Source organism: Jaculus jaculus, chromosome 4, assembly GCF_020740685.1.
Source record: "Jaculus jaculus isolate mJacJac1 chromosome 4, mJacJac1.mat.Y.cur, whole genome shotgun sequence".
Classification (NCBI taxonomy): domain Eukaryota; kingdom Metazoa; phylum Chordata; class Mammalia; order Rodentia; family Dipodidae; genus Jaculus; species Jaculus jaculus.
The window spans coordinates 87,042,948-87,187,126 of record NC_059105.1 but is presented as its reverse complement, the minus strand read 5'-3'; the positions used below and the strand labels follow the sequence as shown (position 1 = coordinate 87,187,126).

Below are 144,179 nucleotides of genomic sequence, written 5' to 3'. Positions count from 1 at the left end.
TCTGGCTTTTGGTGTTTGCTGGCCATTGGTGTGTGTGTGTGTGTGGAGGTGTGGGTGTATGTGTGTGTGCCTGCTATGTGCTATGGATCTATGGAAGTGAGCCAGTTTCTTCTGCAATGGTGATGCTTCCCCAGGATTCTGTAAGCCTGAAATAAACCTTTTCCTCCCATAAGCTGCTTCTGCTCAGGTATTTCTCCCAGCAATGAGAAAGTAACTGTAACAACATTCATACCAGTGTGGGATTTCTCAGTGATGCAGTAGTAGTCTTTCACATCCCTAAACACTCACTCATGTTCTTGTAATAAGGCAAAGAAACTCATTGATGCACCAAGCTAGAGTTGGGTGGAATCATTTCTTTGGTCTGATCTTGATGCCCTAATGGGGTCAGTAGATATTTGTTCATGTCTCTCCAAGAGAAATTAACACAAGTGGACATGTGTGCAATAGATTAATGTTCAGGAATACAGCAGAGGACCTCAGTAATATTTTCATATTGAACTCAAAAGCAATGTACATACCTATGGTTTTGTGTTTTTTCATAAATTACAAATTGTTATGTCCATAGACAATTCAGCTACAATAATTTTAAGACCACACATATTTTAATTAAGATAGCCTTTCATGTAAACAAAACTAAAGACAGATAATAAATGAAAAAGTAGACAAATTAGAAAATTTGTCTACTAAAAATTTGTTCCTCAAAAGATACTATCAATAGAGCAGAAAGGAAACAGAATGGGGAAATTTTTGCAAGCCATATCTATGGTGAAGAAGACTGTGAATATGCATAGTACCCATAAAGTTCAGCAACGAAGATACACCAATGACCAACAGACTTGTGAAAAGGCACTCTACATTACCAATGCTTGGGAAATGCAAGTCAGCATTTTGGTGAGATTAACCTCACACTAATTTGAATTGCTGCTATCACAAACCCCAGAAACACAGATGTTGGTCAGTGGACACATAGCAAAAGAAAATGTGCATGTGCGTGCACACACATGCAATATAATATTTAGGCATAAAAATATGTCACTTTAGCAAAAGGGGTGGAACATCATACCTGAAAAAAAATCAATGACATAGAGACAAAAGCTGCATTTCCTCATATGTAGAAGCTAAGAAGTTGATCTTATAAAAGTAGAGCATATAGTGGTGGTCACCAGACACTGGGAGGGCGTCTAGCAATGGGAGGAGGGTTGTAGTTGGACAGAAGAAATGACTTCTAGTTTTTGAAGTAGGATACGTATGTTTGACAAAAGTTAATTGGATATTTCATAATAGGTAGAGGAGGGGACTTTTAGTTTTCCCAGCAGAAAGACACAATACAAATCTAAGATAATAGATATCTCAATTATTCTGCTTTGATCATTACACATTGTGTACATGTATTGAAGTATCATGCTGTACTCCATAAATATTTTCAATAACTGTCAATTAGCATATGTAATTTCCCCAAACTAGCGAGTTTTGGTCAAGCTATGGAGAAGTTTGAACAATTGGACATTGTTGGTAGAAATGTACAATGGTGCACCTTGTGTGGAAGACAGACTTACAGATTCTCAAAACTTAAAAACACATGAAGTGACCATTGCATTCATTACCCAATTGCAACAGTCATTATGTCTGTATGACCTATACCCTACACAACACTGAGCCCATCAACATTTTGACCTGGATAAGAGAGAAGGGCAAGAAAAGAAAAAGACACCAAATAGAGAATTGGGGCCTCAGCCACTGTCTTCAAACTCCAGATGCTTCTGCCACCTAGTGGGAAAGTGTGACCTTGCGCTTGCCTCACCTTTGCGCCTGGAAACCAATTTTTGAACTGGGCCTAATCCTCTGCCTCCCATAGAGCAGGTCTTGAGATTCTGATCTGTGATCACGAAGCAGTTCTATTCTTTCTACTCCATTCTATGCACATCTTGATGCTATAGAATGCTGTCAAGGACGATTATGAACATGGCTCAATGTGGCATTTTAATGTATTATGGTTCTTCAGGGCAAAGCATTCTCACCAAAACTCACAGACAAGCACCATTCAACCTTCATGGGTTTTATAACTTTAATTATTCAAGAGTTTCATAATTTCTTCTCTTTGAGCAACAGTTTTACAAATTTTCCTTCCTGTGATTCAGTCAGGTTCACAGATCATTTGAAGGACTTTCAAGATCCATTTTACTTTGTTCTTCTCCACAACCACATTCACTTCTTTAAGATGTTAAATGATAAAAGTTAATACTTTCTCTTTGTAAAACATATGAATAGATCAAAATTTTATGAAGTAAAAAGTCAAAATTCTTTCTTTATAGGTACTCTCGACCCTACTTTTTAAGTTTAGAGGTATAGTCATCTTTATTTGAGCCTCATCTCTCAGTCTTTCTGTGCTCAGATGCACACATTCACACTCAATTTCAGGAACACAATCACATCATCTCCTCACTGTATTTCTTTGCTTCGGCTTGAATGTGAAATGTCATGCATTTAACACTTGGTCCTCAGCTAGCTGTGCTATTTTAGGCAGTTGTGAGACCTTTAGGAGATGGAGTCTTGCTGTAATAAATAGGTCACTGGAAAACGCCTTGAGGTTTATAGTCCAGACCTACATCCTATTTGATCACTGCTTCCTGTTCTGTTGAAAAGTGAGGAAGTGAGTACTATATAATCCGGTAGCCAAGGAACTGCCTGTCTCCATGCTTTCTTTACTGTGATGGGCTGTAATTCCCTCCAACTAAGCTTTTCCTCTTTTAACTTGTTTGGTCAGCAATTTGGTCACAGTGGGGAGAAAAGTAACTAATATGGGAAATTAGTGCTGAGAATGGGGTCACTGATGTTGCTAGGAGCAACCTAAATATGTGGTTCATAGATCTTTGGAACTGGTTTGTGGGAGGGGTGTGGAAGTGTTTGGAGCTGTGGGCTACAGAATTGCTGAAATTGTGTGAGCCTAGCTTAGTGGGTCATTTTGGTGGCAGTGAGGAAGGCCAGAATGACAACTAATATATGGACAGTACTAGTTGGAAAGAAGAAGGGACTCAGCAGAAGGGGGATAACAGAGGGAGAACAAAGGAGAGGTTATAATCATGCATGGTACATTGTGTAAGTATGTATGAATATTGTCAATAAAAATTTAAAGATATGGACAGTGAAGACTTGACTCATGAACTGTCAGAGGTAAACAAGGACTCTATCAGGAATTGGGGTAGAGACATTTTGAGTTATATTCTGACAAAATGTCTGGCTTCCTCCTGTCCCTAGTCTGAAACTTGAGTGATACTAAACAGATAAGTAATGGACTAATTCTTTGGTTGAGGAATTATCAAGACAGCATCGTATTCAGACTCTGGTATGGTTATTGCTCATTGGCATTATCCAGATACATAGTGAAAAAGTATAACAAAAAGATGTGAAAAATGTGTAGTTTAGTGAGGAAAGGAGCATAAATCTGGTTCAAGTTGTAGATAGAATGTGCAGAAAGAAGCCCAGACCAGATTAAGGCTGATAACAGAGTGGACATAAACAAAGTGGATATTATTCTTAGAGTTCAGTGTCATTAAGGGTAAACCTTAGACTGCACAGTGGGACAATAGGAAACATGCCCTGACGGCAAGATCCCACTCATGGAAAGCCTCGGGGAGTTACAATGCACATTTTTTAAAAGGAAAGTGCCTTGTAAAGATCTAGCTTTCAAGGTACCCTGTTGGAAAACAGCTGCCTATAAAAGTGTTTTCCCAGATTTTGCTACAAAAGAACACAGAGGCGGCTATAGCTCTGGTTAAGGAGGCCAGGCTATATCAGAATTTGCATGCTGGTGCTTTTGCAGATAGACATGCAAGAGTAAGGAGGCCATAGAAGCTTGCACCACAATTCCAGAAAGCTCTTGCAGCCAGGCAACATGTGATATGGTAAGAGTTCCATAAGAACCCTTACCAAGTGAAACTGGTCCAAGGAAAAGACTGCAGGCCACATAGCTAGAGGGGCAGGACCTCTTTTATCTTCTCATGCCAGCATGATCCCTGTGATTAGATTCATGAAGCTGTGGGATGTGATGTTGTACCTGTAAGATTTTGGGCTTTCTTTGGTCTTTCCTTGATATGCCCTCATCCCTCCTTTTTGGAATGGGAATGTTTACTCTTTGCCATTGTATGTTGGAACTATGTAATTCTTCCAGTCCTAAAGTTATTGAGATCTGCAAGAAAGAAAGAGGGGCGATTAGATTGGTACAAGGTCACTTGGAGAATTATTCTGTAGCTTAATGTTTCATAGCATCATTCAATGAGGAGGCCATTTGGCCTTTTTTTTTTTTTCTTTCTTTCTTTGCTTGTTTGTTTGAGGTAGGGTCTTCCTCTAGCCCAGGATGACCTGGATTGTACTGTATAATCTCAGGGTGGCCTTGAAATCAAAGCAATCATCCTGGTCTCTGGAGTGCTGCGACCAAAGGCATGTATCACCAAACCTAGTAGGCTCTGGGTTTAATGTGCTTATTTTATTTTGCAGAGTTTGGTTACTGTCTCATTCTCTTATTGGTTATGGGTCTGTGCAAACTTTCAAAACTTTCTTCATGGTTCAGTCTTAGTAGTTTATATGGTTACAGTAGTTTCTTATAACTCTCTTCATTTCTTGACATTGATTGTAATGCCTCCTCTTCCATTTTTAATTTCAGTTATCTGAATTTTCTTTCTTATATTTTACTTAGTTTAACTATGAAGTTGTCTAATTTATTGTCTGATAAATTTTTTGACTGTCTGTACCATATGGCAAGGAAGTATATCATATTGGAGTGAAGATAGTAAAAGCCATATGTAAATTTTCATCCAGATACCAAAATAAAAAGTGATATCTACTGTGTGAAATTTTTAAGTTTATCTTAAGACTGTTAAATTTTATTATTGCAAGTTTATTTTTACTATTACTTTAAAGAAGACAGAAGTTCTTTCAAGTAATTGTGGTTTTAATGGAGGAGAAGATGTATGTAGGACTAGTTCATAAAGGCATTAAAGTCTATATTTCTATGGGGATCAATTTCATAGATTAATGCTACACTGGCAGTTTATTCCTTGGTACAGATTTACAGTTTCCATGAGAGATATTCATTTCCTTGTCATTCATATGGAAATTCATTTTATTCATGACTCCTTTCTTAGTCAAACTCTATTAGTTTTTGTTAGCAAAAGTTCATTTCCTCTGCAATGCCTCTCTTGGTTACATTTGCACTAAGCAATTACCTGTTTGCAGTTGGATTTTCTCACTACTTAAAAGGATATACATATTCTTGAGGGAAATTAAGTTTATTTTCATTGAAACTCGAAATAGTTTTGCATAGAGAGAAGTGGTAATGTTCTAAGGGCAGAGCTTGCAAGTTGTATTCAAATCCTCATATCCCTTTAGAACTGAATTACCTATGCAGTAAGGAAGCTTTCATGCAAAAGCATCTGCTATATTTCTTTACTTTTTAGAGAATATTGTACCCATAGCTCATCTTTGAGTGGATGTTATTTATTTTTTCTTTAGCAGCATACTAAATTCTTTAGTCATCTTACAGAGGAAAGAGAATAGTTCTTCAACTTGGAAAGAGGACATTAATGCTGGAGTGTCCAAACAATTCTTTTTAATTATACTTAGATTTTCCCTAAATCCTTGTAAATAAAATGTTAAGGCTTTTATTGTAATGAATAAAGGTATTGTGGAAAGTACAAACTCTGATGGTTGTGGTGGAAATACAAACTTTGTACAGATTATAAACTTCTTTTCCCCCAAGGTCCTCTTTTCCCCCTATAGAACAATTTCAAATGTTCAGTATTGTACTAACTATCACCTACTAAAGTTTTAAAAAAACAAGAGATACTCATTTGTTGGTCTTCCATAGCTCAGCCCCTTGCTCACATAATTCCTTTCCCTTCTTTAAGAATTTTCACTTCAAAAAAATTAAAGATGAAATAAGGCAATTTCTACTATGAAAACAGAAACTTCTAGTAGGCGAATTATTTTTTCTTTAATGGATGGAAAGAATCCTGGGGAAGTTGAAACATCCCTTTTTTAAATTAATATGTTAGAATGCCCAAGAGAAGCAGCTTCTCTCCCCTCTCTCTCAGCCGGGGCAAGCCGCTCAGTTGTGTGGCCTCATTGGGATGAAGCTGCCCTGTGCTGAACTCCAAGCACAGGGAGGGTCACTTACAGTGTGTTTCTGTGTCACTCCATTCAGGGCAATAACATGGCTCGTGATGGAGGCAGAGTCTCCACTACAGGTGGAAATCTGCTCTGGGATGGTTCCAGAAAGTATGTGTGTCTGTTGGATGCACAGAAAGTTGATGCCTCAGGAGAATGAACCTTGAATTCAGGGGCTAGAAACATGTCCTTTTAGGAGTTATAAGTACTTTCTCTCAGCTATAAAAAAAGTTGATTTTCTTAAAAAATATTTTTCTTTATTTAGTTATTTATTTGGCAGATAAAAGGGGAGAGAGAGAAAAAAAATGGTGTTCCTGGGCCTCCAGCCACTGCAGACAAACTGCAGACATGTGCACTCCCTTGTACATCTGGCTAATGTGGGTTCTGGGGAAGTGAACCTGGTCCTTTAGCTTTGCAGGCAAATGTCTTAACTGCTAAGCCATCCCTCCAGCCCCATTTTTTTTTTTTTTTTTTTTTTTTTTGGTAAATGGGAGAGAGTGAAAGAGGGAGGTGGGGAGAGAGAAAGAGAGAGAAAGAGAGAGAGAGAGAGAGAGAGAGAGAGAGAGAGAGAGAGAGAGAGAATTGGCATGCCAGGTGCAGTGGTTTGATTCAGCTTAGGTGTTCTGAATGCTAGGTTCCCAGCTGATGGAGATTTGGGAATTAATGCCTCCTGGAGGCAGCGTATTGTTGGGAGCAGGCTTATGGGTATTATAGCCATTTTCCCCTTGCTAGTGTTTGGCACACTCTCCTGTTGCTATGACCCAACTTATGTTGGCCAGGGGGTGATGTCTACCCTCTGCTCATATTATCATTTTCCCTGCCATCTTGGTGCTTCCCCCTCAAGCCTGTAAGCCAATATAAACCTCTTTTTCCCACAAGCTGCTCTTGGTTGAGTGATTTCTACCAGCGATGTGAGCCTGACTGCCACACCAGGGCCTCCAGCCATGCAATTGAACCCCAGACCCGTGCACTGCCTTGTGTGTATGTGCAACCTTCTGCACTTGTGTTACCTTGTGCTTCTCACTTATGTGGGATCTGCAGAGTCAAGCATGGGTCCTTAGGCTTCTCAGGTAAGTGCCTTAACCACTAAACTATCTCTCCAGCCCAAAAGTTGTGTTTCATATTTGTGGGAAATTCCTTTTGTTTCCCCAGGATCTGTGTGATACAAGTAGCTGTTAGGTGTTTTCTTAGATGGTGCTAAAAAGTGCTTGGATCTGAGATGTTATCTACCTGGTAAAACAACTGAGGTCTTCATTAGAGGAAGTGAAATGTATTAGTGTTGAATAATGTGTGTGTCCTACTTTGGGTTTATAATGTCCTGTGGCTGAAAATGTAGTTTGTTCTCAGGAGATCCTTGTCTAGAGATTGTGAGGTTTTGTATCTGGAGGAAGACTTCAGTGGCTTGGGACTGACCTGGGTATAGCTGTCTAGTTTGAACTAGTGGTGTTTCACTGCCGTAAGATTTAGAATTGAACAATTTGCTCTTTGAGAAAGTATTGTAACATGTGGCTTCTCTAAGGATTAGAGTTTAGATTACAATGCAGAGGCAAAGGTTCTGGGACACCCTACTCTCACTGTCTCCCTCCTTCTCTCATTCTCTCCTTGCAAATCAACCAATCAATCAATCCATCAATAAAATAGTTTCAAAATTTAAAAACTGAATATGGAATAAAATTTGGAGAGTATCCAATCTAACCAAATCACTTACAATGCTCCCAATAGTTATACCTTGGGTTGTATATCCTGGGATCTTTCAGCTATTGAACTACAGAATAGAGGTTAGGAAACAGTTCTCCTGTAACTTATGCCTGGGCTCTCTCTCCCCAAACAAGCTCAGCATGGATCCTGCTCTGGTTCTTGAACTGGAAGCTTCAGAGCACACTTTCTTGGGGAGATAGCAGCCCTTTGTCCATTGAAATCCAATTACATTTCTGATTGCAGACTGCATTGCTTAGTGGGTCTGTACCCACTCCTGGATGCTTCCTGCTCAGGGACGTCAAGAAGACGATGGAGTCTAGAGAAGGAACTGGTTATTCAATTCCAGAAGCTTCTTGGAAAACTACCTTGAGATAAGGAAATAATTCTTGGAGGTCATCCCACTTCCTAAAGACCCCAGCTTGAGTCTCACTGTTGCCAGCTCTTCTGTTCAGTGGGCTGTATAAGGCTAGAAAGTGTTTAGTCATTGGTGTGGAAGAAAGTAACAGTGCTTTCTCAGGACACTGTGCAGGCTCAAGTCCTGTAAAATATTTCAAGAACCTTGAGAGATACTGCATTTTACAAACTGATCATCTAATTTTAGTTTATGAAGAATAATGCTGAGAAAGAAATGCTTGGCTTTGGTTTCTTCCTGGGCCTTTGGAATACTGTCATTTTATTTTCTATGGTAATTATCTTATTTGTATGCATTGTCTCATTTGCCTTAGGCCTACCCCTGACCCAATTTCTTCTTCTATACAATGTAATATTTCAGAGCACTCAACTCATGCTGCTAATTCAAGGATGGAGAATCATTTCACAGCATGAAATGAGGATAAAGACTTAAACTAGGTAAAAGTCTAGAACCAATAGCAGTGAATCATCTGTCTGATGAATAAAGCCAGATTCTGGGGTTTGGACATGAAAATGTGATCTGGCTCCTTTCCCTACTCATTCACACTCTTATCCAAACAACCTTTCATCTGGTTGGATAGATCTGTTACTGTCTTGGAATGCTGGTTATTTCTGCCATTTTCTCTCACAAAAGAACAGGCCTCCAAACTCATTCACCTAATTGAAATCTAGCCACATGCCAATTCTACTCACAATTGCCTGCCCTCCTTTCTGTTTCTCCCAAAGCCACTCATTTAATATTTATAATGTATTGAATTTCTGATGCTTTTCAATGAACACATATTTTGCTTATAACTGTAACTGTAAACTACTTGGCAAAGGAGTTAGGTACTATGCCCATGATGGCTTTGTAATGTGTCTGCTGGACTTGGCCAAACTCGTCTTTCCTTTCCTGTGTGTTTCCAATTATAGTGAGCCACAAGAGACTTGTGCGAGACTTGAAGGAAAGACTGGCAGCAGTCTCTTTTCCTGGCTCACACTGGCTCTTGCTAATGGCTGACTCACTGTTGTTGCCATGAGCCACAGGTTGAGCCTGTAATTGTTCTGCCATTTCCTGAATTCTTTCAGATGTTTGTGCATGAAGAAGGGCACCATGCCACCATGGTCAAGGGCAAAATAACTGACTCTATGCTTGGGAGCTAAGATTTTATCTTCCTTTCCCCACCATACACATCTGTGTTATATGCCAATCACTGAAATGATGAATTTTGCAAAAGGGACAGCTTTTTTATAATGTGGCCAAATATAGATCTGGGAGAACATCAGTGGTTTCAAGGAAAGTCCTCCAAGTCTCTGAAAAATAATGTAGACCATTATCTTCATGCCACACATGTCAGAAACATGATCTAGAATAAAGTTAGTGGGAGACAGGAGATGGATAATATATTGTTCAGCTATGTGATGATCTCCAAACTTGGTTTATTTTTATTTTGTTTATTTGCATGTATGTATATATATTATGTATGTGTATGACTGTGTGTGTGTGAACATGCCATAGCATGAATGTGGAAAACAAAGTCGAAGCTGAGAGTCTTACTACTCTTTTTCCTTTCCTTGGCCTTTTTTTTTTTTTTTTTTTTTTGAGGTAGGGTTTCACTCCAGCCCAGACTGACCTTGAATTCACTATGGAGTCTCAGGGTGGCCTCAAACTCATGGCAATCATCCTACCTCTGCCTCTTGAGTGCTGGGATTAAAGGCGTGCGCCACCACGCCTGGCTCCTTGGTCTTTTTGCAGGGGCTCTTGTGAGTTTTTAGATTCTCCTGGCTTTGCTTCTCATTACCATTGGGATGACAAATATGTATGCCACTTTGCATCTGGATTTACATTGGTGCTGAAGGTTAGACTCAGGTCAGCTGGCTTGCAAGCAAGTGTTTTTAACCACTGAGCCATCTCTCTGGCCCCTAAACTTTGTGGGCTTTAAAATTGGCTATAAACAAGAATTTAATTAGGTGTCTTTACGTTTCACATCTACTTTCCCTTATTGACAGTTTGTCTTTGAACTTTGTGTTCCAGCAAGGGATTCGAGGACAGAAGTTTTACAGAGGACTCCTATGCAGCCCCACCAAGATGCAAGGTCAAATCACTGTAACTCTTGTCCAAGGTGATGACATGTAATTAGTCACAGACATACATACCATACCTGTTAAAAAGACATTTCTTCAGGATCACATAGAGCTTTATAAGTCTTATTTCCTTTTTTTCCTTATAATATTTCATTACAATCAAGAGGCAGTAATAATGGGAATACTTAGAAATCATTACAGAGAGAAATTATAATAGAAATAAGGCAAAATGAACAAAACAAATCAGGATAGATGAAGACAAATAGATATGATTACCAAAAAGAACAAACAAATAAATCACAATAAGCAACAAGTAGAATGTGAATATAAAGCCATGTAAAATAAAAACAAAGTGAGAAGATCTGTATCAAGGAAAAGTAACAATTGATAGAGACAGAACTTCCCAAGTGGTTTCAGTTCCTTTGTTTTTTTCAGGATTTTTTAACAAAAATTTTATTAATTAGTTTTCTATTCAGCAAATACAGGCAGTTTGGTACCATTATTAGGCTCATCTGTGACCTACCCCCCCTTGACCCCTAAATGGGTCATACATTATGGAGTTAGCCCACAGTTATGGGTAAGATAAATGTCTCTGCATATCATGACCCACCATGTGGCTCTTACATTCTTTCCACCCTCTCTTCCACAAAATTTCCCTGAGCCATGTTGGGTTCATTTTTGGTCTGCTTCAGTGATGAGGTGTTGGGGGCCTCTGGGTCTCTGGCTCTCTGATTTGGTAGGAGTTGATTTTTATCTGTGTTTATCTCCTTCCCCCTTGAGCTGGTATCCGGTTCACCAGGAAAACAGCACCTTTTGTTGTTTCACCAATTTTTCTTAGTTTCAGCTGGGGCCCTTTTGAGGTATGTTGGGGCAGCTCTCTCCTTAGGATCTGCATCTATCTGAAAAAGAGAAGCAGATTCTCCAACGGAGAGTAAGTTAGCACCAGGACAAATGAGATAACCCTTACGTTTTTATAGAGAGTTTAATAGGTATAGGCCCTCTTGTAGCCCATGATTGATGGTAGCTTGACATTGGAGAGTTGGCTTATGTTTGGATATGGTTCTGACTTGTTTCCCAGCTCCAGCTATGGGTCCTGTACCACGGAGGGGATCAGTTAGCCAAATCGAGAACAGTTGGTTCCCCATCATGGCTATGTGCCACTATTTCACTTGTGTTGGCATCACAACAGGTTATTTGTTGCTAAGTGGTTAGACCATGAGGTGCTTGGACAGATATTGGTCATTTTCCCCCAGTCGCCCATGTAGCACCTTCTGGCACTAGATGCACTGATGACTGTCTGGGACTGACTCTCTTCCAACTTCCAGCCATGCCATTCCATTTTACATGTCAACCACATAAGGTGTCTGTAGCAGTAGGGTCTTACCACTAACCTTTGGTGGGTCATCAAGTACTCTGACAGAAATCTGTCTTTCCTTTAGGAAACCTTTGTAGGTCCCTCTGATCAAAAGCTCATTGTGGATGATAGCCATATGCTGGTACTGGGAGTTACAGGTCAGTGCCCACTAACAAAAGGAGGAAAAAGATAACTAATATACAAGAGCTAGAGAAGCGGGGGGAAGGCAGGAAGCTGTAGAAGAGTAAGGTTAGTCTTCATCATACCTGCTCCAGCGTCTTGTGGTTCAGGTATTCCCTCTAAGAGCCTGGTGAAGGTTCACTCATTTGGTCTGCCTTTTAGGAAGTAGAATTTTATGATACCATTGCCGTTTGGGTCTAGATTTGTATTTCCCACCCCTCCACTGCCCTCCCCTCTCTCCCCACCCATCTTAGTCTCTGGTCCGCGAGATGCTTGCTGGGTACGTAAGGTATCTTGGGTAGATTCAGGTTAGGTGCTGTAGATGAGTGAGACTATGTGGCGATTTTTTTTTTTTTTTTTTTGGTGATTGGGTAAGTTCACTGAGAATGATCTGTTCCAGGCTTAACCATTTTTCCTCAAATTTCTTTGTGTCATTTTTTTCTTACTGCTGTATAGAATTCCATTGTGTAGATATACCACATCTTAGTTATCCATTCTTCTAGTGATGGACATCTGGGTTGATTCCAGCTCTTAGCTCTTACAAATTGAGCCACTACAAACATGGTTAAGAAAATCTCTCTGGCCTGTGGTTTGAAGGTTTTAGGGTAGATTCCCAGTAAGGGAATGACTGGGTCTGTTGGTATCTCTATAATCAGCTTTTTCAGGATTTTCCATGTTGCTTTCCACAGTGGTTGTACCATCTTACATTCCCACCAACAGTGGGTGAGTGTTCTTACTTCTCTACATCCTCACCAGCATTTATTTTCATTTGATTTTTTGATGTTTGCTATCCTTATTGGGGTAAGGTGGAATCTCATAGTTGTTTTAATTTGCATTTCCCTGATGATTAGGGATGATGAACATTTTCTTAAGTGTTTGTCATTTGTATTTCTTCCTCTGTGAACTGCCTGTTCAGCTCTTTGCCCCATTTTGTGAGTGGGGTGTTTGACTTATTACTGTTTAGATTTTTGAGTTCTTTGAAGATTCTAGATATTAGGCCTCTATCAGTGGGTAATCTATTAGTGTTGCTTATAGTATACTTGTCTGTAAAGAAACTCTTCTCCTTCATGTGGTCCCATTGGTTGAGTGACTGTTTAAGATTGTGAGCTCCTGGGGTTTTGTTCAGGAAGTCTTTTTTCCATTCCTATGTCATGGAAAGTACTTCCTAAACTTTCTTCCAGTAGTATTCGAGGTTCTGGTCTTACATTGAGGTCTTTGATCCATTTGGACTTGTGTGCAGTGCATGGTGAAATGTGTGCATCAAGTTTCAGTTTCCTGCTTGTGGTTATCCAGTTTGTCCAGCACCATTTGTTGAAGATGCTGGCTTTTTTCCAGCTTATATTGCTCAGGACTTTGTTGAATATCAAGTAGCTATAGTTGCTTGACCCAAAGTCTAGGTCCTCAAGTCTATTCCATTGGTCTATATTCCTGTTTTTATGCCAGTACCATGCTGTGTTTATTACTATGGCTTTGTAATATAGCTCTAAATAAGGTATAGTGATGCCAATTTTTTTTTAGCTTACTGGTCTCTGCAACTGATTTTTTTTGGTTCCAACTCACACATATGTCTAAACACTTGTAGCTAGGATCCACATATGAGAGAGAATATGTGATGTTTAGTTTTCTAGGCCTGGGTTACCTCACTTATTATAATCCTTTCAAGATCCATCCATTTGCCTAAAAATTTCATAAATTCAGTTTTCTTTACCACTGAGTAAACTCCATTGTGTAGATCTACCATCTTCCTTATCCTCTTGATGGATCATTCCCTTGATAAGTTGGCAGTGGCCTTCTTTGTCTTTTTTGATTATTTTTGGTTTGAAGTCTATTTTATCTGATAATAATATAGCTACACCTGCTTGTTTCTTATTCCCGTTCGCATTTGCTTGTAACATTGTTTTCCACCCTTTCACCCTGAGGAGGTGTCTGTTTTTAGTGGTGAGGTAAGTTTCTTGAAGGCAGTTGATTGAGGGGTCTAATTTTTTGATCCATCCTGTTAGCTTGTATTTCTTGATGGGTGAATTAAGGCCTTTAATATTTAGAGTAATGACTGTGATTTTTGATTTTATCACTGCCATATTGTGATGGTATATGTGAGTTGGTGTTTTCATGGACTTTGAAGTTTGTTTTTTTTTTTGCATATTCTGAGTTTGGTTATTGTTATCTCCTTGTTGTAGGCATTTGAGTTTGGTTATTTGTTTCTTCTCTATGGAGAATTTCCTGAAATACTCTTTGTAGGTTTGGTTTTGTGTTCATATATTTGTAAAGCTGAGTTTTGTCATGGAAAGGTTTTCTTTCACCTTCTATTATGAGGGATACTTTTGCTGGGCAGAGTAGTTTGGGTTGGAAGCCATAGGTTCTTAGACTTTGCAGTGTTTCATTCCAGGCCCTTCTAGCTTTCAAGGTTTCCATTGAGAAGTCTGAAGTAATTTTTATGGGGTTACCATTGAAGGTGGTGTGCTGTTTTTCCCTAGCTGCTTTTAGGATTTTCTCTTTGGTGTCAATGTTTAGAGTGTTAATGACAATATGTCTTGGAGAGTTTCTCTTTTGATCCAGTCTGTTTGGGGTTCTGTTGGCTTCTTGTATCTTGATGGGCCATTCTTTTAAGAGACTGGGGAAGTTTTCTTCAATTATTTTGTTAAATAATTTCTCCATGCCTTTGGTCTGAATTTCTTCTCCTTCTGGTATTCCAATGATTCTGATATTAGGACTTTTAAGTGTATCCCACAATTCTCTCATATTCTGTTCACAGGAACTTTTGAACTTACTGAAATTTTTGAACTCTTGAACTGTTTCTTACCTCTTGTCTTCCAGATCAGAGTTTCTATCCTCCACATGGTTGACTCTATTCTTGAGAGCTTCTAGAGAGTTTTGGACTTGTTCAATTAAGTTTGCATTTTCTACTACTTTTCTATGTATAATTTCCATCCCTCTGTCAAGGTCCCTTTTCACATCACTTTCTGATTTTCTTGATGATTCTTGGAATTCATCTTTACATTTCTTTATATCTTCATTTAGCATGGCTAGCTGACTTTTAAGGTCTTTTTTTTTTCACTCTCCCTCAAATCTCTTAACTGTCTTTGAACTCCTTCCATTTTCTTATCTACTAGGTCTAGTTTAGTGATGGCAGCATCCACATGATTATCGGTCCTTTGTTGCTTTTCTGCAAGTTCTACCAGTAGCTTGGTCAGGGTTGCATTGCTCATAGCTTCATTTTGGTGTTCTGATCTTAATTACTGTTCTATGTTTTAATTAGATATGATCATTGTAGGACTGGGTGATCTAACTGGATTTTCTTGCATTTGGTTTTTCATGTTATTTCTTTTGTGCTGTGTTCTGCCCATGACAGTGTATGGATACATAGGTGGGTAGATCATCCTGGGCTCAAGCACAATGGGAATCTGAGGTAGCCTGGGGCAATTGCCAAGTAGTCTGTACTTTGGCTCTTACTTGCCAAAGCCGCCTGACCCACTACCTGGTGGGGGTGCCAACGTTACCTGATCTCTCAAGCAGTAATGCATCAAAGCTGCCTGCATTTGAGCTAGGAGGGACACTGAGGCACCAAGCACTGAAGCAGCCCAAACTGGTGTGGGAACACTGGGACCTGGAAGCAGTCTGCACTCCCCCACCACAAGACAATGGCAGACAGCTGGCATGGAAAACAGGTAGGAGATGGCATCTGAGCTGGTGCAAGAGATAGACACAGTCTGAGCTAGTGTGGCAGTTGCTGTGGGCCTGGGCTCACTGAAGATGTGGTGGTAGGAGCAGTAAGTGAGTGAGTAGGAAGCAGTATAAGCTTCCATGTAGGGATCGGTGCAAGGCGCCATGGATACAGTGGCTACTTGGGAGGGGTGGGCTACCCACCCATGAGGGAATCAGTGATCCCCTGTTATTGCCAGGACTCACTGAATGCGCAGTGGCCAGAGCAGAAGTGGGCGAGTGGGTGGAGCAGTCTAAGCTTCTGCACACATGGATCGATGGGCAGTTGGTGGCACCATGGATATTGTGGCTACTTGGGGGGAGGGGTGTGCCACCTGCCTGTGAGGGGATCAGCGATTCCCTGATTTTACCCCTTTGTACCCTCCCACTGGCAGTCCATTAGAGATTGTTCTCCCCTAAAAGATCCAGTGAACCCTTCATGCTTCCCCCCGGATTTGCAAGGCAGCTAGGCAGTTGCCATCTTGGCAGAAAGTCTCACGAGTTTTTTTTTTTAATAGTTCCTCTAAACCCAAAGAAATGCTGACCAGTTTTGCTAATTAAGTAATTGGCTCCAAACAACTCCTTGAGTATTTATGTCAAAACAATTTAATGCCTATTGGGTGTAGCATATTTTATCAAGCTCCAAATGAAATCAGATACCTATACCCTAGTTTTCTGTTCCATGCTGTTTTCTGTATGACATTTCCTTTTAATCATACACTCTTGAAAATATTCACTTAGTTAACAATATTACATGTTAGAAATGCATTAGTTATTTAATATTGAAACTCTGAATCTCCTGAAGCTAGTGGTTTGCTTGGTATCTGAGGTATTTCCATGCTTCTGGGGAACATTGAGAACATCTCAGGGTGCCTGTAAGTTTGTTGAGGCACTCTGCTGGTACCTGTGGGAACTACAGGGTAGATTGTTAAAATTTATTTAGCTTTCCCACTTTTGACCTTTACTTTTTCGTACATGTATGTGATGCATTTTGATCTTATTCCCTCACTTGGAGGTCCCTCTTTTATCTTCATTCCACTCCCACTAGCACTCTCCTTCCCCATTAAACCTGACTGTACTCTCATGACTTCTTATTTTACCCATTGAGTTTAATTAGTGCTGCTTGTGTGATCTATGGGGGGAAGGTTATTTACTGTGGAATAAAAACTTACCAATGACTACATCATGGATGAGTCTGACTCTTCATCTCTCATCAACCATTAACTTCTCTGGAAGGTATGGGGTGGAATCTTCCTCCACTTATGGTCGACAGGCTTAATCTTGTGCAAGAAACCACAGCTGCTGTGAATTTGTGAGTGGAATATTGTATCCAAAAGCCAGCATATCCCAGCCTTCTTCCCTAACCTTCTGCTCTTACATTATTGCCATCCCCTCTTCTGTTTGGTTCCTTGAGCCTTGGAGGGGTGAGCTGGATGTCTTCCTTAAGGCTGAGTACACAGTAGTCACTTATTCTCAGCATTTGCCAGCTATGCATTTCTGGATTTACTGTTGCCTGTTGTACCAAGAAACTTCTGTGATTGAGGCTTCACACAGTACTAATCTGTGGGAACAAATATAAATAATTAGGATACAGTCTGACATGGCATCTATTTAGCATAGCCACAGTAGTAGGCCCCTCCTGCTACATAGACACTATGCTCTTGGTCATAAGCTTTTTTCCAGGTTTAAACCTGAAGGCAAATTTCCTCCTGTGAAGTAGTCCTCAAATTAAATCAGAAATGGGTTGTTTATTCCCAAGACATTTGTACAACTATTGCACATATGGACATAGCTGGAATGTTAGTTGTGGAGTACACAGGGTCCATGGCTAGACAGTGCTGCTGATTACTTTTATCTTTCAACAGATTGTATAGCATCTTCTGGTATGAAGAAAGCCAGGCATGAGGAAGGAAGTATCCAGGTCAGTTTCAGTTTAGTTTCTGTATGTCCTATAAGCAAAATGTGTGGTGTCTCCAGCAATAGGGGTTTACCATCTAGTTTTGGTAGGCTTCCAAGAACAATGATGATAGCCTATATTGTTTTAGGGGCCTGTGTAACATCCTTGGCCAATAACTCATTGAGAGGTATTTCATCCTACAGATTTGCAAAGAATAATGAAAGGAATTTGGGGGGAAAGAGAATATTTAGTAGAAAGAGTATTTTTAAAATAAGGGCTATTCAATTCTACTTAAATCAAAACATGTTTTGAAGTTCACTGATTTAGTAATTCATTCAACATGTACTTATTGAGCACTTACCTTGTGATGTAGGCATTATGCTTATTTATAGAATATATTTTTGCAAATGGGATGCACATACTATCTGCTCTCAAATGTCTTATTAAAGTCTGACATAGACACCAGATATCAGAAAAGGGTAAAAGTAATGGTAGATGGGTATGGAGCTCAGAAAGCAAGACTTCTCAATCAAGTGTGTTCTAATCAGAGACTCAAAGGGCAAATAGAGTTGGTCAGAAAAATAAATTGGCAGGCAGAACGTTTCCAGATGAGACTCATCGTCCAAAGGACTGAAGACAGGGAAGGGCATGATCCTATAGGCCAGAAAGAATTTCTGACTCCTAGAGATTTTAAAATTAAATAGATGGGCTATACAGTATGAACCTGGGGAGACAGACACCTTACCTCAAAACACCTTGCCAAACAGTTGGAAAATTGTCTAGTATGGTAACAGTGAAGAGGAGACTGATTCAATTTTACAAAACAGAATGACAATAATAAATTTATGACTCAAAGAATCATGCTGGCTACAGGGTGGAGAATTGATAACAGGAGAACAAGATTGATGTACAGATGAGTTAGGATGCTAATGAAATGTTCTCGTGTTAGATAAGGTGGCGGCTGGGGATATAATGTCATTGCCATCACTAAACTCCACAGAATGTGCATTTGGGTTGATCAAGAAACCTAAGGAAGGATTCCTTGTTCTCACACTGAATATGGGCTAGAATCACCTGTAGGGATTGGTTAACCACAGGTCACTCAGTCTCAACCTCCAGTATTTCTAATTTAGCAGGTCTGACCCAGGCCCCAAGAATAGGAATTTCTAAAAAGTTACTAGATATTGCTTATTTGGAAGAATCACTCTGAGGTTCCCTGGCTGAAGACATGTATTAACAAGAAGAAGGAGGGGAGAGAAGGAAAAGACTAGGAGTCATAGGCTGACCAGGAAGGGAGCACCATTCTATTTATGTTTTTATTCTTCCCATGAAGTTGAAGAAGAGGTCATCTGATGAGAGCAGGTGAGAAGGCAACATGTATCAGAGGATATTTAAAACAATAATGGTATAAAACAGAAAGAACTGATAAAGGACACCTAATGGCACTTTGGGATAGTACAGAGTTTCCAGATAAGGCTGGCAATTTGAAATTCATTGTGCCATTCCCAAGCTGTTGAATAATAATAATAATAATAATAATAATAATAATAATTTACCTCACAAGTCAATTGTCTGAATACATGTGCAGAGAAGGTAGGCATTTGGGTTCACTGAGAAAAACTTGATGTTTTTCTGCCCTAGAATTGTGGCAAGATGATAAAGCAAGGGAGATGGGAAAACTGTTGAAATGTTAGGCTGAAGTATGTCTATAAAAGAAGTATGAGGAAAAAAAAGAAAATCTTGACAAAAATTTAGAGCTAATATATTCAGAGCTAAGTTAAAAACAAGCTAGGATAGTAAGATATCTTAAGTCCAGAACATAAAGCTTTTGTGATGGTAAAGCATGTCAGTCTTGTTGGTTAGAGAAAAGTCTTGGAGATCAGTAAAGCACACATCTTTATGCACCTCTGAGGGAATTTTTAGACACAATTAGATGATGAAGGCTGTGACTTAATGAAGTTATTACTCCCTGGATGTGTTCATAATATGATGGCATATTAAGAGATAGTGAGTAGTAGAGCCATTGTTAGAGGAATTAGATCACTAAGGGCATGTGCTTGGAAGCTATATCTTACCTTTGCTCCTTCTGAATCCCTCTCTCTTCTTCCTGTCCATATGAGGTAAGCATATTTCTCTTCATGTACTCCCATCAGCATGATGTGCTACCCAAGGGCACGGGGTTTCTGGAAGCATTGATGTCCCAGTGGAAGTGACTGAACCCTCTGAAACCATGAGCCAAATCTTCCTTCTCTTAACTTGTTCTGTTTTCTATTTTACCATAGTGATGCAAAAATTAACTAGCATAGCCTTGAATATACAATGCTGGTTCTAGGTAATAATGAATTCCAGAGTGGTCATGACAGTTGGTGGCTGAAATGGAATAAAGGAGTTCACTGGAAAAGAGGAGTCAAGGTACATCAGGGAAGTGTTTCCCCTTGACTGGTGCAAAACAATCTGCATGGTGGAAGAAGAAAAGGTGATGTCCATGAGCAATGTGTCACAGCCCTCAATGAATGATGCAATAACCTGGAGCTTCATTGTCTCCATTGATGAAGAGGGATACAGGACTGGCAATGTTGCTCAGTGGTAGAGTGCTTGCCTAGTACTTGTAAAGTCCTGTGTACCTTAGCACTGCACAATACAAATAATTATAAAGGAGCATGGGACAATCAGATGGTGACCTGAGAAGACCTCAAACAAGGAGCAGGGAAGATGGAGGAGTGCTCTCTTCAGACTCTACAGGTAAGGTTGGATACTAGAGTCTTCCCTTGAGAGAGTGTTAGGGAGAGCAAGAGTCCACAGGGCAGGGCTGGTATTTCTGTTAATGAAATAATATTTAGTAGAGAAGTTGGAGTTTGCTAATAATTAAATATGACTTTTAGAGGACACAGTGGAAACATTTCAAATCATGGAATAGCAGCAGTATAATAGAGAAAAGTCTTGGCAAGGAATCAATAAGCTTGTTATAGCTTTATTTCTTAATTTATAGTGTGCTGAAGATTAGTGAAATTGATTTGTACATTTGCAGATATTGTCAATTAGCTAAGGAAAGTCGTTCAAATGGTCCTTGACTTCCAGCAGGTGTGATCCTATTAATGCCTCCAAAAGAAAGTTGGAATATATATACTCATTCAGAATATTGATAATTGAAAATTAGGAATTAAGTTTGCATTTTATTATGCATGCTAAGCAATACATTTATAAACCACATAGAAATCAACCAGAATTTTTGAGAACAAAGTCATCTATGTATGACTAAATACAAAGCTTGGTGTGATTAAGACTTATTATGCTCTTTGTCCTTGCTGCCATCATTGAAGACCAAGTTAGTACAGACTTTTATTCACATAGAAGCAGTATACTGACTTTATTACATTGCTAGCCTAGTTATCTTAAGCCTATATCATAAAATATTTTGGGTCTGAGACATTTAGAATAAAATAACTTTATATATCTATAAAAAAATCAAAATCCCGCTGTTTAATTTTTAGAATTCTATTGTGGGATAGGCGAGATTTGTGACTTTTAAGCTTTTCAAGGAGCTAAACTCTAGGCTGTCCTCTGGATTCTATGTGAATGACTGTCATAAAAGAGATAAATTCAGATTTTATTTCACATGCACGGCCTCAACATTGTCTAGAAAATGAGTAGTTTCTACATTGAGGAAAGGGAGAAGGAGTGCTTGTGCTCAGCTTTACTCTAAGATTCAGTCTTGGCCCTTTTCTCCCCAGCTCTGCTGTCTTTGGAAGGAGAGCCCCTCCTTCACAATGCTGTTCCCTGACTGTCCTGGGCTAGGCTGATGGAAACAGAGGCAAGAAATTGGAGCACTGAGCAAGAGAGGTGCCATCATGTTTCTTCCTCTCTTTTTCTGCTTTGATGGAACCTCTGGTCCTGATAAATATCTGCTCTGTGATCCCCTAATTCCAGCTTCTGACAGTTTAGGACCTAGCTTTCAGGAAGCTGCTCTTCTTTCCCCTTGAGCTCTGGTGTGCTCAGTTTTGGTTGGCTCTAACTTCTAGGTAGCCTCCCTAATTTCTCTCTTTCCTAGATTAAAGTACCTTAAGGTTTCTGTTTTCCTTGTTGGACCTTGATTGATAGAAGTGTCTAACTTAAAAAGTTCGGGTACAGATTCAATGAATATATATATGAGGAAAACAGGACTGTGACCAATAGTGATCAAATACATTTTTAAGCAAGAAAACCAACTTTTTAAAGTTGTTTGACATTATCCTTCTAAATGGCACAAAAAAGGTCATAGGAAACTGAGAAACAATGTGTAGATACATCTAATAGCTGCAATCACATTCAAAACTGATAAATCATGTTGGCAGAAAAAAAATTGAAAAGAATAGAGTCAAAGATGTGATTATTTGAATCATTTGGATGGTAGTTTGAAGAAAATAACAGTCATCAGAATTATTCCTGATTCTGAAGCACTCATTGCCACAGCCAGAAGACGTTTATGTACAAGGCATTCACATCGTATGCAAAGGATGCTTTTTTGAGGGCCACTTGTAATTCAAAACTCACAGAATTATAGATCAGATTTTGCCAATAAATCCACAGCACATTTTACTAGACAGGTGCCATGGCAACTGATTGGAGGTCTTTTATCTCATGTGATTTTCACGAATATTGATTTTGACATATCCTATGCTAACACTAGCTCTACCAGTTGATTAGTGATATCTGGTACAAAATTCATACCAAGAAAAAATTAAAGTATAGTCATCATGAATGAAAATAGCTGTAACATATCTTGCCTGGTTCTGATACAAGAAAACAAAATATGACTTATGTGCTATAAATGAAAGATGGTGGGTGGATATTCTTAGTCAACATGAACGGGCTGTTTATTTAGCAATAGTCCTCATACAGTTTACAAAATGTTGACTTGGCATCTCTGATATATTGTTTGTGAGCTTTTATAATATATAGCAGTTCACACATTTTTTTTCAAAATTATACCTGAAGTGAGAATCTAGCAATATATTATTTTGCATCATACCAAACCTGCACAGTTCATTTAACATTAAAAAAGAACAAAGTCTGGAGAGATGGCTTCGTGGTTAAAGTACTTTCCTATGAGGTCTAAGGACTGAGATTTGTTTCCCCAGTATCACATAAGCCAGATGTACATGTTGGCACGTGAGTCTGGAGTTCATTTCCAATGTCTAGAGGTCATGGTGAACCCATTCTGTCTCTCTCTCCCTCTCTCAAATAAATAAATAAATAAATAAATAAATAAATAAATAAATAAATAAATAAATGTATGTTTTAATAAAGAACCCAAGGCCATTGCAAAAGCTTTTGATGTTATAACGATCTGAAGTCAAGGAGCATGTATATACTCAGAGGCTTTTATTTATTTATTTATATTTTTAAGTACCATGCAAACTTTCAAGAAAATTCCAGGCTATGAGTGAAAACAGGATTTAATTCAACAGGAATGTTAACTGTAAATATAAGTGTGGGGCTGGGGAGATGCTCAGTAGTTAGATGTGCTTGGTTTTAATATCAGTGTGAAAAAGATCACTTACCCAAACACCCTTTTGAGCTTTAGAGTAAATTATTATCCTTTTAGCATAATTATGGGTAAAGTCAGACTACTAGTGGAAGTGTAATTCATGGCTAGTAATTCCTCTTTATTCTGAGCCTTCCTGTATTAAAGCTGAGGCATTACCGCTCCATTGTGTACTATCTCAAGGAAAGGTTGTTATAGCCACAGAATAGGAAAATCAGTCAATTAGAAGCTTTATGTTACAAAGGTAGGTTTATAAATGCAGGGGGAAAACAATGATTTTGAGAGAAAAAAATAGTCTTGTGGAATGGAGGCATGGATGAGAGAAAAGAGGGTACCAACAGATGATGTATTCATACAAAATATGTTGTAAATAATAATAATAGTAATAATAATAATAAAGAAAATAAATGAGAGGTTAGTTGGAAAGAAGGGATTAGTTGAAGGGGCAGACGTGGCAGGAAGAGAAGGGAGTTATAGGAGGGGATTATTAGTATACTGTCTGTATTTATGGAAGTTGACAATAAAGTTAAGAAGGAAAAAAATGGAGTTTGGCATGCCTGAACCCTTGTACTAGCTTAAAAAATGGAAAGTGCTGAATTACTCATGACATGAAGTGAAGGCATAAATAAAAGGTATGAATGTGGCATGTACATCTGTAGTTCATTTCAGCAGCAAGAGGCCCTGATGTGCCCATTTTCTCATTCTGTGTGTCTCTCTTCTCTCCTCTGTCTCTCTCTGCTTCCAAATAAATAAAAATATTGGGGAAAAACCAGGTGTGAAAATACACTGCCAATGACAGTTTCCCACCATCCAGATGTTCCAGGTTTTGAGAGTAACTGAGACTTTCTAGGCTCCTGATGGGTTTAGTTTAGGAGTTTGAGTGCCAGCCTTGCAACAGTCACTAAAACCTCCCAAACCAGGCTGGAAAGATGGCTTAGCCATTAAGGTGCTTGTCTGCAAAGAAGTCTAAGGACCCTGGTTCCATTCCCCAGAACATATGTAAGGCAGGTGAACAAGGTAGCCCTGTCTGGAGTTCATTTGCAGGGGCTGAGGGCCCTGGTGACTTTTTCTACCCTTGGGGATGCCAATTAAGTATCAAGTTAGGGTGGAATGGATTGGTTGTTTTGGAATGTATGTGGGGTGGAATTTTCTGATAGGCTGATGAGGTAGATGAAGGATTGGTTATTTTGTATGTGTGGACCAGCTGACCTCCTGGTGAGGGAGAATAAATCAGAGCTTTTGACCATTTGGAAGTCAGAGCTTTTGGAATTTTCAGTCCTGGTACTCTGCTTTCTGGACTTAGAAATTTTCTGTGCTTGTTGGCTCTCTCAGGACATACAGACATCTCTTTAATGTTTGGGGGCCTATAACCCTAACCAGTTACCTAGAGGACAGGGACTACCTTACTACTAACCCCTGTTGAAACTAGATGAAAATTTCAGTAACTGGGAGGAGTGAGACCTGAGGGAAAAAACAAAGTGAGATCTAAGAGTATCTCCTGATGTGTTAGCCTGCCTGGAAGAAGTAGAAACTAAAACCCCCAGCTGGGTTTCAATATTCAAGACCAGAGGTGGTATGGTATGGTTTCAGCATGGCATGTCCCCTACAGTTTCATGAAACCAGACACTTGGTTCTCTAGCAGTGCAGTTATTTTGAGAGGTTCTTGAAACTAAGTGTGGGAGAACCTAACTGGAGGAAGTAGGACACTGGGGAGTATCCCGCCTCCAACCCCCTTCTTGTGTCTGTGTCTGCCTCATGACCATAGTGAGTTGAACACACTCCTTTGCCACATGCTGGTACCATCATGTTCTTCCAAAACATATGAGTCCAAGGAAACGTGCACTGAATGTTCTTTAACAATAAGACAAAATAAATGTTTTCTCTTTAAAATTTTTTTTTTTTTGTTGTTGTTGTTTTTCAAGGTAGGGTCTCACTTTAGCTCAGGCTGACCTGGAATTCATGCTGTATTCTCAGGGTGGCCTCAAACTCACTGTGATCCTCCTACCTCTGCCTCTCGAGTGCTGGGATTAAAGGCATGTGCCACCATGCCTGGCCCCCTTAAGTTTTATACGTCAGAAATTTTATCATGATGAGAAGAAAAGTAACTAATCCAAGAGATAATTGAAGCCTTACTTCAGGTCCAGAGCCCATGGAGACTGAGCTAACAATGGAAGTGTGCTCAAATGCTTGTAAACACAGGGGAGGTTGAGTAAAAATATCAGTGTAGCATGTCTTGGTGCAAAGGACACTAGGAAGCCTTGGAAAGCTTTCTGCAACTGTCAAGTGATATGGAAAGGGGCCATATCTTTCTGTAAGTCTACTCTGATCCCCTGTCCTCAAATAATTGGACAAAAACATTCAGCACTGCAGAAACTTTGTACATCATATAAAGAGATACAGATGATCTTGTGGACACCCAGCAGCCACAGTAATATTTTAATGTGATTTGTGTTCATGCATGACCTACAAGAAGTCAGATATCTTGTGGTTCAAGGTACATAAGATATTCACAAAGTAATATGTGTGTTCTGGCTTGTGTTTCATTTGTATTTTTTCTTTTACTAAAACCTTTTGAGTTGGGCATGGTGCCATATATCTGTAATCTAAGCAGTAGTCAAGAGGCTGACACAGGAAAATTGACCAGTTTGAGGCCATTCTGGAGTATACAAAGAGACTATTTCAAAAAACAGCAGCAAAATCAAGCAAAATGAACACTGCTGGTGTGATCTGCTAAACTGATATTATAGTTTGGAAAACATTTATTTTTAATTTGAGACAGAGAGAAAGGGAGAGAAAGGGAGGGAGAAAGAATGGATGCTCCAAGTCCTCTAACCACTGCAAACAAACTCCAGATGCATGGGCTACCATCTGGCTTACATAGAACCTGGAGAATCAAACCTGGGTCCTTAGGCTTCATAGGCAATAACCTTAACTGTTAGGCCCTCTCTCCAGTCCTGAAAAACATTCTTAATGGAGACCAGTAGATGCTATGTCTGAATAACCATAACCCCTTCTCAGTGATGAGACACAAAAAAGGAGTGGGGACCTTCCACTTACTAAAGTTCAGGACAACTGGGGATTAAGTAAAATTACATAATCATATTTCATGCCCATCTAAGAATGGGTAAGAGCAATTTAGTCCTTATGATACTTGGTATTTACACTTAGTAAATACATTTGAAGATAGAAATTGAGTTAAAAAACACTGACACTTTGCTTTTAATAAATTATGTTGAACTTTTTGAACCATTTGGAAATACTGCACATATAATGGTAGCTTCTTGAACTGTAGGGGAAATACATGCTTCTAGATAACCTCTTGGAACATCAATTTGCCAACTCAAAGTTAAGAGAGTAATAAGACTTGCTGTAAGAGATAGAAAGTGATGTCTTAAAATTCTTTTAAACAAAAGGGATAATGTACTTCTATATGCAAATGAACAGTAAGGTAGGGTGCTGACATTTTGTTAGTATTCAAGTAAGGGCCTGGAATTGAGTCACCTGTCTGGTAGACCCTACAGTTAGTCATTATGTTAATCACACTCCCCTCCACATTTGCATCCTTTCCTTATTTTTATGACATTCTCATCTGAAATTTTCAGCAATAATCATTTGGCAGAAATTGAGTCAAATTCTTCCAAAATATTAAGTTGTTGACATTCTGTCACATTAAAACATAACAGTAGGCATAGAAACATATTTACTACAAACACTGAAATCTTGATCTATGACATAAGGCAAACAAGAAGAGAATTCTTGATTTGCCAGTTGAAAATGTCATCATCTACTACCTGTGGTAGTAGAGTGGCAGGTAGTTGCAAGAAAGTGACAGAGCTACAGACTGATACCAAGGTAGCCCATGGGGTCAAGAAAGAGTCTTTTAGTTCTTAACATTAATTACTCAATAACCTGGACTTCCCCCATACTGTTCAGTGCAGTATGCTCCTAAATAAGAGCAAGATCTTAGCTGAAAAGATGACGAGATAAAATAATCACACTTGTTGGAGAAATTTTTCCTGCCCCTGTACTTATAGTCATACACTTATGGTTAGAAATCATTGGCTTTAAAAAAATATTTTGACTAACATATATTTATGGGGTATACTATGATGTTTCAGTATGTCCCTCTACTGTGCAATGACAAAATCAAGGTAAAGAACATACTTATCACATTAAACATTTAACATTTATTTTTGGTGAGAATATTCAAAATTCTCTTTTCTAACACTTATTGTTGAATAGTCACTTTACTATACAATGGAATACTGAAACCTATTCCTCCCATCTAATGTAATGGAAATTTTTAAGTAAAAAGTATGACATCTCTGTTTTTTAGTTGGCCCATTAAAGGATTTAGTTTGTGACTACTTGGTTAGGAAGAGAGTAATTGAAAACAAATATCTGTCCAAGCAACTCATGGTCTAAACTACTTAGCAGCAAATAACCTGTCATGATGCTCACACAAGTGCAACAGTGGCACACAGCCATGGTGGGAAACCAACTACTCTTGATTTGGCTAATTGATCCCCTCAGTGGTATGGGACCCACAGCTGGACCTGGCAAACAAGTCAGAACTATATCCAAAAATGAGCATGCTCTCTATCAAGCTACCACCAACCGTGGGCTATACGAGGGCCTACACCTACTTAATTCTCTCTAAAAAAATAAAGGGTTACCCCATTTATTTGGTGCTAACTTTACTCTTCATTGGAGAATGTGCTTCTCTTTTTCAGATAGATGCAGAGCCTAAGGACAGAACCACCCCATCATACCTCACAAGGGCCCCAGCTGAAACTAAGAATAATTGGTGAAACAAGCTAGGGTGCTGTTTTCTTGGTAAATGTGGTCCCAGCACAAGGGTGAAGGATATTGACACAGAGAACAGTCAACTCCTACCAAATCAGGTATCTAGAGACACAGAGGCTTTCAAGACCTCATCACTGAAGCAGACCTAAAATGAACCCAACATGGTTCAGGGAAATTTGTGGAAGAGTGGGTGGACAGAATTTCAGAGCCACACGTTGGATCATGATACACAGAGACATTTCCTCTTACCCATAACTGTGGGCTAACTCCACAATGCATGACCCATATATACCTCAACAAGGAGGGGTTGGGGGAGGAGGGAGGACAGGGAAGAGGCTAACAATGGTACCAACTTGACTATATTCATTGAGTACAAAAGTAATTAATAAAAAAAATTTAAAAATCTGATAATTAAAACTTAGAGTTTATGGTAACTTAGAGGAAGATGGAGAGAATATTAGCTTCACCAGAAAACACTTTCAAAATGAATACGCTCATTCCTTGCCCCTCCCATGTCTAGGATGGTATTAGGGATCATCAAGCAAAGTCAGATACCCCTCTGGGATAACAACTGTGATAAGCTATTGTCACTGCTTTAGGTAGTGTGTGCTATTATTTTGATGTGATGGAGTATAAACAAGATAGAAAACTTTTCCCTTCAAGTCACCTATTCAAATAAGGTTTTGATAATCTTGTAAGAATTCTTTTTCTATCTTGCTCCAATTTTTCTAACTGGTTCCAGTTAAAAGCCAAAAGGAAACCTGATTCTTCTTGGAACAACTCTATTACCTTTCCCTTGAGCCATTATTCCTCATTATCATGCTCTCCTACAACCTTCCTGTGGAACTTCACCCCAGTAGCAAGAGGCTTTATATGTCCTTTGGGGTCCAGGTTCAATTACATTTTGACCTTTCTGTTTGAAGTGACAAATTCAGCATCTTAGCAACAATCCATGGGTGAGGAAATTCAGTTTCATTAGGGAGAAGATAACATTGTGAGAAGAAACTAAGACAGTGTCAAACACAAATTACATGGATAGGGCTAAGTTTTTTTTTTTTTTTTAGCAGTTTGGTTATAAATATCCATACATTCTTGATAAAAAAAAATTACTAAGAGGAATATCTGCCCCTGGTTCCTTGGGTGCTTTATTGGCTTCATTAATTTATATAATCAAGAAATTAATATCATGAATGAGGTTGAAAAAGCATTTTTAAAAACATTCCTATTACCGTCAGTACCTCACTTCTGCAAAGCCATGACAGTAGTTTTCTGCAAGTTATTTAAGTATAGTTCACAGAGGGTCTCTTTTCTAGAAAAGCTGTAAGCAGTTTGTTTCCCTAAAAAAAGAAAGAACTGAGACAAATAAGATTACAAAATATGAGAGTATCAAATTATATTATGTAAATGCAAATAAAATAAAATATATTAGCTCTAAAGTGCCACTGGATATTAAGAAGAGGCTAATGGGATTTACATGAATTCTCATCACTAAACCTCCTCAGGTTACCTCAGATACAAAGGACAGTGAACTGCAGTCTCTGACATTTTATGAGATCATGGCATTTGGGGGGACTTCTAATACATAAATCACTTAATATCATTCTTCACAAAATGATAGAAAATTTAAAAGATTTTGCTTCAGCCATCAGTGCTCGGTTCAGCAGACAAATTTTATCTGACCCAGTTGGATTGCAGCACTTGGAAGATGAGGTGGATCATTCTCACGGCAGCACTATGAAGTCAGATCCATGCCAGGTTGTTGTCACTAAAACATGATGGTAACATTCACTCTCATTTAGTGGAAAGCTTGAACAAAATGTAATCCCACTCAAATTAGAAGTTGTATATGAAAAAAGGAATTTTGAATTTTTAAGCAGTCAAGGTTAGAAGGTTATTTGGGTTTTTTGAGTACTAAAATAGGAAGTATTCCTCTTCTTTGAATAACTTCAATAATATGAATTGTGTACTTTTTTGAAGTGACTTTTCAATTTTTATGGCTATTGTCTAGAATTTATTTTTCATTTTTCTTTCTAGTGTGCTCGACTCCTATTCTTTCTATGATCCAGTAAGTTTAACTATGCATGTACATCAAAGTGTAATATGAAGATATTGTGTCAGATGTATTTATTTATTCATTAATTTATTTTTCTTTTTATTGAGGTAGGCTCTTATTCTAGCCCATGTGGCCCTGGAATTCACTTTGTACTTACAGGCAGGCTTCTAACTCATGGTGATCCTACCTGTGACTCCTGAATGCTGGAATTAAAGGCATGTGCCACCGAGCCCAACGTTGTGTCGGCTTTAGATTCAAAATGTTTATAGACTTTCAAGCTAGGCATGCATGCACGCCTTTAATCTCAGCACTTGGGAGGCAGGGGTAGGAAGACTGGCGAGAGTTTGAGGCCACCCCAATCTACATAGTTCCAGGTCAGCCTGGGCTACAGTGAAACCCTGCCTCAAAAAAAAAAAAAAAAAAAAAGTTTATAGACTTTCATTATTGTTGTAGAAAAATGTTTAATGAGGGCTGGAGAAATTGCTTAGTGGTTATGGCACTTGCCTGTAAAACCAAAGGACCTGGGTTCAACTCCCCAGGACCCCCATAAGCCAGATGCACAAAGTGGCACATGTGTCTGGAGTTTATTTACAATGGCTGAAGGCCCTGGTGTGCCCATTCTCCCTCTCTGCTTCTATCTCTCTCTCAAATAAGTAAAGTAAATAAATTTTCAAAATTAAGAAAATAAAAATGTGCAATGATAGGTTTTCTAGGCTGAGGAGAAACCCCGATCCTCATAGCATATATATGTTCATCAAGACTTATCTAAAGCTATGAAACTGATGTCACTGACTGTGAGGTTGGAGAGAGATGTGTAGAGGTCATCACACACACACACATACACACACAGAGTTAGGCATTTATCCAATGTAAAGATATAATAAGCATCACCTCAGGGGCATAGATGATAATAAAATGTTGTCACTTAATTAGCTGGCAATGCTTTTTTGAGTCCTTAGTACCTGTGCTTTTGTTAAAATGTTGAGTTGATATAATTTTAAATTTTTAATATTTAGCTGGCTCATAAAATTCTAGACCATATAATAACCTTGAAAATCCTGATTCAAGTCTGGCTCCACTTTGGTGATTGTGGGGAACCATGCTGTGGAGTTGGAATTAGCCTTTTAGTGGCTAAGCTTTGATTGTCAATAAAATTGTAAGTTCTTTTTCAAGTCAGAATGCAGAAACAACTAAATGATGGAGAAGTCTCCCCAGTCTGTGGCTGAAATGCTTAACTCTGTCATTATCATACTTTAATTCTCAAATATCCTCCCATTTTAACATCCATGAAGTCAGGGCACATTTTATAATTAAGATACAAACTTCACAGTTTGTCATGTTTTCCTGTGATAGCTAAGAGTAATGTCACATTTCAACAAGCTATGGTATCTTTTGCAGTCTGGTTTGCATTGCTGGTAGAAATCACCCAACCAAGAGCAGCTTCTGGTAAAAAGAGATATATTTTGGCCTACAGGCTTGAGGGGAAGTTCCACGATGGCAGGGGAAAACGATGGCATGAACAGAGGGTGGACATCACCCCCTGGCCAACATAAGGTGGACCATAGAAACAGAAGAGTGTGCCAAAGACTGGCAAGGGGAAACTGACTATAACTCCATAAGCCTGCCTCCAACAATACACTCTCTCCAGGAGGCATTAATTCCCAAATATCCATCAGCTGGGAATGTAGCATTCAGATCATCTAAGTTTATAGGGGACACCTGAATCAAACCACCACATTCCGCCCTTGGCCCCCATAAGCTGATGAACATACATGATTTTAAGTGCCATGCATTCAGTCCAACTTTAAAAGTCCCCATAGTTTTTTTTTTTATCAATTCCAATGATGTTCAAACATCCCCATAGTTCAAGATCTTTTAACTGAGCCATAATACCAAAAAACGAAAAAAAAAAAAAAAAAACCTCAAAACACCCAGAATGGCACAAAATAAATATTCACATTGCAAAAGATGGCATTGGGCATAGCAAAGAAACATTCAACCAATACAAGATTTAAAACAACCAGGGCAAACATTAAACTCAAATTCTAAGTCCAACAGCTCTAGTCAGTGACAAGTCTCCAAGTCCAACAATTCTAACCAGCAACAAGTCTCTGGCATTCCAATTCCACCCCTCCAGCTAGGCTACTCACAGTCCTGGAAAATTTCATCGGGGTTGACAGCTCTCCCTGGCAGCCATCTCATGGTCCCAGCATCTCCACTAAGTCTCCACTGCAAACCATGGTTTATCCTCATGGCCCCATGGGGACTCCATGCAGGCATCCAGCAAACCTGCTTCATACTTCCCATGGCCCTTTCCAAAACACAAGAAAGACCATGTTGCAAACTCAATGACCCTCTCTTTTCTACATTTCTTATACTCCACAATACCAGGTAGGGTGCCAATTTGTTAATCCAGGGGGGAATAAAGTAGACTTTGAAGAACAGGACACTTCTTGAGCACTCAGGCCCCAGTGCAGGTCAGCTAGCCCAACCTGAAAGGTTGTAATCTCTCAAAAATTTGCAGGTGAATGGGCAGCAGTTTAGGCCCAAAGATTTCATTTTTTCTGTGTCATAGTCCTCTGCTCACACCAGTTCATTTCTACACAAAGCAACCCTGGACAACTTCTCAGGACACGGGCATAACAGCAAGCTTTTCATACAAACTGCTAGCCCAGGCAAGGCACAGCTCTTTATCATCCTCATAAGCCAAACCTCACAGTCTATAGTTCTTACTGCATTCAGGTTTTTCAACTCTGACCAGAATAGTCCATCAAGCTGTACTTACAGCACTGCAAGGTATCTCTTAGGCCAAAGTTTCAAATCTTTCCACATTCCTCTTGAAAATGAATTCCAAAAGGCCAAAACCACACAGTCAGGTGTCCAGCAGCAATCCCATTCCTTGGTACCACTTTACTATTGCAGTCAGGTCCACATTGCTGGTAGAAATTACCTAACCAAGAGTATCTTGTGGAAAAAAGATTTATTTTGGCTTATAGGCTCGAGGGGAATCTCCACGATGGCAGGGGAAAATTATGGCATGAGCAGAAGGTGGACATCGCCCCCTGGCCAACATAAGGTGGACCATAGCAACAGGAGAGTGTGCCAAACACTGGCATGGGGAAACTGGCTATAACATGCATAAGCCTGCACCTAACAATACACTCTCTCCAGGAGGCATTAATTCCCAAATATTCATCAGCTGGGAACCTAGCATTCAGAACACCTAAGTTTATGGGAGACACCTGAATCAAACCACAGTATCTTAGATTTGACAAAAAATGGGTCTTTAAAGTCTGAGCAATTGCTAGTTTGGCTAAGACTGCTAGATTATCTTTTTATTCTTTTGCATGTAAAATTTTATTAAAAAGACATTATACCAAGGCAAAAAAAAAATGCTTCCACTGTTCTTTATATAGAAAGCTAATAGAATTATTTAACTCTCTTATTTTTATTTATTTTCAAGGAGCGTGTGCGCTAGAGAGAAGGCATGCCAGAGCCACTGCAAACAAACTCCAGATGCATGTGCCACTTTGTGCATCTGGCTTTACATGGATCCTCAACAATCAAATCCAACCAGCAGGCTTTTCAAGCAAGTACCTGTAACCACTGAGCAAGCTTCCCAACCCTTTTTTTTTTCTTTTCTTATTTAGATACAAGAAAGTTCCTCCATGTTCTACAAATTGAGTATTTTAACTTTAAACTACTTAAGTAATAAGACAGTAAGAAGAAGGGCCCAATCTATCAAGTGAAAAGGACTGACATTAGAATGTTCTAGCTCTTAAATTAAAGTCAAAACTACCACGTTTTAAGAAGGCCTCATTACGTTTCCCCTCATCATGGCTCTGGTGTTTACGTGCACTGTGTGAAGCATGATGCATTTGCTGGTCTGTTTCTTGTGGTAATTGAAGTCATCTATTATGTGTTTCAGAGGTGGTAAACATGAGCTTGTTAAAACAGAAAGAGCCCATAGATGATACTGAAAATGCTAATTTGGTTTTAAGAAAGAAAGAAGAGACAGAAAATTGTCTTAAGTTTGTTCCTGTCACTTTTTTTTTTTTTTTAAATGTGGTCTCATGTAGCCCACACTGGCCTCAAATTCATTACTTAGTACAGGAAAAGCTTGAATTTCTGATCCTTCTGCTTCTACTGACCCATCTCTGGGATTACTTTTAGAAAAAAAAAAAAAAAAGAAGTTGCTAAATTTTACCCGTGACAAGGCAGAGGAAGGACAAAGTCCCATGTTCTTACCACTACTGCTTGTGACCTGCGACGGCCAGTTACTTCAGCTGAGCCTCCTCATAGATGTCGATGGAGTCAAGGCCGGAAAGGAAAAACAGGGTTTTCTCTTTTGGAGTTTGACCATTGCTCATGTTCTCTCTTCTAAAATAGAAATAAAATGAGAGTAAGAATCATATATAACCCTATCATCACAATAATTTCATGCAGAAACGAAAATTTTAATAACAATAACAATATATTAGAAATATCATTGCACATTTGTGCAGAATTTTTATTATGTTCTGACTTTTCCAGAGGAAAATTCCTTTGAGTGATATTATAGTAACTGCAAACACATCTGTGTTTGTAAAAGACTAGGAAATTGGAACAGTTTGCATTCCTAACAATAGTATATGAGAATGCCTGCTCCATGGCACCCATGCTAACAGCAGATATTATAATGTAATTTGCCAGTTCAATAACAAACAATAGCCTCTTATCATTTTAATTTAATTTATATCTATTTGAGTAATGATGTTTTGGTGCCTAGCATCTGATTACAATGGCGTTCCTCTCCCCATACTCATTAGCTTTCTGCATTTCATTTGTTTATGTCCTATGTCTACTTTTATTTTCAAATGTTTCCATTTTATAAGCTGACATATAAAACAACCTATATAAATGATTAAAATTCTTGTCTGTGTATATTTACCATAGAAATTAAAACTTATTTATGGAGAAAATACAAATGGAACAAAATTCCTAAATTAGCAGAGAATGGCTATTTAGAAATGATGCTTATACTTGGTTTAGTCGATTAAGAGAAGCTTGGACAGATGGAGAAAAGTTACACCGTGGAGCCGAATCCTTCTCTGGCTGTTGTGGGGCTGGGTAGAAAATAGCTCAGATATTTAGAAGTTAGCTAAATATATCACAGGTAGTAATGAATACAGCTTCTGAAACACAATGTAGCCAGCTCAGGGAAGCTGACCTAGGCAGATTAGTCATTACTGGAAAGTGAATTTGTTACCTTGCCTGGCAAAGGTGAAGTAGGATTTAGTTCGACTTAGATAGCTAGCTAACTGCCTGACTTTAACACAGGGGCCACAGCCTGATCGAGCGATGGGCCCACCCTCATCATTAATGTTCTCAGAAGTGGAAGACCAACGCCTGGGAGTAGAGTGAGGTGAGATGAGAAGAAACTTGCTCTGCTACTTTTGGCCTTGACGATGGAAGCAGAGGGCCCACAAGCCAGGTTCCCTCTGGAAACTGAACAAGAAAAGGAAAGAGATCCATACCTGGAAAGGAGCCCGACCCGGTGAACATTTTGTGTGGCCCAGTGAGAGCGCAGACTGATTCCTCCTGGAGAGTACTGAATCCTTTTCATCTACGCCCTTTATTTTCTCTTTCCAGCCAAAATGTTTTGTTTGTGTGTTCATGCTTCCTTCATCAGTGCTCCTAAACTGCTACATTGCATCTCTGTTGTGTTTTTATCTTTCACAATTTGCTATATTTATCTTTTTTTCCACACATGATGAAGGAGTTCAGTTTTGGTTTCTACATTTCTAAGTTTATTTTCTGCAGAACTGTTTACCTGTGGTTATAACAATTTTGTGTTTTCCTGAAATTTTCTAATTTTCTTTGCCCATCTCTTCAAAACTCATAATCTGTACGTTATTAGAAGATTTTTTGTCAACATCCTTTTACTTTCTAGGAAGACGTTCTCTGACTTGTAACTTTCCAATGACTGCTCTGTCCTTATTTTTACTTCTACTTGTTGAAACATGTGCAATGGGGGAAAGGGGTTATTTGGATGTAGGGTTTCCCAGTTAATGAATTCATGGGAGACTAGGGTTAATTTTCTAGGAGAAGCACAGAAGAGTAGAAAATGTGCATGAAACAATGTGACTAGTGAATCTGGACAGTAGTTTATAAGAGAAATAGATAGGTAAGGAAAAAGGTTGTGTAGTGGAGAAAAAAATTAAGCTGATGAAGCAGAAAATGGCTCAACGGTTCATAAGTGTGTCAAGTGATATTGATCTTGGGGATTGCTTAAGTAAAGGTACTGAATGTCATTCTGGACCTCAGTTTGAGCTTCTCATTTTCTTAAACCACTTGTTTCTTATCTTTAATTTCATGCTTTCCATCTACCCCTGTCTCTGAGCTTCATTACCAATTATTTCTGCAAATTTACCATCCATTACCTAAATTCTGTTGTTAAAACTATACATTTAGCTTTTTTATTTAAACAGTAAAGTAATATTAATTTAAGAATATCTTGCTAAAGTTCTTTTTCAAATCTACCTGGTTACTTTTGGCCTCACTGGTAGGTCATTTTCTGTGATTAAGTCTTTAAATTTTCTAAATATTTCATATATGCTTTATAATTTTTATTCTGGTAATATAACTGCTTAACATTTGTGGAGGTTGTTTGTTATTTTGCTAACATTTACCTATAGTGATTTTTGGTTAGTCTGAGAAGTACTAATTAGGGGTCCATATGTGCTTGAAATTAATCTGTGAGCATCTTAGATATCTAAGAAATGCTTTCCTCCTGAGAGTTTGTGCATTTCTTTCTGTATCGATATGAGAGCACAAACAACCTAAATCTCCTTCACATATCCTGGGATTTTGGAGTAGTCTTAGATTGAACTTTTAATCATTATAGTATCTTAAGGCTGACCTATAAGAGTTCAAGGTTAAAGGTTAGTTTTGTAAATTTTCAAGTTGTTTACTAATATGTGTACTTTGTACTATAAGTGAGAGTGTTTTGCCTAGGCTTTTTGTAAAATTTTCTTTTACCTTGAATTCTTCAATGTTTGTAGTATGTTTAGATGTGACAGTTTCTTTTGCTAGTTATTTAAAATACAACTTTTGGGCTGGAGAGATGGCTTAGCGGTTAAGCGCTTGCCTGTGAAGCCTAAGGACCCCGGTTCGAGGCTGGGTTCCCCAGGTCCCACGTTAGCCAGATGCACAAGGGGGCGCACGCGTCTGGAGTTCGTTTGCAGAGGCTGGAAGCCCTGGCGTGCCCATTCTCTCTCTCTCCCTCTATCTGTCTTTCTCTCTGTCTCTGTCGCTCTCAAATAAATAAATAAAAAATTAAAAAAAAATCATTTAAAATACAACTTTCAATTGAACACTCTCTTACCAATTATTATAACTTCTGTTTCCTGTGTCTTGGATGTTGCATCTTAGCTAAAATTCAATTCTGTCTTCTTTATACTTCATTGGTGCCCTGTCATGCTCCTTTGTGGTAAGTTCCTCACTTTATCTTATAATTATCTTGTTCTTGATTCATCTTCCACTGTGGCCTCCTTTGCTTCACTGTATGTTGCAGACAGCTTCACATTGCTGGGATGAACATCCGAACCAACATGGTTTATGGGAGGAGGGGTTTATGTCAGCTTACAGATCAAGTTCCATTCGTGGTGGAAGAAGTTGCCTCTCATTCACCAATCCAAGCACAGACAGGCAACACCACCAGCAAGCAACACCAAAAGCAGCAAGTAGGAGCCCAGAATCCATACTGCTTTCCACACCAGTAGGCTGGAATTCATATCTGCCCTCAAACACACCTTTGGGATGAACCCCGGGATCCACCCTTGGTGACAACTTTTCTAGCTAGGCAGATGGAGACACAAGTTAAAAGCTTTAATAAAGCACCTGAGTCTCTGGGGCTATACATTCAAACTACTGCACCATGTCTATATTCTCTTATTCTGATGATCTTCTTTTCTTTTCAAGGACTACACTGTATTCTTATTACCTCCTGAACATGTTTTGTCTTCTATTATTGTGTCATAATGTCTTGGTCTTTTCTAAATGAATGTTATTTCTTTATCTTTTTGAGTATCTCCAATATATGATTTTAAAGCCTTCGTCAAATTATTCTATGAAAGTAATCTTGTGGGGAGCTCATGGTCCTGTGTTATAAAGTTGTATATGATTTTATTTTGTGTGCAAAGTTCTGCCTTCTCAGTTTTTCTATTCCCTGGGTCTCTTGCCTAGAATCAGATTTTTATTGTCATTTCAGGGCTCCTGTCCCTTGGAGACAGAATATTTCAGGTGGAGTCACAGAGTCAGCAGGTGGCTTGATTCATTTCTTAATCTTTCAATTCTGTCCATAACCTCTTGCCTTCCAAGTCCCATTGCTAACTCAAAATGACAGATACCAGTGTAGCTGGTAACAGTTTTCATTAGCTCTCATTCTGGAAAGTGTTTATATATGGAACCTCTAACTCCTGCATTTGGGACTCAAGCTATGCTCCCTTTGGCAGGGAGCACTTTCAACTGTCTTAAATGATAGAGCTGAACTAGCAGCCACTGCAGGCATTCAGGCACAGAATATATTAGGCCCAAGGCTTCAGTTTATTTAGTGCATTATATTTTTAGTCAACCTATAGGAGAGAAGCTCATGTAGGTTTTAATCTGATTACGTCTTTTTAAAACCTTTTTAATGTATGGTTTGTCTGTGTTCAGGATGATTATATGAACATAAACTTCCCATTTGGATCAGGTCATCTTAACTTCAGAAGCAATCATCAGACTATGGTTACCTTCAGCACTGAGTTTGATTATACGTGTATTTGCTTGAAAAGTCACATACATTGCATGGCAGTTATATAGCAAGATTTGACTGTTTACCCTGGTATACTGGGTGTGTATTGGTGTTCTCCCAGATTTCCTGTGTATGCTAAAGCCTTGATTTCTATTTTTTTTAGAAACATTGATATAGATCCTACAAATAAAGCTTAATTTGCTCTAAGAGTAGGGTTTGTGGGTCTATGTCAGGGGTCATGAACAGTGAGTTCTTCTTTGTTGGTAATACTATACTGCCTGCACCAAATAAGCCAAAAGAAAGGAATGTGATTGATTTAGTCAGTGTACATGCTTGGGTCACTGGAGTCAGTTTCATTTGAGGCTCTCAATAATTGTCTCTGTTCAACCTGTCAGAGCCATGCAACTCTGGCTTGAGTGGTGGGAAGACATCAAGTTTGGGTGCACTCCCACACCCAAATGGAAGTACTCCAAGCTCCTTTTGTCTTGTTGCTGACAGCCCTGTGGCTCTGCCCAGGCTGTGCCCCTTGTTGCACCTTCCCTTCCAAATGGTGCATGCTGTCCTTCAGGCTAGTCTTGTCTCTTGGAAGCCCAGTAATGTGCTCCTGGTTTACCCATTGCTATCGCTACACCTTTCTTTATATAGAGATTTGGACACTTCTTTTCTGAGGTATTACTACTGTCGGTTCTGTGATGCTTATTGATTTTGGGTTTTGAGGGGTCTCTTGTTTTCCTGGTTAAGCAAGCCTTTATGAAATCGACCCTGAAAACTCTTTGGCTGGAAGAGTGCTGTGGTAGAAGGGGTAGTAGAGGGTTAGGGTAGAGAACCCATCAAATAATGACATTGTTAAAACAATGACAAAGAGAACTTTCCATAGGTTTAGAAGTGTTTCTCCACATAGCACCTTTCTCTGTTGTATTTATGTGGCTGTCCTTGATTCTCAAAATAATCCTATGAGTCTGGATTTGGCAACATTAGGCTCTTCAGGCTACAGAGAAAGAGGGACTCAGTGAATTAGGGACACATTAAGTGGCAGGACTAGTGTCCTCTTCTTGTGGCAATATTTGCTGAGATACAAGCTGAATGAAGTGGAGCTCCCTTATGAAAAGGTGGTGTCCTACAGAGCCCAGGCTTAACTCAGAATGGCTCATTTTCTTATTTCCTGAGCCTCTACTTTGTACTTATTTGTAGATAGAGTCATCTCTGAAAATAGGTGGGTACATTTATCACCTTTATGTCGGTGTCTTAATGGTGCCTGGCCTTGATAAGAATCCAGAGTGAGACATAGTGTGTATTAACTTCATCTCTGCAATTGTCATTTTCATGTGGATGATACTATTTGTAGAAAGCCTGCCTAGAAAAAAAAAAAAAAAAACTTGTGTGAAGAACCTGTGGAAAATAACTTTGAGCATGTAAATGTTTAAGTATTATCTAGTATAAACCCGGCGTGGTGGTTCACATGTTTAATTCCAGCACTTGGGAGGCAAAGGTAAGAGGTTCACTATGAGTTTGAGGCCAGCCTCAGACTACATAGATACATCCAGGTTAGCATGTGCCAGAGTGAGACTCTACCTTGAAAAAACAAAAGCAACAACAATAACAAAAAAACCCCCAAACCAAAAAACAAACAAACAAAAATAGAATTACCAAGTGAAGCAGACAGCTTCAGGTTTGCTGAGATAAACTTCTAGACCAGGCAGTTATGGAGGAAGGGATTTGTTGAAGCTTATAGATCCAGGGCAAGTTCCATAATGGTAGAAGAAGTTGGCCCTCTCTTGAAGGACTAGGCAAAGAGAGAAAAAGCCAAAAGCCACACAGCACAGCACACTTCAGGAACTCCAGCTAGGCACACATTACATATCTTTAGATTGAAATCTCAAATCCATCACCACACCTTAAGGTCTGCCCAATGATACCGCCTCCAGCCAGGTGGCTGAAGATGCAAACTACAAACTAATAAAACACTGAATATATTGGGGGCCATCTATTCAAACTACCACAGCTTGTATCTATCAATAAAAATCATTTGGTGAGATCTTAGTTTCTTTGATAATTACTTTTTCTTCTCTTAGAAAGAAAAGCTAATAAAAGAAGCCAGCAAGTTGTGAAAAGACACGAAAAGCTGAAGTGAATATTCCTCAGTGAGAGGGTCATCATGAAACGGTTAGGGTCATATTAACATAATTTCAATAGCATCCTGGAAAAGGCAATACTGTAGAGACAATAAAATGATTGATTGCTGGAGGGGCATCATGGAGGAAATGAATGAGATGCTCAGGGGAAGCACAGGTTCTTTTTGGGGCAATGAAACTCCTCTGTGTAAATGGTAATGGTGAATATGACACATGCTGGACAAAACCCAAGGATTGTACAACATAGAGTGAGACCTAACATGCACTATAGATTTGTGGCTCACATAAGATATAGTATGAGTTCCTTAATTGTTTCTATTAGTCCAAAACTGCTCTTCAAGGAAATGATACTAGACACTTTTTTTTAAAGTTTTATTGTAAATATGGAGACACTGAATGAACTATGGGATGCAAAAGGATTTGTATCATAGCAAGCTAAAAAGTGCATGTACACACACACGCACACACGCACACACCGGACTGCATATATATTTGTTAGGGTCATGAAAGTTCCAAGTTAGAAACCTTCTTTGTTCATCTGTTTCACCTTCTAAACAGTTTCCTTTTTGTTAGTCTGATAATATCTCTAGTCTGGGTCTTAGCTCAAGGGGAAACTGTAAAAGCAATGGAAAAATCAGTTTCTTTAAATATGACTTATGAGAATGACAGTAGAATAAAATACTGTGATTATTATTTTTTGTTTGAAGCCTGTAGGCATTTAAACACTCATATATCATAAATAACCACAGATAGCCATCCAGTTTTGTAGGGTGTGAGTCCCTTAAAAAGACTACAGTTGAAAAAAAAAATCCTTCTTTCTAGGACTTGTTTATTTGATTCTTTGGTCCTATACTTACATGAGAAGAGAGACCACTCTAAAATTTATGTGGCTGAAAGCACATGAACTAAATGGTTCATATCCAGCTTGATATAAAACTGTCTTATCTCTACTGAAGGCATTGTTGGCAGAAGAAAATAGTGATATAAAGTTTATGCCTTCTTACTTTCTCCTCACTGACATGGTAATCTCTATGAAGTTTAATCTGAACCAGCAGTTATGTTAAAAGTCTTGGCCAGCACTGCATGATGGTGAGCACCTGTCCATAATAGGAGTGATACTTTCTGGGAAGAGCTTCACACATGTCTCTAAAACTAATGGTCATGTTAAGGAGCTGTCAATGTGGTTGCATGTGTGGAAAGGGGTCTTCAGCATTATCAGAGAGAACTTAGCTTTGGCTATTCTTTCTTCATTGGAATTATTTTTTTGTAATTTTTGTTTTTATTTTTCGAGGTAGGATCTCACTCTGGCTCAGGCAGACCTGGAATTCACTATGTAGTCTCAGGGTGGTCTTGAACTCATAGCAATCCTCCTACCTCTGCCTCCCAAGTGCTGGGATTAAAGGCGTGTGCCACCATGCCTCTCTCTCATTTTGTAATATTTTTGAAGTACCTGATATTCTATTCAATTTTTAAATTTTTAGTATTTATTTATTTATTTATCTGAGAAATGGAGAGATTTGCCACTAGCTACTGCAAATGAACTCCAAACATATGAACCACCTTGTGCATCTGGCTTTCATGGAAACTGGGCAGTCAAACCTGGGTCCTTAGGCTTCACAGGCAAGTACCTTAACCATTCAATTCATCCATCCATTCAACCATCTCTCAGTTTTATTTTTGGATTGGACTATGAGCCAGAAATATGTCTCACAGTTCTTTAATTGTTAAAAAAAGAGGTTATTAAGGGGCTGGAGAGATGGCTTAGTGGTTAAGGCATTTGCCTGAAAAGCCAAAGGATCCCCATTCAATTCTTCAGGACCCATGTAAGCCAGATGCAAAAGGGGGCACATGCATCTGGAGTTCATTTGTAGTGACTGGAGGCCCTGACGCTCCCATTCTCTCTCTCTCTCTCTCTCTCTCTCTGCCTCTTTCTCCCTCTCAAATAAATAAAATATATTTTAAAAATGTTATTACGACTATATGTGGCTCAGACTACATATTTTTATCTGACCTTTCACAGAGATTTCTAGCCTCAGTATGAAAAGATAAAATATTAGTAAGTTCAGTATATTATGCCTTGTTTTGTTTTGTAACTGTGCTTGCTAGTTCATGTCTCTGCTTCTTCTACACAGACCAACTGGAAACATTTACTTAAACATCTTTGTCTATTCATTGATAGGCCTTCAGTGTATTCCTGTTGTTTCCATTATTCATGAAGTCTTTGAGTTGGCTCAATGGTTCACACATCTTCTTCTTAACTCACATGCCGAACCAAGTGCTAATTAAGGCTATGGTGATGGTAGGGAAAGGTCAGATATCGTGATCACCGATGATGGCTGTTGAGGGACATAGCTTTGAGAGGAACCATAGAACACTTACCTAGCTCTCAGCAATGTGGGACAGGCAGATTCACCATGTGAGAAGCATGCGATAATGTATGCTTTAGGTATTAGAACATCCCTGGCCACCCTCCCAGTTAATGAGCAAACTGCCAGTCACAGAGGTCATTCCTCCTTTGAAATTAAAACATAAAGTAATGGGCAAACAAGGATCAAACGCCACGCATGCTTGAATTGCTTTGCAGAAATATGCAGATAGAAGAGAAAAGTACTTGCTAAAATTCCAGTCTTGAAATTCTGAACTTTGCCTGTTTTTTACCAGTGCCTCTTCTTCTGTCTCTCCAGTTCATCTTTCATTAGTCTCTTTTAATTCAGGACAAAACATTAACTCTGCTTTGTGGGGCTGGATAAAGTGCTTGCCAAGCAAGCTTGCATTCAGATCCTTAGATGCCATGTAAAAGCTGGAGGTGCAGTGGTATCTGTTATTCCAGCACATCGAAGGCAACAAAAGAGGTAGAGACAGGAGAATTTCCCAGAAACTCATGGGCAAATACAGCCATGAACAACAATGAGAAAGAGCAAGCCTGCTTCAAACAAGGTGTAGGCAAAGGCTGACATCTGAAAGTTATCCTCTGCCTTCTATGGACATGCTGTAACAAACACACACACACACACACACACACACACACACACACACACACAAGAATGTGCACACATACATATACACACATATGTGCACCACACACACACACAATCACATAATGCTTTGTGAGGACTGGTATATGTACCTTCCCTCTTTGTTATTTAAGTTATTATTGACAACTCGACTCTTTTTTATTTATTTTAGATGAGCACACGTCATTTATAGAGCTAATTTAATTTTTCAGACATGCATGATATTTTGCAAATGGGGATAAATGAAAAATCCAAGCAAAGCAACACCACAGCAGAGAGAGTGACCGAGTAAGGCCTCTGAGTGGCTGCTGAGCTGCTGCACCACTCCTTGCTGCCCACACAGAGGACCAGCACTCATTTTATGCCTCCACAGGCATGTTGCCCAAGATCAGACATCCTCCAGTGCAGCTCAGTTCCTTTGCCATCTGGCAACAATTACGTTCAGAGTCACAAGAAAACAGTAACTAACACTTTCTAGGTGTAGGTTTCAACTTTCAACATCTAGGCCTAGGGAAGACCTTGAATGAGCATTTATTCCTGGTTTCCATCTCAGTCCTTCCAACCAGGGGAATCAGAGGTGAGAAGAGAGCCTGTAACAGACTTCGCATAACCAGCTGAACCGTGACTCTTGATATAATCAACCTAGTGATGCACTTATCTTGTGACACCTACTCATTCATTATGAAAAATGGTGTCCAGTGTTCATCCTGGTACTAGGCTACTATTCACAATAGCCAAGTTATGGAGCCAACAAACATTAGATAGCCATCAACAGATAAATAGATTTAAAATAAAGACAGAAACTGTAGTAAATATGCACAGTGTAGGAGGTGCTTTTGCCATTTGTTTTTGGCTTTGTTTTGATGGGGTTTCAAGTAGCCCAGGCTGGCCTTTGACTCATTATGTAGCCAAGGCTGACCTTGACTTCCTATACTTCTTCCTTTCACTTCTTTAGTGTGTGGGATTATCAGTGTGCAGCACCATGCTCAATTCACAATGGAGTTTTATTTAGGCGTACAAAGAAGAAAACCATGTCAAATGCAGGAAAAAATGGATTAAAAACTGGATATTATGTTAAGTAAGATAAGCTAGACTCCGACAAACAGCCAGAGAGTTGTTTCTCTTGTGTTCAGTCTAGACTTAGAAGTAGAATGGGAACTTACAAGAGGGAAATGGTAATAAAGGAGGCAGAGACAAGAGAAGGGAATAGGTAATATATTATCACATGCCGTTACATACATGCCATAAATGCATGTACATGCAACATATATAAGTCAGAGTGGAACCCATGATTTTGGCAATCAATATACATTAATAAAAAAAATTAGACTCCCATGTTAGCTTTCTGTCACTATAACAAATAACTATTTTATCATATAGTTTATAGAGATTTCATGTTTGGTTGGTCTTATTGCTTTGGGGCTTATGATAAGGCAGCACACCATGGTGGGATTGTGTGTGGATCAGGGAAGCACACGGGGGCCAGAGTCAAGTGTCCCCTTCCATTGCTCTTCTGCCCACTTTTATTTGAGTAGAGTCTGTTAATGTTCCCAGACCTTGCCATTTTTAACAAGCCATTGGGATTCCCTGGTCTCTTCTCACATCAGGGCTCAGGGTTACCGATGTGTGTGGCCACACCCAGCTATTTATGTGGGTCCTGGGGATCAAACTCATGCTGCCTCTTAGACCTAATGGTTAACTACAGGAAATGCTCATAATGACTAAACCTTCTGCCCAATCTTTAAAAGGGATTTTGAACAGATTTAAGAACAGAGCTTATACCAGAAGTAGATAGTTTAAGACCTCATTGAAACAGCTGTGCAGCCTCTTGAGGGACAAAAGTTATCAATTATCTCAGCCAGCAATAGACCCTGAAAGCTTTATTGCTGGACCATCAAGGCAAATGTATCAACAGGTACAATGGTAGCATGTTTTGATCATGAAGTGATGTATTTTGTCAAAGGCCTTTCCTGCATCTATCAAAATGATCACGCGCAAACGAACTCCAGATGCATGTGCCCCCTTATGCATCTGGCTAACATGGGTCCTGGGGAATCGAGCCTCGAACAGGGGTCCTTAGGCTTCACAGGCAAGCGCTTAACCATGAAGCCATCTCTCCAGCTTGGAAGCCCTGGCCCACCCATTCTCTCTCTCTTCCTCTCTCTCTCTCCCTCTCTCTTGCTCTCAAATAAATAAATAAAGATAAAAAAAAAAACAAAACAAAAATTCAAAATGATCATATGGTTTTTGTGTTTAACCTTGCTTATATGGTGTATTACATTGACAGATTTCCATATGTTGAGCCACCCTTGCATTCCTGGGATGAATCCCACTTTATCAAGGTGGATAATACTTTTGATGTTTTGTTGGATTCAGTTTGCAAGGATTTTGTTCAGGATCTTTGAATCTCTAAGTTAATCAGCGAAATAGTCCAGTAGTTTTCTTTTCTTGTCACAACTCTGCCTGGTTTTGGGATTAGGGTGATAGTAGTTTCACAGAAGGAGTTGGGGAGCTTTCCCTGTTCTCCAATTGTGTGGTACAGTTTAAGAAAGATTGGCATGAGTTCTTCCATGAAGGTTTGATAGAATTCAGCTGAGAAGCCATCTGGTCCTGGACTGATCTTTTCGGGGAGGTTTTTTATTACCTTTTCAATCTTGATGAGTGTGATAGGTTTGTTTAAGATATTAATCTGCTCAAAACATTGAAGAGAATTGGCGCAGTCAGTTCACATCTTAACATAATAAAGGCTATATACAAAGCTCCTAAAGCCCAAATAATACTTAATGGAGAAAGATTAGAAGAATTCCCATTGACATCAGGAACAAGACAGGGGTGTCCACTCTCACCTCAGCTCTTCAATGTCGTACTGGAAGTCCTAGCTCAAGCAATAAGACAGTAGAAAGAAATGAAAGGGATGCAATTTGGAAAGGAAGAAGTTAAGTTAGCTCCATTCACAGATGACATGATTCTATACATAAGAGACCCAAGAGGCTCCATGCCAAAAGTCTTGAAGGTGATTAATTCCTTCAGCAAAATAGCAGGATACAAAATCAGTGCACAAAAGTCAGTAGCCTTTCTATATGCAAATGACAGAGATACAGAGAAGAAATAAGTGACATTGTCTCATTTTCAATAGCAATGAAAAAATCCTAAAATACCTTGGAATAACATTAAATAAAGAAGTGAAAGATATATACAATAAAAACATAAAAACAGTCAAAAAGGAAATTGAGGATGACTTGAGAAAATGGAAAGACCTCCCATGCTCCTGGATAGGCAGAATTAACATTGTGAAAATGGCAAAGGTCCTAACAATATAGGCTGGAAAAAAGACATCATCTTCGACAAATGGTGCTGGACAAACTGGATAACCATGTGCCATAAATTGAAACTTGATCCACACATCTTGCCATGCACAATAGTCATGTTCACATGGACCAAAGACCTCAATATAAGACTGTAAATTCAGCTACTTGTGGAAGAAAATGGAGGAGGAACTTTCCATGATACAGGAATGGAAAAAGACTTCTAGTAGCACAGGATCTTGAACAATCACTCAACCAATGGGATCACATGAAGCTGAAGAGTTTCTTCACAGATAAACATACAATAAGCAAATCCAATAGATTACCCACAGAATGGGAGAATATATTTGCTGAATATACAACTTACAGAGGCCTAATCTCTAGAATCTACAAAGAACTTAAAGACCTAAACAATAAAGAGTCAAACAACTCACTCACAAAAAGGGGCAAAGAACTGGACAGGCAGGTCACAGAGGAAGAAATACAAATGGCAAACATACACTTAAGAAAAAGTTCATCACCCCTAATCATCAGGGAAATGCAAATTAAAACAACTATGAGATTCCACCTTACCCCAGTAAGGATAGTAAACATTAAACAATCAAATGAAAACTAATGCTGGTGAGATGTGGAGAAATAGAAACCCTCATCCAATGTTGGTAGGAATGTAGGATGGTACAACCACTTTGGAAAGCAATATGGAGACTCCTAAAAAATCTGGCTATAGACTTACCAACAGACACAGCTATTCCCTTCCTGGGCATGTACCCTAAAACCTTCAAGCATCAGTCCAGAGAGACTTGCTCAGCCATGTTTATAGTGGCTCAATTCACAACAGCTAAGAGCTGGAATCAACCCAAATGTCCATCAGTAGATTAATGGATAACCAAGATGTGGTATGTCTACAGGATGGAATTCTACACAGCAGAAAAAAATGACACAATGAAATTTGAAGAAAAATGTTTGAACCTGGAACAGATCATTCTCAGTGAACTTACCCAATCACAGAAAGATAATCATCACACAGTCTCCCTCATCTATAGAACTTAACCTGAATCTATCCAAGATGCCGACACACCCAGTAAGCATCTTAAAGGCCGGACAGTAGAGTGGGTAGGCAGGGTGGGGAGGGAAAGTGAGGGGGTGGGGGACACAAATCTGGATCCAAACAGCAATGGTACCATAAAATTCTACATCCTAAAAGGCAGATCAAATGGCTGAACCTTCACTAGGCCCTTAGAGGGAACACCTGAGTCACAAGGTACTGGAGAGGGTATGATATTTACTAACCTTAATCTTGTACAGTTTTTCTCTCTCTCCCTCTTCTCTCTATCTCTTTTAAATTACTTATCTTTTTCTTCCTTCTCTTTGTGGGCACTGACCTGTAACTCCTAGCACCAGCATGCAGCTCTCATCCACAATGAGCTTTAGATCAGAGAGACGTACAAGGTTTCCTAAAACTATAACAAATTTCTGTCAGAGTACTTGATTACTGACCAAATGTTAGTGGTAAGACCGTACTGCTGAAGACACCACATGCGGTTGATACGTAACATGGAGTGACATGGCTGGAAGCTGGAAGAGAGTCAGTCCCCAGTCAGTCAGTGTGTCTAGTGCCAGAAGGTGCTACATGAGCAACTGGGGGAAAATGACCAATATCTGTCCAAGCAACTCATGGTCTAACCTACTTAGCAGCAAATAACCTGGTGTGATGCCCACACAAGTGTGACAGTGGCACACAGCCATGGTGGGGAACCAACTGCTCTTGATTTGGCTAACTGGTCTGGTCAGTGGAATGGAACCCATAGCTGGAACTGGATAACAAGTCAGAGCCATATCCAAAAATGAGCACACTCTCTATCAAGCTACCACCAATCGTGGGCTACAAGAGGACCTACATCTGTTTAATTCTCTCTAAAAAAGTAAAGGGTTACCCCATTTATTTGATGCTAACTTTACTCTCTACATTGGAGAACTTGCTTCTCTTTTTCAGATAGATGCAGATCCTAAGGTGAGAACCACCCCATCACACCTCAAAAGGGTCCCAGCTGAAACTAAGAATAATTAGTGAAACAAGCAAGGGTGCTGTTTTCTTGGTAAACCTAGTACCAGCACAAGGGTGAAGGAGATCAACACAGAGAAGAATCAACTCCTACCAAATCAGATATCCAGAGACACAGAGGCTCCCAAGACCTCATCACTGAAGCAGACTTAAAATGAACCTAGGACTTCCGGTTAAGATGGTGGCATAGGTACCACATCAAAGCAGCCTAGAGGGGAAAAACACCAAAAAAACTCAGCAAAATACACACTTTTACTAAAAAGCGAGGTGTATAGGAAATTGAAATGGCAGCAGAGAAGTGGAAGAGATCCAGAGCATCCAGAACCTGCACAGGCTGGCAAAAGTGGCCCTGGAAGGTCCTCCGACCACAGTGGCAGCAGCGCACCAGAAAGCTGCCAGGCTCGGCTTGAGCTGCAGGAAAAGCCAGGTGAGGGGAGTTTCCACTCACACCGGAGCTCTCCGCAAACTCTAGAAACATGAAGGGAGAGTGGCAGTGAACAATGGAGAAGCAGATCACAAGTTAGAAAAACATGTGGAACAACAAGAGAACTAGAGCAGCATAGGCTCCCTCCAATGCCTGTGCCCAGCTCCAGCGAACAGAGCAGCAGTCCTGGGACCTGGCCATGCCAACTTGAGCCAACAGCGGGACCCAAGCAGGAGCAGAGTCTGGCAGCAACCACAGCAGAACTGGAACCAGCAACAGTGACCCCAGTGGCAGCAGATCCAGCAGCAGCTTCAGTGGCAGCAGCAGCAGCTTCAGAGGTAGCAGTGGTGGATCCAGCAGTGGCAGCTACAGCAGCAGCAGCAGCAGTGGCAGCAGTGGCGGATCCAGCAGTGGCAGCTACAGCAGTAGTGATGATGGATCCAGCAGCAGCAGCTTCAGCAGCAGCAGCAGCTTCAGCAGCAGCAGCAGCTTCAGCAGCAGCAGCAGCTTCAGTAGCAGCAGCTGTGGATCCAGCAGCAGCAGTAGTGGTTCCAGCAGCGGGGGTGCCGATCTGCAGAGCCACAGTTGCCAGGTTCGGTTTGCCCCACAGGAAAATCCAGTGCCCAGCTCCAGAAATCAGAACCATGGCCCAACGACCAAGCCAGCAACCTGACTGAGACCAAAATCATCCAAAAAAGGTAACTGGGCTTGCACCAGGGAAGGGTCTCACTTGGTCACAAGCTGACTTGGATCCCTCAACAGACCAGAAGTCTTAACCTCTTTTTTGACAGAGGATCTGGTTGTTATAATACCTACTCTTACATAAATACTTGGTGCTGTTTTTGATTGAATGTGTACAGTGTTTAGTTAAATTTTAGAATCTACTTATATTTTATTCCACTCAGCCTACTTGAACACTCACATAGCAGGAAACTCAATGCCTAGGAACACCTTTGTAGATACTTTGAGAGTCTTAAGAGCCACACCTAACACCTTAAGCTCCTACCCTGAAGATATATAACATCAGATCAATTGATACAGCTAAGAATACCAAGCTAGCTAGAAAATCCAAGCATTAACTTAACCCAAGATGCAAAAATATATACATTATAACACAAGAAACACTAAAAAGCAAGACAATATAAATCCACCTAAAAGTATTAATGCATCAGAAATTACCTCCAGTGAGAATGAGTTAGAGGAAATGCCTGAGAAATCTTTCAAAAAAAAATATGATTGTAAATATGTTCAAAGAAGTCAAAGAACAAATAAAAGGAGTCAAAGAGGAACTCAAAGGAATCAAAGAAGACGCAGGACCCCAATTTCATGAAATAAAGAAGACAATACAAAATGTAATAAGGAAATACAAATAATAAAGAAAATCTAGTCAGAATAACTAGCAATGAAGAACACAGTTAATGAAATAAAAAACTCTGTATAAAATCTTACCAGGAGAATGGATGAAGTAGAGGACAGAACGTCTAACCTAGAAGACCAGGTAGCAGATCTAATACAGTCCAACAAACAGAAAGACAAACTTATAGAAAAGTATGAGTGGGAATTTCAAGATATTTGGGACACTATGAAAAGATCAAATATAAGAATTCAGGGCATAGTAGAAGGAGAAGAATTCCACTTCAAAGGCATAGTAGGCATCTTCAACAAAATCATAGAAGAAAACTTCCCCCAAATTGGGAAAGAGGTGCCAATGCAGATACAGGAAAGCCTTTGAACCCCAGCCAGACAAAACCTGGAAAGAACCTCTCCTCGCCATATTATAATCAAACTACCAAACATACAAACCAAAGAAAAAATATTGAAAACAGTTAGAGAGAAAAATTAATATACCTACAAAGGCAAACCCATCAGGATTACAGCAGATTATACAACACAAACTTTAAAAGCCAGAAGGGCTTGGAGTGATGTATTCCAAGTTCTGAAAGATAACAACTGTCAACCAAGGTTACTTTATCCTGCAAAGCTATCCTTTCAAATAGATGGAGAAATAAGGACTTTCCATGACAAAAGCAGGTTAAAGGAGTATTTGAAGAGAAAACCAGATCTACAGAAAATACTTGATAGAATCCTCCATGCTGAAGAAAAGGAAAAGCACATATATAAGGAACCTGGAAAAAACAAGCAATACTCAAATACTAGTTAACACAAGGGAGCAAAGATAGAACCGGACCACACAAAAAAAGGCAAACATAAATACACACCTTTCAATAATATCTCTTAATATCAACGGCCTCAATGCTCCAACCAAAAGACATAGGTTTGCAGACTGGGTTAAAAAGCAGGATCCTACAATTTGTTGTCTCCAAGAAACTCACCTTTCTACAAAGGATAGACATTATCTTAGGGTGAAAGTTTGGAAAACTGTGTTTCAAGAAAATGGGCCTAGAAAACAAGCAGGGGTTGCTATCCTAATATCTGACAAGGTAGACTTCAGTCCAAAGTCAGTCAAGAAAGATAAGAAAAGTCACTTTATATTGACTAAATGCACCCTCCAACAGGAGGACAGTACAATCCTAAACATATATGCACCTAACATGGGGGCTCCCAAATTCAGCAAACAAACACTATTAGAACTAAGATCACAGGTAACACCAAACACTGTGGTGGTGAGTGACTTTAACACCCCACTCTCATCAATTGACAGGTCATCCCAGGAAAAAATAAACAGAGAGGCATCTGGACTAAATGAGGTCATAGAAGGAATGGACCTAACAGATATATACAGGACATTTCATCCAAATATTGCAGAATATACATTCTTTTCAGCAGCACATGGAACATTCTCTAAAATAGACCATCTATTAGGACGCAAAGCAAATCTTAACAAATTCAGGAAAACTGAAATAATTCCTTGCATTCTATCTGACCACAATGGAATTAAACTACAAATCAGTAACAAGAAAGGCTATAGAGCATACACAAAATCATGAAAACTAAATAATACACTACTAAATGATGAATGGGTCAATGAAGAAATCAAGAAGGAAATCAAAAAATTTATAGAGTCAAACAATAATGAGAACCTAACATACCAAAATCTCATGGGACACAATGAAGGCAGTTCTAAGAGATAAATTTATAGCTTTAAGTGCCTATATTAAGAAACTAGAAAGGTTGCAAGTAAATGATCTCATGCTTCACCTTAAAGCCCTGGAAAAAGAAGAACAAGGCAAACCAAAAATCAGTAGACAGGAAGAAACAATAAAGATTAGGGCAGAAATTAATGAAATAGAAACAAAAAAATCCAAAAAGTTAATGAAACAAAGAGTTGGTTCTTTGAAAGGATAAACAAGATTGATAAACCCTTAGCAATTCTGACCAAAAGAAAGAGAGAAGAGACACAAATTAATAAAATTAGAGATGAAAAAGGTAACATCACAAAAGATTTCAAAGAAATTCAAAAAATCATAGGGACATACTATAAAAGCATATACTCCACAAAGTATGAAAATATGAAAGAAATAGATGATTTCCTTGATTTATATGGCCTACCTAAATTAAATCAAGATGAGATTAATCACCTAAATAGACCTATAACAAGCATGGAGATCTGAACTGTTATCAATAATCTCCCAACTAAAAAAAGTCCAGGCCCAGATGAATTCACTGCTGAATTTTACCAGAACTTCAAGGGTGGTGGTATCACCATACCTGATTTTAACCTATACTACAGAGCCATAGTAACAGAAACAGTGTGGTACTGGCACAAAAACAGACATGTAGATCAGTGGAACAGAATAGAGGACCCAGGTGAAAGTCCAGGTAGCTATAGCCACCTGATATTTGTTAAAAATGCCAAAAATACTCATTGGAGGAAAGATAGCCTCTTTAGCAAATGGTTCTGGGAAAACTGGATATGTATCTGTAGAAGGATGATAATAGAAAATAAATGTAAAAAAAAAAAAATGAACCCAACATGTCTCAGGGAAATTTGTGGAAGGGTGGGTGGAAAGAATATCAGATTCACAGGTTGGGTCATGATACACAGACACATTTCCTCCTACCCATAACTGAGGGTTAACCCCATAATGCATGACCCCTGTACCTTAATAAGGAGTGGCCAGGGGAAGGAGGGGGGTCATTGAGGAGGCTAACAATGGTACCAACTTAACTGTATTCACTGAATACAAAACTAATTAATAAAAAAACTTATATGCATGGTTAGGGTTGTATATACACATATTCATATATATATATTTAAGTTATATTGTGAGTATAACTTACAACAAAGATTAAGAAAACTTAAAATTTCAAGTTTGATATATTAAGTATGGTAGTACATATTTCTACATTTAGCACTTATGAAGGGAAGGTGGAAATCATCCTAGGCTATATAGGAAATTCAAGGCCATCCTGGCTGCATGAGACCTTTTTTCTTTTTTTCCTTTTCTTCTTTTTTTGAGGAAAGCCCAACAGACTGGCCTGTTTTTGTGGGGTGGGGGTGAGAATTGGCACGGCAGGGACTCTAGCCACTGTCACCAAACTCCAGATGCATTCACCACCTTGTACCCATGTGCGACCTTGCACTTGCCTCACCTTTGGGCATCTGGCTTTAGTAGGATCTGAAGAGATGGACATGGGTCCTCAGGCTTTGCAGGCAAGTGCCTTAACTGCTATGCTACTTCCCCAGCCCTGTTTTTTTTTTTTTGCTTTAAGTTTAAAAATTAAGTAAAAATATATGAGCTTGTTTATTTACTTCTGCTATGAAGAATGTCCTTTTGTAAATGAAATTATATGAAGTGCGTTGTTTAGATTTACCCCTGAGAGAGGAATGCTAATAAGGTAAAAATCAATGTTAAAACATTCTGGTCTCAAGTAAGCATATTTCATTTGTTTTCTCTAGCATCCTTGTTTGAGATGTCTTTAGGAAAGAAATAAATTGTCTCTGCAGATACTTTTGTCTTTATCAATGCTAAAGTTTCTAAACTCTTTCAGCAGAAAAGATAAACTAGACTCCAGAGTAAAGGTTTGTTCTTTTTCTTTTTTTCCTTGTTTTTATGTGTGGTATGTGGCAGTGGTGTGTGTGTGTGCATGTGTGTGTACATGAGGGTGTGCTCCATGTGCAGGTGTAGAGGCCAGAGGAGCATATTGAGGGCCCTCATCTATTGTTCATCTGTGTGTTTGCTTGAGACAGGTCTCTCATTGAACCAGGAGCTGCCTGTCTTTGTCAGACAGGCTGACCAGTGAGCCACACGGATTCTCTGGTCTCCGTTCCTTGCAGGACTGGGGCTCCAGACATCACTGAGCTTCATCTTTACGCTAGTCCTAATGAAGTAGATCATAAGTAAGTCAAACATTTTGAAATATAATGTGCTTGAAGAAAATGAGGAGCCTTATTATAATTACTTTGTGTGTGTGTGTAGTGCATACATATGTGAATGCAGATGTGTGTCTCAACATTTGGCGTTCTCTTTGAGATGAGATTCATTCCTCGATGTGGAGCTACTGTCATTCAGTGAACCCTAGTGATTCCCTGCTCTCCGTTTCCTGGGGACTGGAGTTACTGGCGTGTGGCTACAGTAAGCTGTTAAAAATATGAGTCCAAAAAAGAAAAATATGGGTCTGGGGAGTTCTTGGAAGTCTCTAGTCTGAGAAGCCCTCATACTTGTGATAAATGCTCTTAACTGCTGAGTTACCTCCCCAGCTTAAGGATTTTCTTTAATAATGTTTTATATCAGTTTCCTAAATGTTTATATTTCTTCTTTTGAACAATAAACTTCAAGATGCTCAAGAAAATTTATTATACCTCCCTCCAAACTGATTTTTCATGCATACAGCACATTTTTCTGAGTAAAACTAGATTTCAATGTATTTTTACCTCTAGGCCATGAACTTTATAAAAGAAATAGAAGTAAAAATAACATCAGTTCTTCTCAGTTTGTATACAAACAAGCTAGGAGTTAATGTTATAATAGAGGAAAGGAATAAAAATTTGAAAAATGTCAGTGACTTGTAAAGCTGTTTTTTCTTCATATTGTTATGCAAAATGGTAAACACATGCAAATGTTAGAACAAAATCTTTTCTGGTTTGTTATCAAGCTTCACAGACAGCAATTATGGCTAATTTTGTTTCATCTATATCCCTCCTACCTCAAAATTTCACACATATCAGTTTATGTGAATATTTTAGTATGTGTATGTAAAAAATATTTCTTTTAAAAACAAAATGAGTACAATTTATTTTAAGATTTGCTTAAATCAAGAACAGAAAAATAATGTAACAATTGAATTTATTTCTTAAATATTTTCATCTTTGGGCTACTTCTTCATGTCCTTTGTTCTCCTTGTAGTTTATTTCCCTAAAGAAACTGGGTCATATGACTTTGATAGCTCCCTATTGTGTGGGCTTTACTGATTTCATCCCTAAAGTCATTTACCATCTTTACTTGTTCCCAGGATTTCTGCAAATTGATGGTTATATCTAGAGGCTTGGTTAGATTCAGGTTCAATATTTTGTCAACAATGTTTGTGGTATTTAGTACTTCTGGGAATTTGTTTTTCTCTTTAGTAATGTTAGCAACCAGTAGTAATTACTGCCTAAATTCATTAACTCATTACAATTGCAAAATATTCATACTTTATCATTCCTCCTTAATGTATTTGCTGGGACATTTCTAAAATGAGAAATAGCAGTACTATTATGCCACAGAGATAAACATTACATTCTTTTGATCATTTGGCCTATTTTTCAAAACAATAAATCAGTTCTGAAAGATGACTAACAAAGTACTTTCTTTGAGAATTATAACTTATGAGTGGGATGGATTAGGTTTTTTTTCTTTAGCATGCTGTGCAAAAATGGAAAGCATGCAAATGTAGACACAGTAATAAAATCCTTTATAAACCAGCATGGAGCTCATGTGTTAATTTATCACAGTGTTACTAATGCTCAGGTCTTTCTACTTTGGCCAAGGGAACTGCCTCATTTAGTGACTTTGATAACTTCCTTGCTGTCTAATATGGCCAGATTTTTCAGACTACTGTTAACAGTTTTCTAAGACCCAAATCAATCACTGCTCCAAGAATCCTGGTTTCTTTATGTGGAAGATAGTAATAAACAGACCATGATCTCATGTAAGTGTATGAATCACTACACAGTCAGCCATTTTGTGTAGCCTGGTCACACTGTCCAGTTAGGAAAATTGTTACTTTTATTTTTATTTACTTATTGTTATTTTATTTTATGAGGAAGAAAGAGAGAATTGGTGTGCTAAGGCCTCTCATTGTTGCAATTGAACTCCAGATGTGTGCACCATATTGTGTACATGTGTGACCTTGTGCACATGTGTTACCTTGTGAGTCTGGCCTTACATGGGTTCTAGGGAGTTGAACCTGGGTCCTTAGGCTTTTCAGGCAAGCACCTTAACTGCTAATCCTTCTCTCCTGCCAAGAAAACTTGTTATTCTTAAGTGATAAAATGCATCCTGACTGTGTACTAATACTTCCAGTTCAAACACAGGAGTTTTCATGTTTCCTCACTGAACTTACATCTGCTTTTTCCTTATGTCAGAACCTCATTTAGTAAAACACTAGCATACTAATTTTTCCTAAAATTCAGTCATCTAAGGATAATATAAACACTATCACTATCAATTGGGTTACTGGACAACATTTAAAAAAAATAGCTCTTTGTGCTTGAAGAAAACCTCAAATAAATCTGCACCTAAATAATTTCTTTCTGTATAATTACATTATAAATTCAAAAACTAGGTTAATTTTTCAGCTTTAGTACTTGTCTTTTACTATATATACATATGCTCATAAGACTAAACCAATATTATAATATTTATAGGACTCCAAAGTCAACTGTATGAAAATGGGATGCATTCAGAAAAATCACGCTTCTATCCTTGTGGCTTCTGCATTAGTTATTTTTCTTGTTTTTATGGAAAATACTTAACAATTTAACTTAGGGAGCAAAGGGTTTATTTTGGTTTACATTTCCAGGGAATGTAGTTCATCCTGGCAGGGAAGGCATGGCAGCAGGAGCATGAAACTGCTGGTCACCTCCTTTCCACAGTCAGGAAGCAGAGAGGAAAGGCTGCTACTTAGCAGCTCGCTTTCTTCTTTTTATGTAATGCCTAGCCCATGGAAGGGTACTGCCCATATCAAAGATGATTCTTCCTACTTCAGTCAACCTAACTTAGAAAATCCCTTATAGTCATGCCCAGAGATTTGCTTCTATGGGAATTCTAAATCCTGTCAAGTTGACTACTGTGATGAACTATCTCAGCTTACATTGTGTGTCCTTTGTTTCTTATAAGTAGCCATAAAATATTTTAGGTTTTATACTTGCATTTTAAGTCAATATACTTATGTAATTTATGTATTACATGCAATACATATTGATGTTACCATTTTACTTAGAAAACTAACAGAATAATTCACAGACTTTTCTGTACCTTACCAGATTCTTTTTCCCCCAGAACACTTTAAACTGGTAACCACTGAAAATCAAAAAGTGGTATTCCTTTCACATCTGCTAATGGTTCCGTTTTTTCAACATTCTGTAATATATTCAATCTTCCATTACCGTACCTTTCTCACTATTACATATGGTACTTCATCAGATAGCCTTTTATAAAGTATTCATGTATTTTTGGCAAAGCAATTTTGGGATAGATTCTAGATATATGTGAATTTGTATATTTTGTTTTTTTTTTTTTTTTTTTTTGAAATAGGGTCTCATGTAGCTCAGGTTAGCCTTAAACTATATATTTGAGGATGGCCTTGAACTCCTGATCCTCCTGCTTCTACCTGCTGGGATTATAGGTCTGTTTCACAGCAGTATTTTTGGCAAATGATGCCATATTTATCTCCAGAGGATTTGTTTTATTTTATATTCTTACCAGTAGTGGAGGATATTGCATTCTTCTCCATAAATTTGTTATAGTAAGTGGTGCTAGCTTTTGGATTTTTGCTCAAATTCTATCAGGTAGCTTTATAATGCATTCTCATTAGTGGAGAGCCTGGGAATCTTTTCAGTGATTTGTGGCCATATGAACTGATCTTTTTTTATATATTTAAAAACTTTCTCTTCCTTTAGATGAGTACACCTTTGTGATAGAAGTTGCAAATGTGTTTTGTTGCACTATCTGTCTTACTGAACTAAAGCTGTGGACTATTTAGTGCCATGATAAGTAATTTTATGAAATATATCAATATTGTAATTATATACTTAATTTTGTATTGTAGTGGGACCTGGAGAGTCAAACATGGGTCCTTAGGCTTCACAGGCAAGCATGTTAACCACTAAGCCATCCCTCCAGCCCTATAATGTGTTTTAAAATGTACTATTCTAGGCCTCTTTCATTGTTCTGTTAATATAAGTTTGTTTTGATTAATTTTATTTCTTACACATGTGCACATGCACGTATGCACGCACACACACGCACACACACACACACACACACACACACACACACAACTACTAGCTCCAGGAGAGAAAAATGGAACTTTATTGGAATTGTGTTATGTTTATTAGTCTGTAAAATAAATCTGAGGCACAATACTACTTTAAGAAATTTACCTAAATGAATAGGAATGTGTGAACCAGGAAGTGCAAACTGAAAGAAGTGTATGCTCCAAAGACAGCACCAGCAGCCAGTGTCTAGGGTGAGCACAAAGCATTGGCACAGTTAGGAAATTGCCAGCTTTGGCTGACTGTGTTGGAAAGCCCCTCATCATTTAGTCATGTAACTGTGTGTTCGTTGTCTGCTATGATTGGATGGCTGTGATCTTGTTTCTGTTTAACAAGTAAGCACTTACTAGAAGTGACCCAAGCCAAGTTTGCTTATGTTGTAATTTCAGCAAGGTTAAGGCCATTTTTAAAGCTTTGTTTTGTTTGGTTGGGTATTTTTCAGTCCACATCTGTATTTTAAAATTGCATTAATAAATCAAATTAGAACAGAACTTTCATTTAGGCATGATGGCACACAACTCTCATTCCAACCTATAAGGGGCTGAGGGAGGAAGATTAACTGAGTTCAAGGCCGTCTGGGCTATAGCATGAGTTCCAGTGTCCGCATCAGCTTGAGTAAGATCCAGCCTCAGAAAAGAAAAAAAAAGAAAAGAAAGAAAGAAAAAAGAAAAGGAAAGAACCTTCACCTTTTTGATACTGGGTCTTTCTGTGCAGGAAACTGTGCATATACATTATTTGTTCAACTCTAAGCTTGTGTCTTTTAGTTTCAGCAATGTTCTATGTAATTTTCCCCATAGTCTGGCATTTCTTGCTGCTTTTATGAATAGGTCTGATCTCTTTCCTTTTTCTTGCTACCTTCTTTCCTCCCTCCTGCTTTTTGAAAATATAGACATCTTGTGTTTTTTTTTTTTGTTACTACTGTTGTGTCTTCTAACATGTGAGCATATAAATAAATGAATGTTATTGATTTTATATGTTGATTTTTTGTTTTGTAAATTCTCATGTTTATAGTAATTTTCCATCTATTTTGACAGGTGTATTAGTACAACATTGCAAATAGAGAGTTGCTGTTTCTTTTACGATGTCATGCCCCTAATTACTTCCTTTTGTCTCCTTCTATTAATTTATACCTCTAACATAGTATCCAGTAATCACAAAGAAAGGGAGAATTTTTTTTCTAACCCTCATCTTTTTCCTTTAAATGAGATAATGTCATATGTTTAAAACAGTATCCATCAACTCATATTGTTGAGTAATACTAGTATAATATGTATTAAACTTTTTCACTTCTATGAAGAAGACTGTGATTTTTCTCATCTGTGTTAATACAATACACTCTACTAATACACTTAAGTTCTAAAATAAACCCATTTAGTCATGTTATAATTTAGAAGTTATTTTAATCCTGGCTAATATAATTTTTTGCACTGATAATCATCTCAATGCCAATCTGTAATTTGTTTTTTTTTATTTTATAATATATATTTATTTGAGAGAGAGAAATAAAAAGAGGGAAAGGGAGGCAGAGAGAGAGAAAGTGGGTAGGGAGGGTGAGAATGGGCAGGCCAGGGCCTCTAGCCACTGCAAATAAACTCCCATGCATCTAGCTTTACATGGGTACTGGGGAACTGAACCTGGGTCCTTAGGCTTTGCAGGCAAGTGCCTTAACCACTGAGCAATCTCTCTAGCCCTGTAATTTATTTTTGGTGCAATCCTAAAATATAAGTTTGTATTGCTCAGGTAGAGCAAGGACAATAGATCAGAAGACAACTGTCATTGAAAATGAAACACATCAATACAGTTTCCGTGGCTAGGCAGACAGGGAGAAAGGGCCTTTGGCAGGTGACTGTATTCTATGGCAAAGAGGGTGACCCCACTTCCTTCTTCTTCCTGGCCCAGCTGTCTTGGACAGCTGGCTCACTGGTTTTCTGGGACCTACTAGTACTGGATGCATAATGCACCCACCAGCTCATTCACCTTCATTTGAGCTGACCAACCATGGACTCTAAATGGATGCGTTTTGCTGCATCCAATAAAAGTTCAGTTCCCATTGGGACTGCAGATTTTGCAGCTCTGGAAAGGCCCTCCTCTCAGAGGAGTCTACTTTTTTCCCTCATACTGTGAAATAAAGTTTATTCTTTTAAAAATACTTTCTCCCATTTCAAGTCTTTAATTGGCAGAAAAGCAAAATGCCATACCCCTAGATGGTATCAACAAGATTGTTATACTGAGAGATCCCAGGAAGAGCTGCAGATCATAGCATGAGGTTTGCTAGCAGGGAAACCAGGAGCTGGGGTGGAGGTAATGATGGCAGCATCTTTAGTATGGCCTGAAGCACTAACACTGGCTCGTGCTCCAAATTAATTAAAATAAGTAGTAACAAATTCAAAAGAAGTACAGATTGCTACCTAGGAGACTTCCAAACAAGAAGATGTGCTCACCATGGTTACAGTGCAGAAAAAAGATCTTTCTGTGATTGGTTGTTAGATATTAATGATGTAAGCAGAACTGGGTCTATACTATACCTGAGTCGTGGGGCTGGCAAGGACTAGTGCTTTGTTTAGGACTACCTAGCCTTTCAGGAGAATGAGAATGATTCAGCTTTCCCATGGTTAAAGGCAGCTGGTCTTGGGGTATATCTAAATGGTGACTATTGCTGCTGATCCTCCTCCTCCAGGGTAGCTGGATAAAGACCCTTGGTGGGATTACTAGATGAGGGAAGGGGTTTGGGATGTTGGTTTTGGATTGCATTTAAAAATAATCTTGTGCTAGTCATATGAGAATTGTTTGCCATCTCTAAGAATTGGTCTTTTGGTCTTTCATTTTTTTTTTTTTCGAGGTAGGGTCTCACACTAGCTCAGGCTGACCTGGAATTCACTGTGTAGTCTCAGGGTGTCCTCAAACTCATGGTGATCCTCCTACCTCTGCCTCTCAAGTGCTGGGATAAAGGCATGTGCCAATACGTCTGGCTCAATTTTTTTCAGATTTATTATTGGACTTAATATAAGGTGAATTTACATGAGTATAACATCTGATTCATAGTTTAATGAATTTCTACAAAGGAAATAGCAGTGCTCACAGTCACCTCTTTCTACTATGCTAATAACTGTCATGTGATTATTGTTACATTTCCCTGACTATTTTTATAGTTTAATACTTAAGTGTATACTCCTATGCATAATATTTTATTTTCCCTTCTGTAGCATGTGTTATTGTTACATTGTCATAGATTGTTTAAGTTTTCTGAGAACTAACTCTAAAGAGGGAGTAGGCCTTGCCCTCATTTCAGATCCCAGCAGTTTATCTCATAAGGTCTTCTGTGACCCTGCCAGGGGACAAGGGGAAAGAACAGCAAAAGAGCCCAAGCGTAAAAGCATTGCACCCTTGAGAACAGCAGGAAGGTAAACCATTCCCCAGGCTGTCTGCCCACCACCCCTTCTCTCCCAGATTGTGAGTGGAAGCCACTGTTGTTTATCACATGGCATAAACATGTCTATGGTGGGAAGCCTGAGCAGAAGACATTCTGTCTAGGACCATTGGTTGTGAATTCCAGTGGACCATTTCAATGGGGTTTGTGCAGTCACTTCTGCTTGAGGTTGTGAGTTCCTCATCTAATGTTCTGTGACTTGTCTGATGTTCTGTCGTAGAGCTGCTGGTTACTGTTTGTTTCTTCCACCTTCTGGTAAGGTTACTCAAGTAATTTCTGCTGGATTTTGTTCAGTTCCCAGCTGGATACTCTATTTGCTACTGGACATATCTGCTTTTACTTTTGCTTGCTACATCCATAGTAAACTTACCCAAAACACGAAAGTATGGCTTTTGAAGAACATTTTTGTTTTCTGGACAGAATACCTTCAAACATTTTAGAAATGAAGCCACATAGTGTGTATCCCTTTTTTGACTCAAAACCATCATCACATTGTAAGATTTATCCTTACTATTTCATGTTGCTTCAATTCATGTTAATAACTATAGTATTCCCTGAATGAATATGCAGTGATTTATTCATTGATTTATAGATGAGTCCTTGAACATTAAAAACTATGAGGTTTTAAGTATCCTGAATGTTCCTCAGACTAGAATTGGCTAGAGTGGATTTCCTAAGTAAAAGAGCCATAGACTATATGTAACTTCAATGAACTACTTTTGGTTTTATTAGTTTCTATTTTTTAGTACTGGTAGTTAAATGCATGGCATCACACATGCTAGTGAAGAGCTCTACCACTGATATATATGTGTATATGTATATCCCTTTAAAATTTTTTATTTTGGGACAGAATCTCACCAAAGTGCCTAGGTTGGCCTTGCACTCATGCTCTTACTTCAGCCTCCTGAGTAACTGAGATTACAAGTGTATGAAACCATGCTGTTAACTTAAGGAGACAAAGCAAAAATTTTCAAAAGGGATATAGCAACTTACATTTTTACTAGTAGTGTTTGAGATAGTTTCTTAGAGTTAAAAAATTAGGGAAAGAATGTCAGAGCCACATGTTGGGTCATGATAAGCAGAGACATTTATCCTCCCCATAACTGTGGGCTAACTCCAGAATGCATGACCCATATACCTCAATAAGGAGGGGCCAAGGGGAGGGGGTATGTCATGGATGAGCCTAATAGGGGTATCAAACTGACTGTATTCACTGAGTACAAAACTAACTAATAAAGAAATTTTTTAAAATTAGCATTTTTTAGCCTTTTTGTTTTCAGTATAAGGAATGTGTTTTTGGCAGGCTATGAATGATCAATTTTAAATTCCATTACTGGCAAATAAACAAGTTGGATGGGATGAGGCAGTTAGGGTGGCTGGGTCCCCAAAAGTGACAAGCAGGAATGTCCTTGGGCCTATACTTGATGTCTTTACTTTGCCAGAGAAGAATATGGCTTCTCCTTATCTCTTGCCCAAAGAAGTTTGCTAGAACAGCCTAAGACCCTCCCTGGGAGTGAGGTCCACTTACCTAGAATTTAAATCTGATCCTGACATTGTGGTTGGATACAACATGGGTGGACTTTTCTGGAGCCAGCCTCTAGCCTAGACCAATCAGCTGTGCTCTCACTTTGGCTCACCTAAGCCTCAAGGTGAATTCCAGTACAATACCAGAGTTAAGGGCTGTCTTGGCTGCCTGTTCATCACTCCTGAGCCTCCAGGTTCTGACAAGTCTCTCCTGACCCCTCTCTTTCTATAATTTCAGCACTCAAGAGGCTAATGCAGAAGGGTAGCTGTGAGTTCAAGGCCAGCCTGGGCTATTTATTAATTTAGTTTGAGATCAACCTGGGCTAGAGTGAAAACCAGTCTCAAAAAAAGTACAATGTTGTTACTGTATGTTGTAGACACTTTGATCAATGCTGGGATAAGCATCCAACCAAACAGTGTTATTCAAGACAGGGATTTATTTCAGGCTTACAGACTTAGGGGAAGTTCCATCAATGTTGGAAGAAGCTGACTCCCATTCATAAATCCAAGCAGACCGAGAACCCACCAGCAGCCAGCAAACACCAAAATGCAGCAATCAGGGATCCCACCAGAGCCCAAACTGCTCTGCATACCTTTGGGCTGGGATTTAGATCCACACCCAAACACACCTTAGGGCTGGATCCCCGGGTCCTCCCCATGTGATACCTCCTCCAGCCATGCAGCTGGAGACCCTAAGTTACAAGCTTTAATGAAACATCTGAGTATATAGAAGACATACATTCAAACTGCCACACTGTGTTACACTTGAATCTTTATAAAAAGTCTTGTCATTATGCACTCTTTTCATAAAGGTGTGTACATAGTGCTGTATTTCAAGGTACACACAATTACAGGCCTAACTAACTGTAGCAAACAGAAAATATACTAAAAAATTGAACTATATTAAATATTTACATAAAGTTTGTGATTTTTTCCCTAAATAATGCAGTATAATAATTGTTAATATATGTTGCATTAGTTGGGAACAAACAGATAGTGTTAGCAGTGTTGAGAGTGGCAAAGTCTCTCTTGGCCCTGGATGGGCTTAGTTTAGGGGTAAGAGTGCTAGACACTCAGTGGTCACTTAAATTCCGCAAGCCAGTGACTCTAGAGTTCTTGTTTTGTGACCCACAAGGAATGATGAGTGTAGCCACAATAGAAAGTAGATTAAACAAAGTTTATTGGAATGTAAAGCACAAAGTGAAAGTACAGCAGAGAGTGCCTAGGGAGGGGTCCACAGTGGGTAGTCATCAAGTGACCTGGATCAGGGTTTTATGCCCTTGAGTATGTCAAGAATCAAGTCAAGGTGGACTTGACTGGTTACTTGGGATGTATGTGGGCTTCTAATAGGCTGATGATTTGATACCCTTGGAGATGTAAATTAGTCACCAAGTTGAGGTAGACTGGGTTGTTACTCTGAGTGAATGTGGGGGGATTTTGCTAGAGTACTGACTTAGACAGAGGATTGTTTATATGTAGGCCAGTCAACATCCTGGGGCTTCAGGGTACGTCAGGGCTTGTGACCTTTTGGGCGTCAGGGCTTTTGTTAGATTTTAGTTCCTAGACTCTGCCTTCTGGACTCATTATATAATCTCTGTGCTTTTGGGCATCATATAGATATCTGTTTATATATTTATGGTTTTTGGACCTGTAACCCTCAGTAGCTGCCTACAAAATGGGGCTCCTTGACTCCTAATGATGCAGGATTTGGGGAGCTCTGGGGGAGTCTCTCAAACTTGTGAATCCCATTTTTTTTGCTCCTTATCCTATTTTTTAATAAAGAATTGGTAAAAAGACTCAACAGGATGAGTTATGAATTCAAATTGGGAGAAATAATTGTGAGGTTTATTTCTGGGAAATTGGTATCTAGGAAAAGCCTGGGGCAGTCACACACACACAGATTGAGCGAGAGAGAGAGACCCTTTCAAATGACGACCAGAGAGTGTTAAAAAATAGTGAAGGGCTCAAGGACAAAAGATGTCTTACATGTAATCAAAGTGAGAAGGTATCCCCCAAAGCATAGACAGAAGGCAGCAAGAAGAAAAATACTGAGGCCAAGAAAGTATTCTCCCCTTCCCAGCTAGGGGAGAGACAGACTCATGTGAATGTTAATCCCAAGGCAAAAGGAAGAAAGAAAGTGACAAAGGAGATGAAGGGTTAATAGCCTTCCCTGAAAACTAGAGGGAGCTAAAGAGTTAATAACTATCCCGAAGACTAGCAGGCAATAAAGAAGCCTCAGAGGCATGTGGCCTTGACAGGCTTGTCTACTCCCAAGCGATAAACTTTCTTTAGCTCAGAAAACCTTGAGGGAACAGAAACTATCTGGTAGGATATCGTCCCTAAACAATTTTGCTAAAAAAGCTTATTCTAAGGAAAGGCATAAATAACTATAGTTCCTTATCTATTTCTTTGGACCTGCAGATGGTCTAGTCTATTTTATTTTAAGATCCTCCTTATAACCTTACACCCTAGCCTGACTCAGTGCTTCAGCCTTCATCCTGTGAGAAGGTTACTGCCACTTGCTATCTCTCTCAAAGAACAGTCTTGTCTGTGGAGATCAAGTCCAGTGTCCTCTCTTGCTTTTCTCTTACACTTTCTTTATGGCAGAGACCTGGTAATTCAGATGAGAAATGGGTCATAAAGACGGTTATACCCATGGTTACCCTGAGTTTATGAAATTTAGCTGGTAGCAGTCCCAGAGTTTAAAGGAGATACCCACGTGGTAGATATAAAATATAAAGGAAATACTCACATGGTAGACTCAGGGATTAGAGAAAAATCTGCATGAAATTAAAATGAAAAGTAACCAGAGCATAAAGCAGATTAAAAGCAAACAGACAACTACCGAAGCCAAGAAACAGGCCAGACAGGGGAGAACCAGACTTTAACTACTGTCCAGACAGAGATCACATGGCAGAGGGGAGAAAGAAGCTGGACCATTTGAGTAACCTCCTTTATATGGATCAAACATCCAATCAAGGTGATTCTGTCATCAGGCTCAGATGGGTAAGCAGAGACCTGATTGGTTCAGACTCACAGGGTAGGAAGAGCCAAGATCTGGTGGGTTCGTGGACTCAGAGGGCTGACCCAGAGGCCAAGCTGAAGAAGGCCCAGGAAATTCCTCACAGCTATCTTGGAGAGATAGGATCAGCCCCAAGTTTCAGTTTTGCTCAAATGGACAGAATGGCACCTACTTGTTCCTTTTTGGGACTTCTGTTTCTAACCAAAACTGCCCCAAAGAACCTAGTCTTCTCGTGAGTCTCCTTCACTAATCTCTGTAATAGTACTCTGACGACTAACCAAAGAAATGACTGTACCAGAGGCCAAGTTGGATCGATTGTTTAGTGCAGTTACTATAGGAGTATGGCTGAGGGATTAAGAGTTTAGACAACTGCAAAGGCAGCTGCATCACTCAGCAGCGCCCTCAGGTAGGTGTTCCGGAGAACTGCATCCCTGGAGCTCACATCATGGTTTGTTACTCAAGGGTTGGAGAGTCTTCTGTCCCAACCAGTTCTTTCTTACTCCTTGTGTAATCTTGGGGAAGGACTTTAGGCATCTTGTGAATTTCAGGAACTTCCCGAGACTTGTGAGTTTATTTTCTGAGGCTTAAGATCCTCCCATCCTTTGAGAACTTCCTGAGCCTGTTTCATTTTGGAGCTTCCTAATGAGCCTCCTACCAAAATGGAAGGTTGCAATTCAGAGGAATTTGCTGTGCAACAACATAGCATTTACATGGTATTAGGTATTATAAATAATCTAGAGATTTCAGTATTTAGGAGGATTATGTAGATTACAAGCAAATACCATGCCATTTTAATGGATTTTTGGTGTCTGTAGGAGTACTAGAACAAAATCCACTGTCCATACTGAGGACAGAAATAATTTTATGATTTAACATTTGACTTCATGTACATATTTACTGTGTAAGTATAGAAGTTAGACAGTACCCTATTCAGTGTTTGCATTGTTCTCTGATTATTACATGAGATCCTTATGTTACTGGCCCATATGAATATGTTATTTCTCTTAGTTTCCTTTGCTCATTTTGTATAATACATGATATACAGTAGATATCTAATTAATACTTATAAATATTTGATTCTCCCAACATCTGTATATATATGTGTGTGTGTGTGTGTGTGTGTGTGTGTGTGTATAAAATCTGGGTCAAATTATGACATTGAATAGGGTTAGAGTTGGGCTTCATCAATACTCTGGGGAGTGTTAAATGGGCACAGAAAGTATTTTAGTAGTTATAAAATTATTGATTTTGTAAACCATAGGCTATTTTTCTTTTTCTTTTTTTTAAAATATTTTTTGTTCATTATTTATTTATTTATTTGAGAGTGACAGACACAGAGAGAAAGACAGATAGAGGGAGAGAGAGAGAATGGGTGCGCCAGGGCTTCCAGCCTCTGCAAATGAACTCCAGACACGTGTGCCCCCTTGTGCATCTGGCTTATGTGGGACCTGGGGAACGGAGCCTCGAACCGGGGTCCTTAGGCTTCATAGGCAAGTGCTTAACCACTAAGCCATCTCTCCAGCCCCCATAGGCTATTTTGTATACAATCAAGGACTGGGAAAAAGTAAGTAACCATGCTAAAAGTCTCCTGTTATATTCATTTAGTGAAAGCATAGTCAATAATATAAACAGCAAGTTGAAAACTGGGAGATTAAGATTAGGGTTAGCACAGTGGTACAGTACTTGCTCAGCTCACATGAGACCCTGGATTTGCTCCCTGTACTGTAACAACAATGAAGAAAAATGTAAAGTAAATGAAAACTCAGATTACTGTGAAAGGATCAGGTGTGTTCTCCAAGTATAACAATTCAAGTTGCAACAAACATGGATAGGTAGTTTTCACTATGTATACAAAAACTATAACAAGAACAAACCCACCAGACTCCTGTCTTCACAAAAGATGGTAAAGCTTGGCCTGTGGGTTTCTCCACTAATGAGCATATGCTGCGATTGCAGTGGCTCTTTCCATAGGAGCTGCAGTGAAAGATGAGGAGGAAAGCATTCTTTTCTTATCAGACCACAGACAATAGCAGATGTAATTACAGTATTCTGCCACCTGTCTATGGAAATGAATGTCTAGTTAGAGCTGTGCAGAGATGCCTATTGCGTCCATTTGGGGACTTTGAGACAAGCATACTTGGGGAAAATTATTCTGGAAGCCATAGGAATTATTGTCCTTAAATGTAGCCCATGGAGCTTATGAATCTTTGAGGGTTATCAGTCTCAGTATTACATGGTTCTCTGAAAAAAAAGGTTCTTTTTTATTCACCTTTGTTCTAGTTGACCTTAAACATTTAGATGAGTATATAATGTTTTTATTTACCAATAAGACTTAAAGGATATGCACACAGAACTAACCATCTTATATGGATTATAATAGTATTTAATAGCTATGTATTAATAATGACATGTATGGTGACGTGTAGTCATAACTTATGGAAGTGAAGCATATAATGGAAATTCTGTATTTTTTTTTGTCAGCAACTTATTAAGTCCTGCTAGTTAATGTACAACTAGTTTTCTGAAGAAAAGCAACAGCCCAGTGTTTAGCATTTTTCTATTTTCATGGTATTTAAACACACTAACTATGGCTGAAAAAGGTGCTTATTCCATTATTCTGTGTACCTCTATTTTCAGATGAGAAAGCTAAAAGAAACAAACGTACATTTGTGAAAGATACTGGAAGCTTTATGTTGAGAAACTCTATTGGAACCTGGATTATTCAATTTTTAAATACCTTTCTTATCATCAAGCACTTACTTATGTGATACCCTTTCACCGTAACTTCTTAGAATGAGAGGGTAACACTGGCATGGCGCTCCCTTTGCCCCAACATACGTGTGTGTGTGTGTGTGTGTGTGTGTGTGTGTGCGTGCGCACACATGCGTGCGATCCATACAGTATTGTAAACAGATTGTAATATTTAGGACATTCTTAGGTGAAATGCTTGGTCATTTATCTGATATTAAAGTTCAACAGTGTCCTGAATTTTATCTGGCAAAGCCAGCTACATTTTTACAAGCAGTGTTTCAATCAGAATGACAAAGGGCTTCTGAATGCCAAGGACAGAAGATTGGCAAAGGCTCAGAGGGAGAATTAAGCATGGTATATTCATGAGACCCCAAGGAAACTCACAGTGGATAATAGATTCTGAGTAAACTACTCAAGAACAGAAACTGTGCCATGCTCACTTAAAGCCCCAGGCCCCAGCCAAGGGCCAGACTACCTTGTATTGGGGAATAGGAAAGTACTATTCAATGTTTAAATGAATAGCTGCTTTGTAGAAGAGAGGAGCTCTCAGATGCCAAAGTGAGGCCAGATTGTGGAGGACTTTATGATCTTTTGAAATGCATGCCTAGAGGAGGTGGAACTGAGGACAGCATTAATGGAACTGATCAGAACCCATTTACTAAGCTCAGCAAGGATTTTTGCAAGTATTCACACTTGTCACATAGGACACATTGAATTCTTTTACTTCTGTTGACTTAGCTCCTGTTGCCAGAGTAAGCAGCAGAAAAATGAAACTTTTAGGATAATAAAAGCATGCGGACAGTGAACTTTGTAGGATCAGTTCCCAGTGTCCTCCCAGAAGTAACTAATAATCAAGATGGATGGGTTTTGTTCTGTTTTAAACTTTGGATATGTTTGAAAGATGAGTGAAGCATTCTAAAGAAATGTGACTTGCACATCCTGCTTCTGAGACCAGCCTGTCATCCAGATGCTGCTCTGGCTCTGCCTCCATGCTAACAACGACCTGGTAAGGATGGGGATGGGCCTGAGAGGGAGGGAAGGTGTTATAGGTACACAGAGAGAACATTATTAGGTATGGTGATGAACAAAAGCTCCCCTGGGCAGTGTTTGGCAGCTGTGCCTGTGAGGTTGGTGACTCCCAGGTGACTTGATGTAGCTGTCCTGGGGACCATCAGCAGACAGTTTCTTTGGTGGTGGCAGCAGTAGCAGCAGCATTTCAAGACACCATAATTTGCTGGTTTGTGTATCAGAAATATATGATGAGGAAAACAAAAGACTTCGAAGCTCTAGGGGCAGTAGCTGGAGGGACTGCTTTGGGACACAGAGAAGCCACACCCTGAGAATCATGGTGGAACACATTTGAGCTCAGCAGACTTCAGAGAGAAAATTTTCAGTCACTCTGCAGCTGTCCTCTCTCTGTTCTGCTCCTCTCTGACATGGTTGTCCTCCAGGCTTAGCCTATTATGCTCGTGGTGAACGTGCAAAGTTAAATGCATCTCAAGACAGTACAATCATTCGTATGGCAGTCATGAAGGAAAGGCTCATCTGTAAAACATGAGAGTCTTGTTCATTCACCTTTGTTCTGTTTCACCTTAAGCATTTGTATAAATTCAAAAGTTAAACAGTTATCTGAAATGTAAGCTTTCTCACAACCATAAAAGGTTAAATTCCTTATTGTAACTATTCCAGCCAGCTTTTCCCAGATTTCATTGAGAACTACAAATGCTACTTTTCTGTGGTGCATATTCTAAGATCAGTGCTCCTAGGGACATATTTTAGGAAAATAGGTTTTCTTTATGCATGGTGATGTGCAGGTCATAGGCTCATTGGAATATCACCCCAGGGGTCAAAGTCATATGTCATTATGATATTGGTGAGTCACATTTTGTGACTTGGATATGTCTAAAAGGTGGGTGCAGCATTCCAAGGAAATGTGGCATGCACGCCCTGCTTATTTTTGCCCTGACATTAGGTGCCAGGGAGAGTCCTGTTTACTGCATGCTCACCAGTCCTGATGTATACTTAGAATCTTCTACATCATTGTCTTAAGAGGAAAGAAAGAGGTTTTCTATCTGGAAGACATACTGTTCTTTGTATACCCTGGATCTGAGAGGCTTGTGTTTACTGGCTTGGCAGAAGCCTAAAGGGAACTTTCAAAGATGACCAACTCCTGGGGATGACAGAAGCATATATTGGGGGTTTGTTATCATCTTTGTGATTATTTTGTTGAAGAGGAGATTTGTTGTCTTTGAGATATAGTTCTCCTTGCCATCCATGATATCAAGTGTAATAATAGCACTCTAGTTTTTTTTTTTTAATTTAGTCTTTAGTCATTTGGATTCAACAATTAAGAAGATATTTATAGCTGGGTGTGGTGATGCTTGCCTTTAATCCCTGCACTTGGGAGGCAGAGGTAGGAGGATTATCACTGTGAGTCTGAGGCCAGCCTGAGACTAGATAGTAAATTCCAGGTCAGCCTTGGCTAGAGCAAAGCCCTATCTCAAAAAAACAAAAGATAAAATAAAACAAAAAAGAAGATATGTATAAAATTTAACATCTTGCATACTAGGATTTGAAAGCTTTTTTCATCCAAAATTCATGTTGAAGTTTAAATGCTACTATTAATCTTAAGAGACCCAGAGGTGAGATTGGAGCCATTATACGTTAGTGAATTCAGCTGCCCCACCTTTGCCATTCTGCCGTAGTATGATAAGCCAGAAAGCACTAAGTTCCAATGCCTTAACCTTGGACATATAACATACAGAACTGTGAAAAATAATTTCTATCTTTAAAAGTAACTCAGTCTCTGGAATTCTATTATTGCACCACAAAACAGACCTAATCATGGTTACTAATTACACAGTAAGTAAATTCTCCCAAACTGATCTACCCTGGTTTTATCTCAGTCTTCTGAGATACTACAAAATAAATAGGGGCTGAGGAGAGAGCTCTATGGATAAAGCACTTGCTGTGCAGGCAGGGTGCTTGAGTTTGGATCCCCAGGACCCATATCAATCTGGAAGCTTTAGCAGAGTGTCTGTAATCCCAGTGTGCAGTGAGAAGAGAGGGGGAGACAGAAGAATTTCCTGTATGCTCACTGGCCAGTTAACCTGGCAAGCATCATGGTGAATAATGAGAGACTACCAAGACGGAAGGGGAAGATGGACATGTGTGCACTGTGGCACACCTGTGCCCACACTCATATACATGAACACATAATACATATGCTACAAAATAGATTAACAAAAAGAACATGCATCTTCACTTAAAATTATGACAGCATAGTTTCTTCATGCTTACTATTATGTGGTCACATGAGTGGACACACATGCCACATTTCTTGGTAGAAATTTTACCTCAAATCTTATCAACCTCATTCTCCCATTGCCTTTGAAGAGCTATATATAACCAAGAATTTGGTGAATACCCTTTCATATGCAGATGCTTTTGTATGTATATATATTATCCATACCATGTATATGTGGACCTAGTGCATGCATTCTTGTTACTGCTTTGCATATTTAACCCTTAGCATCATACTTTATGAATGTATGATTTCATCCTACATATCTGTGTGAACATCTATGAGATTTAGTTCATTTACTAGCTCTATAACATTTCATAAATGTATATATGTTATATATTTATTGCAACATGAAGGTTTTTTTATAATTATAAATATGATTTAAATAGACATATTTGGACTGCAGAGATGGCTCCGAAGTTAGGGGACTTGCCTGCAAAGCCTAATGGCCTGGGTTCAGTTCCCCAGTAGCCACATAAAGCCAGATGCACAAATAGTACGTGCATCTGGAGTTTATTTTCAGTGGCAGGGCCCTTGGTGCATGCATTTTTTCTCCTCTTTTTCTCTTTGCTTGCAAATAAAATATTTAAAGATAAAATAGACATATTTTTGTGCATATGTGTGAGATTTCTTTGAGGTTGCTTGTGGAATTATGGTCACAGGATTATAGATTACAGATTAACATTTGCCCTAAATACTACCAATTGTCTATCAAGCAAGGTAGTTGTAATAATGTTGATTTCTTTTGACAGTATACCTTCAAATTCCTAGCAAAACTTTAGTAGATTAAAATTTTTGCTAATGTGATGGAAGAACTTTATCAACTTTTGTTTTTTTGAGGTATGGTCTTGCTGTAGCCCAGGTGGGACTGGAATTTGCTATGGAGTTTCAGGCTGGCCTAGAACTCACAGCAATCCTCTTACCTCAGCAGCTCAAGTGGTGCATCATAATTTTCCAATTCCAAAAAAGACTTTGACTGCTTTCATGATTGCTCTTGAATTACTATCTTGTAAATGACTTGTGATTATATATTGCCTGTTTTATATTGATTTTTAAGTGTTTTCCATATTGATCTTTTGAAATTCTGTATGTATTAAATGTATCATTACTTTGCCATATAATTGCCAAATTTTTCATGCTCTGGTCAATATTTTAACTTCATAACTGAATTTGCTTATTTAAATTTTAAAATTAGTTGTTTTTATTTTTTTGAGGTGGGGTCTCACACAAGCCCAGGCTAACCTGGAATTCACTATGTAGTCTCAAGTGGCCTCAAACTCCAGGCGATCCTCCTACCTCTGCCTCCTGAGTGTTGGGATTAGAGGCTTGTACCACCATGCTCAGCTAAAAATAGTAGTTTTAATATACCTTCTGCAATTTGACTTTCTTGAAATCTTTGGATTTATTTCTTTTATGTAGATATTCAGTATACCTGGAGTTGATTTTCATTGGCTAGGAAATAGTACATTTAATTTTCCATAGGAGGCTCACTTCTGCTAACATGATTTATTATAAAGTCTATCCTGATTTTTCTTCCCTGATTCACATGGCACATTATGTCATATACCATGCTCTTCTACATTCATGGGTCACCTTCTGGGCTTTCAACCAGGACATTGATTTATTTAAAAATTGTAGTATTGAGGGCTGGAGAGATGGCTTAGCGGTTAAGTGCTTGGCTGTGAAGCCTAAGAACCCTGGTTCGAGGCTCAGTTCCCCAGGACCCATGTTAGCCAGATGCACAAGAGGGCGCAGGCATCTGGAATTCGTTTGCAGTGGCTGGAGGCCCTGGCGCACCCATTCTCTCTCTCTCTCTAGCTGCCTCTTTCTCTCTCTGTCTGTTGCTCTCAAATAAATAAATAAAAATAAACAAAAAAATTAAAAAATTGTAGTATTGATATTATATCTTTCAATTGAAGTTTTGCATTTGGAAGAAAAGCACTATTTCCTTTCAAGTTTGTCTTAGCAGTTCTATTTCTTTACATATGATGCTTAGAGTGAGTTTAATTTCACAAAATGTCCATATAGTTTTAGAAGGGAATCACATTAAATTTAAGTGAATTTTGGGAGAAGGTTCTTCTACTATGCTGAGTCCTCCCAACCATTCAAATCTTCATGACCTTAAAGTCTTCCATAAGTATGCTTAATAGGCTCATATATTCATTTTTAATTTTTTAAAATTTAGTTTTATTAGTTATAGACATATTTAGAATGTAAGCACCACATGTTGGTACTGTCTTTTTCCTCTTCACTGCCCCTTTTCTGAAGGGGCCTTCCTCATAGAGGATGCAGGTCACCCCATGGGGATTGTTGGTCATGAATTCTTGGGGGCATCATTCAATTGTGGGGGAGAGGCAATGTCTCTGTGTATAACGTCCCAACTGTGGCTCTTTCCATTTCCTCTTCAGCAAAATTCCCTGAGCCATTTTGGGTGTGTTTTAAGTCTGCTTCAGTGATGGGCTCATTAGGGGCCTTTGGATCTCTGGTTTGGTAGGTGTTGAGTGTCCTCAGTGTCTGTCTGGTTCTTGAGGTGGACTCTCACTACATTGAACAAGATGGCACCAAAGTCTTAGGTTCAAGTCAAGTGATTTGCCTGCCTTAGCTTTCCAAAGTAGTTGGGACAATAAGTATATTTCACAGCATATGGCTTATAATTAAATTTTCTTTAAGGAGATATAACCAGAGGGATATCTGCAACTTTAAGTATATTTACATATACATTTAAGAGGAAATATATTATTCCTTATCTTCTCTTTGATGGCTGATTTGGAGCATTTATTTTTTCACTCTAAGTAAAAACTACACATTGAACCTGACAGAGTAATAGAATGAAATCCTCTGAACCTCTGAAGATTGTTTTTAAAACCAGCCTGCTCACTGAGGCTTACATGAGGAAAAATACATATGGTCTCCCTCTCTCTCTGTGTGTTTCTTTCAGCAGAATCCACGCTGTCCAGTCTTTATATTTTCCCCTTGACTTGCTTCTGTGATTGGTTAGTACCTTCACTACCATGTTTTTGATAATATGTGCTTTAATATGTGCCTGAAGTTAATGGGAGTTAAATTTGATATGCTATTTATGTGTTTGTTATGTGGTTTCAGCAGATAATCTGTGTTAGGTTTAGAAAATGCCATTCTATCCTTACTTTTCTAGATGTTTTAGGAATCATATATGGAGGGTTAAATCTTTATTTGTTTCAGGCTGGAGAATGAATGCAGGCTAATACTCTACTCCTGAACTAAAACTCCAGTTCCCATTAAAAGTTTTTAAATGTGCAGAGATCATATAAAATAATATAATATCTGGGCTGGAGAGATGGCTTAGCAGTTAAGCACTTGCCTGTGAAGCTTAAGGACCCCGGTTCGAGGCTCGATTCCCCAGAACCCACGTTAGCCAGATGCACAAGGGGGCGCACGCATCTGGAGTTCGTTTGCAGTGGCTGGAAGCCCTGGTGTGCCCATTCTCTGTCTCTCTCTCTCTGTCGCTCTCAAATAAATAAACAAAATAATTTTAAAAAAATATAATATCTATTTTCTCCTTTAATTTATTAATATAATAGAGTATATTAGCAAATATTTGATATGAAATTATCCTATTTTCCTTAGGATAAATTTCTTATGTTAACAATGCATTTCTATTTTTAAAATTACTTTTGATCTAGTTTTCTAATTATTTAGGATATACTTAATTGATTTCATAGTATTTTTCTTCTCTTATGTAATCACATTTGGTTTATCACTATGAAATAGTTTTCTCTTAATAATTAATTTTTGCAGTGCTGGGGATAGAATCCAGGGCCTTGAGCATACTAAGTATTACTCCTTCATGGAGCCACAGCAAGCCCTTTGTGACTCATTTGACCCCTAGAACCAATTTGTTTATAATAGAGAATATTCCATAGCAGTTTAACAGAATTAAATTTTAAAGTTTTGATTTTATATAAAAAAGATTTAAAACAATAATATACTGATATTGTTAATAAGTATTGATCCATTTTTGGTCATTCCTTCCTGGATTGGTTTTGTGTTCTGTTTCTTTGTTTCTGCTCTCTGACTCTTGATAGGTACAGATTATATTGAACTCTAGGAAGATTCTTCAATCTTTCTTCCTTTCAAACTTATTGTCCTTAATTTTTGTCTTATGATCTTGTTTTAATCTCAGAAGTATCTGTGTAATTATTTCAGCGACTATAATTGAAGTTAAATTATTCTGTTGAATGATAATTATCCTTTGGGGAAGGGAAATTTACTATATCAGGGTTCTTCAATTTTCTACTTTAAAATTAAACTGTTGATCCTTCCTTGGAGAAAAATGTAATTGCCATCACAGAAACTGCACTATGAAAATCTGACTGCAATGGGATGTGAATTTCTATGCATTTTAGGTAATATTAACCAAAGTAATAAAGAAGAAACCACAAGTTGTCCATAGCAGGGTTTGGGCTGAGATGTAATATGTGTTAACTTCTTGCTCTCTCTGAGTCATTCCCCTACACAACTAACATCTATGTACTTCAGGTACATTTCAAGTTAAGCCAGTCCCTTAAATTGGTGGCTATCAGCTGGTGTAGAATACTAGAACCTTTACAGGCATACCACCAATGCTGCTTAATATGAAAAGTGTAGCTTGGGTAATGTTATCATTGCAATGTCTGTGAATGGGATCACTGAACTGACTTAGCTGTGTGATAAGGAATGGTGCTAAGTATACTCTCTTTTACTAATACATGGAAGGCATAGCATATTAGCAAGAAGGATGGCATGCTTACTGAAACACAGTCCAGGCATTTAAATGCTCATGCTTCCTCCCACCTGTTCCTTCTTCCTCAATACTTTCCTTTCCTCTGTACTGTACATCTGCAGGAGCCAATTAGATTTGCCTGAGGCTTAAAACAGAACATGCTACTTTCCTCCTCAGAAAAGCAATTAACTTCTACATCCAGAGGAAAGTCAAACTCCTTAAATACTTGCTCTGCCTCTGTCTTCCTCACTGACCTCAACCTTTCTGTGCTAATCCTGCTCAATGGTCCTGCCATACTGACTACAGAAGATTCAACACGTTTCTTTCTTAGTCTAATTTAGATTCTCGCAGTTACTTGTGCATGGCACACTCTTCAGAAATGCTTGGGTTCCCAAATTAAATGTAAACACCACAGAGACACCTTTCCAGCTTACCCTACCTAGCTCCTCAATTACTTCATGTCTTACTACCACATGAAGACTGTCACAGTGCTAATTGTGTGATTAAAAATATGGCACAAGACCACTTGAGGTGAATTCTCTTTAGTGGTGACATGGAATTGTCAGTGGAGTAGCACAACTTGTTTCCTATGAAGGTGAGGATTTTCAGGGCCCATGGATTAGAGGGAATGGTGTCACCATTGCCAATGAATGTGAAAGGTCTCCCACCACTCTTGATGAGCTTCTTCTAAAATTTTCTCCTATTGTATAGTTTCTCTGTTTATTCTGTCTCCTCTGTTATATAAAACTCTTCAGTCTGTTGTGACCTATTTGTCTTTTATTGCTTTTGTTTATTATAATTTGCATCTCTTACCCCAAAAGTCCTTGCCATTTCAGTGTCCTGAAGCACTTCTCCTTATTTTCTCACAGCAGTTTCCTACATGGAGACGTGTGTGTGTGTGTGTGTGTGTGTGTGTGTATGTGTGTGTGTGTGTATATATATATATATATATATATATATATATGTATGTATATGTATATATGTACATATATGTATATGTATATATATACATATATATATGTGTGTATATATATATATATATATATATATATATATCCATTTTATTTCTATTTAGATAATGAGCTTTAGGAATATAGCAGTGTTGCTGATTTTTGATGCTGACTTTGTGTGCTATAACTTTGAGTTCATTTATTCTAGTATTTTGGTGGAATCTTTGCATTTTCTATTTATGACTATGTCATCAACAAATAGTAACCATTTGTCTTCTGTTTTTTTTTTCATGTTTGGTGACTTTTCTTTCTCTTGCTTGGTTGTTCTTTCTAGGACTTTTCAGTACTTGAAGTAAATAGTCTTTTCAATTTGATATCTCATGCATTGCCATAATATACTAAAATTCTTGTGGGCAGTATTCCTTGGGCCTCATTCACTACTGTCTGTGGTGTACCTAGTCTGTGCCTGAGAAGATTCGGTGGATTTGTTTTGAACAAGCTCATCTTTACTCTCTTCAAATTCATCTTCCTTTCCAGAAAATATAATCTTAATTCAAATATAAGTTCTTCTTTTTCTAAAACCTTATACTAACCCCCGAATGACATGCAAGTGTTTTCACTATGCCTTTTAATTGACTATTCTACTAAGGAATAAAATTCTTAAAGGCAAAGACAATGTCTTAGCCCAATGACTTTCATGAAGTTATAACTTGCATACATTTATAATATATAGGGGGCATTCCTGTTTGCTGCAGGTTTGTGCTTGCTACTTTTGGGTGTTTGCTCGCTGTTTGGTTATTACTATCTGCTTGGATGTTTGGAAGCAGTTTCTTCTGCCATTGATGGAACATCCCCTGAATCTGTGAGCTTGAAATAAATCCCTTCCTCCTATAAACTGTGCCAGGTTTGGATGTTCATCTCAGCAATGTGAAACTGACCACAGCAATGCTGCTATTGAAAGATTAGATTTCTTCCTCTTTTTCTAAAAGATTAGGTTTCATTTAAAGGTTTGGACTTTAGGCTTTTCTGAAAAAATAGGATGACCTTGCAGCCCTTTTCCACATACCTGATAGCATATAGGCTCCATTTCACTGTGGTTTCTGTTGATCCCATTGGTGTGTAGTACACTTTTGGTGTTGCCATGACCAAATGCCTGACAGGAAGTATGTAAGTAAGCCAAGGGTTTATTTTGGCTGAAGTTTTAAGGAGAAATAATCCATCAAGACAGTCCAGGCATAGCAGCAAGAGCATGGCCACATTGTATTTGCAGTTAGGAAGCAGAGACTAAACAGGAAGTGGGGCTAGGCTACCCACCTGAAGTGACTCACTTTCTCTAGCAAGGCTCCACCTCTTGAAGTTTCCATTAGTCCTTCCCTAATATGGGAACCAAGTGTTCAAACACAAGAATCTATGGGGTATGTTACATTCAAAGGAAAACACTTAGACTCCTTACATTTCAGTTTGACAACCTGCTTTATTTATCCCATTTCTATGATGTTGAGATAGCTTCAGTTAGGAATTGCTTAATAGTAAGTTAGACTATCACTCCAAGGTCTGCTTTGCATTGCCTACTGTGTTAGACCAAGTATGGGCACATGGAAGGCTTTTGAAAGAGAAAGGACATTATATTATCCAACATGCTTTCATTTGTTTAGAAGCAGTGAGAAGTGAAATTTGTATAGAACCCTTTGCTGTAGTTCTTCCTTTGTAAGATTGGAATGATACTGGTTCTTAAGATTTCTTCTAGCTTTAACTTTTTTTATGTTAAATGCTGCCTCTATATGTTGATTTGAGCTATTAACCAAGGCGCATGTACAAGTGCCCAGGGTCTGTTGACTTGACATCCCTTTACAGGGAAGTGTCTTTTCGGTGTTGTACACACCTGTTTGGCACTTTTAAGGCACCCCATGGATGCTCAGAAGAGCTAATTAAATTGAATGCTATTATTCAAATTACTCCCTCAAGATTGTATTTGACAGAGTTGAGCTGTGTGATTATATTTTGCTTGACATACACTTAGATTTATAAATGAAAGGAAAGAGTTTATAGAAAAATGTATTTTGGTTCCATAAAAAAAGATGAAGATGAATAATGCATTGCTTCCTCCCTGTGTAGATGGCAAAGCTCAGAGCATAGATAGCTTGGCTTGTGCTCAGGGGGATTGTGGCCTTTTGCTGAACTTGACTTGTGTTGCACTCAGGTTCGCATTGCTGGTAGAAATCACCCAACCAAGAGCAGCTTGTGGGAAAAAAGAGGTTTATTTTTGCTTACAAGCTCAAGGAGAAGCTCCATGATGGCAGGGGAAAATGACATGAGCAGAGCGTGGACATCACCCCCTGGCCCACATAAGGTGGGCAACAGGAACAGGAGAGTGTTCCAAACACTGGCATAGGGAAACTGGCTATAATACCCATAAGCCCACCCCCAACAATACACTGCCTCCAGGAGGCATTAATTCCCAAATCTCCATCAGCTGGGAACCTAGCATTCAGAACACCTAAGTTTATGTCTGAACTCCTTACTGGACAATGTGTGAAATCCAATCTCTTCCCCCAGGTGAATCTGTGTCAGATATGAGTGAGTGCTATGCTTTATATAATAATGCTAGAGAGAGACACAGCCTGGCAAGCAGCAGGCCTCCTTACTCCTTAGGCAAGTATTTCCTAACAAGTATAAAGATGAAGCACTTAAGGTTGTGTGAGCGAAGCCAAGATAGCTTCATTCTCTTAACTGATAGTTGGTCAGAGAGATTTTTTTAAGCCAGTATTTGTGTGAGGTGATATAAATCCAAATATTTGACTCTCATGAACTTAGTCTGAGCTTATAGTATTAGTTCAAGAGATGAAAGATAGCCTTTGTGAACTGTAAATGGTTGCTGGAAGAAAATTTTTTTTCCTATTGATGTGGGGCATGGAAATTATTCTTACCTACTATTTACAGAAAACTCTTTTGTTAAAAGCTCTGGGACTTGCTTTCTCTAAGAATGATATTGTAGTTATAATTAAAAAATCTGTTTAAATTGTGCTGATGATTATCCTAATTAAAACAAAAATCTGCATGGATACTTACAGGATTAAATTGTCCCAGCTGAGTTTTATAAGCAATACACTTTTCAAAAGGAGAAGCTTAAGGAGGTAAATAACTTTGCAAAAATAAAGATACAACTACCTGTAAGTAGGTTACATTCAGAAGTGGTCTTTTTTAGGTTTTATATCTTATTTTGGACAACTTGATGGCTTTTCAATATTTATATCCAGGACTAAAATTAGGTCCAAAATAGAGAAAGTGCACTTGAATTATTTGAGCTAGAGACAAAGGTCTGTCAAGATACAGACACTAGAGAGCTCTCTGAAGAACCACTGAGCTAAGTCCCTATCCATCTGTATGATGACATAGGAACCTGGGGGTGGGTGGACCCAAGTTGATCTGCCTGAGACCATTGGTTTTCCAAAGGTGCCAGAGTATCATGTCATAATATATGTCCCCAGGAAGTCATGGGAGCATCGCTGGAAGAAGGACCTGAGAATCTCTATTTTACAACATGTTTTTGATGCTTTGCATATAAAACATTCTCCAAAGCTTCATGTGTTTTGAATACTTAGTCCCCAGTGGCCATTTGAGAAAGTTCTGGAGGCTTTGGGAAATAAAGCCTTGATAGAGGAGAAGTGTCATTGAGGGTGGACCAGCCCACTTGATTTGAGAGCGAGCTCACTCAGACAATTTTCTTCCTGTTGCTGTGACAGGATGTGATGTCTAGACTGCCTGCTCTACCATGCTTTCCAAACGATGATGAAACTTAAACTGTAAGTAAACCCTAACTGTAAGTAAAAATAGACCCTTTTGGGCTGGAGAGATAGCTTAGCACTTAAGATGTTTGCCTGAAAAACCTTAGGACACATATTCCCCCCTCCAGGTCTCACATAAGCCAGATGCACAAAGGTGAGGCAAGTGCAAGGTTGCACATGCCCAGTAGGTGGTGCAAGCATCTGGAGTTCAATTGCAGTAGCTGAGGCCCTGGCATGCCAATTAGCTCTCTCTCCTCTCTTTCTCTCTCTCTCTCTCTCTCTCTCTCTCTAAAATAAAAAATAATAATAATTCAAAAAAACACCCCTTCTCTCTCATAAGCTGATTCTGGTTGTGTGTTCTGTGATAGCAATAAGAAGATAGCTGCCACAGTGATCATTAATAGAAACTTTTACATCCTCTCTTAAACTTGATATCATTGATGTAGTGACATGACCAAATCATGTGCACATTCCTAGCAGCAGGAAAGGAAAACTAAAGGGAAATATATAAAAATCAGAAAGATATATTTTTTTTCTCAAAAGGAGTAAGGAAGTCTATAAAATTATTTATATTATTTATATTTATATGAAATCATTTATATTTGCCTTTTGCAGATGCTTTGGCAACAGATTTACCATTATAACTTAGTTTCACTTAGGATACTAACAAATAGGGTTTCATTTCAAAAATACACACTTGAGAATGTATGTGGATAAAGACATATTGAAGTGGATGACAGAAGAAAGCCTTTCCAACATTTAAGTTTCCCACAGAATATTTATAGTTAATAATACAAACATAAGAGTAATTAACTGCTTGTGAATTAAATACTTTGTACAACATATACTATTGCCAAAACAAGCAGACTGTGTTTATAGTTCATAGCAATGCCTTTTGGTACTACTATAATTGTAATGCTCATAAGGAACAATATTTTGTAATGTAATAGTGACTTCTTAAATTCAATTTTATGCAATTTGTACATGTATTAAAGCTGGTGAGGTATGCTGTGAACATTATAGGCAAGTTTCAAGTGCTTTTATTTTTAACTTTTTGGAATGGTTTCACTAGCTTAGGCTGACCTGGAACTCTGTACCTCCAGACTGGCCTTGAACTCATGGCAATCCTCCTTCCTTAGCTTCCTGAGTGCTGGAATTAAAGATGTGCTCCATTATATCCAGCAGTTTGCATTAAAAAATTAAAAATAATTTTATTTATTTGAGAGATAAATATACACATATGCATGCACGTGTGCACACACACACACACACACACACACACACACACACACACACACGGGGAGGGTGGGGGTGGATAGAGAGTGAGCATGGGCAAACCTGCCACTATAAATGAACTTGAGAACATGCACCACTTTATATGGTTTTACACAGGTACTGGGGAATCAAACTCAGGCCATCAAGTTTGCAAGCAAGTGCCTTTAAGTGTTGAGACATCTCTCCAGCCCTTGAATTTTTTAGTTTTTTTCCCCAGTGTTTTATATCTCTTCCTCTGCAATTTCCATAATCCATAAAAGATCTAGAGAACATGACAGTTTTCCTTAGCCATAAGTGCTTAGATCTCTTGTTCAAGTACTTATTTCAATGACTCACTGCATCATACCTTTCACCAGCACCAAGAGAAATCAAAATGGAAGAAATTACCTTATTGTCAGTCTTGTTCCCTTTGAAAATATACTTGGAGCCTCATTGCTTAAGAGTGATGGAGAACAGAAGCAAGATACATTATGTATAGGTAGAAGCCCAAGGAGATGCCACCTTGCCAGCTTGCGACACAGTCTCATCCAAAATGGCTGCAAGCAACAACCGAGCCGCACTTCCTGCACTTCCTGCTTCTTCCTCAAGTTTTCCTGGGCTAAGTACACTTGGGTGGGCTGGCCTCTCATGTCAGCCTCTCCAATTCACCAACCAATCAGTCTGAGTCTGATGACAAGGCTAGTCTTAACAGGATGTTTGACCCATATAAAGGAGCCTAACCATGTGCTTAAATCTCTCTCTTCCTGGTCCCTGACTCTCCTGGCACTTGCTTCTTGGCCCCTTTTGTTAAGCTCTCCCCCTTCTCAACCTGACTGGGAAGGGGAGATTTCTCTTTGTCTATGTACTTTCCTGTTTTGTTTTTAGATACTTTTTTCCCTTGATGCATGTATGATCTGTCTTTAAGTTCTGAGCTCCTTAATCTGTCTTTGTCTTCTTTGACCACTATGTGAAGGAGATCTTTTGGCCTGGACTCTATTGCTTTGCTTTCCATGTGTGTGTGTGTGTGTGTCCATATTATTTCCTATGTGAAAGACATTTTCTTGGTATTCCTCTCCCTTTCCCAGTCGGAGAAGGGAGAGAACTTCTTTTACCTTGGACTTCCTCCTAGTCTTTCCTCTGTATCCTAACTCTCCCTAAAAAGAAAAAAAAAAAACAACTTTATAATTCATAATTTACCCTTCTATGAGTTGGGATCCACAGGCCTAGGATCTCCTGCATCTTCATGGAATGTAATCCCTCTCTCTCAATCCAAAATTCTGCATCATGAAATTCTGCTGAAAGCAAGATAATGACATGGTTATAGCCTTTAGGTTTTCATTTCTAAGAGATACTAGAGACTTCTGGATTGACATTGTCTAGAATTTATGGGAAACTTTATTTATTTGTGTGTGAGAGAGAAAGAGGCAGCTGGGTGTGGTGGCACATGCCTTTAATCCCAACACTTGGGAGGCAGAGGTAGGAGGATTGCCATGAGTTCAAGGACACCCTGAGATGACAGAGTTAATTCCAGATCAGCCTGGACCAAAGTGAGACCCTACCTTGAAAAACAAAACAAAACAAAACAAAAAAAAAAAAAAAAGAAAGAAAGAAAGAAAGAAAGAGAGAGAGAGAAAGAGGCAGAGAGAGGGAGAGAGAAAGAATGGGTGCGCCAGGGCCTCCAGGCACTACAAACTAACTCCAGACGCATGCGTCCCCTTGTGCATCTAGTTTATGTGGGTCCTGGAGAGTTGAACTGGGATCCTTTGGCTTTGTAGGCAAACGCCTTAACTAGTAAGCCATCTATCCAGCCCCACTTTTTTTTTTTTTAACCTCCTGAATCTTTTGGCCTCCTTCCTCCCTGGAGGAGGAAGTGTTTCTGTTTCTACACTGTAGTGGTCAAAATATGCTCCTCATCAGTTGTTTATCTCTCCTGTAGCCTTGAGGAGTAGTTATGTGACCTTTTAAGCTTCAGTTCTCCCATACTTGACCTCTTGAGTCTACCCTTTCTTTTCCCCTCAGAAGGGAATATTTCAATTCAGAGGAATTGGCTGTACAACTTGCTGTAGGGCTGCTTCTCAATATCCCTTGTTCCGACTTACTTGTCTCCACAGGCAAGTGATAACTCCTATTTGACACAGTCTGGGAGATTCAATTCTATAGATGAGAGAACTAAACTCAAAAAGGAGATGTCTACATGGCTAATAAAACAGGTCAAGACTTGAAGGCAGGTCCTTTGACTCTCTGCTCAGTGTTTCCCAAGGAACTTTCAGATGGCATTCAGTCACTCTCCTTGTCACTGCTAATGAACATTTCATGGCCTTCAAGCATTTGCTAGACATTTTGGCAGCAAGGCACAGTAATATCTGGTCTTGCTCAGAAGGCATGCACATGCTGTTACAGAAAACAAGCAGAACATCTCCACAAAAGAGGGAATTTTACTGGCTCTGTTAACATTTAGGGAAAGAGGCTTTCACTTGAAAACATTTTAGTCGTGTATTTGTAGAGTACAGTGTTGTATTTCAGTACATTGTGTAATAATCACAATGGGATAATAGCAGTTCCATCTCCTTAAACGTACTTCATTTCTGTATTGAGAGCCTTCACTCTCCTCTCTTAGTCATGTACAAAATACACAATAAAGTGTTGAAAACTGTAGTCTCCTTACTATACTATGGAGTTCTAGGACTCATGCTTTCTATCTATTTTAGCTCTTCCATTACCCAATCCCTCTTTCCTCTATTTTCTAGAAGTCACTATTCTACTTGAAAATAAACTTTTCTATCCACTCTTGCAGAAAAGCCTTCCCATGTCTTCTATCTAACAGGAAAGCAGCTGATGTGTCCTGCCGTAGCTAAGCTTGCATAAAGTAACTGGAAGTCTTCAGACAAAAAGTTGTAACATGCCTTACGTTACTGATTCCTCTCAGCTATGGCTTCGGGAAGTCAGCAAGTCTTCCTTTCTGCCAATTCTATTTCTCTTCCTATGATCCTTCTGTTCACTGTCATCTCAGGACAATAATCTGACATTTTCAGTAAGCCCAAGTCAATTTTAATTTTTTTACAGTGTTAAAAATAAAGGTTCAGTGATGATGTACATATGTAGAAAGCTGGGTGGCTTGGGCTGTGTCAGGTTTGGAAGTTAAACAGTTTTATTTATAGACTTTTGTTCTGCATGAAATATTAAACCATAAAAGCACAAGGTAAACAGATTTATTTTTAATATGTGTACATGACATCTTATCAAGCTTTAGAATAGGCTCAGTGACTCTGTGGCTTGGGGTTAAATTTACATCTGTTTTCACTCTGTTTTGAGAAGACAACTCATAAAAATTCATTTTCAACAGATGGTTGTAAATGAAGACAAAACTACCTTATTTGGATTAATACACATTCACAGAGAATATGTTGCTTTATGCTAAAACAATCACACCATAAATCCTGACAATAAGTGAATCTGGAATTTCTTTAAAATGTCCCAAAACATAAGTAACAAGTAGTTGGAACATAGTCCTCCCCTCCTCCTCCTGTCTCTGGAGCTCATATTTCCTACATCTGATCACTGATTAACTTCATTAACAAGACAGGACTTTTGTTCTAAGAGATAGAGGTATAGATTTGTTTCCTTGTGGCTGGAAAAATAGAATCACACCATGACATTTTCAGATATCCAGCAGCTACCCTCAGAATTTAAGTTCTAGATGCTATATAAAGGACTCTGGAACTTTTTCTGTTATTAGCATTCAAAATGCAAAGTATTGACTACTAAATTTCAATCCCCTCAGCTCTTGCCCCATGTTTGATAAAGGTGTTTCAATTTAGGTGTTTCCCCCAAACTCCTATGTGAAAGGCTAGTGGGCCAGCCCATGATAATATTGCAAGGTGTTGGAACCTTTAGGAAGTGGGGCCTGATAGAGATCAGGTTATTGGGAGCATGTACTTGAAGGAGGTATGGGAGTAGTGGCCCCCCTGTTTCAGGATCTGCATCCATCTGAAAAGGAGAAACAAATTCTCCAATGGAGCGTGAAGTCAGCACCAGATAGATGGGATAAACACTATTATTTTAGAGAAAATTTAATAGGTGTAGGTCCTCTTATAGCCCATGATTGCTGGGAACTTGACAGTGGAGAGCAAGCTCATTTTTTGGATATGGTTCTGACTTGCTTCCCAGCTCCAGCTATGGGTTCTGTTCCATGAAGTGGATCAGTTATTCAAATCAAGAGAAGTTGGTTATCTACCATGTCTGTGTGCCATCCTTGCACTTGTGTGAACATCACGTCAGGTTGTTTGCTGCTGGGTAGCTTAGACCATGAGTTGTTTGGACATTTTCCCCCAATCGTTCATGTAGAACCTTCTGGCATTAGACAAGCTAACTGTCTGGGGATTGACTCTTTTCCAGATTCTATCCAGGTCACTGCATGACAAAGATACAGAGAAAGAAATAAATGACATTGACACATTTTCAATAGCAACAAAAAGAAATAAAATACCTTGGAATAACATTAACCAAGGATGTGAAAGACCTATACAAGGAAAGCATAAAAACACTCAACAAAGAAATTGAGGACTTGAGAAAATGGAAAGACCTCCCATGATCCTGGATAGACAGAACTGACATTATGAAAAGGGCAGTCTTACCAAAGGCGATATACAGATATAATGCAAGTCCAATAAAAATCCCAATACACAGAGATAGAAAAACTGATCTCAAAATTCATATGTAATGGCAGGAGGCCTCAGATATTCAAGCATATCTTTAGCAAAAGAAACACCTCTGGAGGCATCACTATACTTGATATAAAGCTATATTACAAAGGCATTGTAATAAAAACAGCATGGTATTGCCATAGAAATAGGAGTATAGACCAATGGAACAGAATTGAGGACCTGGACTTTGGATAAAGCAGCTACAGCTATGTGATATTTGAAAAAGGGTCCTAAAAATGTAAGTTGGAAAAAAAGACAGCATCCTGTTGGCTCTCCAAATTGCTCTTCTCACATGGTTAAGTTTGTCTATTTTTAAATGATTTAGGTATAAATTAATCATAGGCCCTTTCCCACCTATAAATATAGAAATAAAATTGATAGACAAGATCTTATTCAGATCAAGATCACCTCTGGAGGAATCACCATACTTGATGTAAAGCTATATTACAAAGGCATTGTAATAAAAACAGCATGGTATTGGCATAGAAACAGGAGTATAGACCAGTGGAACAGAATTGAGGACCTGGACTTTGGATCAAGCAGCTACATCTACTTGAATTTGATAAAAGGCCCTAAAAATGTACTGGGCAAACTGGATAACCATATGCAAGAAAATGAAAATCAATCCATACATCTCACCATGCACAAAAACCAAGTCCAAATGGATCAAAGACATCAATATAAGACCTAAAACTTGGCTACTACTGGAAGAAAAATATAGGAGGAACTTTACATGATATAGGAGGAGGAAAAGACTTCCTAAATAAAATCTCAGTAGCTCAGGAACTTAAACAATCATTCAACCATTGGGATTTTGTGTAGCTGAAAAGTTTCTTCACAGACAAACACAATAAGTAGAACCAATAGATTATCCACAAAATGAGAGAAAATTTTTGCTTGTTATACAACTGACAGAGGCCTAATTTCTAGAACCTTCAAACATCCTAGGTAACAAAATCCAATCTGAGCTACTGAAGCAACTGTCAAAATTATATCCTGCTTCATTAAAGAAGTATAGCAGCTGGCATAATGAAGAAAATCCTATTGCTAGAGATTCTCAGTGATCTTGATCTGAATAAGATCTTGTCTATCAATTTTGTTTCTATATTTATAGGTGGGAAAGGACCTATGATTAATTTATACCTAAATCATTTTAAAATAGACAAATTTAACCATGTGAGAAAAGCAATTTGGAGAGACAACAGGATGGGAAAATGTGAGTTTAATGCAACAATACTAGACATGGAAATGGTTTGTCACTCACATTGTCAAGATGAATAATTCTGAGTGTGGTTGGGTTTAGTCAGGCACATTTTTTCACATCTGTGTTGGTGTCATGGTAAAAAGAAATAACTTGAACAGGCTTTCCTAAGATTTTTTTAAATTAGTTATGTACATGGTGTGTATACAGCCATGTTGATACCATCGTTAGCCTCCTCCCTCTGAAGGGGCCCTCCTCAATGGAGAATGTGGGTCGTGCATTCTGGGCTTAGCCATCAGTTATAGGGAGGAGGAAATGTCTCTGTGCATAATGTACCAACACATGTGGCTCTAACAGTCTTTCTACCCCCTCTTCCACAAATTTCCCTGAGATGTACTGGTTTTGTTTTAGGTCTACTTCAGTGATGGGTCTTGGGAGCCTCTGAGTCTCTGGATATCTGGTTTGGTAGAAGCTGAGTGTTCTCTTTTTCTATCTCTTTCACTCTTCTGCTGGTACCAGGTTCACCAAGAAAGCAGCACTCTTGCTCATTTCCTTGCTCAGTTACTCTATGGTTTTAGCTGGGACCCTGTTGAGATATGATGGGCTGATTCTCTCTTCAGGTTCTGGGTCCATCTGAAAAAGAGAAGCAAATTCTCCAACAGAGAGTGAAGTCACCACCAGTTAAGTGGGATAATCATTATTATTTTAGAGAGAATTTAATAGATGTAGGCCCTTTTGTAGCCCATGATTGCTGGGAGGTTGATAATGGAGAGAGGGCTCAGCTCAGGTTTTGGATATGGTTCTGACTTGTTTCCCAGCTCCAGCTGGGTTCTGTTCCACTGAGTGGATCAATTTGCCAAATCATGAGCAGTTGGTTACCCACCATGGCTGTGTGCCCCTATTGTAATTGTGTGAGCATCACATCAGGTTGCTGCTGAGTAGCTTAGACCACCAGTTGCTTGGACAGATGTTGGTCATTTTACCCCAATTGCTCATGTAGCACCTGCTAGCACTAGATGAGTAAACTGTCGGGGACTGACTGTGTTTCAGATTCCAGCCAGGTCTGTCCATTCCATACCAACAGCACATGGTATCTTTGGCAATGGGGTCTTACCACTAACCTTTGGTGGGTCATCAAGTACTCTGACAGAAATCTGTCTTTTTTTGGGAAACCTTGTAGGTCTTTTTGATCAACAGCACATTGTGGTTGTTAACCACATGCTGGTACTGGGACTTACAGGCCAGCATCAAGGGAAACGAGTGAAGAAAAAGATAGGCAATATAAAAGAGAAAGAGAGAAGAGGGAGAGAGAGAGAGAGAGAAACAGGAGAAGATTAAGGTTTGTCTTCATCATACCCTCTCCAGGGCTCTGTGATTCAGATGTTCCCTCTAAGGACCTGATGAAGGTTCAACTATTTAGTCTGTGTTTTAGGATACAGAATTTTATGGTAACATTACTATTTGGGTCCAGTTTTGTGTCCCTCCCCACACTCCCCATCATCTGGTCCTTGAGATGCTTATTAGGTATGTCAGCATCTCGGGAAGATTCAGGTTAGGAGCAACAGATGAGTAAGACTATGTGACAATTATCTTTCTGTGATTGGGTGAGTTCGCTGAGAATGGTCTGTTCCATGTTTGACCATTTTTCTTCAAATTTCATTGTGTCATTTTTCCTTACTGCTATGTAGAATATACAGAGAAAATCATTATCAGAATCAAATGAAGCTTCTTCTCTCACAGGTTTCATGCAGGTAATCTACAGTTGAACACAGAAGGCAAGAATGACATATGACATTACAATTCAGGTTTCACCAGATCAAAGTCCATTTAAAGAAAGTCAGAATAGAAGAAACATATTTGAGAATCATGTTGGTGTATGTTTTCTTGCTTTGATTCATCCCAGTTATGTACTTAAGGAATGTGTTTACACATTTACATATAATAAGACACTAATGTTGGGGAGGGGAAAGGACTGTTCTGTTCTGGTGACACTTCTGAATGTGTGATTTGCAGTCTTGACACCCCCCCCCCCCCACACACACAGCCATTTCCTAAGAGCATGAAGCATGGAGAGACAGATTGTCCACATAGGTAAGATGAGTATTTCTAACTGCACTCTGGAAGTGTGCACTGATGTGTCTGTTCTTTATGTGAGACTTCATGTGGCAGGCATAGGATTGTAAACTTGAGCAAAAGCATCAAGGTTATTCCATTTATTTTTCTGAATATAAGTAGTGAGTTGTTAAAGTTTTACAGCTTAAGTGCAATCAAGTGACAGTTTTCCTTAATCTTGAGCTCCATGATTTCACAATTTAGGGAGAAGCACATGTGAAATGTCCATGTTCTCACTGGCAGAACTGAATACTGAGATGGGAGCACCTGTAATATGATATAGAAGACAGTGATGGAGTCTAAAGTCTGGACCTTACCTCCTCTGTGCATCAAATATAATTAGCATTCTCCCTGGGTAGTCACCTTTCTTCTAGAAGGTTGTACTTTACATGCTGAGGAAAAGTGTAAGTACTCTATGCAGATGCAATCTCACATACCACTCAAAGCAGAGCCAACCCACAGATCTTGAAAGTAATGAGACAATTATTGTTATTAACCCCATTTTACATTTGCTAAGAATCTCTGAGAAATATGCTGCCATGGTTTAAATATGAAAAGTCTCTCACAGGCTCCTATGTTGCATGCTTGGCCCCCAACTTGTGGCATTATTTGGGTGGTAGCCTAGTTACAGGAAGTATGGGTATGCAGTTGGCTGGGCCATAGAAGGTCTCAGTGCCCTCCTTTTGCTCTGCTTCCTGTGTATCTTGAGGGAAGAATGTTCTGTGCCCTCACCTTCCATGGGTCTAGGGCCACATAACCATGGACAGAAACTAAAAATCCTTTAACCACAAGAAGCATTTCTTCCTCTAAGTTGTTTCTGTCAGGGATTTTGTTACTGTCACAGTGACAAAAATTCAAACACATAGGCTATGTGATTTAGCCAAATTTGATGGTGGCTAATTCACAATTTGAAACATGGAGTTTGGACTTAATCTTTTGGGCTTTTCTTTACCTTGCATTGAATGGCAAAGGAAGACTCAGTATTTTTAGATGAGGTGTTGGCCCCTCATAGAAAGTTCTTATTAAAGTTTATTTACTGTCTTTCTTATGAATTCTTTTCAAGCAGAGACAGAACTGAAACCATCTGAAGTACATAGTGAAGTAGACAGTAGTTGTCTTGCAAAGGAAGAAAAATACCTTTCCAGACCCATTGCTAGCTTTCTAGCTGAGGTTCCCATAACATAAGACAAATTAAAAGAAGAAAATAGACAACTTAATATAAGTTCTAGATGACACAGGGATCTCCATAAGGAAGAGAGACCTGTGGAAGCAGGTAAACTTGTATGTTTCCACCAAAGCTTTGCTGAAGAGTAGATATTCATAGAGACATGATTGAACATGGCCTGTGATCTAATGGTTATGGCCTGAGAGACTTAGCAAGGCATGTCAGGCTCTTCCTGACACCTCTGTCTATGGCTTCTTTCTTCCATAGAAGGAGGGCCTTTCTTTTTAAAAATATTTTAGTTTTAGAGAGAAAGAGGGAAGAGAGAGAATGGGCACACTAGGACCTATAAGCATGTGCCATCTTTTGCATCTGAACCAAACCGTGGTCCTTTGGCTTTGCAGGCAAGTGCCTCAACCGCTAAGCCATCTCTCTCTCCATCTGGGAGGGCCTTTCTTGAAAGAGGTCTGTGACCTGCTTTAGGAAAGGAGTGCGGGGAAGGAGAGAGGGAACTTCCTGCTTCTGAAGTTTTCTCAATTCTAATGTGTCATAGTTTAGGGTAACATGTCCTGAACTTTAACACCTGAAATATAATATTTTCTCTTGTAATTTTCTTACATTTCTGTCCACTCCTAATGTTTAACACCCACATTTCACTTGTAGACAGGATTTAAAATGGGCCACAGTATCCAGATCATTCACTTGCCTCTGCCACTGATATTCACTGTAAGCAGGAGTAGGTTGCTCAGCATTACTTAACTTGGTTCTGTCATCTAATACACACAAATGGCAATCTCAGCAATTAGTTTATAAGATCATAAACTTAACAGTAGTCAGTCAAAGGGGATGCTACTGGAATTTGGAATCTGCTGATCTTTGCTACCAGGGACCACTTAGCTTCTCTGGTCTAGACTTGATATCCCCGCCATTATTATAACTCAAATGGCTGCTATAATTTCCACAGTGAACATGTGTTGAGAACCATTAATGTGTACATCCTTCTTCACATCATGTTTGGCATATATTAAGTAATGATACATATATATGTTCATATATACAATGAAATCCATGCTCATATATCCATCATCTCCAACTTCCTAACTTTTGTGCTGCAAAAGCTACTGTATGGTACTAGAATCAACCTAGATGATATCTGGTCTTACTAAAGCCCACTGCCCCCAAACAGCTTGATTTGTTTTGTGATTGAATCTGGTGATCTAACATTCTGACTCTAGGCTTACCTTTCACCAGTGTGGAATCCCATAAGTACTTTATACTTGCTTGGTAAGATGATCTTGAGAAAGTCTCTTCCATATGCTTATTCCCTTGTAAACCAGCCTAGGTTGTCTGAGAGAGCTATTTTGAGGCAGTGGATTCAGCCTAGATCAGATTTGGGCTTATTTAAGTATGTTGCCTAAAGAGCTTGTTTTGTTTTGTGACTGGATATGATGGTCTAACTTCCTGAGTCTAGGCTTACCATTAGCTAATAATCATTCAAATAATCATTCCACACTCATCCAAAACTTGCTAAGAAAATCTTGACAAAGCCTATCCCACATGTTTATTCCCTTTTAAACCAACTTTTGCTGTTTGGAACAGCTTAACCATTTAGTTTGACCAGCCTTATTCTTGCCAGGCTTCCCTAGGGCCACACAGCTGCTCTGCCTCCCTTCCTTACATCAGACTACCATATGGGTTAATGCCACAGACAGGATCTGATAACCACGTTGCTCAATCTTACCTAGTGGAGATGACATTCATCCTGCTTTACACACACTGCTAACATTTATTTAAATTGAATAATAGTTCCATATTCTTTTCCAACCTTGGTTTAGTTGATTGACTTTTCCTAGGAAAAGCTTCTTTTGCTGCCTATGGAGGCTCTCTGGCTTCATTGCTCAACAACTCATTTCCAGAACTCTGCTTCCCTGACCATCACATTAGCCCTGTGGTCTTCTGCTCTTGCTAGGGAAGATGTCAGTCAATTTCTCTTCTTATTAGCAGGCTGTTGAAAAGGCTGAGGCATCAGAAATAGAAATTACTTACTAGAATAATTTAAATTACCCTGCTTATCCTCAATTAATATGAATTTTTCTTCACAGGGAGAGTTGAAAGGTTTGGATTCTAATGGATCAACAAATGTGTTCAGTTGAGAATGGTTACCAGTGAAGATTTTATTTAAGATTGCTTTTGACAGCTAAATATGGGAATGAGATAATAATTGAAATGTCAGGCTAATGTAAACCCTAAACCTACCAAGAGGTGTGAAGTTATGTCGGAAATAGATAACTATTTCTCCACTCTACTATAATTGTTTTGGCAATGCACTTCAATAGAATAGTAAAAACCAACTTAGCCAGTGAATTTGACAATCATCATTACTAATACTATTTTCTTTCTCCAACTCCTCCTGTTCCTCCTACTTCTATCCTCCACTAAAGGAAGGTGGTATAACATAGTGGTTAAGCATGATAGCAAATAATTGGACTCTGGAGTTGGATAGATCTGAGTTTGATATGGACATATCATTTTCCCTCTCACAGCCTTAAACTACCTGTTGGATAACGATAATGATACTGGGCTGGAGGGATGGTTTAGCAGCTAAGGCACTTGCCTGCAAAGCCTAAGGACTCAGGTTTGATTCTCCAGGTCCCACATAAGCCATAAGATGCACATAGTGGTGCTTGTGTCTGGAGTTTGTTTACAGTGGCTAGAAGCCATGGCACACCCTTTCTCTCTCTCTCTAATAAATAAATAAATAAACATTTTAAAAAAAGATAATGATTCGTACCTCATGAGGTATCTATGATAGAAAAACAGAATACTGTATGTAAGGCAGTAAACATAATGCTTTCTGTACAATGAGGGCTCAAAAAGTCATTACTGTCATGAGAAAGTCTGGATTTTTTTGTTTGTTTGTTTTTTCAAGGTAGGGTCTCACTCTAGCTCAGGTTGACCTGGAATTCATTATGTAGTCTTAGGGTGGTCTCAAACTCACAGCAATCCTCCTACCTCTGCCTCTGGAAGAACTGTAATTAAAGGTATGCACCACCATGCTTGGCTTAAATATTTTTAAATAGCTTTTCACAAAGTGTGCAGCTCCACTAAAACTTGAAGTGGTATTCTGCACGCAATGGAATATTCTTTGTTCACTCCTGTCTTTCCTTTGGCCTGTATTTCGTTCCAAATAAATGAGGAAAGTTTCCATAGACAAGTTTTCCAGGAGGAGGAAGAGAAATTGGTGAGAATCATAATGAAATACAAGATCAAGATGATGTGTTTTTGATTTTGAAATGCAGTAAAGCAGTGTCACCTGGAAGAAACATACTGCTGCATGACACACCGCCAAGGATTGCCATCAAGCCTGCATGTGCTTTCCTTTTGTAAAGACTAGGCACAGTGTTCCTCACACTCGCACTTTCTCTTGAGGTGATAATACCGCCAGCTTGTATGAATATAAAATATATGTGACATTTGATCATTGTAGGAAGTTCCTTTAGTATACAGACTATGGAAAACCTACATGAAATCCAAAGTTGCTTTGGACGTGTTCCAAGGCTGCAAACTTTATGAGACTACAGTTTGTGCTTGTGCCGGTCCTGTTTTCCACTGTGTATTTACCACTGAGCGTTGTGCCTAGTACATAGTAGCTACTAAACAATTCCCAAAGTTTTCTATTGCAATATAGACACTGGTATATAATTATTAATATATAGGCATTGGCCTACAATTATGTATTTATGAAGTAGTTTAAAAGTACAAAGATGATATTCAGCTAACAGTTGCTGTCAGATTTGTCTAATATGACTCCTTTCCCATGACCAAATAAACTTCAGTCATTGTTCTGCCTAAAGGAAATGGCATTCAGTCATCATCAATCTGTGTGGCTCTTTTCCAAAGGATACTTTATTTTTAATGAAAAATTGGCCAGTGTTTTTTTTTTTTTCAGGCTTGCTCATTAGCATTTCAGCTATGTTATTTAAAACATTGATGCATAGCTAAATTAAGGTTGTGGTTTTAGGGGACAAACTAAAAGATAGCAGAATGTTTCATTATATATAAAGGACAAGAAGATTTAAATTAGTAATAAACCAATCTAAATTGGGTTGTCTTGAAACCTTAATGAAGATTGTGCAACTGACTAATGGTAAATATATTTTTCAAAGCTGAGTATCTATGAAATTAACTTGTTTGGAATATTGCTGAAAATTTCTATTAAAATAGTGCAACAATGTTAAGGTCTTACAATGAGATTGATTTTTTTTCTTTCTAATGAACAAACTTAAATGTAAATATATATTTCCTCTAAATTGGTTATTTATTCCAAAGACATATGCAATAATATTTTGATTTTGTACTTTTCTATAGAAGACTATCATGATTTCTTTATGGCTATGCCTCCCTGTTGAACTTCAGTAGCACATATGCCATGAGCCACACTTGGCTGTAAATGATGTTGACTGTTCAGAAAACAAAAGCCCAACTTTAAAGGATGAGAATTTGCTGTCACTGAGCACATTAAAATGAGGCTGGGAGGCATTGATGGTTCTGATTGAACAATCCTAATGTGCTGAGAGATGGCAACATCACTGGAAACATGTCCAGCTGCCTACAGTGACACCACTTTGAAATTAAAACCCCTGGAGATATGTGCTGTCTTCTTTTCAAAAAGATTATTTCATTATTTTAAAGTTTGAGCAGAGAAGCAAATTTAGAGGAGGTATCTGTACTTGAAGGAAGGGCTTGCTTGACCTAGGAAAATCTCTACCAACAGTAGACCTTGGTCTATTGCCAAGGTGACAAATGAAAAATGATGCCCCTTTCTTAGCATCCACCTGGTGAAATAAGTACAAAATGTTAGTTGAAACACTGCAAGACTAACTTCCGAGCAACTGCATAGTCATTATGGTTCATAGTTGTGTCTTAACTGTTCCTGCTCATCTTAGAGTGAACATATATTAGTAAACAACATAAAACAGACTGGCAATCTTTATTAGAAATATGGAAAAGCACATGTTATATAGTATAACTGTGTTTACTTACATAAGATACACATATTTCTGTGGTTATGGGTGCACATGTACCATAGAATGTATATGGAGGTTAAAGGACGACTTTGAGTATTGGTCCTTTCCTGCAACCTTGTTTGAAACAGGGTCTTGTTGCTTTCTGCCACTGGTAAGGTCATACTATCTGGCTTGCCAACTTTGGGATACTCCTAAATCTGCCTGCCTATTGTTGTAAGTACATTGGGATTACAGACACATGTGGGTTTTTTTTTTTTTTTGTATACAGAATTGCATGTGCTCAAGGGATTTAATATGTCAGTAGGCTTGAAGAACAAACAACTCTAACCACTAAGCAATCTCCTAGCTCTAAGATTTATACACTTAAAAATATTTTATTTATTTATTTGCAAACAGGAAGAGAGAGAGAGAGAGAGAGAGAGAGAGAGAGAGAGAAAGTGAGAAAATGGGAACACCTGGGCCACTTCCCACTGTATACAAACTCCAGATGCAGGTGCCAGCTTGTACACCTGGATACATGTGGGTACTGGGGAATTGAACCCAGGATGTTAGACTTTGCAAACAAGTACTTTAACCATTGAGCAATATGTCGAGCCCCCAAATTTATACATTTAATGATATGCAGTTATGTCAAGATAACATAAAACCATCTGTTCAGGTAAAGTCAATCAAATTTGCCCTTGTAGTTGGCAGTAAAGGGAAAATAGGTACTGTGAGACAGAAAATAAGAAGATGCTCTGGGTAGGGGCATATCTCATAGACATGTATTTTGTATGTAAGATATATATACATGTGTGAATGTGTTTACTATAGCCTATGTAACAGTATTATGTATGGCTTACTCATGAAGAAACTTGGAAGAAAAGATGCTTAACAGATATGTACCTCTCATGTGTGTTTTGGTACAATAATGGTACAAAGTGTCAATTCTAATTCTAGTCAGCCAATCATTCATTCACACTGATGACTAGGTTTGCTGAGAAACAATCTATCAGGTTATATTTCCCAAAAGCTCTTCTAGCATCTTTTTCTCTTTGTTTGTGTTTGGGGGACATCTTTTTCTTTGTAGAAGAAACATCAGGGGCTAGAGATATACCTCAGTCGGTGGAATGCTTGCCTAGCCTGCATAAAGCCCTGGGTTCTGTCCTCAACTACATAAGCCAGGCATGGTGGTGCATATGTAGAATCCCAACACCCAGGAGTTGGAGACAGGAGAATCAGAAGTTCAAAGTAATCTTTGGCAACATTGTGAGTTTGAGACAAGACTTGGACCCATGAGTTTTAAAGGGAATACAAAAAATAAAAATAAAAAGTTATATTTGATGGTGACAGATACAGTGATCAAACAAAACCCATCAAAGCAGAAATCCAGAGAGTACAGAGAACTCAGCACTAAACCAGACTGCCAACAGGCCTGCCATGGCCCAGGAAGTATTGTAGAAGAGGGGACAGAAAGATTGTAAGAGCCAAAACTGGGTAGTAGTACCTTGAAACACAGTCTCCCTGCTACATTTACAGCCAAGTGCTGCCCATGGCATATGTGCTGCTGAAGCTCAAGAGGAGGCATAACCACAAAGAAATCATTATAATTTTCTTCTGTAGAAAAGAACAAAATCAAAATAGGGCTGAATGACGGAATATGTCTTTGGAATGCATAACCAATTTAGAGGATACATACATACATACATACATTCATATATATATATGCATGTATATATATGTGTGTATATGTGTGTGTGTGTATTGTTTAAGTTTGTTAAATAGGAGGAAAAAAATCAATCTTATCGTAAGTAGCTCTTGTAGCACTTTCCAGCAGTAGATGGGCTAATTGCCTGGGGTCTGGCTGATTCAGGTTAGGAAACACAGATGAATGAGACCATGAGGTGATTGTCTTTCAGTGATTGTGTGAGTTCACTGAGTATGATCTGTTCCAAGACAACCCATTTTTCTACAAATTTCATTGTTTCATTTTTTTCTTGCTGCTGAGTAGAATTCCATCATGTAAATTTACCCCAACTTTGTTAACCATACATCCAATGGTGGACACCTGGGTCCAGTTCTTAGCTATTATGAATTTATATCTAGAAACATGGTTGAGCAAATAGCTGTGTACTGAAGCATGTAGCATTTAGGGTAAATGCCCAGTAAGGCAATGACTGGGTCAGTTGGCAGCTCTGTATTTATCTTTTTCAGGAATATCCATATTGATTTCCATAGTGGTTATACAAGCTTACAATCCCATCAACACTGAATGAGAGTTCCTATTTCTCTACATCTTCACCCACATTTGTTGTCATTTGACTTTTTCTAATGATTATTGTACTTATTGGAGTAAGGAGGAATCTCATAGTTGTCTTAATTTGCATTTCCCTGATAGGAACATCGTATATTTTCTTAAGTGTGTGTTAGTCATTTATATTTCTTCCCCTGAGAACTCCCTATTCAGTTCTCTGCCCCATTTCTGAAGTGGGTGGTTTGATTTTTTTTTTTCCCCAGTGGAGGCTCTGGAGTTGTTGGGAACGTCCCTGAGGCAGGCTGTGGCTGAGCACGTGAGGTACAAGGGGTTCAGAGGGGTGGCAGGGATCTGGTCTCTGGTGTGTGGACATGGGACATATCTGCTAACAGGTGAAAGAATCGGGGGAGGGGGCACTAGGAAAGAAGGATGGAAGAGTTGGGTCAGGTGCATGCTGGAGGGGAAGGGGAACCTCAGGTCAGCACAGCCCTTTGCCCCTTTTTGCTCTGGTGATGTTTTTTTTTTTTTTTCCTTTTCACAAATTTTATTAACATTTTCCATGATTATAAAAAATATCCCATGGTAATACCCTCCCACCCCCAACACTTTCCCCTTTGAAATTCCATTCTCCATCATATTACCTCCCCATCTCAATCATTGTACTTACATATATACCATACCAACCTATTAAGTATCCTCCTCCCTTCCTTTCTCTTCCATTTATATCTCCTTTTTAACTTACTGGCCTCTGCTACTAAGTATTTTCCTTCTCACGCAGAAGCCCAATCATCTGTAGAGAGGATACACATATGAGGGAGAACATGTGGCACTTGGCTTTCTGGGCCTGGGTTACCTCACTTTGGTTTGAGTTTTAATTGTTCAGTTTTTTGAATTCTTTGTAGATTCCAGATATTTGGCTTCTGTCAGTTGTATAACCGATAAAAAATTTTCTCCCATTCAGTGGATAATCTATTGGCTCTGATTGTGGTATATTTGTCTGTGCAAAAGCTTTTTAGATTCGTCAGATCCCATTGGTTGAATGATTGTTTAAGTTTCTTGGCTGTTGGGGTTTTGGTGAGGAAGTCTTTCATTACTCCTATATCAGAGAGTGTTCCTCCTATTTTTTTGTTCCCATAGGAGAAGAATTTCAGGTTTCATATTAAGGTCTTTAATCCATTTGGACTTGATTTTGGTGTATGATGAGATGTGTAGGTCTAATTTCATTTGTCTGTAAATGATTATCCAATTTGTCCAGCACCATTTATTGAAGATAGTCTTTTCTGCATCTATGTTTTTGGCACCTTTGTCAAAGAGCAAGTAGCTATAGTTACTTGACCTAAAGTATGGGTTTTCAATTTCTGTTACATTGGTCTATATTTCTGTTTTTATGCCAGTACCATGGTGCTTTTTTTTTTTAATATGGCTTTTTAATATAGCTTTAGATTAGGTATGGTGATACCTCCAGAGGTGTTTCTTTTGATGAGGATACGCTTGGATATCTGAGGCCTGCTGCCATTCCATACAAATTTTGAGATCAGTCTTTCTATCTCTGTGAAGAATGTTGCTGGATTTTTTATTGGTATTTCATTAAGTATGTATAATACTTTTGGTAGAATTGCCACTTTCACAATATTAATTCTACCTATCCAGGAGCCTGGGAGGTCTTTCCATCTTCTCAAGTCCTCCTCAATTTCTTTCTTAAATCCTTTTCATGTTTTCATTATATAGGACTTTTACATCTTAGTTAGTGTTATTTCAAGGTATTTAATTTTTTGTTATGGGAAAATGGGACAGCCTCACTAATTTCTTTCTCTGTTTATTTTTCCTTTGCATTATAAAAAAAACTACTTTTTTTGTGTGTGTGTTGATTTCGTATCCTGTACTTTACTGAAGGAATTAATCTCCTTTAGAAGTTTTGGGATGGAGACTTGTAAGTCATTTATGTATAGGAGTATATCATCTACAAATAGGGCTAATTTGACTTCCTTTCCAATTTGAATCCCTTTTATTTTTTCTACTGTCTTATTGCTTGAGCTAGTACTTCTAGTACTATGTTGAAGAGAAGTGATGAGAGTGGGCACCCCATCTTGTTCCTGATGTCAATGGGAACTCCTTGAGTCTCTCTCCATTAAGTAGTATTTGGACTTTAGGTCCTTTATATATAGCCTTTATTGTGTTGACAGATAAACCCTCCATGCCTATTCTCTTCAGCATTTTGATCATGAAATGATATTGCCTTTTGTCAAAGGTCTTCTCTGCATCTATTAAAATGATCTTTTGGTTCTTGTGATTCAGTTTATTTCTGTGGTAAATTATGTTGACCGATTTATGTATGTTGGTCCATCCCTGCATCCTGGGATGAAGCCTACTTGGTCAAGGTGGATAATGCTTTTGATGTATGGTTGAAATTTGTTTGTAAAATCTTTGTATTTGGGGTTGTGGAATGAAAATGAACAAGACTACAACTTTGAGATTTATTGAAAGGCAGTTTCTGTCTCATATCAAAAAGTAGGAAACACAACTACTTGTCCACTATGAGCACAGCATATAATATTAAACAAGGCATATAGAAAACTGATAAAAATGAAGTTGTTAGTACCCCAAGCACACTTCAGACATTGTTGTGTACTCAGCTGACTTTGACAGAAGTTTGGGGTACAGTAGGAAGCCATGCTGTCCCTGCACATATGGGGCTGGAGTGTGGCATAGAATTACAACCTGCTAGCAGCAGTGCTCCATAGAAGCCTCCTCAGAACTGCATATATGTACCCCAGCCTTCGTGCTTCTTAAACAGGGCAATTTTGAAATATATGCTTTGTATAATTTCTTGAGTTTCTTTGCAAGTCTAAGCTTTAGTGGTCCATTTTGGTAGATGTCTTGGTGATGTATGTTTTTATTTTATGGCTTTATCTCTGCCCCATCTCTGAAGCCGTCTTATACATTTAAAATGCTCTCCTTATATCCTATATATATTTTTTCTATTTATTACATGTAAACTCCTTTCCTTGGAATATTTTTCTCAGGCTCTGATTTTGGGATAACTCAGCTGACTGAGACAGTTATTGTTATCACTATTACCTTGGTGGCAAAATGTTTTGAAGTATGATAACAAAAGAAAGAGGTCTAGTACACTGGGGAATATTTTTTTATAGTCATTGACTATAAACTCATGTCCAAGCTCTACTCTGCCTTCTGGTCCTAAATTCAGTTTACTGGTTCAATTCTACTGGAAGTAATTTCAAACAATAGTGTCATCATGAGAGAGTACTCCATTCTTCCCTTTCCTCCATGTTACAGGTTATTTTTTCTAGTATAAAGCAAGATTGGTCTTCCATTCTGGCACCAAATGAAGAATTAGCCATGAAGATTATTTTTTCTTATCCAGGGTTGACATGGTTACAAGAGAACCAGGTAATTGGATCTTTCTAATTTCTCTCTGAGTGGATCATAGCATCTTCAGTGAGATTTTCTTCAGGTAAATGTTTTCCTGTTTGTGATCCTAAAGCACATGACAACAAAAAAAGAAGAAGAAAAAAACAAAACAAAACAAAAAACAGGGACATTCCCTGTTGCTTAAATTCCTAGTAGAAGCAGATATTTGCTGAGATAAATTGTTGTCCAGGAAACCACAGGATCATTTTGCTTGCCTTCAGCTGAAGTTTTACTTCCCCACATGCTCTTAAATCTTACTAGTTTTATCCTTAATAGAAAGGGAGGCGATTTTTAGAACAATTTTCTAAGTAAATATCATAGAAACTTTGAGTTTGACCCAGAGGATAGTGGGAATTATAGATTCACTGGTAGTCAGAAACTTGGGAGCACAATTCCTTGCAAGTTCACAACCCAAGACGCCAGAGAGAAAAACCTGCCTGCTAACAAGAGTGTGTCCCATAGTAGTGTATCTGGGGAAAATAAGCTCAACTCTAATTTCTGCATGAGCTGCTCTAATATACCAGTTATGATGAAGGAAGTGACTCTGATATACTTAGAATTTTTTAATCCAATCCCACAGTGACAAGTTTAGTGCTAGTGGAAGGTTCTGCTTCAGTTAGAAAGATGGACAAAATGCTGGCCTCAGCTGAGGGAGAAAAAGAAAACATGATGGTATGTTTGGACTCAAGCCCAGTGCATCTGGTCTTGGATGAGTTTCATTTTGGCTAGGTGACATAAGACCGATTTCAGTAAGCTGAAGAAGGGTGGATGCACCTGACATTTGCAGATTTGCTGTCTGTCAGGGACTGTAACTACAGAGTTTGCAATTACTTTAAAACCCAATTGCCTTTCCTTTTAAAAGCAATTCCATTAAAATCCATTTTAAAAATCAGAAATGGATAAGGAAAAAAAAAATCACAAATACCTGTATTTAGTAGTAACTTTATTAAACTGTGTTTTTTTCTGACCTAGGCCTCCAATAATACTGAAATATATGAAATAGAATGTAAAAGTCCTTGCTAACCCTACTGACTTAGATAACTACTGTTAATGGATTGTTATAGATTCTTTTCTCTCAAAATGTAATGTAATTTACTTTTTAAAACATTGAAAATAGAGAAGTAAAATATGATTCTCATGACATCATCACATTATACTGACTAGTATTTTGGTTAGCTTTATTGCATCTTTTTTTCCTTCAGTGATGTTTTTTACTATTGCATCTTTTTTTTCTTACAAATGTACTAATATTTTTATGCTTGGCAGTGTTGTACCCAAAGTTCTATTTCACTTTATAAATACTTTTCCAGATTACTAGTTTTTCCATGCCTATCTAACATGATCATATATTACTAAAAAATTCATCTGTTATTTCTCCTATTTTTTGTTAATATTGCCATGAATCCATTTATGTTTATGATTTATTTTAATATTTTATATTACTTCTGTAAGTGACAAATCTCCTACACTATGAGACATGAACTCTACCTATTGTTCACTGATGTGCCCTAGTGCCAAGCTCAGTGTTGAACATGCGGTGTGCATTTCATAAGATTTTGTTACATGAATAAATGAGTGAACAAGAATGACTGGTTTACAGGGCATGCATTTTTATTTTTTACCATTTTTTATTAGTTATGTACACATTGTATACCGTCATGTTAGTACCATCGTTAGCCTTCTCCCTCTCCTTTCCCTGCCCCCTCTGCAGGGACCCTCCACATTGGGGAATGTGGGTTGTGAATTGTGGGGTTAGCCATCAGTTATGGGTAAGAGGCAATGTCTCTGTGCATAATGACCATCCATGTGGTTCTAACATTCTTTCAGCCCCCTCTTCTGCAAATTTCCCTGAGCCATGTTGGGTTCATTTTAGGTCTGCTTCAGTGATGAGGTCTTGGGAGCCTCTGTGTCTTTGGACATATGGTTTAGTAGGAGTTGATTGTTCTCTGTGTCTATCTCCTTCATCCTTGTGCTGGTACTAGGTTCACCAAGAAAGCAGCACTTTATCCTTTCCCAAAATACTCTTAGTTTCAGCTGGGGCCCTTTTGAGGTATGATGGGCTGGGTTTCTCCTTAGAATCTGTGTCCATCTGAAAAAGAGAAGCAAATTCTCCAATAGAGAGTGAAGTTAGCACTAGATAAATGGGGTAACCTTTGTTTAGTTTTTTTTTTTTTTAAGAGAGAATCTAATAGGTGTAGGCCTTCTTGTATCCCACAATTCATGGGAGCTTGATACTGGAGAGTGGGCTCTTTTTTGGATATGGTTCTGACTTGATTCCTAGCTCCAGCTATGGATTCTGTTCCACTGAGCAGATCAGTTAACCAAATCAAGAGCAGCTGGTTTCCCACCATGGCTGTGTGCCACTAGTACACTTGTGTGAGCATCACATCAGGTTATTTGCTGCTAAGTAGGTTAGATCATGAGTTGCTCAGACAGATATTGGTTATTTTCCCCCAGTCGCTCATGTAGCATTTTCTGGCACTAGACATGCCAACTGTCTGGGGACTGACTCTCTTCCACCTTCCAGCCATGTCACTCCTTGTTACAAGCCAAATGCATATGGTATCTTCAGCAGTAGGGTCTTACCATTAACCTTTGGTGGGTCATCAAGTACTTTGACAGAAATCTGTCTTCTTTTGGGAAACTTTGTAGGACTCTCTGGTCAGCAGCTCATTGTGGATGATAGCCACATGCTGGTACAGGGGGTTACAGGTTAGCGCCCAAGAAGAGAGGGAAGTATTATAAAAGAGATAGAGAAGTGAGAGAAAAGAGGGAAAGAGAGAGAAACAGAGAGAGAGAGAGAGAGAGAGAGAGAGAGAAACAGGATAAGACTAAGGTCAGTCTTCATTGTACCCTCCTCAGGGCCTTTTGACTGGTGTTCCCTCTAAGGGCCTGGTGTAGGTTCAACTATTTGTTCTGCCTTTTAGGATGTAGAATTTTATGGTACCATTGTGGTTTTGGTCCAGTTTTGTGTCCGTCACCCCCTCCCATATCACCCTATTGTCTAGTCCTCGAGATGCCTAGGAGCTGTAGGTGAGTGAGACTATACGACGATTATCTTTCTGTGGTTGGGTGAGTTCACTGAGAATGATCTGTTCCAGGTTTGACCATTTTTCTTCAAATTTCATTGTGTCATTTTTCCTTACTGCTGTGTAAAATCCATCCTGTAGACATACCACATCTTAGTTATCCATTTGTCTACTGATGGACATCTGGGTTGATTCCAGCTCTTTTATTTTCATTAGCTTTTTTTGATGTTTGTTATTCCTACTAAAGAGGAATCTCATAGTTGTTTTAATTTTCATTTTCCTGATGATTAAGGATGATGAACAATTTTCTTAAGTGTGTGTTTGCCATTTGTGTTTCTTTCTCTGAGAACTGCTTGTCCAGTACTTTGCCCCATTTTGTGAGTGGGTTGTTTGACTTTTTATGTTTAGTTTTTGAGTTCTTTGTAGATTCTAGAGGTTAGGTCTCTATTACTTGTATATATTCAGCAAATATTTTTTCCCATTGTATGGGTAATTTATTGGCTTTGCTTATTGTATGCTTGTGTGTGAAACTTTTCAGCTTCATGTGATCCCATTGGTTGAGTAACTGTTTAAGATGCTGTGCTACTGGGGTTTTGTTCAGGAAGTCTTTTCCAATTCCTATATCATGGAAAATTCCTCCTATATTTTCTTCCAGTAGTAGCCAAGTTTCTGGTTTTATATTGAGGTCTTTGATCCATTTGGATTTTGAGTGTTGTGCATGGTGAGATATGTCGATCATTTCAATTACCTGCATATGGTTATCCAGTTTGTCCAGCACCATTGAACATGCTATCTTTTTTCCAGCCTATATTGTTAGTGCTTTTATCAAATACCAAGTAGCTTTAGTTACTTGGCCCAAAGTCTGGGTCCTTGATTCTATTCCATTGGTCTATACTCCTGTTTTTATGCCAGTACCATGCTGTTTTTATTACTGTGGCTTTGTAATGTAGCTTTAGATCAGGTATGGTGATGCCTCCAGAGGTATTTCTTTTGCTGAGGATATGCTTGGATGTCTGAGGCCTTCTGCCTTTCCTTATGAATTTTGTAATCATTTTTTCTATCTCTGTGAAGAACAATGTTGGGATGTTGTTTGGAATTGCATTATATCTGTATATCGCCTTTGGTAGCATTGCCATTTTCACAATGTTAATACTGTCTATCTGGGAGCATGGAAGGTCTTTCCATTTTCTCAAGTCTTCCTCAATTTCTTTTTTGAGTGTTTTTATGTTTTCATTGTATAGATCTTTTATGTCCTTGGTTAATGCTATTCCAAGGTATTTTATTTATTTATTTATTTATTTATTTATTTATTTGTTGCTATTGAAAGTGGGACAATGTCACTAATTTCTTTCCCTGTATCTTTTCCATTTGCATATATAAATGCTACTGATTTTTTTGCATTGATTTTATATCCTGCCTCTTTGCTGAAGGAATTAATTACCTGCAAGAGTTTTTGCATGGAGGCTCTCAGGTGTCTTACATATAGAATCATGTTGTCTGTAAATAGAGCTAACTTAACTTCTTCCTTTCCAAATTGCATCCCTTTTATTTCTTTCTCCTGCCTTATTGCTTGAGCCAGGACTTTCAGTACTATATTGAATTGCTGAGGTGAGAGTGAACACCCCTCTTATTCGTGATCTCAATAGAAATACCTCCAGTCTCTCTCCATCAAGTGTGGTTTTCCACCATGGCTGTGTGCCACTAATGCACTTGTTTGAGCATCAAGTCAGGTTGCTTTCTGCTGAGTAGCATTGACTATGAGTTGCTTGAACAGATGTTGGTCATTTTTCCACAACCACTCATGTAGGACTTGTGGCACTAGACAAGCTAACTGTCTGGGAATTGACTCTCTTTCAAATTACAGCCAGGTCAAACCATGTTGTATACAGCATATGGTGTTTTCAGCAGTAGGGTCTTACCACTAACCTTTGGTGGGTCAACAACTGCTCTGACACAAGTCTGTCTTCTTTTGGGAAAACTTGCAGGTCTCTCTGATCAACAGCTCATTGTGGATGATAGCCACATGCTGGTACTGGGAGTTACAGATCAGTGCCCACAAAGAGACGGAAGAAAAATAAGAGCAATATGAAACAGTTAGAGAGAAGAAGGAGAGAGCAAGAGCGAGAGCGAGAGAAGCAGTAGAAGATTAAGGTCAGTCTTCATTATACTCTCTCTAGGGCCTTGTGATTCAGGTGTTCCCTCTAAGGACCTGATAAAGGTTCACCCATTTAGTCTGTCTTTTAGGATGTAGAATCTTATGGTACCATTGCCATTTCAGTTTGGTTTTGTGTCCCCTACCCCCACCCTTGCCCTCCTCTCCCGCCCTGGCCACCCTGTTGTTCAGTCCTCCAGATGCTTATTCTACCCGTAAGTACACTTGGAACTTACTGGATTCATTTGAAAATGTTTCACTTAATTCTCAAAACAAACAAACAAAAAAACAAAGAAGCATTTGGAAAAACTAAAGCTCAGGGTTGGATTACAGAGTTACGCTATCAGGTATTTAGCAAGGAATTAGCAGGCTTGGCAGATACTGGGCAGATACAGTTGTGTTCCTTCTTCATAATCAAGGCCTGTGTGACCAACTGGACTGTAGGTGCTCTAATTATTGGGTAGAGGAATAGTACCTGAGTCCTGTTTCTGGCCCTGGCAGGAAACATGACATTCTGAACTTCCCAGAACATTACTAATTGATAAATTATGTAAAATATGTAAATGTGGTTCCAGGAGCCTTAAGCCTTAGAAAAACAAACAAACAAACAAAGATTACTGTATAGTAAGAAGCTTTCTGACAATGACAAAGGACATAACAATATTCTGTCCTATAAAAGTCAAACCATACAGGGTCATCAACTTTGTGGACAGGACAGAGTCCCTCAAGGAAAGCTACTTGTTCCAAATACTTTAGAAATTATACAAAGCTTGCTTACAATGTAGGGGGGGGCAGTGCTCCCTTTAGTCATTGTCCACTCCCATCCCTACTTTACACTCTAGTGTTTTTGTGTCTTATCTGATTTTTTTGTTTGTTTGTTTTTTATAGAAATCACAAGGGTAGGGAGCTGGGCAGAGTCCATATCAAGAACCCTGTGGCAATATGCCTTATATGGAGTCAATTTTATTTTAATGTTTAATAGCAATGTTCTGTTAGTTTGGTTACTGTTCTCACCTATATGTTATTAAAAGAATGGGAAAAGAAAACCCCCACAGGCTTGTTGTTGGTGGGTAAAGGTAGGTTGATGGTTTCAGAAAACTTCTTGGCCAAAGTGTGGTCTGGGTACCATTGTCTTAGAACATACCTGCAGAGCCGGTCAAACTGGCAGGTCTCTAAACTCTTGTATGATTTTTACTATCAAATATCAAAATATCCAGGGCACAATTGGTACTCGTGGGTTGAATTCTGTGTCTTTATTAAGCACCTTCCTCTGTGTTGAAGTGTGACCCCCAAAAGATATGGTGGATATCTTTGATCCATTTGAGTGTAACCTTAATTTGGAAACAGCTTCATTGTGGATTCAATCAAGTTAAAGCAAGTTATATTGTACTGGGCTGAACGAGTACTCTTAAAAAGTGAGAGAATTTTGCATACAGAGCAGAATGCTATGCTATGTGAAGACACAGAAGACCCAGCAATGAATGCCACATGAAGCCTAGCAGAAGTTGCAGGGATGCATTGACAAGTCCAAGTGCACCAGGAATGCTGAGGTGTTAGGAAGAAACAAAGCAAGATTTTTCTCCAGGACACTCAGGAAGGCCCATCTAACACCCCAATTTTAAACTCCTAGGACACTAATAAGCAGCCCAGCACTCTGACTTGAATGCTTACTAACCCAAAGTAGAATTTTTTTTTAACCAGAAACAATCAAGTAAAGCCCATGATTATGGGTGGAAAGAGAACCAATATACATGACAAATTTGGATCAGCAAGGGATGTTAGAGATGCACACGTATCAGCTGTGAATCCAGCTTTCAGCACAGGAATCACCCAAACTCTAGCTGCATGGTTCATAGGAATCTGGATGAAAAGATGTACCTGAGAATACCCTCATAACAATTCAATTTCTTTTTGTTTGTTTCTTTTTTACAATGTAGATTCTCGCTCTAGCCCAGGCTGACCTGGAATTCTCTTTGTAGCCTCAGACTGACCTTGAACTCACAGCCATCCTCCTACCTCTCCCTCCTAAGTGTTGGAATTAAAGGTATAAGTCACCACACCAGGCTCAGTTTTATTTTGATCCAAAGCTTAATGTTATTAATATTGGCCACCAAATATTGAAAGGCCTGATACAGAGCTTTCATGTTAATATACCTGAAAGTACCTATTTAGTTTTCTCTTTCAATTTTTTTTCAAAAAATTATAGTAAGCACTGTGTAAGACACCTCCCAACTATCCCAAGCTCAGTGTTCACGTTGTATAAAATGTCTTCCTTTAGCTTGTGAGCTCTACCTTCTTACAGTGCTTCTAAAAACCAGAATATGCTAAATGTTGTAGAGTGTCAGTTCTGATACTGACTCTGAAAGACTGTGACTTCAGTAAAACTCCCATTTTCTCGTTGCTTTTGCTAACTTGCTCTGATTAAACAAGCTGTCCTATGTGGCAAGGGACTGAGCCTCCAGTTGATGGCTGGGGAGGAGCTGAGGCCTTTTGTTGTGGTCAGTTTCACATTGCTGGCAGAAATCACCTGACCAAGAGTAGCTGTTGGCAAAAAAAAAATAGGTTTATCTTGGCTTACAGACCCAAGGGGAGGCTCCATGATGGCAGGGAAAACAACCTGGTCAACATAAAGTGGACAATAGCAACAAGAGAGTGTGCCAAACAATGGCAAGGGGAAACTGGCTGTACTATCCATAAGGCTGCCACAGCAATACACTGCCTCCAGGAGGTGTTAATCCCCAAATCTCCATCTGGGAACATAGCATTCAGAACACCAAAGTTTATGGGGAACACCTGTTTCAAACCACCACATTCCACCCCAGACTCATAAACTGATAACCATGAATGATGTAAAATGCAATGCATTCAGTCCAACTTTAAAAGTCCCCATAGGTTTTATCAATCCTAATGCTGTTCAAACATTCCTGTAGTATAAGATCTTTTAACGGAGCCAAAAAAGAATCCCTAAAAAATCTATAATGGCACAGAACAAACACTCACCCTGCAGAAGATGGCATTGGGCATAGCAAAAAAAAATACTCAACCAATACAAGATTTAAACAGGGCAAACACCAAACTCTATAGCTTCAAGTCCAACAACTCTAGTCAATGAAAAGTCTCCAAGCCCAATAATTTTAACCAGCAACAACTCTCTGAAGTTCCAATTCCATCCCTCCAGCCAGGCTACTCACAGTCCTGGAAAACTTTATCTGGGTCCAGCAGGTTTCCTTAGTAGCCATCTCATGGTCCGGGCATCTCCAATGGGTCTTCACTGAAACCCACAGTTCATCCTCATGGCTCTACCAGGTATCCATGCAGGCATCCAGCAAACCTGCTTCACACTACCCATGGCCATTTCCAAAACACAAGACTGTGTTGCAAATTCAATGACCCTTTCTTTCCTGCATTTCTCATACTCCATAATATCAGGTGTAGTGTCAATTTGTTAATCTAAAAAATAAAGCAGAATTTGAAGAACAGGACACTCCTTTAACGTTCAGGCTCCTTCAAAAAAATTTACATTCTTCCTGTTGCCCCAGTGCAGGTTAGCTGGCCTAACCTCAAACGTTGTAATCTCATATAATTGCAGCTGTGGGGCAGAAGTTTCAGCCCAAGGATTTCATTTCTGTGCCATATCCATCTACTCACACCAGTCCATTTCTATACAAAGCAACTCTGCAAATTCTTAGGATGTGGGCATAACAGCAAGCCTCTCACACAAACTGTTTCTAGCCCAGTCCAGGCAAAGCACTTTCTCACCCTCATAAACCAAACTTCACAGTCCATAGTTCTTACTGCATTCAGGTCTTTCAACTCTGACCAGAATAGTCCATCAAGGTGTACTTACAGCACTGCAAGTCACCTCTTAGACCAAGGTTTCAAATCCTTCCACATTCCTCTTGAATTCCTCAGTGAATCATAATTTAGCATCTCCAAAAGGCAAAAGCCACATAGTCAGGTATCTAGCAGCAATCCCACTCCTCAGTACTAACATTACTATTGCAGTCAGGTTTGAAATTACGTGCCCAAGAGTAGCTTATGGCAAAAAAATCATTTATTTTGGCTTACAGGCTTGAGGGGAAGCTCCATGATGGCAGGGAAAAATTATGGTATGAGCAGAGGGAGGACATTGCCCCCTGGACAACATAAGGTGGACAATAGCTACAGGAGAGTGTGCCAAACATTGGCTGGAGAAACTGGCTATAACACCCATAAGCCTGCCCCCAACTGCCTCCAGGAGATGTCAATTCCCAAATCTCCATCAGCTGGGAATCTAGCATTCAGAACACCTAAGTTTATGGGGGACACCTGAATCAAACTACTGCATCTTTAGTTCAACAGCCTGTTTTATTGTATGCCTAAGTCTGCAGGGTATCTTCTGTTTGGCCCTTGAGATGTCTGCAGTCCTAGCCAATGCCTTCATCTGCAGTCTTGTGTGGCCCTAAGTCAGAGAACTCAATTAAAACATACTCAGATTTCTGACCCATGGAACCTGTATGATAATAAATATTTAAACTAGTCAAGTTTGTGGTAATTTATGATTCAGTAATAGAACAAAACTGTTAAAATACTCAAGCTTTTTCTTTCTCTATGGTTAGAAGTTAACAGAGATGCTGTGTTCATCTTTATCATTAAGGAAGCAGCCTAGCTTGCTTGGTTTTACTGTGAATGATTTTTATGAATCTTTGCTTAATAATTAGGGAAAGAAAATGTGTCAAATTTTGTCTCTTGAATTATCTATGTTTCACTTAGAGGTCATTTTTTCAAGGTAGGGTTGTCAGATTAAGGAAATCAAAATACAGTTAACTTTGAATTTCACAAAACCAGTGAATCATATTTTAGTATCTAAGAATGTCCTCTGTAAAATTTGGGGCATATATTAAAGTATAATCTGATATTGATTTGGAATTGAAATCTACCTGAGGTCCTGTATTTAATGTGGTAACCCTATGCCCAGGTCACACAACCAGTTAGTGAGAGTCTGCAAGAGCAGCCAGGTTCCCAGCCATTCTTCCTCCTTCAAAACTCTTCAGTGCTGACGAAAGTGGTGTTTTAGAAACTCACCTTGTGGTCTTGCATGTTTGAAGTTTTGATGTAGTAACCATTACTGAACTGTTTTTGAAAGGAGCCCATGGTCATTAAAGGACAAAACTGATGTACTTTGACTCCATCAATAGGTATCATTCTACAAATGTAAGTCCAGTCTGATCACATTAATGGAAGGCAGCTGTGGGTCCTGATGTTCCCATAATAGCCAGCAGGACTAAATGATGTTAGCTTCTGACTTGATTACATTAATGTAATGGTTCTAAGCATGCAAACATATTATAAGAAGAGACAGTTGTGGGGGAAAATGGAAGAAATTTTAAGAAGCTTTGATATTTCTATGTTTAACATATGCAGATATATAAGCATGACTATAATTATGTGAAAGGAATGCATTTTCTAGACATTAAGAAGCTTTTTACAGGCTATAGAGGGGGTTTGTGGTTAATACACTTGCCTACAAAGCCTAAGGACCTAGGTTCAAATCCCCAATATCCACATAAGCCCAATGCACAAGGGGGTGCTTATATCTGGAGTTCATTTGCAATGGCTAGAGGAACTGGCACATCCATTATCTCTCTCGCTCTCTCTCCCTCTCCATAATAAAGATGTAAATAAAATAAAATAAAATAACTATAAAAAAGCATTTACTAGCTGGTACTAAGAGACCATAAACCTGAGTATGATTGCTCTCTAATTAGAATTAATATTTCTTTGCTTGTGTTCTTGAACTTTGGATGTTTATGTAGCTTTAATTGTTTAAGTACATTTACATGTTTGATGTATACAGCCTCCCCTTGATTATGGGCACACAGAAAGCTTGCTCTTCTGAGGACAAGTGCAATGTGAATATAACCTGGTAGAGTAATAGGATACAAAAACCCAGTGGTGATAGAGTTTGAATGAATGCTCTTTGCTAATTCTACATTTATTTTAGTGCATTCTAAGATTTTCTAGATTAAATAAAGTTGATTATAGTGGTGGAACACTTACCGAGCATGTGTAAGGCTCTAGGCTAAATTCCCAGTAACTGCAAGCAAAACAAAACAAAACATACAAAATAACCTTGATTGTTTTTTCTGCTCTGCTCACACTTCACTGACAAATCTTCAATCACTTTTCTTCTCTCTATGGCCAAATAGCCACAAAAGTCTCTTTATATGGTGAAGTATTATATTTATACATCTCTATCATCAAATGTTAGACTAAATGTAGTGTTATATATACTTATCTGTGATGATCTTTTGGAAACAATCTCCTCAGATAATAACATAAGAATGAATCATACTTAACTTTTAACAAAACATGTTTACTTATTTCTCCAAATTATCAAAATAATTACCAAAAGAGGCTTATAGCAAATCTTAGCACAGGCCACATGCATAGATTGTAGCAGTGCCTGGAACCATGTTTTCTCAATGCATGTCTTTCCACCAGTCTACACTTAATATAGATTTCTGACATTGTTCTGTTCTGTTAAAGACTATGTTCTCTGCAGAAGTAGAACTTGTATTGTAATAAAACTAGAATTTATTTATCAGACAATCAAGAGCCTTGTTTCCTGGCATTTAGCACTGGGAACCTCTTGAAACTAGAAAATGACTCATTTAGAAATACTAAAGCAGGAGGAATGGAAATGCATTTTTTCCATTTAGAATTCTTGTGGTGGATCCCATCTCCATTCTGAGCGGCATATCTCCCTGAATGTATTATTAGTTTGGTTACAGCTGAGTTAAAGTTGTGACACCCATAGGTAGACCCTGGGATATGCCTTATAATTTTCTATCAACTAGCTGAGTGACTGGGGCTTTGAGGGCAGCTGGGAGGAGAGCTGAAGTGGGCTAGAGTATCTGAAGCCCAATTAATGAGCCAGAATTTTAAGACATGAAATCTAACCTCTGAAGAAAACAAAAGCTCAGTAATTACTGAACTTCCCTTTGAAATTTTCTGGTCTCTACTTGCCCAGTATCTGTGTCAGTTTGATTTTGTTGGTTTGAATGATGGAGAAATGAAGTTTCAACTCTCCAGTGGTAGTGCAGTGCATTACAAATTAATAATCTTATGAGTTCCTCCTTCACTCTAGAATAACTGCTAGCCTTTGTAATTAAAGCCCCAAACCTCAACAATTTACTTCTTTAACTTCACCTAGCTGAAGAATTGTAGGCATTTAAGTATCAGATTTATTTGAATCAAATGCCCTACATTTGTATGGTCTCCTGTATCCATATGCCACTGGAAAATGCAAATCCCCACTTAAAGTTGAAGTTAAAGGGGAAGAATAAGGATCCATTTTTCTTTCCTCAATTCAGTTTGTCATCAACACTGTCCCTCCCCCCCCAATTTTCTTTCCCACTATAAATAAAGATATTTGGCAATTACTTGTAACTATTTCATAAAGAGTTTAGGAATATAATCTTAGTCATATTCATACTCCAGGTGTTCAGTTTGTGTTAATTTTCAGTCTTTTGACTTGTAATTTTTCCTCCCTTCCTCCCTCCTTTTTTCTTTCTTGCTTCCTTTCATTTTTGACAGTATCTCATTATGCAGCCCAGGTTGACTTAGAATTTATGATCATCCTGCATCAACCTCCTAAGTGCTGGGATTATAGACAAGGCTATCAGGCAAGCCTGGCTCTACTTTTTAATTTATTATAGTATTGATACTTGTGCATATAGTTGAGCCCTGAAATATATCTGTGGACTATTTTTAGATTTTTATTTTATTCTGAGTGTATAGTGCTAACTTTGGCTATTATCTTGATAGCTTTCCTAGGCCTTTAGTTTTGTATAATATATCCCTTTCAAATGCAACTCAGGATGCTTCTGCCTGATCACAGCACTGATGGGGAAATTAAGGGTCTGTTGATCATTTTAGTGTAACAGACATTTGCTGAGTAGCTAGCATGTGCAAATAACATACTCTGTATTTACACTTACTTGGTGATTATGACAGTCTCAAGAATTAGATGTGTATATTATGCATGGGTGAAATCTATTCTTTATCACTATAAGATGCCTTACCAATGTCAACATAAAGGTTGAAGATAGAGCCCTGTTTTTGATCATTGGCTCCTAGGCTCCAAAACTCATGTTTGTCACTGCTGCACAGCTGTGATCCTTCTCTGGCACATTGTCTCTAAGTGTTGGACTCTGCCTTCTGGTGGTCACAAAGAGTGTATCCTTAGTACAAACTGAGAATGCTATTTATTTTTTTTAAATTTTATTGTTTATTTTTATTTATTTATTTGAGAGTGACAGATAGAGATAGAAAGAGGGAGAGAGAGAGAGAGAATGGGTGTGCCAGGGTCTCCAGCCACTGCAAATGAACTCCAGATGCATGCACCCCCTTGTACATCTGGCTAACGTGGGTCCTGGGGAATCGAGCCTCGAATCCAGGTCCTTAGGCTTCACGGGCAAGCGCTTAACCTTTAAGCCATCTCTCCAGCCCAAGAATGGCATTTTTTGTACATGAAGGACAGCTGTCTGCAGTCGCTATGTGTGTGAGGATACATGGATGGGAAGAGTGCATATGGGGATTTCTTTCACAAGCGTGTGCTCTAGGCGCATGGAGCACTCACACCAGCTCTGATTCTGTTACTCCATCTGGGTGGCCATTTATCTTGTACCTCCAGCTCACCAGGGTGAAGGCTCACTTTTCAAATAGCAGTTCTACTTACATATGAGAAAAATGTAATCTAGCCTTGCTTGAGGGTTTGATTTGGGGCAGAAATACTACAAGAGGCTAATCAAGGTCTTTCCAATCATAATTTTCCAGTGACCTCTGCGCAAGGTGCTTTCTTTAGCAAATTGAAAGTTCCAACCTAAGGCAAGCCCTATGAGTCTAGAAATGATTCATCACTTTTCACAGGTTCAGGTTTGAAATGTCTATATAGTATTTTAGCTACCAGTAAACAATGAGAGATGAATCTGATTTGGGGCTCTTATGGAAAATAATCATTTATAAAGGACCAATTAGATAAGGTTGAACAGCATTTAGAATATAGCATTTACGAAAGTATCTCAGAACCTGCAAATACATGTTTAAGGCTAAAGTCTAATGCAATAAAGGAGGTTGGAAGGACTTCTTTAATTGTCACTTATACTCTTGGAAACCTTCAGAGAACATATCCTGTATTAGTAAAAACATCCTGATATAAAGGTAAATACAGTTCCATTTCCACTTGGAGGTGGGAGAGAGCCCAAAACTCTATAAAGAGTAAAATAGTTGAGCAAATTGTGCTTTTCACATTTTTTTTCACCTCTGCTCAACTTGTTTTAGTCATTTCCCATTTCATTAACTTATGTCACCTATAAGGTTCTGCAAGCAAAAGTAAAGATTAAGTTTATATTTCCTGGGAGAGAAATACATAAAATATTACATGAATAAATAGTACAATATTAGTATAAAACATTATACATATGTATAATGTTTTATACTAATATTGTACTATTTACTCATGCAAACACACACACACATAAATTATATATATATAATTTCTCCTATGGGAGAGGTTAGGAAATAATTGACTTGTTCTGTGTACAACCCTGCATTGCTTCACTAGAAAAACACTGTTTTTAAAATTTGAAAATTTTAAAGGGAAAAAGAGTACTTCTTTGTTGAGATCACTTTTGCTTGAAATTTGAATGGATTTTTATGCCTCTTATGTCTGAAGAACTTGAATTTTTTAAGTTTATTGACAATATTAATACATATATAATGTATTTTAATCATAATCTCTTCCCATTACCTTATCTTGTCCTCCTCCTCCCACTGAACCTCCTTCTCTTCTCAAGTAGTGTTTCTTCCAGTTTAATGTCTTTCTTCTTTCATGCCTGTGACCTGCTGAGTTTAGTTAGGACTTCCTGCATGAGCATGGGTGGGGGATATTTACTAGAACATGTGCACCTTACCAATGGCTACACCACTGAAGAAAATGTCTTCCTCTGTCCTCAGAAACCATTAACTACCAAAAGCTCCCCATGGAGAGATGGGCATCACATAACCTCCTCTACCATCCATAATGGAATGTTGATGTGTCCAATATTGTATAGGTCTAGTGCAGGCAATAAAAGTCACTATGAGGTCATGAATGAAATGCTATGTCATGTTGAGAAGACAGTGTCCCACATCATTCGTCCCCATCCTCTGGCTTTCCAAATCTCCCACCCCCTCTTTTACAATGTTCATGGGGCTTTGAAGGGGGAGATAGGTGATATAGGTATCTCATTTAGCACTGAGCATTCAACAGACACTTGCTCTTAGCACTTTGATGAGTTTTACACCTCCCCAGTAATTACCCCCAACTGCGAAATGAAGCTCCTCTGAGGAAAAGTGAGGACTATTATTTGGATATAAAAGTAAATATTTAGAGTACAATTTGATAGGCACAACATATGCACTTATACCTTCCTTGCAAGGGCTTATGATCTTCCCAGTCATATGATTTTGACTACATTGTCAGTACCAGGCATAATTTCCCTTCCATAGAACAGATTGTGAATACCAATAAGAGAGAAGTTGATTACTCCCATAACAGTAATACCACTATTGCAAAGTGAACATATCACTCACAACATCCACCTTTATGAAAGACTGGTGATAATGTTTCTCCCCCAGCAGCCTGCACTTTCACCACTATGAAAGCTAGTTCACATGGAGGAAACTTCTAGCTCAGTTCCAGCTTGACTTTTCTGTGTCCTGCAACTTCAGCAATGAAGAGCTTGAATTTTCTTTCAGTATTAAAAGGTTCTTTCATCTGGTTGATAAGAAATAAGGAACAGCCTTTTCCATGCTCATTTTCCTTTTCTGGAAAGGTAGGTATATAGGAAAAAGATGCTTGAAGATCTCATCCATCACAGAAATTCCACCTTATTGTTTAAAAACAATGGTGACAAGTTACAAAAACTGGTTATATGTCAAAATAGTGATAATGTAACTGTGTACCATGGGACCTTAGCACCTTCTCTTCTACCTAACTCACCAATTACCTACAAACTATTTCATATAGGCTAAGAACTAAAACAAAGCTTTATAGGGGTTTTTATGTAAACTAAGCATCAAAATAAGCTCGTCAGCTGGACATGCTAAGGCCAGCCTGTCTGCAGAGCATGACCCCTTCCACCAAATAAAATGACAACCTTCTTAACTATTCTATTACCCATATTGCTGTCTCTAAAGTCTTCCAAAGTGGCACTATAGATCTTCTGCTCTTATAACTTGCTCTAGAGAATAAAATAACATATGATTATTTGAGAAGTTTAAACTGTTTCTTTGGGAAAGGTGGTTTTTAAGATCTTTCTTCCTTTCCTTTTTTCCATCTCTCATGTTCTACTTTTTTCCCTTTCCCTTCCTTTCTCTGTACTTATTTCATTCCTTTCCTTTCCTCTCTCTCTTCTTCTCTCTCTCTTTCTTTCATAATATATATTATGTATGTATATTTCATAAAGTAATATTTTGAGCTATGCAGCAGAAGACATCAATGGTATTAAACAGAAGTGGACCATGTAAACCTTAAGGCTGACCAGCCAGGCCAAATGTGCCAACTGGTTCAATAGTGGCATGTCTGTTATGGAGGAAACCAGCTGCTCTCTGACTGAACTGGAAGCCCATCCCATGGGAGGGAATATATGCCTGGTACTGAAAACTTAGTCAAAAGCCTATGGCTGGGGAGATCTTAAGCCCTAGGGAAGTAATGTCTGCTGTTATCTGTCTAAATATCTTCTAAAACATGTGTCCTTTAAGTACTTTTTGTGTTTATGACCATATATTAATATTATGCTCACTTTTGGTTGGAGAAACTTCTATTTTCAGATGGCGGTGGCAACTGGAGTGACTCAAAAGTCATCATAGTGCTGAGAAGAAGTGACAATGGAGTGTTCAGTATTAAGTTAGACATCTCACCATACCCTCCAAGGCTCAGGGTCCATTGCAGAAGAGGAGGCAGAAAAATGTAAAAGGCAAAAGAAGGGCAGGGCTGCTTACAAAGCAACCTTACAGACACAAAATGGCCTTGATATTCATGACCTCACAGTGCCTAACACCACCTGCTCAAGACCTGCAGAATAGAAGGAAAAAATGATGACATAAAAATAGAAAAGAGACTTGTTGGGAAAAAGGGATTTAATGCAGGGAGGACTTGGGAAGAGGAAAATGGGGATAATGGGTGGGAATTATCATGGTTTATTGTCTATACTTATGGAAGCTATAAATAAAAAGTTTTTAAAAGTAACCTGGCTATAAGGATGTCAGGTACTTCCAGACTCTAACAAGAAAGAATGTATTTAGGCAACACACACACACACACACACACACACACACACACACACACACCTTATTTCTTTGTTTATGAGAAAGAGAGAGGGAGAGAGAGAGAGAGAGAGAGAGAGAGAGAGAGAGAGAGAGAGAGAGAACATCCAAGCTCCAGGGCCTCAGCCACTGCAAACAAAATCCAGACACATGTGCCACCTTGTGCATGTAGCTTATGTAGGTACTGGGACTATAACTTGGGTCTGTAGGCTTTGCAGGCAAGTGTCTTAACAGCCAAGCCATCACTCCAACCCCTATTTAGACCTTTTGATGGGTATAACCTCTCAATTTAGCCAAAAAAAAAAAAAAAAAGGAAGTTTCCCTCTAGGGTCTATGGCCTTCCAAGCCATAGGCTTCTGAATTTAATTCAATCTATAGCATGAATTACCTCCCACTGAGTGAACTTCTAAATGTATATTCATTCCCTTTGATTACTACTGCTCTCGCTTGATTAGATAAATTGGTTTTTATGGATGGCGATGAATACCTAATATTGGGGAGACTCAAGACCCTTCAAAATAACAAGAAGAGAAAGTCAAGTGCTTAACACTCCATCTGTCATCTCTGTTATGGTCCAGAAAGCATGACAAATGATGTGGTAGATTACATATGAATGCTTCTCTCACATGGAAAAGGTGAACCTTTCCCATGGAGATGGAAGTAGGCCTTGATGAGACTCATCAAAGCACAGAATAAAAGGCTTCCATGAACTTAACAATAAAGGAGACTTGCAATAGGCCCTTCAAGGCTCAGGAAACATTGCAGAAGAGAGGACAGAAGAGCCATACAGTGGAAAAACATACTAAAGGCATTGTCCTACCCCCAGTAACCAGCTGGCCAATTCATGACCCCACAATGATTACCAATACCTCCACTGAGAAGGGCCCTCTATAGGATGAGGACAGACCAGAGGGGACAAAAGAGGATAACCCAATGGGGATACTAACTACCAATTAGCATGTGTCTTAAAGTTCCCAGTAAAAAAGTAAATAAATAAAAGAATGTCTTTAGACTGACAACCAACCTTTGAGTTCTCCTCTTTTTGTTTTGCCCTCCTATGTCACATCCAGATGCATCAGGAAATCTTGTCTATTTTATTTTCAAGTTTATTTAGAATCTAACATCATATATACCACCACTACCACCCCACCTTGATCAAACCATCATCATCTATAATTGTACATGTATTCTGAATCAGCTCCTGCTCTGGCCTCTGAAAAATTAATCCCAAGACAGTGTGAAGAAGTTGTAGTGTCTCACAACTTAAATCTCAGCACTTGGAAGCCTGTGATTGAAGCATCACTGTGAGTTCTAGGTCATAGAGCCACAAAAACAAAGCAAGAGAACAGAAAGATAAAACACAGTGGTAGTGGTGGTGGCTAGAAGAACTGACTAAAAATCTAAAACCCAAATTAGATCAATGAATCCTTTATTTAAAAGCCTTGTTCTAGTGGCTTTCCATTTCAAAGTCAGAGTTACAAAGAACTACAAAATTCTACCGGGCATTATCCCCCAAGACTTACAGCTGTTACAATTTGCAAAACTTTAAGGAAAAACTGATGTTGTTGGAGCTTGATTCCTCAAACATTGCTTTCATCGTTTTTTTGGATAGATCATTGATACAGTGATTCAGTTGGGCATTCAGGGATGAATAAGTACTGCTGTCCCCTTCTTACTCTCTTCTTTTTGTGTTTGTAGCTAAGGTGTGCATGTGTGTATTCATATTTGTGTGTGGGTATATATGTTTGTACAGGTGCACATGCACATGTGTGCATGTGTGTGGAGACCAGAGGTGGATCTTGGGGGTCTTTCTTCGTCCCCTTCTAGTTTATTTTTTGTGACAGAGTCTCTTTCTGAACTAGAGCTCATAAATTTGGCTCAACAGGCTAGCCAGTGACCTCCAGGGATTCTTGCTCTCCACTTTCCCAACCCTGGGATTACAGGTGTGTGCCACTACACCTTGCATTTTAATGTGGGTTCTGGGAATATGAGTTCCAGTCTTCATGCAGGAGTGGCGGGTACTTTACCCACTGAGCTATTCCCACAGCCCTCTTATTACTCTTTATTTTCTTCTCCTTTTCCCTCCCCCAGTACAGCCTGGACGTACTGCTTCCTAGGTCCCTCTCAGGTGCTTGCCCCAGATGCATTCTTACCTCAGAATCTTGGCGCTGGCTGACGCTTTCTCCAGAAGTTCAGATGGAACACTGGGAAGCTCTTTCAGGCCTTTAAAATGTCAGGCATCTTGTGCAAGGATTCCTAGAAAATTACAAGGGGCAGGGCCTTGATTATCCTCTTATATCTTTTTCCTCCTGAGTCAAACTCTTCAATCCTGAGTAGAATGGATTTCTATCACATATAAGTAGATATGCCATTATGATATCCCTATTACCCTGGGAGTTAAGTGTGGAAAATAATTAGTTGTACAACCCAAATAGCTGTTTAGAAGAATCAGAGGGCTGGTCAGATGGCTCAGTGGTTAAGGTGCTTGCCTGCAAAGCCAGAGGACCCAAGTTTCATTTCCCAGGACCCATGTAAGCCAGATGAAAAAGGTGGTGCATGTGTCTGGAGTTTGTTTGCAGTGGCTGGAGGCCCTGGCCCACCCATTCTCTCTCTGTCTGCCTCTTGCTCTCTCTCTCTCTCAAATAATAAATAAATAAATAATACAAAAAAGAATCCCAGGTAGCATTGAATTTTTTTTTGCATGTGTGCTCAGAGCACTTTCTTATGTAGCAAAAGTCATCCAAAGACAAATGCACAGGATCTATAGATACCTACACAGGAGAAAGTTGTACAGAGAAACTTAGGACAAATAAGGTATAACATCTCTTCCAGCACAGATATTATATTATTCTGTTACTTTTTTTTTTACTTTTTAAATTATTTTATTAACAAATTCCATGATTATAAAAAATACCCCATGGTGATACCCTCCCTCCCCCCACTTACCCTTTTGAAACTCCACTCTCCATCATACCTCTCCCCATCTTAATCAGTCTCTCTTTTACTTTTGATGTCATGATCTTTGCCTCCTATTATGATGGTCTTGTGTAGGTAGTATCAGGCACTGTGAGGCCATGGATATCCAGGCCATTTTGTGTCTGGAGGGAGCATGTTGTATGGAGCCCTGCCCTTCCTTTGGCTCTTACATTCTTTCTGCCACCTCTTCCGCATTAGACCCTGAGCCTTGAAAGATGTGATATAGATATTGCAGTACTGAGCACTGCGGTCATTTCTTTCCATGACCATGATACCTTCTAAGTCGTCCCATGGTCACTGCCATCTGAAAAGAGAAGATTCTCAACCAAAAGTGAGAGTAGCATTAATATAAGGGTGTGAACATTAACAGAAGTGCTTACTGGGCAGTTTGATAAGCACAGTATGCACATTTGGCCAGACAACAGCAGATGTTACACTCCTAGGGCTTATGACTACCCCTGTTTTAAATTTTCAGTATCAGGGATGTATTCCCTTCCCATGGAGTGGGCCTCCAGTCCAATTAGAGGGTAGTTGGTTTCCCTCATAACAAATGTACCATAATTGCACTGATTGGCTCATTTGGCCTGGCTGGCCAATTATAAGGCTTGCAGGGTCCACTGATGAGTATCTTCACTGGTGATTTCTCTTTCTCCCATTGAAGATTCTGTTATTTTTTAGCTAATATTAACACAGAGATTAGTATTGATGATAAGAAAAAAGATTCAAGGGATAGCTTGCATGGGCTTAGCTATTTTCTTCTTTGAAATCCAACAAACAGCTCCAAATTGCCTCCAATAACCACACAATTTAAATAAAAATTGTGCCCTTCTTATTCATTGAAGATTCAAAGCCTAGTGGCCTTTTCCGAGCATATCTCTGCTTTGAATATCTCTCATGTAAACTTTGGGGACTTGCTTTGCTGGGTAAATCCATCTGTGTAATTAGGATGGTGTGGTTTATTCATGTGGTTTAAAAATAGTCTTTTAAAACTGCACATAATCTTTGGGAAAGATTCACTGTAAGCCTGATGGCTCATGTATATTTCAGCATATGTATGTTTCTAAAAGTGTCTAGTGCCTAATGGAAGCTCAGTAAGTATTTAGAGAGTGAGTAAATCGATGGAGTAAATGGATGGGAACTTTCTAGAGGACAGATGTGCCTCGCTCTCACAGTCAGAGACCTGGCCTGGTGATTATCTCAGATCTAAGAAGGCAGCTCAAAGTGAGGTTCAACTATTGCAGTGTAACCTGGAAGGATTGTTACATGCTTTCCGATGAGATGGGATGCAAAGCTGATGATGGGAAGACTTCCCTTTCCATGTACATGGGTAGTCTTTGTATACATGAGTGAGTTTGTGTGGGGGTGACCTTATAGTAACCCACAGAAGCTGCAGCTCTCAATATGTGACAGACTTGGAGAGGATTATCACCAGATCAAACTTCATTACTTTAGGACTACCTCTCTTTCCTTCCAGGTTTTCCAACTCAAGGTATGGATGGAAAAGGAGTGCATAAGAAGACTGCCTTCTCCAAACTGTGGCTTTTCTTCTACTCAGCTTCTGCTGTGGGAGACAGAAACTTAGCTTTAATTCAAGTTTGGACTTCTGATTTATTGCTAAAATAAAATGTTTTGTGATTTAAAGTGACTCTAGAACTTTTGATTACCCCAGAGTCCCCAGAAAAAGTAACGAGGGCTGCACAAATGTTCATCTGGAGGCAATAGAAATATTAGCCCAAGAGAATAAATTGGAAGAGACAGTGGGAAATAAAAATGAAGTTGTTTATAATCCTACACTGTGAGTCATGCTTGTTACGTGTGTGTATTTCACAACTGTGCTCTGATTAGTAGGATATCGATTCTCATGTCAGCCTGAGAATATTTCTGTAGAAACTCAGTCTCATTATTACTTGGTGCTGAAATTTCTCACAAACTTTATTTTAAACCAGCATGAAATCATTAAACTGGGTTAATTTTTTTTTCTTCAGTCTTTAATAAGAGAACTCATCAGAGAAGTCTTTGCTCTGGGGTCATTGAAGTGTTGGAGTAAATCTCGCTTCTGTTGCCAGCCAGATAGCTGTACTAGTACCAGGCTCAAAACTCCCTTCTGAAATCATGCAGTCACATGAAGAATGCCTCAGGCTGATTTGACCTGTGGAGTTTTAAAGGCACTCACGGACTTTTTAAGTGGGATATATTTTTTCTTAATAGAGCTATACCAGGTAATAGATAACAGTGTGACTTTACTAAGAAAAATGAGAATTACAGTCTTCTAAAATTAACTGTGCTTTTAATTAGAGGGAGATACATTTTTGCATTTATTTATAACAGAGATATATTTTGGTCCTTTACCAGTCTGGCAAAAATGGCTGTTTCTTGTCCTCATGGCTCAGAGTTTACAAAAAGTCTCAATGTATTGAGATCTGTAGCCTTGCAGGCTGGGAGATAAGGGATGTCTGGTGTTTCTTTTTATTTGTTCAGACAGCAGCCAGGCATGGTGCTCTGCACACAATAAGTGTCAGAGAAAGCTATTGACTGAACCTCTGTCTGTGTCCTTCTGTTAGAGGGCATATTGCTACCCATTGTTCACATTTGAAACCAAACAGCATTAATACTGAGGTTCTATGGCTTCTGAATGCCTTTCACATTGTCCCCTAATTTAGACTAATTACTGGGTAGAACATCCTTTCTATTTTGATAGTTAAGATGGAGAAAATTGAAAATTTGAAAAAAAAAAATAAAAAGAACAGACTCTCAAAAAAAGAATCTGGTTTAAGACATTTAAAAGTTATCTCAAATCCTAGCATCCAATGTCTGACTTACAATTTTCCATTTTGTTAAAGTATCAATTAAGTGGCTCCCTTTTTCTTTCTGAAGATCACAAGCATCATTTCATATTAGTGATGATTCCTCTACCTTTGTGAGTGTTCTTAAAATTGCTATATAGGTGTGAATAAGAATAGCCTATCTTTCCCTTTCTCATTTTTGTAAGTGATTTTTTTTTTCTTTGTGTCCTCCAAGGGGATGAATGGAGAATATAGGGAGTGGGTAAGTGAGACTGTTTCTCTGTCTGCTGAAAGATTGATAACACACTAAATAGTTCTCATTACTTTTAAAAAATTTTTTGTTCATTTTTTATTTATTTATTTGAGAGTGACAGACAGAGAAAGACAGATAGAGGGAGAGAGAGAATGGGCGAGCCAGGGCTTCCAGCCACTGCAAACGAACTCCAGACGCATGTGCCCCCTTGTGCATCTGGCTAACGTGGGACCTGGGGAACCGAGCCTCGAACCGGGGTCCTTAGGCTTCACAGGCAAGCGCTTAACTGCTAAGCCATCTCTCCAGCCCCTCATTACTTTTAAGAGGTGGACTAGACTTAGGAAAAACTGAGAAAGCTGTCTTTGCTACTAACATATTGTTTCTTAATCTTCTCTTCAAATTCTCTTCAAACTACTACAGTATATTCTTCAACCTTCCTCTGCCTTTTATCTGACTAAGCCTAGACCTATTCTGGGCATATACTTAAGTTTTCCTTTTGGAAAAGCTCTGTTCTAGCTTTATTGCTATTGCCTATTTTCTCTTCATTCTGACTTGCTTCCTCCTAGGCTTTGCTTGATAACTGGCTAACAAATGTGATCAACTTTTTCACTGAAATTAGCCATGACCAATTATGACTCAATGTCTTATGAAAGAGATGCCTCATTTGCACATTAAACAAATCAAGCATGAAGAAGGGCTTGGAGAGTGAGAGAAAAGGACTAACTGGTGAGAGGAGTACTGGGTTACCCATTGTACTAGTCAGCTCTTGCTGCTATAACAAAACTGGTTTGCTTCCAGGCATGTCCAACCTTATGACATTGTGACATGATACCATCATCTACAAAGTTCATGCTCAAGAATTCTGCAACCAAGTCATAAAAATCACAAAAATTCTCACAATATTTTAAGTAAGTTTATGATTTTCTGTTGAGCTACATTCATAGCTATCCTGGGCTGGATGTGGTGCACTGGCTGCAGATTGGACATGCTCGGGACAGAAATTCTCACTGTTGTGAAGTCTGAGCTTCCAGCACAGCCAGGGCCTTGTGAAGGCTCCTTTTCTATCGAACAGTGGGCTACCGTCTGCACATATTCTTTCTTGCCTCCTTTATTCCCTTATTTATTCCTGTCCGTCCTCTATTTTCTTAATCTTCTGTACCAGTCTCCTTTTCAACGTACTAGAACATATTCCTCAACCTTCCTCTGCCCTTTATCTAATGAATCCTAAACCCACTCTGGGCATATACTGGAGTTATATAACTATCACAAAATATAGTTAGAGCTTCAACGTAAATTTTGTATGTATATAATTCTGCCTATAACAATAACCAAGTATTTCCTCTGAACAGGTCATTATGTACCACAGCAGAGGAAGTATTTTCTGATAGAAAAGACCTCAAGGGGTGTGAGCCACCCAAACTGCAATGTTTCTTGGCTTAGGACCCAGCTATTGTTCAGTCTTCACTAGGTTCATTGTCTTCATTCCAACCAGTGAGCTCCTAACAATGTTTTAAAGACAGGATGTCAACATATGGTCACCTAAGTCAAAGTACATTAGTTGGCCAGCAGTTTGGTGCTGTGGCATTGCTGGAAGCTCCTTGATGTCTTTGGGAGTAGAAACATCAAATAGTGATGCTCTGTCCCAAAGTAGTGCAGTTGGTTCTGCCTTTACACAGGATACCAAATCTTTAAAAACACAGTTATCACAAGGTCAATCAAGGCCTCAGTAAAAAGTCCAATCATGGAACAAGCAGCACAGACCAAACGGGCCCATTTACCTGTAAGTTCCAGCACCTATTGGGGTAAGGAGCCCAGGCCTTTGCCTTTGACCAGCCCCAAAGCAACAGAGAACCAAGAGCACAGGCAAGTTGAGGCACACAAAAATCTCAAGGCTAAAGAATGAACATCCCAGAAGCAATAGTGAGAAACAAACACTTCCAGGCACTCCTTCAGCTCCAAGACCATGGTGCTGGGATGGAGGGCTGTCTGGGAGATAGGGAAAGATCTGGTATTCCCAGACAGTGCTCTGTGAACTTTGATTAATATTTTCAAAGTTCAAATGGACAATTTAACAAGAAATAGAGTTTCATAATAAACTTATAAGAAGATAGACTCAACAAACAAGAGAAGCCTGTAAATGATGAAGATAAAGGGGAATTAGGAGCAGATATACACAACAGTGAAGGAAATGCTGATGAGGAAGAACCACTTGTGCCTAATTGCTATTATGACAAGACTAAATCCTTCTTTGATAGGATGTCTTGTGATTATAACAGAGAAAGGAGACCAACCTGGGCTGATGAAAGATGATTAAATATTGAGACATTTGGAATGCTACTTCATCCAAACCGTGGTGGAGGAGGGTACACAGGCAGAAGAGGGCTTGGTTTCTTTGATGGCAGAGGGTATGGTGATATCTGAGGAGGGCCCTTCACTGCCCCTCAAGGCTTTCATGGTGGATTCAGTGGAAGCTGGGGCCAGGGAGTTGGCAGATTTTGAACACAGGAAAGACTACAAAGTTGCTGTGCAGTCTACAAACAAGGCCTTGAAATGAGATGAACTTCCAGCTCGTCCCGGATCTGGAACTTGATTTCAGTGTTTGTGGAGAATGAAGAAGTGAATTTGTTATACACTTGTCACCAGCACTGGGTTTTGTTTCTGTGTTTTTCTGCTTAATTTCAAAGATACAGTGTGGTTATTTTTGTGGGGAGGAAAATGCCTCTTAAAAATGAGCACTAAATATACTTGGAAGAGTAGAATTTTAAGTAATTTCTTACACATGAACTAAAGATGTACTTCAGTGGATTTCTAAGCACTTTTTTTTTAATCACAGAGGTATTTTTCTCATTAAATATTTAAATATTAAAATATTTTCTCACTAAATTGTAGTTGGCAATTACTGCAGGTTGCCTGCACATCGGACCATAGCACTATGAGAGTCACAAAAGGTTGTGTGTGTGCATATCTTTCTCTTTATACTTGGAAATCCTATATGAGGTGGCTTATTTCATCACTTAATTAGGGTGCTGGATAGTAAATAATTTTTTTTCAGTCAACTATGTACACACAGGTAAAACTGTTTCTTAGACAAAGGTAAATTTTTATATGGTTGTAAAATTCCATTCTATTCAATTTCCAAAGAAACACTAAGAATACTTAAGGCTGTATAAAAAGCAAATAAAATTTTAAAGACTAAACATTGTAAAGTCAGCAAAAAAGGATAGCAACTATATTTGATTAACAGATGTCATTTGTGTATGCTATATTCCTTTGGTGACTCAAGGCACTTCCAGAAGTATATGGTGGGCTGGAGAGATGATTCAGTACTTAAAGGCACTTGCTTGCAAAAGTCCTGGGTTCAATTACCCAGTACCCATGCAGAGCCAAATATACGAAGTGGTGCATCCCTGTTGTTTTCAGAGGCAGGAGGCCTTCTGTGCCCATTTTCTCTCCCTCCTCACACTCTCTCCATTCACAAATAAATAAATTAATTAAGTAATTGGTGTGCTTTATGTTTTACTTCAGGCATTATCTCCATAATTGAATAGGCTTTGTGGTCCACTTGGATCACACATTGCACAGGCTGTATAGTATAATAGTGTATAATAGTGTAACTCAAAGTGATTAAGCATCTTGGAGTTATAGGATTGTGTGTTGGGTGAAGACCAATGAAGACTGAAAGCACGCATTGGCAGGGTTCTTACTAACCATGGAGAATAAACTTTTCTAAAAAAATATCTTATTTTACTTATTTCTTTGAGGGAGAGAGGAAGATAGAGGGAAAGGGACAGAAAAGGAGCAAATGGGCATGCCAGGGCCTTTAGCCACTGCAAATGAACTCCAGACACATTCTCCACGTTGTGCATCTGTCTTACATGGGTACTGGGGAATCAAACTTGGATCCTTAGGCTTCACAGGCAAGTACCTTAATTGTTAAGCCAACTCTCCAGCCCATAAACTAACTTTTATACATGAAGTTGTGATACAGAAAATGCTTCATAACATTTGTATTAAAATAACATGAAATATGAAACTCCAGCTGACTTTTTTAAATTTGTGGGCTATTTATTAATACGATGTTGGAATTTTCAATGAGTTCTACACAGTGGGAGAGATGCTTCCAGATGTGCTTTTCTAGATACTTGCTCACATTTGATTTAAAGTTGCAGAACAATTTAATCATCATTTATCCAGTAAATACTTGAGTGCTGACTAAATGTCAGCACTGTTCTAGGACCTAGGGAACATTAAAGACCAAGATTGATAGATCTTTGTTCTAATAGTGCTTACTTGGAGTAAGCAGGAATGAAATTAATAAGCAACTATAATGAACACTATACCAAGTGGCTATAAATCAGGTTGACATGACAGACTACCTGGACTGTTGCCTTAGAGATAGTTGTTGGAGAAAACTATTCAGATTTAAGGTGGGCTATGAATGACAAGGAGCCAATCATGTGGAGAAAGAAAAGCATACTGCTACTGAACACAATATTTAGGGTAAGGCCTGTGGGGTGAAAGAATCTCTGTGTTTGACAACCAGGTACAAGGTAATATGTCTATCTGCAATACAGTGAAAAACTGGACTGAGAGTTCTATCATAATGGGATTTAGAAACTTGAGAACTGATCTTCCTTAAGAAGTTCTGTAAGAATTCAGTAACAAATCAGAGATGACCTGACCTGAAGCTATAAGCAATACTTGTTGAAGACTTTATGTTTAAACAATGTACTCCCAGAAAGTGCAAAGAATGTAAGGATTATCTGAAATTAATATGAATGACCTAATCCAAGACAGTGATAATTTTAAGGTAGATAGGCCTGGAGCCTGGAAAAATGAGAAACACAAAACATATTAGCACAAACAGAATTAAGAGTCATATCGAGGGTCATGTTTTGCTAGTCATTACTTGTCCTCACTTGTTAATCTCACCAGTAGTCTACCCCAGTGTGCCATATTAGCATTACTGCTTACTCTGTGGTGTGGTGGAAGAAACATGGGAATGTTGGCTAAGGATTTCACCACTATTCCTGTGATGTTTATTTCTAGCACTACCAGCACATTGTTCATCACCTGGAATGTGGGAATGTCCTGGGTGTATATAGTACTTATGTGTTTTATATGCACTGTATATGTTATATATTTTATGGGTAATTGATATAACACACACAAAACAAACATTCATATTTATTTCACTTTTACAATTTGACCATCCTCAACTAAATGTTTTCACACATAAATAATTCCTCTAGGAAGTGCAAATAAGTACTTGACTTTGTTTGAATGCCCCTACCAGGAGAATTATTTCCTAAGATAATGCAAAACAACAAAAGCCAAGGCCCCCTATATAATTACCTTGGTTTAGAGACTGTGTTAGTTTTGTTGTTGTTGTTGCCGTGACAAATGCCCAAGAGAAACAACTTAAATGGAGAGAAGATTTGTTTTATCTCACAGTTTCAGAGGTTTCAGTTCATGGTTGCTTGGCCCCATTGCTATGGGTCTGTGGTGAGGCACATCATAGTGGAGATGGTGGAGAGGACCAAAGTTGCTAACTCATGGTAGCCAGGAAGCAGAGAGAAAGGGACTGGAGACAATGCGCATCCTTGTGGGGAACACCTCCAGTGACCTACTTCCTCCAAGAAGGCTCTGAATCTTCCTTCCCATCAGTTCTAAATAATACCTGCATCAGAGGCATCCATCAAGGTATTAGTCTCTTGATTAGATCAGAGCCTACAGGATGTAACTGCTCTGCAAGAGCCTATCCACTGGCAAGTAAGCCTGTAACATGTGAGCCTTCAAGGAGACACTTCATATCTAACCCATAACAGAGATGATAACCCTCTATACTTTCACACATCATTTGATAAAGCATCATGTAGAAAATGGAGACTCAGGGCTTCATCAGTGCTTGTTTTCAAAGATGGAACTACAAAGAACATGTCCTTTATGTGACTCATTTTAAAATTCTGACAGAGGGGCTGGAGTTCACTGGGTGATTAATGACAATCCACGTAAAGCCCAACAGACACTTGTTTGCAATGGCAAGATATCCTTGGGTTTGTATATGTATACACACACACACACACACACACACACACACACACACTTTTTTTTTTAAAAAATGCTTTAAAATTCTGACACACTCTGCTTGGACATTCAGTATAATCACCTCTCATGTGATCACACTCCACATGGGGAGCTCCGGCAGGGTGACAGAAGGGGCATAGATACATGACTGAGGATGTGGGCTATAACCACTCCCAGAAAGGTATAATGAGCTATTTCTGCAAAGGAGAACAAGCATACTTACCAACAAGGCAGACTGTACTAATTTTTTAGCTGTTTACCTAAGTAAGATCTATACTTCAAGAAATAGGTTTTGGCAGTCACAAGTCTTTTTAATTATCATCAATTATTTTTACAAACTCCCATAACTAAAACTAATAATCATATTTTATTCTCTTTTGTAGGGAAAAATGAAAAATTGCATTATGTGTTCTTGGATATTTTAAACAGGAACAGATTTTCAAAATAGGCTGTGAGAGTTATTTTGTTGTTACTGTTTTACTTTTATTCAAACTTTGGATTTTATACTATTTTATTTTATACTATTCACACACTATGTCTGGGGTCTAGGGGATGAGACAAGACAGGATTATTTCAGTATGTCCCAAGGGTGCTACTGTCAGGGGAGACCCTCTCCCAAGATATATAATTATCCTGATGGTGTGAGATGGGAGAGTACTTTAATAGTAGGAAATTTCAAAGATAAGTGAAAATAAATCTGGCTGCTGTTTATTCTCAGTTCTACTAGTAAAATTATAGAAAAGGTGATGGACAAATATAGAAGAGGCAAAGGTCAAACATTTGTGCTTAACATGGCCTACAGTTTTGAAAGGCAATTATTGGTAAAGCATACAGAGGCTGTGATAACCACAAAAGATCTAATCTTTTGTCAAGTTCTAATTTCACTACACCTGACTGCCCTACTTGCTCCCAGAATGCTCTGCATTCTCTTGTTCTCTGTAGGGTTAGCCTACTGCCTTAGGAAAGCCCTCCAGAAGACAAGCATGCCTAAAAAGCTAAGGACATTTTGGCAAAATCATGGTCTTTAGTTCTAAGGGGTTGTCTTGACTATGTAACGCAGGTATATCTTCAAGTGATTCTGACTCATTAGAACAGGAAACCACTTCTTTCCAACTATGTGATAGTTGAAACAAAAATATAAAACCATAGGATTTGAATTCAAGCAGATTTGAATTCTGATCATATCTGTTAAAGCTGAAATTGACTTACTGTCCTTTTGGTGTTTATTTTTCAAAACAGTGAAGATGATCTTCTTTGCTTAGAAAAAGCTATGGATAGGGCTGTGGTGGTTTGAATAGATGGCCCCCAATATATTCAGTTTTTATTTGTTTGTAGTTTGCATCTGCAGCCACCTGGATGGAGGCAATGTCACTGGGTGGATCTTAAGGTGTGGTAGTAGGCTTCAGATTTCAATCTAAAAATATGCAAAGTGTGCCTTGCAGGAGTTCCTGAAGTGTGCTGTGCTGTGTGGCTTTTGGTTTTTACTTCTCTCTCTCTCTTTCTGCTTGATCCTGTGAAGGCAGGCCAGTTTCTTCTGCAATTACGGAACTTCCTCTGGATCTGTAAGCTTAAATAAATATCCCTTCTTCCATAATTGTGTCTGGTCTGAAAGTTCATCTCAGTGAACCTGAAGCTGTCTGTTACAAGGGCTAAAGAAAATAAACATGTACACCCTGCACATGATGGAAGCACATAAGAAAGTGGTTATTATTATTACATATTTGGGTCCCTCTAGAAAGTGAACACAGTCTCATAGGTTTGCACTGAAAGTCCAGGGCTCTATACATTTTAGTGTTGAAAGAAAATGTCCTGGGAAAAGCCATATTATGTTCACCAATTCATTTACCTACTGGGCAAATAAGTTCAGAGAAACAAAACTTTCATTAATTCCAATGTGCACTTCTTTTAACCTGTTCTCTGATATTTTGCTGCCAGGGTCCCTAAGTTACCACTCATTTACATAGTATTAAGTATGTCCCAAACATTGCTTTCAGCTATTTAAAATACTTTTCTACTTAAACTTCATGAGAGTTCTCTGAGGTATGTAGTCTTGGTGTGCATGTGTGTGTGTGTGTACATGTATGTGTATGGTGTGTGCTTATATCCGAGCGTGAGCATGTGTGGAGGTCAGAAGAAAACCTTGGGGTATGGTTGCTTTATTTCCACCATGGTTGAGGCAGAGTCTTTCTTGGTGTATGCTGCTGTGAATGCCAGACTATCTGGCTTATGAGCCCTGGGAATCTCTTGATTTCTTCCCATTGCTGCTATAGGAGCATTGAGATTACAGACACATTTGCCACTTGTGCCCAGCCTTACAGGGATTCTGAGTGTGAACTCTGATTGTCAGGCTTATGCAGCAAGTACTTTTAACCACTGAGGAATCTCCCTAGAACCAAGATATGTAACATTATCATATTTATTTACAGATAGATATTGAAATTGAGGCAGAGTATTAAATGGAGAATCTGAGTTTTGATTCCAGGGTTCTTGCTATTCCCTACTACATTTAAATTACCTGCAAATGGTGTTTGTGGTCTGATAGGGATTAGTGATTACTCATACTAAAGTCTGTCAGCATCTGGAGTCAAGGTCACAATTCCATTTTAGCAACGTCACTAATTTAAAACTTGGCTGCACTCTGGACCACTGAATTTGCTGAGTTATAACTGAAATAAATTCTTAAAAAAACTGTCATAGGATTTCAGTATACAGGGGGAAAGCATATTATAAATATAGGATAGTAATATTGCCAAATGATTCATGACTAGATTTTCCAAGGTATTTTTTAGGTCTCTGTTTTGTCCTTTCTCTTACTCAGTGTCATAGATTTCTTTAGCATGATCAGGTTTCTTTAAAAGATGGGAAATGAAGAGATTTGATAGGAAAAAAGTACTGAACATATTTAATCACATCAATTGTACTATCTATGAACTTGAACAGTTATAATTATTAGATTAATCTAGATTTTAAATATTATGTTGTGTTTCAAATTAATAAATCATTTTTAATCAAGTTATATTGTTCTCTTGCCCTGATAGTCTGTGCCCTAAGTATGTCTAAGTTTGTACCCTCCCCCACTAGCTTTCTTAGTCCCTTGACTCTGGCAAATGGCTCTGCTGTAAGCCCTGATTAGTACTTACATGATTTTGCTACAGTAGCCTGAAGCTCTTAAATATGAATAGTGCTGCAGATGCATTTAGAAGGTCCCTCCATCTTCTCTAGCTTTTCCAAACTACCACTTTTTGTAGAAATATCCGAGACTATGAAAATCCTCTGTCTGTCTCCCTTTTCCTGATTTATCTTGGTTCCATAAATTCATTATTCCAAGACTTATTGCTTTAACTGGAGTTGCAGATTTAAATTCAACAGAGGGCCCATGATCTTGTTGCATGATTTTTCACATGTTTTCATGACAGGCAACATGAGAGAGATTTCAGAGGCACTATTTTGGGAACTGTCTGAAATGAAATCGTGGAGCTTTGAGATTTTTCTAGAGCCATTTCACATATGAGCACCAGGAACATAAACCAGAATTTGCGTTTCACAGACATGGTACCAAGAATGTGTCCATAATGAGCATTTAAATTCATTTCAAGGGATTTTCAGCTGGCATGTTACTCAGATGTCCATTTCCAGATGGTGACTTTTGGAAGATGAGGGCCTTGACTTCAAGAAGGTATGACAAGAAGGGTACAATGTAGAATCTGATAAGTAAAATTTATAAGGGAATTGAAAAGGGATACTTGATATGGAAGAAAAAGGAGAAAATAAAGAAAAGAAGGCATCATCTATGACACAGTGAGAGATGAGGAGAAGGGTGGGTGGATGCATATTTTAGGAGGCATTTGCTCCGACCCTTGAGGCGCAGAAGGGATATGAACAGATGGAGATGGATGGGAAGGTCAGTTGAAGCTCAGAAGGACAACTAAAGCAAAATCAAATGTGGCAGGAGACAAATGAGTAAAAGTTGAGGCTTCTTAGAGAAGCCTGGACTGACAGAGTAGGGAGGGTACTCAGCTGCAGTGACTTAAGTTCTTGGCATGCTTTTAGCATGGGCTTGATTTTCTGCATGAAGGGAGCAATTGCTTAGTTGAGTAATGTATTTGAGATTACCAAACACAACACAAAACATAGAGCAATTGGGCATCAGATGATGGTGATTATGATCATCTTATTATTATTCTTTTTTCTGGGAAGGTGATGGTAAATAAGAGTGACAAAATCATGTTAAGAGGAGATTAAGGGTATTTTCCCATCACTTTCAACTTCTCTTTATTTTCTAGTCACCTATGAAAAGCAATGGAGGGGGGAGTGACTAGAGAAAAACTCAGGTCTGACATTTGATAACAAGCTATCTACTTTCTACTCTCCCATATCCTACTATTCAGTTCTTAGGAAAGATGCATGTCAGCTTTGATGTGAATAATATACGTAGCCAGCAAATATTTATCATGGGAGAAAATAGCAGTAGTTTTTTTTATATCATAGTTAACATGATTTGGAGCATAGAAGTAGGTACCAAGTACTATTTTAGAGTTTTATTTTATTTTCTATCCCAATAAGAGCCCTATAAGATGACATGGAAGGTAGGGTTTCGTGGAAGGATAGGTCTTGAGATGACCTGAAGAAATGAAGGATTCCAGATGGTATATTAGCAAGGACAGGGAACCCTGGTAGAGAAAATGTGAGCAAAGACATGTATGTAAATACATTTTCATAGAATGCATAAAAACTCATCATGAGGGTAACCCAGGATTATACAGCTGATAAATGCTGGAACCAGCATTCAAATCCAGCAGATCCAATTCTGGGACTAGGTTGTTTGAGTCCAGTATCCATGGTATTAAATACTATTTTTACATTGATCCCCTGCTTTTAGATAAAACTCATGCATTAGTGAACATTAATATAAAATATATCTTTCATATGAAACATATGTTAGCCTCCATGTAGAACTCTGCTCTCAGATAAAACTTTGGTCTGGTTAAGGAAGACATATGCATATATATATATATCCAAATGAGATTCAGAAGTCTCCCACTTTTGCATTCCTGTTGAAGTAAAAAAGAGAATGAATGGCATTCACTAAATCCTCTGTGCCATTCAATGGAGATCTGAGTTAGTGCTTTCTCTACTTAAGTTTTAATAAGTGGCTTTATTAAAATAATTTTAATCAATCTCTCAGCATCTGTATCAATCACTTCCCATCCCAACCATCCACTATAAGTGTGGTTTGAACATAAAATGAGCCCCACAGGCTCAAGTGCTTGAACACATAATCCTCAACTGGTGGCTTGGGAAGGCTGTAGAACCTTTAGGAGGTGTGTATGAAGGGTTAATGGCATTCCCTGAAAACTAAAGGGAACTAAATAGTTAATAACTCTCCCCAAAACTAGCAGGCAAAAAAGAAGTCACAGAGACATGTAGCCTTGACAGTCTACTCCCAATTGATAAACTTCACTTAACTCAGAAAACCTTGAGGGAATAGATACCATCTGGTGGGTTATCCTCCCTAGATAATTTGGCTTAAAAAAGCTTATTCTGAGCAAAGACACAAATAACTACAGTTCCTTATCTACTTCCCTTGGACCTGCAGCTGGTATAGTCTGTTTTTCTTAGGATCCTCCTTTTAAGCTTGCACCCCAGCCTGGCCCAGAGCTTCAGCCTTCACCCTAGGGGAAGGATACTGCCTTTGGTTGGTTCTCCCAATAGATGGTCTGTCTGTAGAGATCAAGTCTGGTATTTTCTTTTGCTTTTCTCTTATACTTTCCTTACAAGGTACATGCTGGAGATGGGCCTTGAGATCTTATAGCCTGGCCCACTTCCTGTTCCTCCTTTTTGATTCTGCATGCAGTGTGACCATCTGATTTCTTGCTCCTGCTGCCATGTCTTTGTCTTCCTGGCCATGAAGGAATATGTCCTCTCATAACTGTCAGCCAGAATAAATCCTTTCTTCCTTAATTGGTCATAGCAAGCAGTAAAGTAACTAATACAATCCCTTACCACAGTAACCCCTAATCTCCTCTCCGTAACTACTGATTTACCAATTCTGGTAATTTCTCATGTGGAATCATGTACTATGTGGCTTTTTGTGACTGGCTTTTTTCCACTTCATATGGTATTTTCAAGGCTCAAGGAAGTATTATGTTAAAGTAGTATCAGGAGTTCTCTTTACCAATATTCCAAGGTGTGGATATACCACATGTTATTTATCCATTCATACTTTGATGGACATTTGGGCTATTTTATTTGTTAATGAATATTGTTGCGGTAAAGTCTCCATATGAATTTTTGAAGATATCTATCTATCTATATCTATCTATCTATATAGAAATATATATATATTTCTTTCTTTCTTTTCTTTCTTCTTTTTTTTTTCTTGTTTGTTTGTTTGTTTGTTTTGTTCAAGAAAGGGTCTCACTCTGGTCCAGGCTGACCTGGAATTAACTATGTACTTTCAGGGTGGCCTCGAACTCTTGGTGATCCTCCTACCTCTGCCTCCCAAGAGCTAGGAATAAAGGCGTGTGCCACCATGCCCAGCTCTGTATATATATTTTAAATTCTCTTGGTTATACCTGAGAGTGGAGTTATTAGGTCTTATGAGAATTCTGTATTTTAAGTTTATGAGGCACTTGGATTAATTTACATTCCCACTGGCGAAGTGTGAGGGTTCTAACTTCTACAGTATTCTTGCCAATGTTTGTCTTTTTGATAACTGCAGTCCCTGTGGGCATGAATTGGTATCTCATGATGGTTTTCATTTGCATTTTCCTGATGGCTAATGAGGCTTGTGAGTCATTTGCATACCTTCAACAGAACTGCTGCCTTTCATTTTAGATTGTGTTGTTTTAGATTTTTGAGTTGTATTGATTCTTTTTTAAAAAATATTTTATTTATTTATGAGAGAGAGAGAGAGAGAGAGAGAGAGAGAGAGAGAGAAAGAGAAAGAGGCAGAGAAATAGAGAATGGGCATGCCAGAGCCTCTAGCCACTGCAAACAAACTCCAGACGCATGCTCCCCTAGTGCATCTGGCTTAAGTGGGTCCTGGGAAATTGAACCAGGGTCTGTAGGCTTTGCAGGCAAACGCCTTAACCTCTAAGCCATTTCCTCAACCTGAGTTGTATAAATTCTTTACATATACAATCCACAAACTACTTATTAGGTCCATGGATTTTCTTTACACTTCTGCAATGATGGCTTCCTTTGAAGCATAAAAGTTTTAAATTTTGACAAAGAACAACTTGTTGCTTTTTATTTTGTTAGTTTTTTTTTTTTTTAATTTTTGGTTTTTGCAGTCAGGGTCTCGTTCTAGCCCAGGCTGACCTGGCATTCACTATGTTGTTTCAGGGTGGCCTTGAACTCATAGCAATCTTCCTACCTCTGCCTCCCAAGTGCTGGGCTTAAAGAAGTGTGCTACTATGCTTGGCTTTCTTTTGTTAGCTATGCTTCTGGGGTTGTATCTCAAAAGATGTTGCCTAAGCCTCAGATAATTACATTTGGGATTAAGACTTGAATTTATAAATTTAGGGAGAACAGCAGTGATATCTTTGCTGGGTATCTGGATAACGCTTCCAGAAAAGTTGGTTAGTTTTTTGCTGTTCTGTTTGTTTTTTGTTGTTATTGTTGTTGTGGAGGGGGAAATGTTGGGAAGATGTGATTTTAATTCTCCTTTTCACAGCTAATCATGCTTTTTTGTTCTTTGAAAACTTCCTTTCTGTCTTTTAGCATTTCTGCTGTTTGGTATGGATCTTTTCATCTTTATCCTATTCAGTATTCATGGAGTCTTTTTTTTTTTTTAAATAAACCTCTGTTTTAAATTTTATTTTATTTACTTATTTGAGAGAGACAGACACAGAGAGAAAGGCAGATATATATAGAGAGAGAATGGGAGAGAGAATGGGCGCGCCAGGGCCTCCAGCCAGTGCAGACAAACTCCAGACACGTGTGCCCCCTTGTGCATTTGGCTAACGTGGGTCCTGGGGAGTCAAGCTTCGGACTGGGGTCCTTAGGCTCCACAGGCAAGCGCTTAACCGCTAAGCCATCTCTCCAGCCCTCATGGAGTCTTTTGAATGTCTACTGTCTCTGATTATTTGAAATGTTCCAAACATTATTTTTTATCATCCCCATCTTTTCTTTCCTACTATGAATATGTTGAAATTAATTTTGTCCTTGCCAAAGTTTTCTGAAGCTGTATTCATTCTTTCTCACCTTACCCCCTCTTCTCTTTTCAGATTTCAGAAGCTGTTAATCTGTAATTGTGTTTGTTGATTATTTCTTGTGTCAGATCCACTGCTGATCCCATCTAGTGAACTTTCTGATCTCCATTATTGTACTTTGCAGCTCCAGTGTTTCCATGTGATGAGGGTGGTATTGTTTCTTCCTTCCCCACCTCTTCCTCCTCACTGTCTTGTTTATTAAATAAACTTTATGTTTATTTAATTAATAATTGTTTCTTTTTCTTTTCTTTTCTTTTCTTTTCTTTCTTTCTTTCTTTTTTTTTTTTTTTTGGTTGGTTTTGGAGGTAGTGTCTTGCTCTAGCCCAGGCTGACCTGAAGTTCACAATGTAGTTTCAAGGTGGCTGTGAATTTATAGCAATCCTTCTACCTCTGCCTCCTGAGTGCTAGGATTAAATGCATGTGCCACCATACCAGGCTATAATTTTAACTGTTGACGTCTATTTAGTGAGTAATTGTCATCACTTTTTCCTTCACTTTCTTAAGCAAGGATGCCTTCCTTTCTTTAAAGATATTTGTAATACCTGCTTTGAAGTTTTTGCAATGAAAGACTTTCAAAAGAAGTTTTTGTTGCCTATATTTTTCTTTCTGTGCTTCATATTTTCTTGTTTATTTGCATATATCATGTATTTTGTTTGAACAGTGGACATCTTAGATGAGGTTGGATACATTCAGGGTGGTATAGCCTTAGACTAAACAGTGGACATTAAAAAAGTGTATCAGGGCTGGAGAGATGGCTTAGCAGTTAAGCCCTTGCCTGTGAAGCCTTAGGACCCCGGTTCGAGGCTCGGTTCCCCAGGTCCCACGTTAGCCAGATGCACAAGGGGGCGCACACGTCTGGAGTTCATTTGCAGAGGCTGGAAGCCCTAGCGCGCCCATTCTCTCTCTCTCCCTCTATCTGTCTTTCTCCCTATGTCTGTCGCTCTCAAATAAATAAATAAAAAATGAACAAAGAAAAAAAGTGTATCATAGCAGCTTGCCATCACTGTGTTGCCAGTAAAGTCAGTTTCTCTGGACAAAGCTTCAGGCGCCTCTGTTATGGTTGTCTGATAAAAATCATTACACCACTCCTTCAGAGCTGGGAAGATACAGTGGCCTCTTGCCTTGGTGTGGAATCCTGGCTTCATGAGTAAGGCTCTGGGCTGGAGAGGCAGTCCCTGGCCTTCTCAGCTTGTCTTCCTTCATGGGAAACTCTGCCTTGTGAATGAGTTGAGGTGAGGTTCATTTGGGTCCAGATTAAAGGCTGGGTTGGGCTTTTATCTTATGTGTGCAGGCAAGCAGAAGAAACCCCTGACCTTTCCACTGGTCATGTCTTTATGAGAACTTCTGTAATAACATGGTGGTGGACAGTGGGAAGTGCTGGCTGCTTGCTTCTCCTAATGAAGTACTGAAAACCTCACCTGGGAGTTGGGAGGACAGAGAATTGTGCCCTTGTCTGCATCTGTCTATAGAGAACTATCACCATGTTGAGCTAGGATGGGGGAGGGAGAGAAAGGATTGTGGCTTAAATACCATGGGCTCTTGTACTTTCTTGCTGAGATTTGGTGTTTGATGAAGACTTGTTGCTGTTATTTTGATTTTTGTTTGTTATTGTTTTTACCTATCAATTGTTTTGCTGGAAGACAGCCTCAGATGTCTTCATACTGCCATGTCATTTACTTATGGATTTAATCTTAAAATTTTTAAGCCTATTTGAATCAGACACTTAAAACAGTGACTTTTTGGTAGCATATGGTTAATAAAAGTTTGTTGACTAGTTGATCCCAAAGTTTCAAGCAATACAATTTCTAAATGATGGAATATGTCCAAAAAGCAGCCTTGACTCAGTTGTAAGAGACACTGAAGCACTGTTTTGCTATTATGGTACAAAAGAGCCATAATTCTTATGCAATGCAGAATTGTTTCTACCTAAACTATTACATGTTATGACCAAGATATGAGTCACCAGTAAGAAAATTCATTGGCTCTGTACACCCACTGTTGTGGCAGTCTTTACACTAACAATTGTGAGATAGTTCATTTGGGCTTCACAGTCAGAGTGATGCCCTTGGAGGGAGTGGCTGCTTAATGTTAACACTGAATTCTGGCTCCTTAGGGCATATTTGAGAAAGCCACTGGAGGTTTTATTAGCATAAGGGCTGGAAGCAATTGAGGCTAATTAGTGCCTAGAGTAAAGTAAGGAGTGAGGATATTTTCTGAACAGACCAAGTCATGTATGCCTTATAGACAAGTAGATTACCTTCAAATGACAAGTTTAGAGTCTCAAGTCAGGGATTGGATTTAGCAGGTTCAGGATTTCAGCAGCTAAACTGTGCTTTGATACGTAGCCTAACACCTGGGAAGAGTTGCTCCAAACCCTCAAAAAAATGGACTCTTGTAAAGAGAGTGATGTGGGGAGGAGGTTGAGGGTGAAAAGGAGGGGAATAGAGCAAAGGAAAAAAAGCAGGTGGATGCATAGCTCTAGGGACAGTGTAAGTTTTCTTTGCTTTTATTGTGATTCCATGTATGGAAATAAGAAGATTGGTGAAAAGTTTTATGAGTCATAAATGACATGGCCAAGTCTTATTGAGCTCTTCTCACTAGATAGAATAAAGGCAGAAAATGGGAAGTGGAGTGTGTTTTGGAGCACCACATAGAATTGAGAGGAATTAGGTTAACATGGTGACTCATTGTTGCTATATACTTG

At 38.7% G+C, this 144,179-nt stretch overlaps 1 pseudogene; it reads left to right on the top strand.

Annotated features, from left to right (window-relative positions):
• The first annotated feature begins 37,422 nt into the window (after window positions 1-37,422).
• LOC101612237 lies at window positions 37,423-129,726 on the top strand (annotated as a pseudogene).
• The last annotated feature ends 14,453 nt before the right edge of the window (window positions 129,727-144,179 follow it).